We start from the raw sequence: 144,179 nt of genomic DNA, 5'->3' as shown, positions 1-144,179 counted from the left end.
CATATGGACTCTTACTAGGCCTGATAACCCCTGCTGTTTCCATTTCTGTCGGCAACTTCCTCACATCCTGCCACTGTGAAGGGGGAATCTTGCGGTACGAGAGTCGAAAGGGCTTTGAGTCGACCAGGGGGATTTCGTGCTGCACTGTTTTTGTGTGGCCGTAGTCCATTGAGTGCTGTGAGAACACCCCCATATTCCTCTCTACAAGCTCTTTTAGGAGGGCGCGCTGGTGCTCATTCTCCACTGCTGCTTCACTTATGTCCACCCCACCACTGCTCACAACTTGGTTCAGACACAGGTATGTCTCTTTGTTCTCCTCATTTTGATGACAACCCTGTTCCGTGGCTGAAAAATCCACAACACTGTCCACCAGGAAGGCGCTGGCCAGCTGTGTGTGTGGTTTGATTGTGACAGTTTGTTGGGACAGGTTCATCACTCTGACAGGAGCACAGCCTTTCTTCACATCTGCAAGAACTTTGGCGACCATAAGGTCCTGGGGAAGCCGAATGGAGGCATGGCCTTCAATTAGCGCTGTGTATGTCTTTCTTTGTGGGCCAGCTTTGATTTTGCACATTAAGTCCATCTCTTTCCCTCCCGGGATGCGTATTTTACGGCCAGTGTACACAGCAGGGCCCACCATGTCGTCTGCTCCTGTATATTCAGTGTCGCCAGTTTCCAGTAAAGCTGTGTACCACTCTGGATGGCTTTCCTTCACCCGCTGAAGATATTGCTCCCCATAGGTTGCTTGGAGGTGCCTCCTGGCGGCACGGACGACATTAGTTCCCACAAGCAGTGGGACGGAGGAGCGATACTCGGAGACAGGGACAACAAAAGCCGGCACTCTCTGGAACTCTTCCCCAGCACTTTCAACTTAATGCGCAGGACACCAGAGTAAGGCACATCCTGACCTGCTGCACCTGCTATGGGTATTTTAGAGGGCCATAGTTTCTGTCCATGGAGGTCAGGGTGGTTGCACCAGTATCTGTGAGTAATACTGGTTACCTGAGAGCTGGAATCGATAAGAGCCCTGCACTTTAATCCATTGACTTCCACCTCACCCTCATTCCTGGGACCCACAATAGGAATGTCCTCTACTCCATCATCAGTATCGCTCACCTGCAGTGGGGGGGTTTTGCTGCTTGCCCATGGTTGCCCCAGTTACCACAGGCTCTAGGCGTTTAAATGCTGCGTTGAGTGGGGCGTGGTGCTCTCCGCGGAGGTCGTAGGCTGGGGTCAGTGAGTCCAGGGCGGACTGGGATCTGGGAGCACCGCTCGACATACTCGGGCTATATGCCCTTGCTTCCCACACCGGTAGCAGACAACACTGGAGCCCTGAGTAACTGTTCTGGGAGATGGTTGGGGCCTTAGTGGGGGTGCAGGGGCTGGTGCAGGGGTAGGTGCAGCAATTCTCAACTCAAGGTGAGCCAACTTGGTCATCTGTTCTTCTTGGCTAAGAGCTAATTTCTTGACCATATCTTTAAGCTCTGTCCACTCTGAAGTGTGTTTTGACCTCTCTGACCTCATATTGGTATCACATTCTGATGTGACTTGCACCTGGGTGAGCGCTTTCTTTGTCTTGTGTTGTGACTGGAACTTCTGAGTCTCTTTTGCAAGGTTTCTAAGCTCTGCTTGCAGCTCCCGGAAACTCAAAAGCCTGGGCTTCATTGGTGCAATCCTTGCATACACCATCTCATCCATAAGCCCTCTTAGAAACTGTCGAGTGAGTTTACTATCACGATCAGGAAATTGCCTGCCCCCTCTCTGACTTTCCTCTACCGCTCTCAGTGTTGCCTCCAGAGCAATAGCATAAGAGCAGTCAGACTCTCCGGACCTCTGGCTGCGCTCATAGAAGTCGGCTAGTGGATCAAGTGAGCCTTGTGTGTCGCTGTATTCAGCCCTGAGCTCCTCATACGCCTTCTCTGGAGTCTGGTCGTGGGGGGGTAGGTTCAGGACTAGCTTCCTGGCCTCACCGCTCAGGTGTCACACAACAGTCGAAAAGCGGAGGTGTGTGGGGAGCTCGATTGCCTCCAGAAGATACTGCATATCACGAACCCAGTCTTCTACAAGTATTTTGCTGTCTGGATTGCCAGTGAAGATTTGGACATTTTTTACCTGATGAGTTTGCATGAACCCACCATATGCAGCTGGTGGAAGGGTTGTGTTGGCTGCGGCTCTGACGGCAGCATTCATTGGGGGCTCATACGGACGTGGGTGCATGTGCAGGGTGGTGGATGGGTGTGGTGGAGGGTGTTGTGGGAGTGTGTTGTGGTACATGACAGCTCGAGGGTCTGAGGCAGGGGCTGTGTGGTTAGGGGCTACATGTTGCACTGCTAGTGGGGTGGTCACCTCTTGGGGGTAGAGGGCAGCAGGCTGTGACATATGCACCTGGGGGATTGATCCATGCTGCAAACTTTGAAGGGTCTGGCCAGTAGAAGAGGGGTAGCTCATAATGTTCATCATTGGTGGCATTTGAAAGCTTGGCATGAGGGCCTGGGGCACAGGGGGATTATATGCAGGACCAGTGTAGACCTGGGGTTTAGGCTCGGCAGCAGGGCTTTGGTAAGGAGGGGTGTTGGTAGGCCGCTGTACAGTTTGCATTTCCGTGGAGGTGGGGCACGAGACACTGTGAATGGGCAAAGGGTGTGTGTGCTGGTTCACACTGGCTTGGGCCGGGGGATTAGGTTCCACTAATATCTGTACAGCTGGAAGGGATGCACTGGGCAGGCTGTAGTCTGGCCTGCTGTTTCGGTGGATTGGTTTGGCAGCTGGGCTGCTGTCAAAACATAGTGAGGGTGCTTGCATTGGAGCTCTAGAGGCTGGCAAGGTGGGTGCATGAGCTGGAGTGGAGTAGTGAATAGGGTAAGGTGACAGTATTGGGGGTGGTGGAGTGAGTGGTGCGCTTAGTCCTGGGTATGGGGGCTGCTGACTGCTGTGGTGGTCTTGAGGGAGGATCAGCTGTTGGGTGGTGGTGGGGCTAGTGAAGTAGTTGTTAAGCTTTGGCCTCACTGATTGCTGTTGATTTGCAGCACTGGTGGTTGTTACGCCCTTGCTTGAAAGGTGGGGTTTTGTCTGGGCTGGAGAGTCACAGTTGTGGCTGGATGTGGGCATCGGGGGCAGTTGGGAACCCGGTGTGGCAGCAGAGGCACCTTCTTGCTTTGACTGATAATCTGCATAGTCACTGAACATTTTGATATATATTTTTTTCTAAATCACTATGACTGGTGTAACTGTTGGTGTCAAAACAGATGACTATTAATGATTCACTGTGTTCACAGAATAAGTTTAGCTGTGTATGCAAAATCTCCCCTTTTTGTTCTTTTTTTTCCAGTAAATATATCAAATAACAATAATCAGATGGTCAATACACAACCCTTAACCAAAACCAAAAAATTATGAATGATATATATCAGCATAATGTTAAACACAGTGTTCCTATAGCAGGATCTCACATAGCACGCTTTTACACAACTCAAATAACAGTTAAGTTTATCGAAATATCATAAAAGTCCTCAAATGGATACAGCAAGCTTTCAACAGTCTTTAAAGGATATTTGAAGAGGTGAGTATCTTGCCAATGCTGCAGCGCCGATGACAGTAGTTCAGTCCACCACACTGTCCAGTCACTGAAGGTCACGCAGTTCAATGCAGCAGCAAAGGCGGATTTACATTACTACCTTACATATACATTGACTTATTTTATGTATTTACCTGTGATGTCCACGTGAGGGCGATCTTTTCCTTGTTGTTGATCCTGTAGAGCGGAAGCGGGTCATTGAGTCAGAGCTTGGCGGCATGTGAAGGCTAGGAGACGCTATATGTCAAGTAACGAACCTAAAAAGAAAAGACAAACGTTTCCTTTATGTTTTTAAAAAAAGAGACTTACCTAAGTTTGTTGCAAGCGTAAATGTTTTTACTTGACTTCTTTCACGAAGAAAGCAGCGGATTTCCTTTTCTTTTAACACCCTTGGTCTGCGGGATAAGGTAAATGGCTATTTGGCCTGGTTTCCTATTCAGGATCTGTCTAGCAATGCTAGCTAGCTACTTCACCTTGTCTGCTGCTGTAATATGGAAACGTGTTCAGGTACAATTTATTTCAGTGTAACTGTTTTGTACAGTGAAATGTATGTTCCCTCTATGTTTCTTGTGATGTGACGCTAGATAGGACGGTATATTGATGCCATTTTGTGTAAAAATAAACACCCTATCGAGCACCAGTCGAGACTCTCCGCGTCTGCTTTCGAGAACCAGGGGCAGTTACACCCGTACCGCATGCGTTCACCAACTGTCTGTGAACGTTCTCGTTCATCCAGGTCGTGGTTCTCCAAAGGGGTTGAATCAGGTGCAGCTGGGCTTGGTATGTATCCGTGAAGACGTTTCGCCTTTCATCCAAGAGGCTTCCTCAGTTCGTGCCTTTCTGACTAGACCGGTGTAACAGAGTTGAAAATGACCTCACTCAGATAAAGTGAATTCTCCCAAAATTTATATTTTAACATGTTATTGTAATCCAATGCTTTTTGATGGTTTGTGTGAACCCCAGATGTTGTACCGCATTCACTAAGGTTAAATATGAGGCTGCGCGACTGTTTGTCTATTTACTTTCGCTTTGACCCATTTTGGGCATTTGCGCGACCCGTACCTGAGAGCTAGACCATCTCCGCTGGAGGGAAGCAGGCTTTGGGAGCGCTCCGTGAATAATTTGATATTTTAATAAATGAACATGTTTTTCTTTGCAAACTATGGGTTGGATATAAATGTATATAAGTTGTACTAACTGATGCTCTCGAAAAGTAACGATAGAAAGTGATTTGTAAGTGTTTTAACCGAGTTAAAGTATAATTTTGGCGGCAACCCCGCTGCGCTGTGCGTTATGGAGAGCATTGTTCTTATTGTGGTTTTATGCTATTTTAGACTTGTATGCAGTCGCGTTGCAGCAGAAACCTCATGGATTGTTGTTTTATTTGTGAATGCAGGTACGTGTAAAGGGCTGTTCAAAGTCTGGGTAGCCCAACACTGGTGGCTGGATGAGGAATTCAATCAACTGACAGAGGACCTGTTGGTGTTCAGCTGTCCACTTAACTGGGTGAGAGGAGGGCAGATGGTCTCGGGAGCCCTTCCTCCCCTTGTCCTTTCTCTTTTGTTTGAGCTTCCCTGCTGCTGTCTTCTCTGGGGTGAGGAGGTCATAGAGAGGCCTTGCGATTCGGGAGAAGTTAGGTATGTAGGGCCGGTAATACGAGATGAATCCCAGCATCTTCCTGAGCTCTCCGATGGTCGTAGGTTCTCTCTCCTTCAGTGCCTGGACCGGGGCCACATCAGCGGGGTCCATTGTGTATCCATCCTTGGTCACAAGCCTTCCCAGGAACCTTACTTGGTTTTTGAAGAGTTCACATTTTCTTGCCGTCAGCTTGATTCCATGGCTTCTGTAGCGGTGCAGTACTCTTCTCAGGTGCTGGAGGTGTTCGTCGAATGTGGTTGAGTAAGTCCGCGGTGGCGTAGCGGTCTAAGCATCGGCTTGGTGTCGATGCAGTTGCCCACTGGGGACTGGGGTTCGCGCCCCGGTCTCGTCAGATCCGACTATGGCCGGACTCGAGGAAGCAGCAATCATTGGCAACGCTGTCTTCGGGAGGGGGCGGAGTCGGCTTGTGTTCGTCATATGAATGCGTCTCTGTGTGTGTCGGAAAAACAGTGGTTCGGCTTGGATTCGCCTTGTCACGAAAGTGGGGAGGCGCTTTCCTTCGAGACTGCCGGCCGGAGAGATGCAGTTGGCGAACGCATGCAATACGAGGGTGGGTGTTTGAATTAAAATAGGGATCAATTGGCCACTAAATTGGGAGAAAAAAGGGGAAAAATCAGAAATAAATTATAAAAAAAAAAAGAATGTGGTTGAGTGGACCAGGTTGTCATCTAAATACGGCTGACAAATGTCGTCCCTCAGCCCAATCAAACATTCCTCCATGGACCTCTGGAACTCTGCTGGTGCTGAGGACAGTCCGAAGGGAATTCTCACCCATTCATATAATCCCCACGGGGTGATGAATGCAGTCAGTGGGCGGCTGGACTCCTCAAGAAACCCCTGGTGATATGCCTTCCCCTGATCCAAGACAGAAATCCAGGCACTCCCCTTCAGGCTGTCGAGCATATCCTGGATGCGTGGTATTGGATGGCGGTCTGGAATGGACCTCTTGTTCAACTCACGGTAGTCACAGCAGAGGCGGAGGCTCCCATCCTTTTTCCGCACACACACGATTGGGCTTGAGTAGGGTGATTTTGACTTAGTTATCCAGCCTCTGTTCAGTAAATCCACGAGGTATTCCTTCACTTCTTTATGAAGAGGCTTTGGGACTGATGTGTATGTCCGCTTCACCGGTGTGGTGTCACTCAGGCGGATCTTGAGCTGGAGTGATGGAATAGTCCCCACATCATGGTCATCGCATGCGAACACACTACTCTCCTCCCGCAGTAGCTCTCTCACCTGCAGTTGTTGTTCAGGTGTCAGGTGGTTCAGAGGGACAGGCGGATCCCATAGATCTTCCTCCTGGTGTTCCGTCTTGACATCACCTGGCCCTTTCAGCTTTGTTATGTCTCTAATCACAGGTCTTCGTTCTGTACCTGTTGTGGAGGTCCCTGGGATGACTGGGTTCACTGTACTAGTCCCATCCACATCCAACGGCTTCACGGCAGCAGGGTAGATGGCTCTAGTTCTTTGGGTCTGCCCCAGGGGAGTCCGTGGCGGCAGTGTGATGTCATGAGCTGTGACGTTAGTCACTGGGACAGCGATGCGTGACCAGGTTCCCTTCTGTAAACATACAATGTTTTCATCCACCTTCAGGCCCTCTGGCCACTTTGGGTTCACATTAGGCTCAAAGAGGACGTTCTGGTCTGCTTGGAGGGGCCCTGCTCTAACACCACACTTAACAATCTTTGTCTGGCCCGCCGGAATAGTCATGCTTTCTCGGCCCACTTTAACCATCCCCTCACCTTCCATATCATCTCGGCTCTTTATCAGCTTCACGAGGACTTCAGCCTTCTTGTAGTCAACCGCGAACGCAATGCTTAGTGCCTTTGTGATTACACTTGATGGCTGTCCAGCTCCAGACTCTAACAGGTGTTCAATTACATTGTAACCGATGATCGGTTCTTCTGCGGTGCCCTGGTGTGTGGTTACTAGTATTGGCACAGTGAATTCCGTTGGTGGGGTCTGAGTGGTGCTATTCGGTGCTAACTGGACAGTCACTTCCACCCATCCAGAGAAAGGAATGGTTGTCTGGTTTGCTGCTTTACCAGTCAGGGTGCCAGGGCCAAGGATCTCTTCTGTGCTTCTCACCTTGGTGTGTGGGAGATGTTTTCTCCTCCATTCTTCACTGATTAGGCAGACCTGCGACCCGGTATCCCACAATGCCTGTGTGGCTATACCATCAATGTAACAGTTTATCATGTATTTCTTTCCAATTAGGTTCAGCAGCTGTGACTGGCGTTTTGAGGAGATATGACTCACTGTGGGTGCTTGCTGTTCCCGCCCTGCCTCGTCTCGCTGTCGGGCAGACACTCTGGCTTCTAGTAGCTGAATACTGTCGTCGATGAGCTTGCTGGTGACAGCACAGCTAGATGTGTCTACCTGCTCCGATTTTTCAGGCCTCTGAGCTCTACACCCTCTTGAAAGATGGCCACTCTGTCCGCATTTGAAACAGTGGTTGCACTGGTCGCCCCTTTCACTGTCTTGACAGGCTTTGCATCCGCGCTTCCTCACAGGCTGCTGCTGACGAGAAGGTCTTTGGCCAGAGGAGTGGTTCATGGCTTTTCTCATCTGTTCCATTTCTCCTTTCAGCTGTCGGATTATCTCGTAGAACGCAGACTCCTTTTGGTTCCCTGCCTGTGTCTTAAGGGCTTTCACACTCGCGGATGTTGATGGCGACGACTCCTGACCCCCGACCACTGCAGCTTCCGCTCCTAGATACTGATGTGCCTCAGCTCGCACTTCCCGCACTCTGGTTTCCTTACTGTGGGAGCTCTTCTTGAATTTCCGCTGTCTCTCTGACTCGAAACTTGCGGCCTCTATCATCTTAACAATGAGAACATCATCAGTAGTTGCTTGATCATCGAGATAGCTCTTGAGCTGATATTTTACCTGGTCATTCACTAGCCCAGTTCCCACAGCTCTTAGGAACTTCTTCTGTATCAGTTCAGGGCTGTATTGTTCATCAGAGCCAGGCTCTCTCGCTGCTGCTAAGAGTCTCTCTTTACATGCTATGGCTCGGAACAGGAAGTTCTGTGGTGACTCCTGACTGTCCTGTGTGATGTTGATTAGTCGGTGATATAGGTCCACAGAGCTATCCTCTTTGAAATGGCCTTTCAGAATGGTCCTCAGCTGAGGGAGGGTGAGTTCGGTTTTGATCTCTAACAAGTCACGGAGAGTCAGCCCAAGGCTGATGGCTCGGATTACAGCCTCTATTATCTCCAACTCGCTGTGGCCTTTTCTCACCCCCATATCAATCTGATGCGTAAGATTTATATAAGACAACTTGTCTATCTGCCCCCGTTCTCCTATTTGGCCATTTATCTTAAAGTCTCTGCGTATGGTCACTTCAGGGGGTTGGATTACTGACGGGGTTGGGTTTGAAGGTTGACTAGGTCTACTGGGTTCTTTAAGACTTAGTTTCTCACTGAGGCGTGATATCTCTTCCTCAAGCGCTTTTGTGGATGCAGTAAAGCTGGACTGTAAGGCCTGATATTGTTCATGTAAGCTTGCCAATTCAACAGCATCCTTGTTAGTACTGTCTGCACCTGCACCAGTATGTGACTCCGCCCCTCTCTGCTTCATTTCACTAGAGAGGTCCACTAGTCTGGACAGAAACTGACGTGCTACCTCTTCATCCTCCTTCTCAATTGCTTCATCCACAGTTTCACTAATAAGTCTGATCAGCGCATGCCTCTTTGTCTGGTTTTCAGTGGGGACTTTAGCAATAACACACACCTCTTTTAACTGGTCCAACCCTAACTGCAGGAGGGTCTCACTCAGCCTGTCTTGCAGTTGCTCAAGCTCCAGTTCCATTGTTGGTCACGTGTTCTCACTCCGCTCCCCACTTCTTCTCCTGACAATGGTGGCAATGGCGCTGATCCCGGGTTTCGGCACCAATATTTGTAGCACACTTGATAAGAATGACACTTACAAGGGCTGGTGTTTTTGTTGTTTTACTCCATCTGTCAAATAGACATTACAGAGGACACGTTTTCAGAGCATGGCTCACTATACGAACGGCAACACTCATCTCCAATTTATACACAATAAGAGCACCAAATATATTCTTCCATAAATTCACATTAGTCTAGCCTACCGCTAGCAAAGCTAAACAGTATATAACGTTACGGAACATGGGGGGATCAAAATAGCAACACACATAGGCCTACCTTCATATTTACACAGTGTGGAGACACTAAACATAGTAAAGGGAGACTAATCACACATACAGACAATGTCAAAGCCAAGCTACAGAACAATGGGTTCAGACCGCGGGAGCTATGGCTATGCTAACGTTAGCAACTCGCTAGCAATCTAGCTAACGTTAGCCAGTGATATGACGTTATCAAAATAAATATGAAAGTCCCTTCGTGGGTATTTCTAATAGGCATCCATATCCCACCTACACATCATATTTAATCACCATCCTAATTCCATATGTCTAACTAGTCTGCTTACCTGTCAAATAGACATTACAGAGGACACGTTTTCAGAGCATGGCTCACTATACGAACGGCAACACTCATCTGACGACTCTACCCGAATGTCCCAGAGTGCACCGCGAGAGCCAGCACTACGTCACACAGGCTAGAAGCAATTAACCTGCAGTTCCCTCCTGTGGCGAGATCCGGCTATCACAACAACACAGCAGACAATTCTCCTCTTTACTACTAGTGAGTGGTCAATGAAGGTAAGTATATGAAATAAAAAATAGATGGGGGGCTACTAAATCCCAAGTACCCCACACTGGAATACCTCGTGGATTTACTGAACAGAGGCTGGATAACTAAGTCAAAATCACCCTACTCAAGCCCAATCGTGTGTGTGCGGAAAAAGGATGGGAGCCTCCGCCTCTGCTGTGACTACCGTGAGTTGAACAAGAGGTCCATTCCAGACCGCCATCCAATACCACGCATCCAGGATATGCTCGACAGCCTGAAGGGGAGTGCCTGGATTTCTGTCTTGGATCAGGGGAAGGCATATCACCAGGGGTTTCTTGAGGAGTCCAGCCGCCCACTGACTGCATTCATCACCCCGTGGGGATTATATGAATGGGTGAGAATTCCCTTCGGACTGTCCTCAGCACCAGCAGAGTTCCAGAGGTCCATGGAGGAATGTTTGATTGGGCTGAGGGACGACATTTGTCAGCCGTATTTAGATGACAACCTGGTCCACTCAACCACATTCGACGAACACCTCCAGCACCTGAGAAGAGTACTGCACCGCTACAGAAGCCATGGAATCAAGCTGACGGCAAGAAAATGTGAACTCTTCAAAAACCAAGTAAGGTTCCTGGGAAGGCTTGTGACCAAGGATGGATACACAATGGACCCCGCTGATGTGGCCCCGGTCCAGGCACTGAAGGAGAGAGAACCTACGACCATCGGAGAGCTCAGGAAGATGCTGGGATTCATCTCGTATTACCGGCCCTACATACCTAACTTCTCCCGAATCGCAAGGCCTCTCTATGACCTCCTCACCCCAGAGAAGACAGCAGCGGGGAAGCTCAAACAAAAGAGAAAGGACAAGGGGAGGAAGGGCTCCCGAGACCATCTGCCCTCCTCTCACCCAGTTAAGTGGACAGCTGAACACCAACAGGTCCTCTGTCAGTTGATTGAATTCCTCATCCAGCCACCAGTGTTGGGCTACCCAGACTTTGAACAGCCCTTTATCCTTCACTGCGACGCGTCACGAGAGGGCCTCGGGGCAGTATTGTATCAAAGACAGTCACAGGGTGGGCTGGCAGTCATCGCGTACGGGTCTAGGACACTGACAACTCCTGAGAAGAACTACCATCTCCACTCAGGGAAGTTGGAGTTCCTCGCGATGAAATGGGCCATATGTGAGAGATTTAGAGATTACCTCTACCACGCTCCATCATTCACTGTCTACACAGACAATAATCCCCTCACCTATGTGCTCACGACAGCCAAACTGAATGCGACCACCCACAGGTGGGTAGCAGAGTTAGCCGATTTCCAGTTTTCTATCAAGTACCGGCCTGGACGAGCCAATGGGGACGCAGATGGCCTCTCACGCATGCCGATGGAGCAGTACATGCAGACCTGTTCACAAGAAGTACACCCCGAGGTCATGAACAGTGTGACCCAGGCGCTGTCAGTACAGCTGGAGAGAGCTGAGCCTTGGATGTGTCCGGTAACCATAGCCACAGCACTAGCCGAGTTTGAGAAGGAACATACATCACCTGTGGCAGAGATACCCAGTCAGACGGTGAGAGACGCCCAGAGGGAGGATGCTGTCATTGGTGAGGTGCTGAAGTACATAACCTCCAATCAGTGGCCTCGGGGAAAAACACAGTGTGCGAGCAGGGGTGTTGCGACACTCATGAGAGAGAAGCATTGGCTGTGCGTTGATGATGATGGCATCCTGCGCCGGAAAACAGCTACCCGAACTCAGCTAGTCCTGCCGAAAAAGTTGCATGAGCTGGTGTATAAAGAACTGCACAGAGACCTGGGCCATCTAGGCGTGGAGAGGGTGTTGCACCTGTTGAGGGACCGTTTCTATTGGCCTCACATGCAGAAAGATGTGGAACATTACATCACACAGGTGTGTAGCTGCCTGAAGACCAAGCGCCCCAACAAACCAACCAGAGCCCCTCTCACCAACATCGTGACCACACACCCATTTGAGATGGTCTCCATTGACTTCTTACACTTAGAGAAGTGTAAGGGAGGGTACGAGTATATACTGGTGGTTATGGACCACTTTACCCGTTTTGTTCAAGCCTATGCATGCAGAAACAAAGCTGCCAAGACCGCCGCAGAGAAGGTATTCGGGGACTTTGTGCTGAGATTTGGTTTCCCGGCGACGCTGCACCATGACCAAGGGAAGGAGTTTGAAAATAAGCTCTTCGCCAAGCTGCAGGAGTACAGTGGAGTCAGGGGTTCTCACACAACACCGTATCACCCGCAAGGAAATGGTCAGGTCGAGCGTTTCAACAGAACGGTTCTGGCGATGCTGAGAAACCTGCCAGCGGTTGCGAAAACGGATTGGAAAGCGTCACTCCCAAAGGTGATACATGCATACAACTGCACCCGAAATGAAGCGACCGGATTTGCACCTTACTCTCTGTTGTTCGGCAGAAATCCAAGACTTCCCATTGACCTGATGTTTGGCCTTAGAGCAAAGGACCAGGCACTATCCCATCAAGAATATGCAGAGAAGTGGAAGGCCCGCATGAATGACGCCTATCGCCTAGCATCAGAGACAGCACGGAAGGAGGGGGCCAGAAACAAAACACTATACGACAAAAAGGCCCACGGGACAGAGCTGTATCCCGGATGCAGGGTTCTCATCCGCAACCTGAACGAGAAAGGAGGACCGGGGAAATTAAGACCATTCTGGGAGGACCAGGTGCATGTAGTAACACAGAGGAAGCACGCCGACAGCCCTGTGTATGAGCTGAAGCCGGAGAATGGAAAAGGACGAACCAGAATCATGCATAGGAACCTTCTTCTGCCATGCGACTTCCTGGCGGTGGAACCAAGAGAAGAGGACTTACCTGTGAAACCTAGACGGGAGAGAAAGAAGACAGACAGACAAATGCAGTGGAACCAGGAACAGGACAGTGACTCAGATGATGAGGATAACTGGAGATGCATCGTGGGACGACCAACAGTCAGAGCCAGTGAGCGGATCCAGAGTCAGCTGAGCCCAGACGCCTTGGAGTTCTATCCGGAGGAAAGAGACGGTCAAGATGAAGAGGATTTTGCGGAGCAGCCTGCAACAATAGAGGACAATGGGACAGTGTCAGAGAATGGCGAGACATCTGGAGCTGAAGAAGAGGATGAGCCCGATGACGACAAGAGCCCGGAAGATGCCTTGCAGCCTCCACCAGAAGATGCCTTGCAGCCTCCTCCAGGGGAAGCTGTGCAGCCTGCCAGAGAAAAAGCATATCCTTTGAGAAATAGAAAACCTACACCAGTGTTTACTTATCACAGACTAGGGCAGCCTAGTGTGTCTGGTAGATAAGCAAATCAGACAAGTCAGTATAAATAAATAAATGAAAAAAAAAACTTTTGACATGTTACAATTGTTATAGCTATGTGATTTTAGTTGTCCTGTGATCACCAGACATAGAGTTACTGTAGCATTGGTGTTTTAGAACACACTTGTTACCAGCAGGGATATTACTATTACAAAGTTATTTGCTTTTAGTCAGATACTATAGCTCCCCGGCCTCAAGACGGACGAAGCAGTGGATTCAAGTGCACATTATTTACTGCAAACATATACCATTAATAGGAGATGTGTGTTATATGCTATGACTGATTACAGTACAGTATCCAGATTGACTCCTGCTTAGTAATAACCTATCTTTTCAATGAAAAGTTATGCAATGTGGACTGGTAGATTTGTTATGTCGGGACGCCATTATCTTTTTGAGGGGAGAGTGTGGGGTACTTGGGATTTAGTAGCCCCCCATCTATTTTTTATTTCATATACTTACCTTCATTGACCACTCACTACTAGTAAAGAGGAGAATTGTCTGCTGTGTTGTTGTGATAGCCGGATCTCGCCACAGGAGGGCACTGCAGGTTAATTGCTTCTAGCCTGTGTGACGTAGTGCTGGCTCTCGCGGTGCACTCTGGGACATTCGGGTAGAGTCGTCAGATGAGTGTTGCCGTTCGTATAGTGAGCCATGCTCTGAAAACGTGTCCTCTGTAATGTCTATTTGACAGGTAAGCAGACTAGTTAGACATATGGAATTAGGATGGTGATTAAATATGATGTGTAGGTGGGATATGGATGCCTATTAGAAATACCCACGAAGGGACTTTCATATTTATTTTGATAACGTCATATCACTGGCTAACGTTAGCTAGATTGCTAGCGAGTTGCTAACGTTAGCATAGCCATAGCTCCCGCGGTCTGAACCCATTGTTCTGTAGCTTGGCTTTGACATTGTCTGTAGGTGTGATTAGTCTGTCCCTTTACTATGTTTAGTGTCTCCACACTGTGTAAATATGAAGGTAGGCCTATGTGTGTTGCTATTTTGATCCCCCCATGTTCCGTAACGTTATATACTGTTTAGCTTTGCTAGCGGTAGGCTAGACTAATGTGAATTTATGGAAGAATATATTTGGTGCTCTTATTGTGTATAAATTGGAGATGAGTGTTGCCGTTCGTATAGTGAGCCATGCTCTGAAAACGTGTCCTCTGTAATGTCTATTTGACAGATGGAGTAAAACAACAAAAACACCAGCCCTTGTAAGTGTCATTCTTATCAAGTGTGCTACACGTGGTTTATGTATAATGTAAATGTGCAAGAACTTGGTTATGAATATTGCAAGAGTCAAGAATTTCTATGTTAAAACTATACGATCACGCAGTGCGCTATGCCAGTGCTGTCTGTCCTTTTGTTTGGTTTGTTTTGTACTTCCTGCTGCGCCGGGTTTCCCGCCGGGACTGCGTTTGCGCTTGTCTCGCGCGCCTGCGGAGTGCGAGACCCGAGAGAAATTGTTGTAGCCGGGGTGGTAAATCTGTTAAATATGTTAAATGATTTTCCACTTAAATTTAGTATAGTTTAACTGTTAATATATGTAATGGTTACACTGTCAAGCCATGTAAAATGTCATTTGATGTATTTAAATTGTGAAGCAGATTGTGAGTGTATTTTTATAGTTTTGGTTGTCATTGCATGTTTTGACCAGTAAGTGGCAGTGTTGCAGACTTTTATTGTAACTCCGTGCAAGTTATCCAAGTGCATCTTGGGTACTCTTTCTGCAAGTTATCCAAGTGCATCTTGGGTACTCTTTCTGCAAGTTATCCAAGTGCATCTTGGGTACTCTTTCTGTAAGTTATCCAAGTGCATCTTGGGTACTCTTTCTGCAAGTTATCCAAGTGCATCTTGGGTATTCTTTCTTTTTTCTTGTGTGAAGCACCTGGAGATTGCGGTGTGACGGTGCTCTGACTCCGTAGTAAGTAGTAGGGGTAAATATCTTGTGAAATATACCTGTAACATTATTCCGAACAATATTGTATGTCGGTAATTTGACAAGATGGTTTGATTTGGACGCTACTGGAGTTGATGTTCGGTGATTTTGGGCGCGAGCCGTCGACCACTGTTCGCCCTTGCAGGCATGACAAGGTAATGTTGGCGTGCATAAAGCCACACCAGGCCATTGTATTTGGGCAGTAAGGGAAATGTAAAGGTTTTATAGGCATTTTAATTCTGTTTAAAGGTAACTGACAGAGTGAGAAGTTGCGCGATCTTCAGGAAGTTCCACGTGTCTTTGTTAAACCCTGTTTAACGTACATAGTCCACTGCCGTATTTTGCACCGTATTTTGTATTTTGTATTTATTATTTTCCTTTTAAAATCTTTTCTGTTAAACTTGCCACATCTGTGAACATTTATGAGCCGTTTGCTCGAAAGACACGGGAATTTATGCACTCAGTGAAACGATCTGCATTCGAAGGTTCAAACAATAAAATTAAAGCTACAAGAACCCCGGAAGTAATTGTGTCCTGTGTGGTATCTAATTCCACGGGCTACATTGTGATTGGTTGTTCGGGCGGTTGGGGGCGGAGCGTAATAGATTGATGTGACTTGCGAATGAATGAGAATAAAACGTTGATGAATTCTGCTGACCGCTTTTTTTTTAAAGTTTTATTTTTTAAAGTAGGATTTAAAAGAGCCGCAACTAGATGTTGTGTTGCTGCGAACCCCTGAGGAGGATGTGTGTTTGTTATGTTGGGCTGTTTTATTTTGAAGGTCTGTTTTTACAATTACTTGTTTAGATTGTTTATAGACCACTCCATGGTCTTTTCTCTTTTCCTGAAACTGTTTTTGTTGTATGAGCTGGATTATAAAGATATGGTTGTGTTTGACTGTAACGTGTTCTGTATAAATGTTCCTTTTTAAAATAAAACATCTCTCTCTCTCTCTCTCTCTCTCTCTCTCTCTCTCTCTCTCTCTCTCTCTCTCTCTCTCTCTCTCTCTCTCTCCCCCCCTCCTCTCTCTCTCTCTCTCTCTCTCTCTCTCTCTCTCTCTCTCTCTCTCTCTCTCTCTCTCTCTCTCTCTCTCTCTCTCTCTCTGTCCCCTCCTCTTTCTCTCTCTCTCTTTCCGTCTTTGTGAGATTTACTTTCGCTTTCAGGCCTCGCGGTAGAAGTATTTAGCAGCAGGAGCAGTAAAAGTGGATGTATTTCACAGCAACACAACAGCGTCATAGTGGAACATTCTTGCGTGACGTGGTTTCAGTGGGTCTCTGTTGCTGCTGGCGACGCCTTCCTGCTTCATGTAGGGGACAATAAGAATAATGTAAGTGTGACTGGACTTTTCCACACTCACTCTGCTGTTTGACTCGACTCTTAATATCTGATGTTTCTGTTCAACACATTGTCAGAGTGAACAACTGTTAACACAGCCGTGTCTGGGACCACGTTAAAGATGTCTAAGCCGCTTGTTTAATGGGGGATTTGACTGAAACCCGTTCAAGACATTTGTCATCAAGAAAAGACGGACCAGAGACGAGGCCTGTTGGTGAAGAACACTCTAGACCTCTAAAACAGGAAGCAGCACTTTGAACGTTTCTGAGGCTCCATACATTTTAATTACACGGAGTGCCTTGGTCAGAGAGTTGTTCTCTTTTTCTCATCTGAAACTGCTAACCTTGGACCAAAGAGCACCCAACAAAAATATATTACTTAACTACAGAGAGGACTGAGCACGCCACTGACTCCAAACACATGTAATAATTGATGAAACCACAGGAAACCATTTACCAAACCGGATGTGTCAATACAGAAACATGAGCGTTTACCATTTCTCTGGTTTCCCCTCAGTAATATTTTATTATTTATGATGTTCTGGAGCTGTGATTTTGTGTCATGTCAGACAGATTTTTACAACATTGACTTTCTACCTCAGCTGCTGAGTTTTGAATTGATAAAAGTTTCTCCACCTCAGTGTCATTTCTGAGTTTTGAGGCTTTTCTTCAGTCCACTGCCCAAGATGCGATCCTTATCTTCTGTCTAGTGGCCGCAGATAAACTAAACCACCTGATATGTGGTTTGTCTGGCACAGACGAGACCCGACCACTGGTTAGACTGGTTAGACTGGTCTGATGTCATTCTGACGTTTCTAGACGTTGATACTGAGGTTAGGAAGATGTGGTCAAATGTCCACAGACATCCAGGACCGACCAAAGAGAACAAGAAGCATCTTTTCTCTGTGTTTCCTCTACGGATGAAGATAGAAGTCTTATGGATCTCAAATGAAGACCAGAGGCCAGCGCAGCGAAACCCAAAGGCAGACGGACACAGAGTCCTGAGAAACCCGAAGGCGATTTTAATGCAGGATAAAACAAACAAACTGCTCAAAATAATAACAGGGAGGTGGATCTGAGGTGGGGAGGGGCTGCATGGTGCGGATAGCGGGTCTGTTTGTGAGATGTGTGCTATACTACGTGTGTGTAATGAAAGCTGGTGTCTAACTTGCAACATCTGTCCTACGTGTAATAATGGAGAGATGTTTGGCGGGGTGTTGAGACGATGTGCGCGCGCCTGGCTACCAAAGCCCAAATCCGTTGAGCGAGGGGTTCTCCGAGGAAGTCCGAGTCCGTGATCCAGGAAGTCAAATCCGAAGGCAGGGGTCCAGGAAGAGAGACGCGGAGGGAGGGGTCCAGGAAGAGAGACGCGGAGGGAGGGGTCCAGGGAGAGAGACGCGGAGGGAGGAGTCCAGGGGGAGAGACGCGGAGGGAGGGGTCCAGGGAGAGAGACGCAGAGGGAGATCGCTGGAGGGGGTCCGGGGAGATGTGATGGTCGCTGGGGACGATGGGCGAGGGAGACGCGGGGAGCGTGGAAGTTGCGGAGGGAAACAAAGACAGCGAGAGGAAAAACAGGAACACGGGAGTTAAACACTGAGGAACAAAACAGCAGTGTGGGAACAGACACAGAAGAGGTTGCCCAGGAGTCACTGGAACAGGCTTGTCAGAGCTTCACCGCAGGGCTCTGTACGTCCAAGTCCAGAGAGGCGGTCCGGGAGGCTTCTGGTAGAGGCTGCCTGACTGCCGCAGGTGCGCCTCATGGATGATGGCCAACACCTGGTGCAGCGCAGTGCTCGTCCCCTCAGAGCGCGAACCGAGCTCCCGGATGTTCCCGGCGCATCTGAGCTGGAGGAGTGGTGGGAACGTGCCGGGGAGGCAGCTCGGGGCGGTGAAACCACAACAAGAAGGTCTGTTTGACTTGATGTGGACCTGTCACGTATCAGGAAAGAACCCAAAAGCAGACGGGACAACCAGGTAAGGGAAGAATCAAGTCTTTATTGAAGTGACCGATCTCAGGGGTAGAGCAGGAGTTGGCTCAGTGGCAGGTAGACAAACAGGCAGAAGTCCATGAAAGGCGACGTTCCAGCGCAGACTGGTCCACAGTGGAGGCCTTTTAAGGGTGAGGGCGATTGCTTGATGGCCAGCTGGCGTGCCGGGGTGAAGGAGGGGTCAGCAGGTGTCAGCTGGTGTAGCAGGTGTCAGCTGGTGTAGCAGGAGTAAGCTGGTGTAGCAGGTGTCAAGGGCGATCACTTTGATGTCAAGGGCGAGAGGCTGTGACAGTACCCCCCCTCCGAGGGGCGCCACCAGGCGACCTACCAGGCCCGTCAGGGTGCGTCCTGTGGATGTCCCGGATGAGGTTCGCGTCCAGGACAAGGTGACGAGGGACCCAACACCTCTCCTCCGGGCCATATCCCTTCCAGTCCACGAGATACTGCAGGCCGCGACCGCAGCGATGAGAGTCCAGGAGACGACGAACGGTGTAAGCCGGATGATCGTTGATCATACGAGGAGGTGGGGGCAGGGGGGCCGGAGGAACTAGAGGGCTGGTAGAGATAGGTTTGAGGCAGGACACATGGAAGGAAGGGTGAACCCGGAGAGTGCGGGGCAGCTTCAGACGGACCACAGAGGGGTTAATGACTTTGACAATGGGAAAGGGACCAATATACCTGGGGGACAGTTTTTTAGTGTCTGATTTCAAGGGTAAGTCCTTGGTAGAGAGCCATACCTGGTCACTGGGGGAGTAGTCCGGAGCAGGGGTGCGATGACGATCCGCCAAGCGCTGGTAACGGCCGGAGGCCCTGAGCAGTGCAGCACGGACTCGCCGCCAGGTCCGACGGCACTGACGGACATGGGCCTGGACAGACGGAACCGGAATGTCTACCTCTTGAGAAGGAAAAAGGAGAGGCTGATAGCCGTAAAGGCATTGAAAAGGGGACAACTCAGTAGCAGACGATGGCAGAGTGTTATGGGCATATTCTACCCAGGGAAGTTGTGAGGACCAAGAGGATGGGTTGGCAGACACCAGACAGCGGATAACAGTCTCCGATGCCTGGTTGGCCCTCTCGGCCTGGCCGGTGGTCTGAGGATGGAACCCCGATGACAGGCTGACGGTGGCACCGATGGCAGAGCAGAAAGCCTTCCAGACAGCAGAAGTGAACTGGGGGCCACGGTCAGACACTATATCACGGGGAAGACCGTGGACCCGGAAAACCTCCCTGACCAGCAGATCCGCAGTCTCTCGGGCCGAAGGCAGTTTAGACAAGGGCAAAAAGTGAACAAATTTACTGAAGCGATCAACAACAGTCAGTACAACGGTGTTACCGTCGGAGGCGGGCAGACCAGAGACGAAATCCAAGGACAGATGCGACCAGGGACGGTGTGGAACAGGCAGGGGGCGCAGCAGACCGGCACTGGCCCGAGTGGAGGGCTTATTCTGGGCACAAACAGGACAGGCAGAAACAAAAGACCCAGTATCCTCCGTCATGGAAGGCCACCAGAACCGCCTACGGAGGAAGGCTAGGGTACGGGTTAATCCAGGATGGCAGGTGAGTTTGGAAGAGTGAGCCCACTGCAACACACTAGATTTAACAGCATCTGGAACAAACAAGCGCCCAGGGAGACCGTTACCTGGGTCAGGCTGAGTCTGTTGTGCTGCCATGACCTCCCTTTCAATGTTCCAGGTGACAGCCGCAGCCGCAACCACGCAGGTAGAGGGAACGATGGTGTCAGGTTGGAGCTTGGGCTCAGACTCCTCCCCATGCACACGAGACAGAGCATCGGGCTTGGCATTCCTGGAGCCAGGTCTGTACGTCAAAGAAAAGTTAAAACGACCAAAAAAGAGCGCCCACCTGGCTTGGCGCGCGGTGAGTCGCTTTGCTGACTGGATGTATTCCAGGTTCTTATGGTCAGTCCACAGTATAAAAGGAAGCTCAGACCCCTCCAGAAAATGTCGCCATTCCCCCAGTGCCAATTTCACCGCCAGGAGCTCACGATTCCCCACATCATAGTTTCTTTCAGCTGGGGAAGACGGCGAGACAGGAAGGCACAGGGGTGTGTCTTGCCATCCTCACTAAAGCGCTGAGAAAGGACCGCCCCCACCCCAATCTCAGAGGCGTCCACTTCTACAACGAACTGCTTGGTTGGGTCTGGCTGGATGAGGATAGGAGCTGTGGTGAAGCGGTGCTTGACGGCTTGGAAAGCTGCCTCTGCTACAGGGGTCCACAGGAACGATCTGGAGGTGGAGGTAAGAGCGGTTAGTGGGGCCGCAACGCGGCTGTAATTGCTAATGAACCGTCTGTAGAAGTTGGCAAACCCGAGGAACCTCTGAAGCTGTTTACGGCTGGTCGGGCTTGGCCACTCAAGAACCGCTCTGACCTTGGCGGGGTCCATTCTCACCTGCCCATCGGCCACGATGTAGCCCAGGAAGCTGACTGAAGGGGCATGGAATTCGCACTTCTCTGCTTTTACGAAAAGGCGGTTCTCCAGAAGCCGTTGAAGGACTTGGCGGACGTGCATGACATGCTCTGACAGGTCTCTGGAAAAAATCAGGATATCATCCAGGTAAACAAAAACGAAACGATCGAACATGTCACGTAGGACGTAATTGACCAGACTCTGGAAGACAGCTGGGGCATTAGTGAGACCAAACGGCATCACCAGATATTCAAAATGCCCCAGGGGGGTGTTGAAGGCAGTCTTCCATTCATCTCCATCTTGAACCCAGACCAGGTGGTAAACATTGCGGAGGTCTAGTTTAGTGAACACTGTGGCTCCCTGGAGAGAATCAAAAGCAGAAGTCATGAGGGGCAGAGGGTACTTATTCTTGACTGTGATGTTATTGAGGCCTCTATAGTCAATACACGGCCGGAGGGTCTTGTCCTTCTTGGCCACAAAAAAGAACCCCGCACCAAGGGGTGACGAAGAAGGGCGAATAAGACCAGCAGCCAAGGAGTCCTTGATGTACCTCTCCATGGACTCCCGCTCAGGCTTGGAGAGGCTATATAGACGGCTGCTGGGGAGGGGAGTGCCCAGCAGCAGGTCAGTAGCGCAATCATAGGGGTGATGAGGAGGCAGGGAGAGAGCTTGCTGCTTGTTGAACACGGCTTGGAGGTCATGGTACTCTGGAAGCACCAGTGACAGGTCAGAGGTCTCAGAGCTTGACACCTGACAGGGGACAGACTGAGGCAGAGCAGACTGGAGGCATATGGCATGACAGACGGGAGGGACTCCAACTTGAAATTCTGGCCGATGACCAATCAATATGGGGGCTATGCTTAACCAGCCAGAGATGACCAAGTATAATGGGAACAAAGGGAGAATCGATAACAAAAAATCTTAACTCCTCTTGATGGTTCCCCGACAACAGGAGGCGCACAGGCTCGGTCTTAGAGGTTACGTCTCGGTCTTAGGAGACGTCCATCCAGGGCATTAGCTTCAAGAGGCTGGTCCAGACTCACAGTGGCAAGACCTAACTGCTTCACAACACTTGCATCCAAAAAGCTTTCATCAGCTCCAGAGTCAATTAAAGCCAAAAGTTTAGTGGACTGACCTTTAAAACTGATGGTAGCTTGCAACTGGGTACGTGGACGAGGAGACAGAGGGCAGACAGTTGGGCTCACGAGGATCCTCCCCCTCCCTCGTGAGCCTGCTAGTTTGACGGAACGGTGAGGGCAGGAGGCGAGAAAGTGACCAGGCTGACCACAGTACAAGCAGCTGTTCTCGGTGAGGCGGCGTTGACGCTCCTCCGGGTTGAGCCGGAAGCGCCCGAGTTGCATCGGCTCCGAAGCTGGGGAAGAGTCACGCCTCGGACTTTCTCGGAGGACGTCAGCCTCAGTCGAGCGAGCTCGGCCCCCAGAGTTTGGAGGTGTGGCCCATGGAAAGTGGTTGTGACCAGGAAAGCGGCGCGTCCTCTCTCTCCTCCGCTCCCGGAGACGGTTGTCCACACGAATGGCCAGGGTAACCAATTCCTCCAACCCTCCAGGCTTGGGGTAGGAAACCAATTCGTCCTTTATGGATTCGCTTAGACCGTTGGAAAAGCCGGCCTGGAGGGACTCGTTGTTCCATCCGCTCTCCGCTGATAGCGTACGGAACTCAACTGAGTAGTCAGCGACGCTGCGGGAACCCTGGCGGAGAGAGATCAGTCTTTTTGACGCATCCTTTCCCCGCACGGGATGATCAAAAACCTGGCGAAAGGCAGTGGTGAACTCAGCGTAGGATGAGGAAGTGGAGGCCCGCATCTCCCACACCGCTGTAGCCCAATCCAGAGCGCTTCCACGGAGAAGACCCATGATGTAAGCGACTTTGGCTCCATCCGTGGAATATGACTGGGGCTGCTGGTTAAACACAATCTCACACTGCATCAAAAAAGGGCGACAAAGTCCAAAATCTCCATCATACTTATCGGGCGGGGCAACCCATGGTTCCTTTGCCGAAGTTGATGGCACTGAGGGTGGCGGAGCTGGAGGGGCGGATCCTGGGCTAGCGGAGGCACTAAGTTAGGTCTGGATTCCGGAGATCTTTGAGCCGAGCTCACGGAGGGCGTCAGCCATCCCCTGTAGCACCTGGCTGTGCTGGCCGAGGACCGATTCCTGGTTGGCTACAGCCTGGCAGACCGTGGCCAGGTCTGTAGTGGAATGGTCTGCTGGGTCCATAGTGGCTGGAACGTACTGTCACGTATCAGGAAAGAACCCGAAAGCAGACGGGACAACCAGGTAAGGGAAGAATCAAGTCTTTATTGAAGTGACCGATCTCAGGGGTAGAGCAGGAGTTGGCTCAGTGGCAGGAAGACAGGCAGGCAGAAGTCCATGAAAGGCGACGTTCCAGCGCAGACTGGTCCACAGTGGAGGCCTTTTAAGGGTGAGGGCTATTGCTTGATGGCCAGCTGGCGTGCCGGGGTGAAGGAGGGGTCAGCAGGTGTCAGCTGGTTTAGCAGGTGTCAGCTGGTGTAGCAGGTGTCAGGGGCGATCGCTTTGATGTCAAGGGCGAGAGGCTGTGACAGGACCTGATTTCACCAGGTGTGTCGCAGGTGTCTGCCTGGGAGAGCTAGCTTTGGATCGGCTGATGGAGCCTGGTCTGCTTCGTACGATGGATCCAGGGACCACGGCCCCTGCCTGGAGCTGCGCCCGGGGAGGAAACACCGAGAGCGGTCGGACAGGACGCGGAAGCGGGGCATGCTAAGCTAACTGCTAGCCCATGTGTAACCCTGTTGAAATGTATTCATTATTATAAGATATCATTTTGAATAAATAATTTCATAGTTTAATAAATAGAATTTACGGTTAAATTGTTAAGATTCATTGACCAACAAGGAAGGTATGATTTTGCTCAATGAGAGAAATGCATGTTGGGTAATGTTCATGTTTTACTGAATACAGCATCTAAAAATGTTAAATATTTGTTGTGTAATAATATATGTGAAAATGCTTTAAAAATGCCCATAAGAATAGGAAGAAAGAGGTACACAAATGTTTTGTGAAGTTAGTTTTTTTTTCAAACTCTGGTGAATGAGCCAATCACATTGGAGGTCAAAGGGCGAGGGAGGGGGTCGAGAGTGAGCGACGAAGGAGTAAGAGGGAAGTAGCGTGTTGTCTGCTGAAAAGAAAAACACGAAATGTTGTGTTAAGGTGTGCACCATTTTTAGTGAAAGTGTTCAACCAGGACTCTTATACTAAACTTTAATGGTGATATTTCTGTCCGTTTTGAGTGAACTACTCAGCACAAGAAGACCGAAAGAAGTTAAGTTAGCCGCTGACTTAGTGGCTAGTGCTTTTGCATGGACTTTGCTAACAAGCTAGCGACCAGCGACCTCGACTAGCAAAGCCTGTGTGGAACTGCGACACGGACGACGAACAAAGACCCCGACGGAGCCGGATAGCGTTGCCGAGTGGTGGACTTTGCCGAGATCGTCACCATCGTGAATCTTCTTGTCATATCTGCTCCTGCTGCCGCCGCCTTGGACCTTGTGTATTGGAGGCTACATTCCATTGAGGAAAGGTACCGTTCTTTTGTTTTTGCCTGCGTGGTGAAGCAGCCATTTTGTTTTTGCCTGCGTGGAGAAGCAGCCATTTTGTTTTTGCCTGCGAGGTGAAGCAGCCATTTGGTTTAAGGCTACAACGTTCACAAGCTACACTCAGGCCTGCATCAGTCGAACTGGGTATTTGAAAGTAGGCTAGGTTATTGCCGGCTATTTTCTTTTTCTTGGGCCCTTATGTTTCAATGTGTATGTGTATGCATTTGACCGGGAGATTTCAAAAGATATTTGAAAACGAAGCATTTACATACTGAACAATATTTTCTAAGTAAATATTTTAAACTTCTCATAACACAGTGGTGTTGAATGATTACTTTTGATATTTTAAGGTAATTAAGAAAAAGAGTATTGCATATAGCCTACTAAGTAGTGATTACACACACACACAAGTTAAACACTGATATGTTTATTAGTGACACCCCACTTATTTGATGAGAGGTTTTAAAGAACACAGGATAGCCACCTCTCACTATAGCCAAACCCGCTAGAGAGGCGCTACACGTGCATACCACAGTCATCCTGGCTGCAATTCGTTCTGTGGACAGAGGAATCTTGTGGACTGCGTTGTTAACTGCTTGTTGTTTTTTTGCTTTGTTCTCTGTTTTGTGTGTTTTTGGTGGTGTTGTTTTTGGGAAATTCTGGATGTGTGTTTCTTGTGTTGCACTTCTGTGGGCTGGGAGAAAATGAATTGTCATTTCTTTGTGTATGCAAGTACATGTAAGAAATGACAATAAATTGTTTCTGATTCCTGAGAGGATGCAGATTTCATTGTGCGATGCTTAAATGCTTTGTTATGCTGGCTACCAGTAACAACTCACAGACAGTCATGCGTTTGTGTTCTTTGTGTTTATTTCAGAAACTATAGAGATATGCTCCGTTATGCTGTACCGTTTGTACTGCTGGAACTATTACCACTCTGCAAGTAAAGGACTTAACTCAAACTGATGATTCTGTGCTCTCTGACCGGAGCCCTCTAGTGGTCAATCATCCAACCAACCAGTTTCAGGGGTCCAATACCCAACATTATGTGCTGCTTTCAGATGTGAATATTCATTGGAATTCATTGTATGAGGATTTCCAGCATTTCTGTCTGACTTTGGTGTTGAGATGAACATTTCATGAGAATGTTTTGTGTTTTCCTTTCAGTGGTATCCAGACAGAACCAACAGCTGCCAACAGGTTATAGTGTGTTGTCTCTCCTCGTTCTGCTGGTGAGTTAAGCAGGAAGTCTCACAACTGCTCTGACAGCTTGGATAAGTTTGACTGAAGTACATTTTATCTACTGTTCATCTACTGAGTGTAGAAAACACTACCACCTTCCAACACTGAGATCCACCCCCTTTAACACAACCATCTGTTAAACAGTCCAGGTCTCGATGGACCACAAGGCTTCAAATCCTTCTTTCTGGATGTTTCTGGTCAGTCTGTTAGATGCAGACAGCAGGGGGTTCTAGTATTTTATACAATGTGTGTATGTGACATGTTACTAATGATGACAAGCCTACAAATAACTGATCCTCTGATGAAAAGCTTATGGAAATAATGTGTCCAGCTAACACAGCATGTTGTGTGTGTTTGTGTGAAGGTCTACACTCTGCTATGAATGTGTCTGAGGAGAGAGAGGAGGGAGGTTCTACCTCCAAAACCACTCTGTCTGGGGAACATGACAGCCAGACCAAAGCTAAGAGGTAAGATGAGGATCTCTAACTGGTCTATGACTGGTCTCCATCTCAGAGCTCAGCAGTGATGTCATCATGACATCATCAGTCAAAGGTCTGTTTGTGTTGTGTTGAAGTCCAGTCCATCTGGAGAGACCAGTCTCCCCTGTACCCAGCTGTGTGTCCATGAAGAGTGGCTGGTCTATGGATCCACCTGTTACATTCAGAGATGGACACCCCTCTACTGAACAGAGGTGAGGTCTGTGGTCACATCTGTAGTGACCATCAGTGAAAACCAAAGTTCTTGTTCCTTTCCTGCATTGGAGGGGTAGTACTGTTCTCTTCACGTATCCAATAACAATGCCCAACTGAGATGTTCTCTTTGGGTTTGTGTCCCATTCATCACAGTGTGATGATTATTGACAATATTTATTGTGCTGATGTGGTAAATTGGTGAAGGCAAGGTGATCCAAAATATTTCAAATGACTTTTGTCTTTGTTCCAATATTAAATTGTCTTCTTTATGGTAAGAACTGGGTTTTCCTGATACCTATGAGCATTTACAATACTACTTCCTTTAACCTGTTTCCTTAAAACAGCTGCCTATCACCTCAACCATCACACTGCCAAAATAAATATTTTCCTATTTACATTCTTTTATTTACACATGATGTGAAGGGCTCCTATAACAGACACAAAATAGAAATATGGTAGAGTCCGTTTTTTCCAAGTCGACTAGTCGGGAGGTTGTCTGAGTGAATAGTCGACTAGTTGGTCTCAAGGAAGCTCTATTAATTAGGCTCTACTTTTCCTGGACCCACTTACTTCAATGAAGACCTATGATTGTTATTCAGGCCTTCACACATTCACAATGAAGAGATGCTGCATGTATACACATTGTTCTATCAGTCATGTGTTTTATTTGCACCATAACTTCATGTGGACCATAATGTGTCCCTACAAGTAACACGCTGCTTACTAACAACCAGCGATTCCCTCTCAGAAAAGTCATTTGCCAAACTGACGTAGCACTAATCTACATCTATCTGGCTCATCTATTTAATCACTTTAAGAGATTAAGAAAATCTAATCAGCTCCATCGGGAACATCATTATAAAAGATCTACAATCTACTGATTTACTTTATCTTACTCACTTTTTTGATTTTATTTATGTTGTTATTTTATTAGTATTATCATGTTTTTATCAATTTTACTTGTCTTTGTTTAGTTTTGTCCTTTTGAACTATGTAATCTGGTTTATTTGTCTAGCTTTTATTCAAGTGTATATATGTTCCTTATTGTCAGGTTGTGTCAGATTGTTGTGTGTTGTTATGGGCTTGTCAGTCATGTGTGAAGCACTTTGAACTGCACTAACCTGTATGAAAGATGGGATTCAAATAAAGTTTGATGGACTGACACAAGATAAAAACCTCACATCTAAACATACAAAAGCTGACACAGTAGTCGACTGTTCTGACCCATACCTACTTAATACATCTTCAGAACAAGACTTATTAAATAGTCTTCCTCTGTTTCTAGCAGGACCCATCAGGAGAGACCAGGCTCTAGTCTGCAGCCCTCCCCGGCTCTGAAGAGGGGGCGGAGCAGCGACCGGGACGACTCGGGAGAGGGGGGGCCAAGTACAATTCGGAGAAAAAAGGGGGGAAATGAAAAAAGAGAAAAAGAGAGAGCAGACCCCCCTGTACCCAGCTGTGTGTCCATGAAGAGTGACAGGTCTATGGATCCACCTCTTACATTCAGAGATGGACGCCCCTCTACTGAACAGAGGTGAGGTCTATGGTCACATCTGTAGTGACCATCAGTGAAAACCAAAGTTCTTGTTCCTCTCTTGCATTGGAGGGGCAGTACTGTTCTCTTCACGTGTCCAATAACAATGTCCAACAGAGATGTTCTCTTTGGGTGTGTGTCCCATTCATCACAGCGTGATGATTATTGACAATATTTACTGTGCTGATGTGGTGAATTGGTGAAGGCAAGGTGATCCAAAATATTTCAAATGACTTTTGTCTTTGTTCCAATATTAAATTGTCTTCTTTCAAAATCCTTTATTGTTGCCTCTGTAAGTACAAGAGAGTAAAATTCTGATGTTTCGGCTCCTCAACACTGCAGCAACAACACCAATAACATAACAACAAAACAACACAGAAAGCAGTAATAATAATAATAAGTAGTGTGTGGGGTGTGTAAGGTGCTGTGTGTGTGTTGGCTCTACCTTGATAAATGTGCCTATATGTGTGTAGTTTGCATATTGTGTATTTTTGTATGCAAAATTGTGTGTGTGTGTGTGTGTGTGTGTGTGTGTGTGTGTGTGTGTGTGTGTGTGCCAGCGGCACAGGGCGTGTGTGATGCGTCAGTGCAGTAATACTGGGGTAGTAGTGCTTGTAGTTAGTGCAGGCTGCATGCTGCTTCTGCTTGCTACTCTCTGCTCTCAGCTACTGCCGCCGGCTAGCCCTCTTTGCGGGGGTGAAAAGAGGAGCCGAGTGCGTAAGTCTCCCCTGCCAGTACATAGCCTCTCTACTGCCAAGACTCCTGCAGTGCCTCCTCGTGGCCACACACGGTAACTGGGTACCTTGCGGTCCCTGGCTAAACTGTAGGGGATCTCGGAGCTACAGTGGTCCCTAGAGGTCTAATGCGCAGGCCCATGTGAAGTGGATACACCCTGGCATTGACCAACCACTGTCCCACTGCCTTGTGGGTAAGTGTAGGACGACAAAGGCTAGGGGAGCACACCCTGAGAGAAAAGCAATGTGCATGGCGGCGCACGATAGGCAGTCCTCTGACAGACTGGAGCTCCGGCAGCCTCCTGCAGCTGTGGAAGAGTGCTGGTCGTCTTGGGCCCCCCTTGCCACCAGATACCACCCTCTCACAGTGAAGAAGTGCCGCTGGGACATGCGCACCCCCAGCGGCACTGTAAATAATCTCTTTGCGCAGGTATCCACCTCTGCCTCGGTGAGACCAGCAACCGGAATATGGATCAAAGTCTGGCGGCGATGAGGTGTCTGGTGACGGGAGCAGGTATGAATGCACTGGAAGCTCCTAATCAGACCCCTGCACGCCAGCGGCACAGGGCTATTCATGGTCGCCAGCAGCTGGGCTTGAGTGGCAGCTGCTCTCGGCAGACCCCTGTGTGTCTGAGCAGCCCTATTTAGGAGCCACACTGCTCACCCCAACTGGGGAGGGGCCTAGAAAGGTGGCCTAAACATTGCCCACTCAAAACATTCTGGATAGGCTACCGCACCTATCGGGACATTCCACTCTGCGGTCGAAATAAAAAAAAGAAAATAATTCCCTTTAAACTGGCAACATGGAACATAAGAACTCTGCTGGACGTTAATGCCGAAAGACCTCAGCGAAGGACTGCACTAATTGCAGCGGAACTCAATCGCTACAATATTGACATTGCTGCACTCAGTGAAACCAGGTTCCTGGATGAAGGCTCCCTGAAGGAGGACACCTACACCTTCTTCTGGAAGGGATACCCTGCAGGAGGACAACATCAGCATGGTGTGGGATTTGCAATAAAAAACAGCCTCCTACCAAGACTCACTGAAACACCGATTGGCATAAGTGAAAGACTCATGTCGCTCAGGATCCCTCTGGCCAAGAAACGTTATGCCACCCTCCTAGGTGCCTATGCACCAACACTGCCATCAGAGGATGACGTAAAGGACCGCTTCTATCAGTCACTAGATGAGGCTCTCCATCATATACCCAAGGAGGACAAGATCTTTTTGCTGGGCGATTTCAATGCCAGAGTGGGGAAAGACAACAAGGTGTGGAGTGGTGTCATTGGTGGGCATGGCATTGGGAAAGTCAATGCAAATGGACTGCGCCTCCTAAGCCTCTGTGCTGAGCATGGCTTGACCATCACAAACACCCTCTTCCAATTAAAAAACAAGCACAAAACATCCTGGATGCACCCACGCTCCAAACATTGGCACCTATTGGACTACATCATTGTGAGACGTGCTGATACAAAAGACGTCTTACTCACTCGTGCAATGAGAGGTGCTGAGTGCTGGACAGATCACCGGCTCATCATGACCAGGCTCCAGGTGGAGGTACGCCCTGCTGTTCGTCTCCAAAGGTCAGGAAAGAAGAGGCTTGACTGTACCCGGCTAGAAAAGGCTGAGGTCCAGAACAATCTCCGCCTCTCTCTGGCTGAAAACCTGGAAGACATTGAGCTTCTCTTGAGCACGGATGATTCCATTGACAGGAAATGTCTTCCGTGAGCTCCAGACTCTACAAGGCAGCATCCCAATCCATCGGTTACAAGAGCAGAAAACACCAGGACTGGTTCAATGACAACACAGGCACAATAACTTCCATACTCAAAGGCATGCATAAAGCACACAGTGCTGTCCTCAACAATCCCACATCAGCTACACTCCGGCAACAATGGCAAGCATCCAGGAGAGAGGTGCAGTCAAAATTGCGTGCCCTGCAGAATGAGTGGTGGATATCGAAGGCAAATGAAATACAATCCCATGCCGATAGAAATGATATGCACAACTTTTATGATGCAGTGAAAACCATCTACGGCCCAAGAAACTGCTCTGTCTCCCCCCTGAAGTCTGATGATGGTACCACCCTCATAAAAGACCAGAAATTCATCACAAAAAGATGGGCAGAACATTTTGAGACTCTTTTGAACCAGCCCTCCCCAACAGATCCCTCGATCTTGGATGAACTACCTGTCCGCCCCACCATCCAAGACCTTGACCTTCCACCAACCTTTGAAGAGGTTCATTGTGCAGTTAGGTCGCTGAAAAATAACAAGACCCCTGGCCCTGACAGTATCCCTGCAGAGATTTTTAAACAGGGAGGCTACCTCTGCACCCGTGCACTTTTCCTGTTCATCTCACACGTATGGAAGAACGAAACTGTCCCTCAGCAGTGGAGGGATGCTAACATCATCTCCATATATAAAGGCAAAGGAGACAAGTCCCTCTGTGGCAACAGCCGTGGCATTTCACTACTGGCTGTTGCTGGAAAAGTCCTGGCCAAACTCATGTTACACAGGCTGGTAAAACACATCTCAGAGGAGCTGTTGCCTGAGTCACAGTGTGGGTTTAGGAGGAATAGGAGTACTGTGGACATGGTGTTCACAGCACGGCAACTCCAAGAGAAGTGCAGGGAGCAACATCAGAACCTCTTCATAGCCTTCATCGACCTGTCAAAGGCTTTCGACACAGTCAACAGGGACATCCTATGGAACATCCTCCTGAAGTTTGGCTGTCCACGAAAGTTTGTCAACATCCTTCAAAGATTTCACGTGGGGATGATGGCACGTGTGACCATTGGAGGCCAGGAATCTGAGCCCTTCAGGGTGTGCACCGGGGTACGTCAGGGGTGCGTCCTTGCTCCAGTTCTTTTTAACATCTTCCTCCTGTGTGTGACATTGCTGCTCCACAAGGAAATCAGGAAGGACAGTGGGGTTACTGTGGACTTCAGACTAGATGGAAACCTATTTAACATCCGTAGGCTCCAAGCGGTCACAAAAATGACATCGGAGCACATCATTGAGTTACAGTACGCAGATGACTGTGCAGTTGTGGCCCACACACCCGAGGCACTACAAGCTACCCTTGCAGCTGCTACAAGGGCGTATGGTAGGCTGGGGCTCTCTATAAATGTGACAAAGACTGAAGTAGTATGCCAGTGGGCATCTACTCCTCCATCTCATTCACCAACCTTCATCATCTCCGACAAACCACTTGCAACAGTGGAATCCTTCAAATACCTGGGCAGCTTTCTCTCTGACGACTGCAGCATCGACAGGGAGATGCAAAACCGGATTAAACAAGCGTCATCCTCTTTTGGCAGACTTAGGAGAAGGGTCTTTCAAAACAAAGACCTCAACCTCCACACCAAAATATCTGTCTTCTTGGCAGTTGTCATCACGACTCTCCTCTACAGCTGTGAGGCGTGGACCCTGTACAGCCACCACCTCAGGATGCTTGAGGCCTTCCACATCAGATGCCTACAATGCATCCTGAGGATAACCTGGCGTGACCGAGTGCCCCATACTGAAATACTCCGCAAGACCAACTGCATCAGCATGGAGGCTACCGTCACCCAGCACCAACTTTGCTGGCTCGGTCACGTCATCAGGATGCCAAAGGAGCGCTTACTGCGTAAAGTGCTGTATGGCCAGCTACATCTTGGCCGCCGCTTGGCAGGGGGCCAGAAAAAACGGTACAAAGACCAGCTGAAGACCATCATAAAGAAGTGCGGCCTGAACCCGAGCCAGCTGGAAGACACTGCCGCCCAACGCTCCATCTGGCGGCAGCTCTGTCAACAAGGGGTGCAAAACCTTGAGAAGGACCGCGGTGATCGACGGACCAGAAGACGTCTGAAGAGACATGAAGCCAGTACCACACCTACACCCCCAGTCAGTGATTTCACCTGTTCTGTCTGTGGCAGACATTGTGGATCGCGGATTGGGCTTTACAGCCATAAGAAGACTCACAAGTGACAGAGGCAGGATTGTCATCATCGGACACGACGGACAACCTAAAGCAAAGCAAGTGTGTGTGTGTGTGTGTGTGTGTGGGTAAACTGATGTAAACTGATGATCCGCTGCAGGCCATAGGTCAGCACCAGTCAGTCCGGCACCAGGCTTAGTGTCGTTAATGTTCATTGTTCAAAAGCCTGGTTGCTTGGTGAAAAAGCTGTTCCGGGTTCTACTGGTCCGGTCTTTGAGGCTGCGGTACCGCTTGCCTGTCGGTAGCAGCTGGAACAGTCGATAGTTGGGGTGGCTGGGATGTTTGATAATTGTGCAGGCTTTGCTGACACAGCGTCTGTTATATATGTCCTGGATGGAGGGAAACCCACATCCTCTGAAGTCCTGGGCCGTCCCACAACCCTCTGCAGGGTTTTGTGGTTGTGTGCAGGACAGTTCCCATGCCAGGCAGTGATGCATCCAGTCAGGACGCTCTCCTTATGGCAAGATTTGTGTTTTCCTGATACCTATGAGCATTTACAATACTTCCTTTAACCCAGCGTTTCTCAAAGTGTGTGGCGCCCCCCTGGGGGACACATGGGTATGACAGGGGTCACATGTGTGACCGGTGGGGAATGTAAACTGGAACTACTGTTTTGACGTCAGAATCTTTTTCACGGTGGAACAATCAACAAAACCTGCTTTCATGAGACAGAGTCTGTAGGTTCTCAGAATGGAGAGACATTTGACAGGGACGAAAAGAAAGACAGGAGATGTTTCCGAGACAAACAAGACAAAGTGCTTCACTGACGGTAATCAACCAAAAACCAAGTTAAGACAATGTGACGAAGCCTGTCTTGCTCCTGGGTTCACAGTGAATGTGGTGGGAGATGAGGAGAGACCAGTGTGTATTTTATGTGTGAAAACTCTGGCAGCTGGTACTGTGAGACCAAACACACGAAGAAGACACTTAGAGACATTACACCCCGGTCATGTCAACAAGCCACTGGAGTTCTGTCAGAGAAGACTTGGTGCATACCGTCAGCAGGAGCATGGCTTTGTAAGTCCTGCATCAGTGAACAACAAAGCACTAATGGCGTCACACAAAGTCACATACACAACTGCCCAGTGCAAGAAACCACACACAATAGCAGAGGAGCTCATACTTCCCGTGGCTTTAGATATGGTGTCAACTATGTTTGATGAGACAAGCGCCGCAAAACTGAAGGCTGTCCCTCTGTCCAATGGCACAGTTGCAAGACGTATATGCGACCTTTCAAATGACCTTGAAGAACAACTCACTGAAAAACTGAAAGACAAACGTTTCACCTTGCTAGTGGACGAGGCTACTGACAGCAGTAAAGACTGCTTGTTTATTGCTCGTGTTGGCTTTGTCACGTCAGAGCCACTGTGTGAGGACTTGCTGTTCTGCAGGTACGTCCCAAGTACAGGACGGCTGATGAGCTGTTCAGGCTTCTGGACTGGTACCTGACAGAACCTGGGCTGAAATGGGAGAACTGTGCGGGCGTTTGCACGGATGGTGCACAGACCACGGCAGGGAAAACGAAGGGACTGCAGCCACTAATCAAGAGGGTCTCGCCAAACGCACAATGGACGCACTGTGTCATACACAGAGCAGCGCTAGCATCAAGACTGATTAGCCCGGACCTAAACCAGGTTTTGACCCATGTTGTTACGTGGTCAGCGTCATCAAAACAAGACCCCTGAGAGCACGGCTGTTCTCTGCACTTTGTGGGGAGATGGGAGCTGAACATTCAGCTGTGGTGTTTCACAGCGACGCTAGGTGGCTCTCGCGAGGTGAAGTGTTGTCGGGAGTCTTTCAGCTCAGAGAGGAAATGCGGGTGTTTCTGGAGGAGGAGGGTATGCATGGAGTTGCAAGCAAGTTTAGTGAAGAACAATTTCTGATGAACTTGTCCTATCTCAGCGATATATTTGAAAGCTGAATGAATTAAATCTTCAGCTTCAAGGCCGAGACAAGCACCTTCCTCACCTGGCAGACAAGATCAGTGCGTTCACTCGAACAACCATAATGTGTCCCTACCAGTAACACGCTGCTTACTAACAACCAGCGATTCCCTCTCAGAAAAGTCATTTGCCAAACTGACGTAGCACTAATCTACATATAGCTGGCTCATCTATTTAATTACTTTAAGAGATTAAGAAAAGCTGGTCAGATCCATCGGGAACATCATTATAAAAGATCTACAATCTACTGATTTACTTTATCTTACTCACTTATTAGATTGTATTTATGTTGTTATTTTATTATTATTAATATTATCATGTTTTTATCAATTTTACTTGTCTTTGTTTAGTTTTGTCCTTTTAATCTATGTTATCTGGTTTATTTGTCGAGCTTTTATTCAAGTGTATATATGTTCCTTATTGTCAGGTTGTGTCAGATTGTTGTGTGTTGTTATGGGCTTGTCAGTCATGTGTGAAACACTTTGAACTGCACTAACCTGTATGAAAGATGGGATTCAAATAAAGTTTGATGGACTGACACAAGATAAGAACCTCACATCTAAACATACAAAAGCTGACACAGTAGTCGACTGTTCTGACCCATACCTACTTAATACATCTTCAGAACAAGACTTATTAAATAGTCTTCCTCTGTTTCTAGCAGGACCCGTCAGGAGAGACCAGACCCCCCTGCACCCAGCTGTGTGTCCATGAAGAGTGACCACTCTATGGATCCACCTAATAATTTCAAAGATGGACACCCCTCTACTGAACAGAGGTCAGAATTGAACAGCTGATATGAACAGATGGTTTGGTTGTTATCAGACTCTACTGAACAGACAGAGGTAGTAACAAGTCATGACACATGGAATTGGTCTGAACCTTCTGCTGGTTCAGTTTCTTCTCTCAGAACATCTCATCTAATAACCACATCAGTATTTACAGTGGTGTTCACCTTGTGTTTCTGCCTGTGTGTGTGTGTGTGTGTGTGTGTGTGTGTGTGTGTGTGTGTGTGTGTGTGTGTGTGTGTGTGTGTGTGTGTGTGTCTAGAGACCTAACTTGTCATGTGTTCTCCACAGAGACCACCAGGAGAGGTCAGAGGTTCTCAGTGGTCAGTCTGTCCAGGAGCATCAAACAGACCTGGACTCCATATTTATGGTGTGTAAATGTACATGAACAGCTTTTACTTCACCTACAGATGAAATGAAAAACATCATTGTGGTCATGATGGTCTTCATGCTCCACTGTTCACACCAGTGGTTTTTAATCAGTGACAGATGGGCTTGATGTTTTGTTCCATGACTTTAACATGAAACTTTAATTCACATACTGATTCATTTCCAGCTGCTTGAGGAGAACATTGTCACTTTTGTGAAGAAGGAGCTGAAGAGGTTCCAGAAGGTTCTGAGTTCAGATTACCCAGAGTGCTTAGGGAGACAGAGGAAAGAGGAGGAGCAGAGCAGGAGTACCAGAGAGGCACTTCTGAAGATCACCCAGCACTTCCTGAGGAGTATGAAGCAGGAGGAGCTGGCTGCCCGTCTGGAGAGCAGTAAGAGACTCTTTATTCCAAAGCCTCAACACCATGTAAAGCAGGGGTCCCAACCTGTTCTGGCTCGTCACCCCACTTTGAAGTCACTAACCTCCACTGACCCCAGACACTCTACAATTACACCAGAATTAATTTGCTGCAAGAAAATGTTCATTTTAGACCACATGTAGGCTCTACCCATGACAACTCTGTATATTTATTAGGTGTTTTATGTTTTATGATTGGTGTCTCTTTTTTTGTTATTAAGTTTTTTATGAGTCATCTACTTTTTCCCACACACAATACAAACACAATATACAAATAAGGGAAAAAAAACCATACGAAAATTACACACACACACACACACACACACACACACACATACTCAGACTGCTCAGAGCCCCCTCCCACAGGACCCATGGTTGGTGTCGCTCAGATATTTAATGGGGCAGTTGAGCTTGCACATCTCGCTGCAGCCTTTCAAAGTTGGGTGGTGTAGTAGACAGAGTGCATCTCATCTCTGCAGCTACATCCACTCACCAACACTGCTTTGACTTCATGCACACAAGAGCACTAAATCCACTTCACACAAGTATGTCTTTCCTTCTTCTTCTTCTTCTTCTTCTTCTTCTTCTTCTTCTTCTTCTTCTTCTTTTCTTTTGTAATACCCCCTTCCTTTCTGGTCTTCATCCCACCTTGTCTGCCATATCTCCATTCCTTTCCTCTTAATCTCTGCTTTTCCTTCTCCTTTTCCAAGTGGAACTCACACCGGTATTTGTTTTTGCAATATGTGTTCCCAAAAGGAGCCAACAGATTTAAAGCACACTGTGAGATCTCTGGGTACTCTTCTGTTGCTCCAAACCAGAATTCCTCCATCGCCACTCGTGAATGCGGTCCCTGTTGTGTTCTATCACAGCTCAGTTCAATCAGCTGTTCAGTAGCAGTGGCAGGTGGGTCCACCGAGCCTGCAGCACAGTGGAATGGGTCCCTCACCCAGTCAAACTTGGACATATCCAAGTCTGGAAAGTAAGTGGGAAAGTGCTCTTGTAGGCGTTTCAGGGGCTGGCACATCATCTTTGCGGAGCACTGGTCATCGATGCCGTGTCTGTTAGAAACTTGCTCAGCTGGGGGAAAGGGGTGACGTTTGCTTTTGGAAGGCTTTCTCTCCAGAATGTGAGTTTCCTCCTGAATCCATCAGCACGGTCACTCATCTGCACGATATTCTTGTTTTTCCCTGCATGCTTATCTTCAGTTCATTAAGTTTTCCAGAGATATCCGTTACATACGCAAGAGGAGCATTTTTTGCTGGTCACACAGAAAGTCGACAAAATCTGTTTGGTTTTTTTTCACATCAATGAAAAACACCAACAGTTCATTTCTCAACTTAAAAATGGCTCCAGCACCCTCCCTCTCCACAACCACCCTGCCTCTGTGTGAAAGAGCAAGTTGTCGTGTTCAGAGCCCACATCGCCGCATAGTTTAGCAAGTAGACCTGCACGCAGTGGATGTGGTTTGATGTGGTTCACCATGGCTTCAACCTGCTGCAGTATGTCTGTGATGAGCACACTCAGTTCCTTAGATGCCAGTCGCTCACGATGAATCATGCAGTGATTCCACACGACAGAGGGCGCCAGTTCCACGATTAACGTACGTAGGCCTGCTCGCCGCCCCGCCATAGACGGAGCCCCATCTGTACAAAGCCCTACCATACGCTCCCATGGAATGTTGTTGTCTCCATATAGTTGTGGAGACATGGTACATTGCCTTGGCAGTCTCTTGTTCAGGAAGAGGGAGACGGTACAAAATACCCTGGTGAATAGCATTCTCCTGCATATAATGAACAAATGTCAAAGCCTGGGCATTTCTCCCTTCTGTGCTGACATCCGTTTGTAGAACATAGGCTGGGGAATTTCGTAGTCGGTCTGTTAGTGTGCTCTCTTGGTCACTAGCGATGGCATCTATCCTTCTTTTCACTGTGTTATCAGACGATGGTATTGTCTTCAGTTTTTGCACTTCTCCCTCCCCACACATCGTTTTTACCATTTCAATGGCAGCTGGCAATATCAAAGTCTCAGCGATGGTATGTGGCTTCATAGCCTTTGCAACAAGACACTCGTCCACCTCAAAAGATGCTTTCAAGGCTCACTCACTGACAGTCGTTGTCTTTCTGAAGTACACTCGCTGCTTATTCAGCTCGGCATATTTCTTTTCAAAGAAAGGTTTTGGTTTGCCTACATATTCTTTACGCTGTGTCTCAAAATGTCTCTTGAGCTTGTTGGGTTTCATGCTGTCCATAGACAGGACGTTACCACACAGCAGACATGCGGCCTTTCCTCGTTGTGTTCAGTTATGTTAGTAAATCCAAACTGAAGGAAGGGTTCATCGTGTTTTCTCTTTCTTTTTGGTGTCAGTTTCTCCGTTTCACTCAAAGATGTGGAGGGCACAGGTGGGCGAAGAAATCTTTCCATTTTCCATCGCTCTGATTTGCTTACAAACTTCGCTCGCTATGTGTTTGAGATTGGGAATCTGCACATTGGTCATGTGTGATGGTGTGAATCAAGATATGCCGAGAACTCGATTTTTATGAGGGGAAGTGAGTTGTTTTAAATCGTGTGTGTTGTTTTTATTATCATAATAATTATTATTTGTATTGATGAATTACTAGAAATTTTAGGCAACCCCATTTCAATTCAATGCGACCCCGCTTGGCGTGGCGACCCCAAGGTTGGGAACCTGTGATGTAAAGGGTCAATAGAGACAAAGTGGGAGAGGAAACTATTTTCAAACTCTGTTGAAAATGTAGATTTATCAAAGGAGGTTCAGACAATCTCCATTTGGATGGTAAATAAAAGAAATCTAATGGATAATCTGGTTAAGCTATTGGTTGGATGATGTGGGTGTAAAATGCTGATGACATTGGTTCACATCAGAGCAATAATACCAGAGAGAACCTCTTTAAGACATCATCACTGTCCCCATAATCCCAGTAAAGAGCTCCTAACTAATACATGGTTACTACGAGAGCTGGAACAGCAACCATCAAAATATTATCACAGTAGAAATGAAGCAGGTTGTTTGTGGAAATGCACTTGGATAAATCTACCCTTTATATAAATTAATTACATGTCTTCATTGTTTGTCTTAAATCAGACTTGCTTGTCCATCCACCAGTGATGAGCTGAAGTAATACTATGGAGCTTGGTAAAGTTTCTGTTTCTCACATTACAGTAACATCCACTCACTGATTCCCTGCTTTATTTGTTTATCCAGAAAACCTTGTTCCCATGTGCCGGAGTAACCTCAAAGCTGCTCTGAAGGAGAAGTTTCAGTGTTTGTTTGAGGGCATCGCTAAACCAGGAGAGTCAACACTTCTGAATCAGATCTACACAGAGCTCTACATCACGGAGGGAGGCAGTGGAGAGGTCAATAATGAACATGAGGTCAGGCAGATTGAAACAGCATCCAGGAAACCAGCGAGACCAGAAACACTGATCACATGTGAGGACATCTTTAAACCCTTACCTGGACAAGATAAACCAATCAGAACATTGATGACAAGGGGAGTGGCTGGCATCGGTAAAACAGTCTTAACACAGAAGTTCACTCTGGACTGGGCTGAAAACAAAACCAACCCCAATATACACTTCACATTTCCATTCACGTTCAGAGAGCTGAATGTGCTGAAAGATAAAAAGTTCAGCTTGGTGGGACTTCTTCATCACTTCTTTATTGAAACAAAAGAAGAAGGAATCTGCAGCTTTGACGAGTTCCAAGTTGTGTTCATCTTTGACGGTCTGGATGAGTGTCGACTTCCTCTGGACTTCCAGAACAATGAGATCTGGACTGATGTCACAAAGTCCACCTCAGTGGATGTGCTGCTGACAAACCTCATCAAGGGGAATATGCTTCCATCTGCTCGCCTCTGGATAACCACACGGCCTGCAGCAGCCAACCAGATCCCTCCTGAGTGGGTTGACATGGTGACAGAGGTGAGAGGGTTCACTGATCCACAGAAGGAGGAGTACTTCAGAAAGAGATTCAGAGATAAGGAGCAAGCCAGAAGAATCATCTCACACATCAAGACATCACGAAGCCTCCACATCATGTGTCACATCCCAGTCTTCTGTTGGATCACTGCTACAGTTCTGGATCACGTGTTGGGAACAGATGAGAGAGGAGAGATGCCCAAGACCCTGACTGAGATGTACATCCACTTCCTGGTGGTTCAGTCCATCCAGGGGAATGTGAAGTATCATGGGAGATCCGAGACAGAGCCACACTGGAATACAGAGAGCAGGGAGATGATTGAGTCTCTGGGGAAACTGGCCTTTGAACAGCTGAAGAAAGGCAACCTGATCTTCTATGAAGCAGACCTGACAGAGTGTGGCATTGATATCAGAGCAGCCTCAGTGTACTCAGGAGTGTTCACACAGATCTTTAAAGAGGAGTGTGGACTCTACCAGGACAAGGTCTTCTGCTTTGTCCATCTGAGCATTCAGGAGTTTCTGGCTGCTCTTTATGTCTTTCTCTCATTCATCAAAACTAAAGCCAATCTGCTGTCAGAAACCCAGTCAACCTCCTGCAGGTCTAAACCACTTGGAGATGAACGTAAAAAAACAGACCTCTACCAGACAGCAGTGGACAAGGCCTTAGAGAGTCCAAACGGACATCTGGACTTGTTCCTGCGCTTCCTCCTGGGCCTCTCACTGGAGCGCAGTTGGAATCTCCTACGAGGCCTGCTGGGAAAGACAGGAAATAAGTTAAAGACCAATAAGAAAACAGTCCTGTACATCCAGGAGAAGATCAGGGAGGATCTCTCTCCAGAGAGAAGCATCAATCTGTTCCACTGTCTGAATGAACTGAATGACCATTCTCTAGTGAAGGAGATCCAACAGTACCTGACATCAGGAAGACTCTCCACAGACCAGCTCTCTCCTGCTCAGTGGTCAGCTCTGGTCTTCATCTTACTGTCTTCAGAAAAGGAGCTGGAGGTGTTTGACCTGAAGAAATACTCTGCTTCAGAGGAGGGTCTTCTGAGGCTGCTGCCAGTGGTCAAAGCCTCCAGTACAGCTCTGTAAGTGTATAGATTATATTTTTCCATTAGTGAGAAAATATTGTTTCATTCCACTGATGATTGATAGTGTTACTGGGGTTACAGGTTCTAAAATCAAAAGTATTAAAGACATTAAAATGATAGAATAATTACAGCTATCAAAACTGTCGTTGTAATAGTTTTAAGTAGCAGTAATCATAAAACAAGCAGGTAGTAGTGGAATCAGCAGCAGTAGTAAAAGCAGTAATAGTAGTAGTAGCAGTAGCATTAGTCTAGTAGTAGCAATAGTATTAGTAGTCACAATAGTAGCAGTAGTAGTACAAATTGTGTTATAACAAACAGCCATTGTAGTTATTGTAGGACTACTAGTAAAAGTAGCAGCAGTAATAGTACTCTCCAAACTGTTGTCATGATGAAAACAAGTAGTAAAATCAAAAGTATTAGATCCATTAGTATATGATAGAGTGATATACATATGTGTGTGTGTGTGTGTGTGTGTGTGTGTGTGTGTGTGTGTGTGTGTGTGTGTGTGTGTGTGTGTGTGTGTGTGTCCATTCAGGTTGAGTTCCTGTAATCTGTCAAACAGAAGCTGTGAAGTTGTGTCCTCAGTCCTCAGCTCCACCTCCTCTAGTGTGAGAGAGCTGGACCTGAGTAACAATGATCTGCAGGATTCAGGAGTCAAGCTGCTCTCTGCTGGACTGGGGAGTCCACAATGTAGACTGGAAACTCTCAGGTCAGTCTTCCTAAACCTCTTCAACACAGGACCACTTCAGTCCTCATTTACATCCACTTTAATGGCAGTCACTACATCCTAACCTGGGTGGTGTTTTCTCTGATTGGAGGAATAACAAAGCAGGTGTAGTAACCAGCTCTGCTTCTACTTCCTACTTCCTGTCAACCACTTCCCATGAGCACATCCACCAGCAAAGAGGTCCTGTCAGTGCATCACACATCAATATAGTTTTGTTTTCAGAGAAAAAAGTGAAATAGTCTAACAGGCATAGCAAGGCCTCCCTTCTGACCATATCCAGCTATATATTTATAATTCATATTTCTTGTTTCAGTCTGCAGTGTAACTCTGTTTTCACCTGACAAATACTGCACTGGTTCTGGTTATATTGTAGTGTATCAAACACAACTTAAATACACATGTGCTTGTATGAACACATGAATGCGAGGTGGTAACCCTGTGTAGAGGTTCATGGTCTAGTGGTCTTGTCTATCTTTTAAATGTAGAGGTGGAGGCCACAGGTTCGGGGGTGAAGAGCAACTTCATCTTCCTATTACAGACATACTGTAGGAGTGGAGGAGGCATCACTTCCTCTGGCAGTGTGTTCACACTCACATCTCTACTATGGCAACACAAAAAGATGTATTGACCTCTGCAGCTCTCTGAGCACACAACGTGTGTTCATCACTGTGCCCCCCTAAGAACAAAACATGACAGTGTGTTAATGACATCATCTATCTGATGTGTAGTCGTCACATGATCTGTAAAGGTGTGGGGTTCTTGTTCACTGCTGGGTTTGATGCCTCTCTGTGGGGCTTCATGACTGTGTGTTGGCTCCATTAACATCAGAATGTCCCTCAAAGCTGCAGATGGTCAGTACCCTCAGCCACATGCAGGGTCCGAAATTAACTTTTTGGTTCACCAGCCAAATGTCTGGTAGGTGAACATTTCTACCCGCCAAACTTTTTTTACCGGCCAAAAAATAAAATTAGATTTTTGTGTTGTGTGTCATACATACAGTTAATCTGCATGGTAACACATTATGGTGGTGAATAAAAGCAGTGGTCAGAGCAGATTGTAAGTGAAAATTAATTGCATTTAATTTTGTATTGATAATAAAACAGTGCAACAAAATAACATGCCTGTATGCATTTAAATTGAACTTCAAAGTACAGGTTCAAAGTATGGGTCCCACCCCGAGTCAGTCGTCCTCACTAGACTCCTCCCTTTCAGTCCCCCCCCCCCATCTTATTTTTGTCCATGAAGTCTGGTCTTCTGCTGCTTATGGACTCCTGGTGCCACAGCTCCACAGCACAGGTGGGGTTGTAGTCCTGTATGCTTGGAGAAGACAGCTGAACCAGGAGTAGGTCTGAGAGGGCGCCAGTCTGTCTTCACCTGCTTCCTTACATTGAAACCCCGCTCACACTCTGCTGTGGGGGCAGGCAGGGACAGCACCAGGTCTACCAAAGCCAGAATGTCTGGGCATGAGGACTGAAGACTGCTGTTGATGTCACACCAGCTGGTCTTCTTAAGGGTCTGGGGCTCTAGATAGAAGTTGGTCTTTAGGATGGTCATACCTTGTTTTGTACTTCAGTATCACAGCCTGAGTAGCGGGCCTCTGCAGTGGTGACAGCTGACCTTTGCAGACAGGCGGAGAGGTTGCTCAGATAGGTGAGCATGTCATGGAGGAAACCACAGAACTGGACCACAACAGTCTCCCTGGCGGTGCTGAAGAACCTCCTTGCTTTGGCCTGCTGGACAGCCCTGCCACCTTGAGCATCAGGAGATTGAATCTGAAATACATTAGAAAACACAGACAAATGCAATTAGCCAGTTACTTCTTTTCAAATAACTATATTACCTATTCTATAATGGCACATTTTCATAGTTCCATCAACAAGTCCATATTAAATTAAAATTTTTACTGTATTACATTAATATTTTCATTATTTTGACAAAACACACATTGACAAATTACTTTGGTGTAGTAAGGCAAACTAGAGACACTACCTGTTCCAGGTACTGAATGATTCCTTTGTAACCCTGTAAGAAGTGGTCCAGCGCACGAAGCAGGTGCCCTACGCCAGTAATGAGAGACAACATCAATGAATCACACAACGCAGATGGAAACGTGCCGCGGCAGCCATTTAGTTAAAACAGGAAGAACAACAGAGACTACAACACAGGCAGACCGGAAGGGAGGCTTGGAAACTATAGCAACCACAACCAATACTGGCGTCACCCCTTTTTTTCCAAAAAGACCCCCCCCCTACTCACAGTACAACAATAACAACACAGAGCGCCAGGCAACATCACAGCTCAGGCTATATAACTAGGCCTGTAAGGTAATACAAAACATTATCACCAGTACACACAAACAACTGGCCTAAAGTTCAAAGTCCTCTAAATGCCGTGGCAAGCGCCGGAGACGCGCCGAGCGTCGAGGTGCAGCATCAGGTGCAAGAGCAGGCACACACTCACCAGGGGAGCTCCCCCCAGGCTCGACCTCGACTGGAGGCCCAGTCACATCCCCCAGCCTCATATCGTTATCACAAGGCAGGCAAGGTGCGGGTGGGGGCTCGGCAATGGCTGGCGGTATGTCAGGGCAGTGCGGGGCAGGGTTGTCCAAGTCCTCATCAGACGTGAAATCGTCTGCGAGGGGTTCACAGGCCATAGAGGGACCTTCCACTTTGTAGCAGTCACCCAGCCTGACCCTGTAGGAGGTGCGATGGAGTTGAGACCCCGTGAACTTCTGGATATTGCACCATGAGCCATCCACGCTCGTGACGAGGTACCTGTCACGGGCCTTTGACTTATTCCAGTCACCATACAGGTACACCAGTTCACCAGGTCGAATGGCGGGACGCACGGCCACACGACCAGAGGGCACCTTTGACTTCATGCTGTACGGATGGTTGGTGACACGCTCCGAGTGTTGTTTCAAGATGAGGTCCTGGTCGACCACAGGCAACTGCCTACGGGAGAACTGGTCCCGCTGAAGCAGCATTTCACGGGCAGACAATCCACGCGACCTAACACGACTGTTCAGGTTGGCCGTAGCAACAGAGAGTAACAGGGGAGTAACAGCCCTACAGTTAGAATCGAGACGAAGAATCTCCCCCTGAATCTCTTGAACAGCCTTCTCCGCCACTGGGTTCTTATTGACATTCTTGGCGTTGCCCACCTCAACAACTAGTCTGTGCATAGCGAGGGCCCCATCCCCTGCCAATGCAGCAAAACCAGGGGCAGGGTCAGTCCTGATCAAAGCAAAGGGACCGTCGAGAGGGCACAGACCCACACATAAGTGGGTTAAAGCGTCCCTGATAGTGTCTCTGCGCTCGTCATCGATGAGACTCCATCTGAGGTCAGCGCACTCTGCTTGTATGGCAAGCCAGGCCGACCTGTTGATGAAGGGCAGAGGTAGGACAGGTCCCATGTTCACCCTGGCCTGGAACGGACCCACAACGCCGTTATATCCTTCAAAGTGGGGATCAAACACTACATCAAACTCTCTATGCAGGGCGCGGAACTCATCTCTGATGTCAGCAGGCATGATGTTATCTGGACCCAGAGTGACAAGGTCAGAGGACAAGGCTGACATGGTCGCCGGGGCCGGATTGGGGGGATCAGCTGGCACAGCGGCGTCACTGAGTGACAGGACATATGTGGCGCAGACACGGCATAGGTGGTGGCTTTTCTGGACCAGCCGCAGCTCGTGGATCTTCCCGGACACACCCTGTAGCAAAGTTGGGGCAGGACACTGCTGTGTGTCAGACTGGTCACATGAGACATCGACATGTGGTTCAACAGTCAGTTCACAGTCCACATTGCACATCTCAAGAGGCAGCTCGAGCTCGATGTACTCCCCTGGCCACACAGTAGATTTATCCTGAGTGCGGAGCACGTGCGCGTCGTACGGCATGCCTGACCATTGGTGTTTGTAGGGTGCCGTAGCAGTATATGTATCCTCGCCCAAGCTGATTTGGTGTTTGGCTGGTCTGATGGAGACGTCGTTCTTTTCCATAAAGGAAATTCCAGCCAGGATGTCAGAGTCGAGATTCTCAATGACGAGGCCCTCAAAATAGAGGTCATGGCCATCTCTCTGGAAGTGTGTCCGTGTCTCTCCCAATACTTTCACAAGGGACGAGCCATCTGCTTAGAATGCGGACTGCGTACTTCCTGTGACAGTGACGCCCAGCCTGGTCGCGCATGAGGCCCTCATCATGTTGCCTGTTGCCCCACTATCAACGGTGAGACGCACAGGTCAGTGTCCATGGAAGGCATCAAGGTAAGGGGACTGTTTACACGTTTCACACCACTAGATGACGCTGGCTCCCCACTAACACACTCCTCTACCTCATCATCAGTCTCGACCTGCACTCCCAAAACCTGGCGCGACTTTGCCATGTACATTTTATCTTGGGGGGGCAGAAAGGAACATTTGCTGAGGAAGTGATTATCAGGCCTGCCGGCACATTTACAAAGGGGACATGACCTCCTTGTCCGGACAGGGGTGGATTGCTTTGACTTGGGGAGTTCAGACACAGCCCCGGTGCACTGAAAGCTGTAATGTAGACGAATAGCTTTCCATATGCTGTCAATAGATGTGGAGTTTCTGACTATGCTGTGACGAGAGATTACAGGACAATAATTGGCTATCTGTCCCAACATTAGCTCTCAAAAGAGTTCACCGTCTCGGTCTTTGTTAAACACCACTGCTTCGGTGCTCTGTGTGTCGCCATGCTGCCAACTTAGCTAGCACAACTGTGTCTGAGCTAGCCCAGCTGCGTCTGGTGGTAGACGTAACTACCCTGTGATTCCCCTGGAAGGGCTACCGCGATTAATTCGGTAAATATCAGTCCTCGGGACGTAAGTCTGGTAAGCGCTGCCACCACGCCAGTAATGAGAGACGACATCAATGAATCACACAATGCAGATAGAAACGTGCGGCGGCAGCCATTTAGTTAAAACAGGAAAAACAACAGAGCCTGCACCACAGGCAGACCGGAAGGGAGGCTTGGTAACTATAGCAACCACAACCAATACTGGCCCTACCCTGCGGATGCCATCGATTCGGGTAGGCACCAGTGGTGTATGGCAGAGAATGTGGAAGCTGCTGATCAAGTTAGCTCTGTTCAGTGGGCTGACGTGATAGAACGTGTACAGCCCACTTAGGTCTTCAACCCTCTGGTATAGATTGTTGCTGCGGATGGCATCTCCGAAGGCCAATTCAAGTTGGTTTGCCATGCAGTGTATGCTAACAATGTACTGCCGGTGTGGGTTCCATTTCTGCTCTGGTACAATATCGACTCGGGGTCCTTCGACTACATATGATGTCACAGATTACGTTGCTAGCTAGCATTGTTTAATGCTAGCTATATAGTTATTTAGCTGTGTTTTTACAATCCACGTTGACATGGAGTTGGTTAGTAAAGTTGCGAGGCCGCAGGCCCGAGCTGCCTCTAAGGAGTGAGGCCGCAGGCTCAGGACCCCTGGACGAGCAAACGCGCACGAGGGCCGAAGGCCCGAGCAGCGTCTAACATCAATCTACTGTTTCCCTCTGTTCCTAAACTGAACTAGCCCGTACCCGATCATAATGCATGTAGTGATGTCATCTGTGGTCGCACATCCTGTAGGGTGAGTAGATCAAGTACCGACACCGTTCCTGCTAAAGGCGACTGACGACACCATTCTGGGCTCCTGTCATTACCGCTGCCCAATCCGTGGCCACAGCAACAAGCTTTCTGTCCCAATCTGAGGACACCTTCTCCATCATGCTGTTGATGGCTGTTGTGACATTTGCTGCATCTGCCTTCTCCACCGTCTGGATGCCCACAAATGTTGATTCGATTTTCCCTTCATTTCAGTAGCAAAGATAGACCAGCTCCTCCTCCTTCATGGCACTATCAGTTGAGCCATATGCCAGAAGAGACAGAAACTTTGCTCTCTCAATGCCACCTCCATTTTTCTGCCTCTCCATTGCTGCGATGTATCCCATGAAGGTCCTGGCCTGCTTTTCATTTCTGTAGGTCGACCCCACAGCCTTTGCTTTCATCCAAACTGCAAAAAACAAAGCATGAAATTAGCCTACTTCATAATGGATAGGAGTCTATACATAGCTTGTGTAAACTAGGTTATCTTCATAGCTAGCTCCATAGTTAGCGTCATACAAGTTAGCGTCATAGCTAGCTCCATAAGGTCAACGTTAGCATAACATTAACACAGTTTAAGTTGTCTCTATTCTGCAATGAGTCCTGAATGTTAATGAAGATAAATAATACTTACTCGCACAAGTCCGAAAGTGGTCTTGCCTTCTTCCCTATAGAGGATATGCATTGACGTCACGTTCCCACTGGGACACGCCCCCTCAGTCGCAGTGAATGGTAAAACATTCCACAACATGGCTGCTTCTGGTAGGGGAAACAGTGAAACCGGGATTATAATGCAAGATTATCTGCTTAGATTAAAGGAAGTTGGACTTGACAGTGACCCGTACAGTTTACCAAATAACCAGTGGTCCATGGACACTAACATCTGTGTTATGCTCATGAACCAGAACCCGACCCGTGTGGCGAAACCCAAGGCAGGCAGACACAGGATGACAGTTCAAAATCCAAAAGGCGGTTTTATTGGGGGAGGGGATTAACAAGGAAGGGAGATAACAAATACTGCCACTAAATAATAAATGGAATAGAGTGGGGGGAATGTATGGTACAAAAACGTTCTGTTAGTGGGATGTGTGAATAAACTATGTGTGGTGTCCAGTGGTTTGTATATATAACTATGTGTGAGTATTTTTAGCCTATGTGTGGTGCGGTATGTAAATGACAAGGAAGTGTTGAATAATGTGCGTGCACCTGGCAAGCAAGTCCTGTCCGTGATGCCAAAAGGGGTTGTCCGAGGAAGTCCGGGTCCAAGATCCAGAAGGTCAAGTCCGAAATGAGGGGTCCAGGTAGAGGGACACTGGGGAGATCGCTGGAGAGGTCCGGGGAAAAACGTGACGGTCGCTGGGGACGAGGGAGACGCGGGGAGCCGTGGAAGTCGCGGAGGGAGAGTCTTGGGAGGAAAAAGAGAGATACTAATATTAGACACTGGGGAATAAACGGAGGAAGTGCAAAATGGCTGCCGTGCACCACCCAGGTGGTGCTACACATTGGTGGTGGTTGAGGTGAGTTTTCCCCTTCAATGTGAAGCGCTTTGGCTGTCCAGATAAAGTGCTGTATAAATGTAATCCATCATTAATGTGTGTGTGTGTGTGTGTGTGTGTGTGTGTGTGTGTGTGTGTGTGTGTGTGTGTGTGTGTGTGTGTGTGTGCGTGTGTGTGCGTGTGTGTGTGTGTGTTCAGGTTGTCGGGCTGTCTGGTCTCAGAGGAAGGTGTTTCTTCTCTGATCTCAGCTCTGAGCTCCAACCCGTCCCATCTGAGAGAGCTGGACCTGAGCTACAACCAGCCAGGAGACTCAGGAGGGGAGCTGCTCTCTGCTGGACTGGAGGATCCACACTGCAGACTGGACTCTCTCAGGTATGGACCGGCTGGATGACCCTCACTCATCATGTCTTCTACAAGGATGTCTCCTCCTACTCTGATGCTGGATCAGACTGGTTCTTCTGTAACAGGACAGGACTGATACTGGGTGGAGGTGTATTAGATGGAGGAGGTGCTGGTGTAACTGTGTCTCTCCTCCACCCCCAGGCTGGACCATGCTGGAGGGTGCTGGTTGGAGCCAGGTCTGAGGAAGTGTAAGTTGTGTTTAGTTTCTTCATGAGAACAAAGCAGATCACATTCAGCTGTTTAGATGGAGAGTGGGTCCACACAACAGTGTGGGACATCCATTCATTCACACCCTGCTGGGGAGGAAGATGAAGGTTGACATGATGGGTCTTCATCACACTGCTGAGAGATTAACAGTCATTAGGTCTCATTATCAAGGAACTTCAACACTAATGTGTGTGTGGTTCTACATGAAAAGTGGATTTATCACCGTTTTCACACATCTGACAGAAATGTATGAAGACCTGAGACCACACCTAAGATGTGTGGAGCCTCCACAGCGCCACCTTTATGCAGGAACCTTCACTTTTATTCATGAAATAGTCTTATTTGAACAGACTCTGTCCTCTAATATGGACATATGAAGAAAGATGAACAAAAGACTTGAGAAAACATGTTAGCTAACAATACTGAAGTGAGATAAAATGTTTAGAATGATTAACAGACGACTGGAAACACTTCCTGTGATTGTTTCCTGTGTAATATTCATTTAATTAGTGAAAAAGAAGATTTAAAGGGACACAATACTGTAAAGTCCCCGTGTTAAATGGGCCCACCTTGTGTTGTAGAGGATTTGACAAGAGCGTCTTTTCAGGGACAGGACGCATTTTTGATTTTTTTCCTCCTGGGAATGACGAGAGACTTTTGAGTTGATTCTGATTCCCCAGAGCCCCGCTGTTAAAGTCTATTAAGACTCTATTGAGACTCTATTAAGACTAATATTACTATTCTGTTAGGGCTAATATTAATTCATTCATCCATCATCAGCCACTTCTCCGGGGTCGGGCCGCGGTGGTGGCAGCTAGCTAAGTAGGGCACTCCAGACGTCCCTTTACCCGGCAACGCCCTCCAGCTCCTTCTGGGAGATCCCAAGGTGTTCCCAGGCCAAATTGGACAAGTAGTCCCTGCGGCGAGTTCGGAGTCTACCCCAGGGTCTCCTCCCAGTTGGCCGTGCCCGGTAAACCTCCAAAAGAAGGCGCCCAGGAGGCATCCCAATCAGATGCCCGAACCACCTCAGCTGGCTCCTTTTGACGCGAAGGAGCAGTGGCTCTACTCCAAGCTACCTCCGGATATCCGAGCTCTTCAGGCTGAGCCCAGACACCCTACGGACGAAACTTATTTCAGCCGCTTGTATCCGCGATCTCACCCTTTCAGTCATTACCCAAAGCTCATGGCCATAGGTGAGGGTTGGAACGAAGACTGACTGGTAAATTGAGAACTTTGACTTCCGGCTCAGCTCCTTCTTCACCACAACGGTCCGGTACAACGTCTGCATTACTGCTGATGCTGCACCAATCCACCTGTCAATCTCCCGCTCCATCCTACCCTCATTCGTGGACAAGACCCCGAGACACTTGAACTCCTTCACTTGAGGCAACAACTCATCCCCAACCTGAAGGGAGCAATTCACCATTTTCCGGTAGTGATCCATGACCTCAGACTTGGAGGTGCTGACTCTCATCCCGGCCATTTCACTCTCAGCTGCAAACCGCCACAGTGCACGCTGGAGGTTGCATTCTGATGAAGCCAACAAAATCACATCATCTGCTAAGAGCAGAGATGCATTTCTGAGGTTCCCAAAACGGACACACTGCTCACATTGGCTGCACCTTGAGATCCTGTCCATGAATATCACAAACAGAATCGGGGCAAATCTCATACACACCTGGCACCTTGCCACTGAGGAGCTTTTTAACTACCTCAGAGGCCTCTGCTGGCCGCCTCGGTCTTGTCGGCGTCGTCGGCCTCTGGGTCATCCATCTGCCCATCTGCCAAAGCTGCTCTGCCCCTTGGTCCTGCGTCCTGGTCCCCCTCCGGAACAGTTGCATCCATCGGTCCAGCCCTCGGGCCATCACCTGAGATCCCGGGCCCCATTCATCCTCTCCCTGACCACTGGGTCCCGAGGCCCTCCCAGACCCTCTTATGTCCATCCTTCTTGGTGTTCTTGGTTGTTTTTTTGGGACGTCTGGAATCCGTCCCTTGGGGGTGTCCTGTCATGAATGTGTGGTCTGGGTCGTCGGGACTCGCCCGTCCCCATCCTCTGATTGGGGTTTCGGCACACCTGTGCCCAGTCTCCCTCCCCTTTCTCCAATTGGCCATACGGTACCTGCGTCCAGTCTCCCTGATTGGCCCCGCTAGGTATATATTACCCCTGGTTTCCTGGGTTCCCTATCAGATCGTTTCACGCACTCACGAAGACTCCTGGTCACCGGAAGTGCCACATCCTGTTGTGAGCTCTCCCCTTTGTCTGTACCTGCTATTTGTAAGTGTTTGTGTAATTAAAGAGCCAAAGAGGAACGTTTATTATATGCCGGGTTTAGGCAGGGACGAGGCTGTCGGACAGGCGGTGGGCTTAGCAGGGGCATGGCTCTCGTACCGGCGGTGGGCTTGGCACGGTCATGGTACTCGTACAGGCGTGGTGCAGGTAATGGCAGGGAGGTCAAAAGGCAGTGGGCTTGGCAGGTCCGTGGTACTCATACAGGCAATGGCAGGGAGGTCAAAAGGCGGTGGACTTGGCAGTCTCGTGGTTCTCGTACAGGCGGTGATCTTGTAAGGGTCATGGTACTCGTACAGGCGTGGTCCAGACAATGGCAGGGAGGTCAAAACACTTGAAGTGGTGCGACGATCTGGCATCGTCTGGAGAGCAGAGCGTCTTCTTATCCTGGCCGAGACGGGTTGATCGGCCTGATTGAAGATGCAGGTCAGGTGTGAGATTCAGGTGAGATCGATGAACCAGATGAGCTAGGTAAGGCAGTGGAAGAGGCCTAATGAGGGAGGGGCTGATGAGGCAGGGACGTGACAAGACCCCCCCCCCCACACTAGGAACAGGCAGGGTTCGTAGGAGATCAGAGGCGGGTAGGTGAGAAGACTTGCTTCGAGCGCACACCGTGCAGGCCTGGACGTAGTCGTGGGTGTCTGAAGAGAAGGTGGGCCACCAGAACCGGCGCTTAAACAGGGTACGGTTGTTTCCAGGGTGACAGGCGAACTGAGAGGTGTAAGCCCACTGGAGAACCTGGGTACGGACCTGGTCAGGCACAAAGAGACGGTTAGAAGGACCGTTACCTGGGTTGGGCTGAGTCCTCTGGGCGTCCCTCACCAATCCAACCTCTCAAGGTGAGCGTGCCCACCTTGCATGCAGAAGGGAGCATTGGCGCTGGTTCAGCTGTGTCCTGTTCCGGTGGGGCGGACTGAGCTTGCAGGCAGTGGGACGGCCGCAGGGCAACCATACTTCGGAGGTGGCGGCGGCTGGCCGCGGGGGAGACAGACCTCGGACGTGGCGTGGCAGCCGCGGGGGATACAGACCTCGGACGCGGCGCAGCAGCCGCACAGGATACAGACCTCAGCGGCAGCGGGATGGTCGCGGGGGAGACAGACCTCGGACGCGGCGTGGCAGCAGCGGCGGATACAGACCTCGGACGCGGTGTGACAGCCGCGGGGGATACAGACCTCGGACGCGGCGCAGCAGCCGCGCAGGATACAGACCTCAGCGGCAGCGGGATGGTCGCGGGGGATACAGACCTAGGGGGCGGCGCGGCAGCCGCGGGGGATACAGACCTCGAAGGCGGTGTGGCAGCCGCGGGGGATTCAGATCTCGGAGGTGGTGTGGCGGCTGCGGGAAAAACGAATGGGGCCAGGGATTCCAGGCAGGCGGCATGACGGCTGGGACCAATCGGGAGCTGACCAGGATGCAGGGCCTCTCCGGTGGATGGGCAGAAGGACAACGCCGACAGCACCGCTGTGGCGAGAGGGCCGCTGGGGTTGGGGATGCTAGGTTCCCACCTGGGCTGTACAGGGGCATGACTAGGTTCTGGGGCTTGGACTGGGGCCTGGGCCGGGTTTTGCTGTAGTAGCGGGTTTAGTTGAGCCATGAAACTGCATGAATTGCTGGGTTAGGCCCTGTAGGCCTTGGTTTGTTAGGGCCGCTCGAGTGGTGAGGGTTCCCACGCTGGCAGAGAGGGCTTGCATATAGAGGAGGCAGCATCCTGCAGGGTGGTGTCATGTCTCCTGATCAGGGTTCCTTGGCCGGCTATGGCAGCACATAATGCCTCAACGTCTGCTGGGTCCATGTTGGCCAGATCGTTCTGTCAGGGATAACAGGTGTAGGCCCCAAAATCAGAACGAGACACAGGATGGGGGGGGGGGGGGGCGAAGAGGCACGTTTATTGTCTGCCGGGTTTAGGCAGGGACAAGGCTCTCGTACAGGCGGTGGGCATGGCAGGGTCGTGGTTCCCGCACTGGCGGTGGTCTTGGCAGGGTCGTGGTAAGTGTACAGGTGTGGTCCAGGCAATGGCAGGGAGGTCAAAACACTTGTAGTGGTAGGACGATCTGGCATCATCATGGAGATGCAGGTCAGGTGTGAGCTCTGGAGAGCTCCAGGTGAGGTCGATGAACCAGATGAGCTAGGTAAGGCAGTGGGAGCGGCCTGACGAGGGAGGGGCTGACCAGGCAGGGATGTGACAAATAAATCCATCCATCCATCCATCCATTATCCGATCCACTTATCCTGCTCTCAGTGTCGCGGGACTCTGGAGCCTATCCCAGCAGCTATTGGGTTGCAGGCGGGGAAACATCCTGGACAGGCCGCCAGGTCATCACAAGGCTGTTGGTGCTGTTTTTTTAATTACTTTTGCAAATATTGAGGTTAGAGTAAGTCCGATATTGTCCTTTTAGGAACTCAAGTACACTTGAGACAATCTGGTCTCTGAAGACAACAAGAGAAGATGTTCTGCACCACTTCCAGTCACAACCAGTACATTGTACTGACTGTACACAATGTTTTTATGACCAGTCTGGGTATTTGTCAGAGAAGATATTTTAATCTACACTCTCGCTAAACACAACCCAGCCACTGAGGATGCACAAGCCAGTGCATCCTTAGTGCCGGTCCCAAGCCCGGACAAATGGGGAGGGTTGCGTCAGGAAGGGCATCCGGCGTAAAATCTTTGCCAAATCAAATATGCGGATCATAAATAAGACTTACATACCGGATCGGTCGAGGCCCGGGTTACCAACGACCGCCACCGGTACTATTAACCAGCAGGGTGTCGGTGGAAACTATGCTACTGTTGGGCGAAGGAGAAGGAGAGGAGGAAAGCATGTCCAGAGGCAGCTAGAGAGGAGGAAGGGTAGGCATGTGGAGGTGAGAGTTGGAACTTTGAATGTTGGCACTATGACTGGTAAAGGGAGAGAGCTGGCTGACATGATGGAAAGAAGAAAGGTAGGCATACTGTGTGTGCAAGAGACCAGGTGGAAGGGGAGTAAGGCCAGGAGTATCGGAGGTGGGTTCAAACTCTTCTACCATGGTGTGAATGGGAGGAGAAATGGGGTAGGGGTAATTCTGAAGGAAGAGTATGTCAAGGGCGTGCTGGAGGTGAAGAGAGTGTCAGACAGAGTGATGAGTATGAAGCTGGAAATTGAAGGTTTATTGCTGAATGTTATCAGCGCATATGCCCCGCAAGTTGGGTGTGAGATGGATGAAAAAGAAGAATTCTGGAATGAGTTGGACGACATGGTGGAGAGGGTACCCAAGGAGGAGAGAGTGGTGATTGGAGCGGACTTCAATGGACATGTTGGTGAAGGGAACAGAGGTGATGAGGAGGTGATGGGAAAGTATGGAGTCAAGAAGAGAAATGTGGAAGGACAGATGGTGGTCGATTTTGCGAAAAGGATGGAAATGGCTGTGGTGAATACATATTTCAAGAAGAGGGAGGAACACAGGGTGACGTACAAGAGTGGAGGAAAGTGCACACAGGTGGACTATATCTTATGTAGAAGGCACCATCTAAAAGGGATTGGAGACTGCAAGGTGGTGACAGGGGAGAGCGTAGCCAGGCAGCATCGGATGGTGGTCTGTAGGATGACTTTGGAGACCAAGAAGAGGAAGCGAGTGAAGACACAGCCGAAGATTAAATGGTGGAAGTTGAAGAAGGAAGACTGTTGTGTGGAGTTCAGGCAGGAGTTAAGACAGGCACTGGGTGGTAGTGAAGAGTTGCCAGATGGCTGGAAAACCACTGCAGAAATAGTGAGGGGGACAGCTAGGAAGGTACTTGGTATGTCATCAGGACAGAGGAAGGAAGACAAGGAGACTTGGTGGTGGAATGAGGAAGTACAGCAAATTATACAGAGGAAAAGGTTGGCAAAGAAGAAGTGGGATAGTCAGAGAGATGAAGAAAGTAGACAGGAGTACAAGGAGATGCAGCGTAAAGCAAAGAGAGAGGTGGCAAAGGCAAAGGAAAAGGCGTATGGTGAATTGTATGACAGGTTAGACACTAAGGAAGGAGAAAAGGACTTGTACCGATTGGCTAGACAGAGGGACCAAGCTGCAAAGGATGTGCAGCAAGTTAGGGCGATCAAGGATAGAGATGGAAATGTGCTGACAAGCGAGGAGAGTGTGCTAAGAAGGTGGAAGGAATACTTTGAGGGGCTGATGAATGAAGAAAATGAGAGAGAGAGAAGGTTGGATGATGTAGGGATAGTGAATCAGGAAGTTCAGTGGATTAGCAAGGAGGAAGTGAGGGCAGCTATGAAGAGGATGAAGAATGGAAAGGCAGTTGGTCCTGATGACATACCTGTGGAGGCATGGAGATGTTTAGGAGAGATGGCAGTGGAGTTTCTAACTAGATTGTTTAACACAATCCTGGAAAGTGAGAGGATGCCTGAGGAGTGGAGAAGAAGCATACTGGTACCGATTTTCAAGAACAAGGGCGATGTGCAGAACTGTAACAACTACAGAGGTATAAAGTTGATCAGCCACAGCATGAAGATTTGGGAAAGAGTAATAGAAGCTAGGTTAAGAGGAGAGGTGACGATCAGCGAGCAGCAGTATGGTTTCATGCCACGAAAGAGCACCACAGATGCGATGTTTGCTTTGAGAATGTTGATTGAGAAGTATAGAGAAGGCCAGAAAGAGTTGCATTGTGTCTTTGTAGATTTAGAGAAAGCTTATGACAGAGTGCCGAGAGAGGAGGTGTGGTATTGTATGAGGAAGTCAGGAGTTGCAGAGAAGTATGTAGGAGTGGTGCAGGATACGTATGAGGGAAGTGTGACAATGGTGAGGTGTGCGGTTGGAATGACAGATGGGTTCAAGGTGGAGGTGGGATTACATCAAGGATCGGCTCTTAGCCCTTTCTTGTTTGCAATGGTGATGGACAGGTTGACGGACAAGATCAGGCAGGAGTCTCCATGGACGATGATGTTCGCGGATGACATTGTGATCCGTAGCGAGAGTAGGGTGCAGGTCGAGGAGAGCCTGGAGAGGTGGAGGTATGCACTGGAGAGAAGAGGAATGAAAGTCAGTAGGAGCAAGACGGAATACCTATGCGTGAATGAGAGGGAGGACAGTGGAATGGTCAGGATGCAAGGAGTAGAGGTGACAAAGGCATTTGAGTTTAAATACTTGGGGTCAACTGTCCAAAGTAACGGGGAGTGCAGTAGAGAGGTAAAAAAGAGAGTGCAGGCAGGTTGGAGTGGGTGGAGAAGTGTGTCAGGAGTGATTTGCGACAGAAGGGTATCAGCAAGAGTTAAAGGGAAAGTTTACAAGATGGTTGTGAGACCAGCTATGTTATATGGTTTGGAGACAGTGGCACTGACAAAAAGACAGGAGGCGGAGCTGGAGGTGGCAGAGGTGAAGATGCTAAGATTTTCACTGGGAGTAACGAAGAAGGACAGGATTAGGAACGATTATATTAGAGGGACCGCTCAGGTTGGACGGTTTGGAGACAAAGCAAGAGAGGCAAGATTGAGATGGCTTGGACATGTGTGGAGGAGAGATGCTGAGTATATTGGGAGAAGGATGCTGAATATGGAGCTGCCAGGGAAGAGGAGAAGAGGAAGGCCAAAGAGGAGGTTTATGGATGTGGTGAGGGAAGACATGCAGGTGGCTGATGTGACAGAGGAAGACGCAGAAGACAGGAAGAAATGGAAACGGATGATCTGCTGTGGCGACCCCTAACGGGAGCAGCCGAAAGTAGTAGAGTAGTAGACTCTCGCTAAACACATTATTTATTATGATTCATATTATTTATTATGATTCACATTATTTATTATAGTTCATATAATTTATTATGATTCATATTATTTATTATAATTCATATTATTTATTATGATTCACATTATTTTAATTCACTATTTATTATGATTCACGTTATTTATTATAATTCACATTATTTACTATAATTCATATGTATTACGATTCACATTATAATTCATGTTATTTATTATAATTCACATTATTATGATTTACATTATTATAATTCACTATTTATTATAATTCACATAATTTATTATGATTCATATTATTTATTATAATTCACATTATTATGATTCATATTTATTATAATTCACATTATTAATTATGATTCATATTATTTATTATAATTCTCATTATTTATTATGATTCACATTATTTATTATAATTCACATTATAATTCATATTATTTATTATAATTCACATTATTATGATTCACATTATTTTTTATAATTCACATTATTATAATTCATGTTATTTATTATAATTCACATTACTTATTATAATTCACATTATTTATTATGATTCACATTATTTAGTATTATGGCGGCACGGTGGTGCAGTGGTTAGCACGGTTGCCTCACAGCAAGAAGGTCCTGGGTTCAAGCCCCGCGGTAGTCCAACCTTGGGGGTGGTCCCGGGTCGTCCTGTGTGGAGTTTGCATGTTGTCTGTGTGGGTTTCCTCCAGGGGCTCCGGTTTCCTCCCACAGTCCTAAGACATGTAGGTCAGGTGACTTGGCCGTACTAAGCTGTCCCTAGGAGTGTGTGTGTGTGTGTGTGTGTGTGTGTGTGTGTGTGTGTGTGTGTGTGTGTGTGTGTGTGTCTGTCTCTCAGCCCTGTGATGGCCTGGCGGCCTGTCCAGGGTGTCTCCCTGCCTGCTGCCCATTGGCTGCTGGGATAGTCTCCAGAGTCCCGCGAACCTGAGAGCAGGATAAGCGGTCAAGATAATGGATGGATGATTTATTATATTTCACATTATTTATTATATTTCACATTATTTGTTATGATTATTATTTATTCTGATTATTATGATTATTATTTATTCTGATTATTATTATGTTTATTATTTATTATGAGTGACATTATTTATTATGATGCGTGTACACACAGAAACACTCAGCAGGAATACAATAACAAAGAGTGCTTTGATTATTTGTGTAAACAGTTAAAATAATGTGTTAATGTCAAACTGTTCAGTTAAAATAGACATGTCCAGTTGTCTTATAGAGCTCTTATCACGTGACGTAGAAGCTGCGTTTTAAACAAGATGCACGTGCAGAACATGTGGCAAAACAAATACAGTACACGAGGACACCTACACATTCATGAACATATTGATAGATGAGCTCCAACCTGTGACTAAATCAACACAAACCAAACAGAAGAGGAATATTAGATCAACACCCGTTGCTGTATTGTGTCTTGTTGTCTCCATCAGATGCCTGTGAACTCACACTGGACCCAAACACAGCACACAGACGCCTCCTTCTGTGTGAGGACAACAGAAAGGTGACATGGGTGAAGGAGGAGCAGTCGTATCCTGATCATCCAGACAGATTTGACTTCTGGACACAGGTTCTAAGTAGAGAGAGTCTGACTGACCGCTGTTACATGGAGGTACAGTGGGAAGGACTTGTTCATATAGGAGTGACTTACAGAGGAATCACAAGGAGAGGAAGAGGTAAAGACTGTCATCTTGGATATAATGAAAAGTCCTGGAGTCTGTACTGTACTAGTGATAGATACACTGCCTGTCATAATAATAGAGACACAAAGATAAGTATCTCCCCCTCCTCCTCTGACAGAGTAGGAGTGTATCTGGACTGGTCTGCTGGAACTCTGTCCTTCTACAGAGTCTCTTCTGACACCCTGACACACCTCCACACCTTCACCTCCACATTCACTGACCCTCTCCATGTTGGGTTTAGGGTGTGGTCACGTCGCTCCTCAGTGTGTGTGTGTTAGATGGAGGAGGTAGAGACGCCTCCTGTGTCCTGGAGGAACACTCACACTCCTGCCCACACACACCTGCTGACATGATAGATCACTCTGTGTACACACACACACACACACACACAGGTGTAGTTGGGTCCGAGGTGTTTGTGTTATGTACCCAAACTAACACACACATCCAAACTAACACACATATCCAAACTAACACACATACCCAAACTAACACACATATCCAAACTAACACACATACCCAAACTAACACACATATCCAAACTAACACACACACATCCAAACTAACACACATATCCACACTTCTACACACATCCAAACTAACACACATATCCAAACTAACACACACACATCCAAACTAACACACACATCCAAACTACCACACATACCCAAACTAACACACATATCCAAACTAACACACATACCCAAACTAACACGCATACCCAAACTAACACACATATTCAAACTAACACACATATCCAAACTAACACACATATCCAAACTAACACACATATCCAAACTAACACGCATACCCAAACTAACACACATATCCAAACTAACACACATATCCACACTAACACACATATCCAAACTAACACACATATCCAAACTACCACACATACCCAAACTAACACACATATCCAAACTAACACACATATCCAAACTAACACACATATCCACACTAACACACATACCCAAACCAACACACACATCCAAACTAACACACATACCCAAACTAACACACTGTCCTTTGCAATACACACTAAAAATGCATAGATTCAACTTCCAGTAGCAAAGTAAGCAGGAATTGCCAAAGGGTTGAGCTTTGAATATTTTGAGGGATTAAATCATGCTTTACGTTATGATCTTTTAAGATTTTTGATACCTTCTCCACACAATTTCTTTATTAATTTTACGGTGAATCATGTTCTTTTTTTATCACTTTAGTTTTTATTGATGTTTTTAGGTCAATCATCCGTATTCAGAAGTAAACATTGAATTATCTACATTTACTTGCACACAAGCCCAACAGGGCAACTCAAAACAAACAAACAAAAAAACACACAAAAAAATGAACTACATGAGCTTCCTGTGTTTCATCTAACTTTCCAGTCTTAAGTGTTGTCATGAATTATGTTGTCGCGTGTTTGCTCCTTAAACCATGTCCATTTCTTCCACTGGTCTTCCATCCGAGGTACTGTAAGTCTCAATCGATGAGTCAGTTTCTCCATTGTATGAATGTCCTCCACTATTTCCATCCATTGTCCTTGTGTGGGGGCGTCCACCTGGCACCATTTTCTTGTGATTGCCTTCTTAGCCGCAATCAGCAGTATCTTAACCAAACATCTATCACTTGGCCCTATATCGTCGTTTTTAAAATTACAGAAACAGAGGGTCATATAGCTCTTCGGGAAGTCATATCCAAGTACCTTTTGTATTGCATCATGAACCATCTCCCAAAACATCGCTATCTTATTACATTTCCAAAATATATGCGAGTGGTCTACATCCTCTGTTCCACATTTCCTCCAGCATGACAGTTTGGTGCTGGAGTATCTATTTTTGATTTTTGGTGTAATAAAAAAACGTATCAGATTTTTCCAGGAGAATTCCCTCCATATCCCCGAACTAGTGGAGGATTGATGAACTTTCCACATATTCTGCCAGTCCTCCTCTGTAATTTCTGTGTCAAATTCTAATTCCCATTTTTCTTTTATATACTATGTAGTTGAGTGTTTATTAGTTGTGAGAGCTTGAGATAGTACAGATATAGTCCTAGATTTTCTCCCTTTATATGCGTTAATTATAATTTGAATCACACTGTTCACCTCCATGGAGGGTCCTCTCCTGATACGTTTGTTGTAATAATCCCTTAATTGTAAATATCTAAAGAAGTCATGATTCTCCAAATCAAACTTGACTTTCATACCCTGAAAACTCTCCATCTCCCCTTTTTCCTCTAGAGTGCACCATGCTGTGATTCCCCAGTTAACCCACAATTTGAAAACTGTATCATGCCTCGCTGGAGTAAAGTCTCTATCATATGCTACCCATCTCAATAACTGTATCTCATCTTGTAATTTGTTGATTTTAATCAATTTAAACCATAACCCCAGTGTAAATAATGTGACTGAATCCATGTGGGTTTTTGTTTTCTTGTATACTTCTTTATCTCCTAAAATATTCTGAATAGGGTACCCACCATATTCCCTTTCCATGACTTTCCACTTTGCCATGTAATCTTGCCTACGCCAGTCAACAGCATATCTCAGCTGGGCAGCTTTGAAATATTCTTTTAGATTTGGTAAACCCATACCTCCCTTTTCCTTTGAGAGTTGGAGAGTTTCATACCTTACTCTGGGCTTCTTCCCTCCCCAAATAAATTTAGATATTGTCCTATCCCACCTATCAAATTGAGCTTGAGTCACCTCTAAAGGCAACAATTGGAATAGGTAAAGAAGCCTTGGTAGAATATTAATTCTAACTGTCTCAATTCTTGAGCTGAAGTCAAGTGGCAGAGTGGACCATCTATCAGTATCCTTTTGCATCACATCGTTGATCTTGCCGTAATTTGCTTTATGTAATTTAGACAATTCCTTGGTAATGTAAATTCCCAAATATTTGATTTTGTTTAGATTCCAATTAAAGTCAAATTTTCCCTTGAATTCTGTGGTTGGAGTATAATTGAGAACTAGCACCTGTGTTTTTGAGATGTTAATTTTATATCCAGATAAATGACCATATAGTTCTAGTAGCTTCATTAGTTGAGGGAGTGATGTATGTGGTTGCTCAAGATAGGCTATGACATCATCAGCAAATAGCCCCACCTTGTGGACAGTGCCATTCACTGTCACTCCATTAATTCCTTCATTTTGGCGAATGGCCTCCGCTAAAGGCTCAATGAATAACGCAAACAGTGTGGGAGACAAACAGCATCCTTGTCTTGTCGACCTCTGCAAAATGAACTTGTTCGTTAAACTCCCGTTTATTTTAATCCGAGCATTAGGTTGTTGATATAATGTTTTAATGCACTGTATTGACTTATTGCTGAACCCTAGTCGTTCCAATACTGCATACAAAAAATTCCAAGACACCCGATCGAATGCTTTTTCTGCATCTAAACTTACTAATAGTGTAGCTTGTTTTCTCTTACTCGCTTGATCAACAATATGCAATGTCCTTCTGGTATTATCATGCGTTTGTCTTCCTCTCATGAATCCTGTTTGATCTTCATCTATCAAATCACCTATGAATGAGTTTAACCGTTTGGAGATAATTGTCGTATATATTTTATAATCTACATTTAATAATGAAATAGGTCTGTAGTTCCCACAATATTCTTTATCCTTTCCCGGTTTTGGAATGGCTGTGATTATTGCCTCTGACCATGATGGTGGTATCTTATTATTGTGAAGTGTCCAATTGAAGGATCTCAGAAGTAACGGTGCAAGCTCTTCCCTAAACACTTTGTACCATTCTGCAGGGTATCCATCGCTGCCCGAGCTTCTATTGTTTTTCAAAGAATTTATTGCATCTATCACCTCTTCCATCTTGATGTCAGCTGGTAATTTGTCATTTTGGAGCCGTCCAATTGAGGGTAAATCTAATGAATTCAAAAAGGTATTAATTTCCGCTTCGGGTGCAGGTGTGGGTTGTGAATATAGCTCTTTATAATATCCCAAAAATATGTCCTCTGTGCTTTCTGGTATATTCGTTAACTCATTTGAATGGGGGTCTCTGATCTTATGTATATGGCCAACTGCTTGCTGTTTGCGAATACGTTTTGCCAACAGTTTAGTTGCGCGCGGGCCTGTTTCATAATATCTTTGTTTGAGAAACAAGCTTTTTTTCTCAACTTCATCTAACAGCTCTTTAGTAATGTCTGACTTAGCCGATTTGATTTGCTCCAACACCACGGGGTTTCCCGCAGTCTGGTATTCCCTCTCCATTTCTCTTAACCTGTCCGTATTCTTTCTGGATATAATTGATCTTGCCTTTTTGATCAATGCTGAATGCGCTATTAACTTTCCCCTGATGACCGCCTTCATGGCATCCCAAAATATTGTTGAGTCTACTTCCCCGTTGCTGTTTTCTTCTAGACATGTCCGAATATCCGTCTTTAACATAATCTTACTCTGCTCACTATTCAGTAGACCCACATTAAACCTCCAAACCGTATTTCGCTTTCTACAATTCAAATTCATTTCTAAATATACTGGATTGTGATCTGAGATATCCGCCCCTCCAATCCCACACTCCTTTACTCTGTAAATATCGTCTTTGCTCATAAGGAAATAGTCCATCCTTGAATGAACTTTATGTACAGCTGAGTAATGTGTATAGTCTTTTTCCTGAGGGTGTAATTGTCTCCACACATCATCCATCCCCATCTCTTCCAGTGATATATTTACAAACCGAGTGACCTGTGATTGAGTCCTTTTGAGACTGGTCGTATCCATTTTGTGATTCAAAACGACATTCAAATCTCCCCCACAAATTAAGACCCCCTCTGACTCGTTTGCTATCTCATCAAACAAAGATTTAAAAAAACTTTTATCACTTTCAGGAGGGGCGTATATATTTACCAGTGTCACTGGTTTGTTCTCTAACCTCCCCTTCACTATAATATATCTCCCCTCCTTGTCTCCCATCTCCCTATCATAATCGAATTGGGTTTTGTTTGATATTAAAATTGCAACACCTCTCCTGCGCCCTTCCTTGTAGGAGCTATAATATGAATGTCTGTACCCATATTTCTTAAGTTTCCCATGCTCTATCTGTGTTAAATGGGTCTCTTGGAGGAATATGATTTGTACATCCTCCTTTTTTAGCTTAATCATAACCTTTTCCCTCTTCTTTACCATATTTAGACCATTAACATTCAGCGACATTATTTTAGTAGTGTGAACCATCTAGACATCTTGATACTCTTTTTCCATATATTCCCACAGAGCTCCAGACAAAAAAACTACAAATATAAAACACATTAATCAACAACAAAAATAACTTCCAACTAAAGGGGCCTAACCACCCCGAGTCCCCGTTGGTAGGTGAAGGGGAAATCCTTTTCAGAAAGGGCCCCACTCTAGACTTGACATTTTGCCCATCACATGGGATAGGCCTTACAGCCTTGTCTAGGCATGTCCAACGTTCGGCAACCATATAGCCTACCTCTCTCCGTGGCATGTGATGAAAAAGCCTTTTGTAATGGAGCTCAACTCAGTCAGAACGATACCAATCCTACTTTCTCCGATAGGCCCGGAGCTTCTCTTTCGCTCGCTGTGCAGCTTCACGTCCTCCTTTCGCGCCTTGGACTCGTTGCCACCCTGCTCGCGTCCCAGTCGCCTCCACCTGCTCTGTGGCCGTGGTTGCCGTGTCATCGTCTGGTATCTCGATGTCGCAGCCTCTCGTCTTCATGTCCATCGCAGCTTCCCTGGCATTGTCGTATGTCTTCGTTCCGTTGTTCCAGTGGATCCTTATTTTGGCGAGGGGTGTCTGGAAACGAATTCCTTTACCCTTGAGCACTTTCTTAATGCCCAAATATGATTTTCTTTTCCGGACCACTTCAGCTGCGTCATCTTGATCAAAGTAAATACGTTTGTCCCCTATCTCTATCTTATTCTTTTTCCATGCTTTCTTGAGAATCATTTCTTTTATATCAAACTGTTGAAAGTTCACCACTATTGACCTGGGGGGAGCTGTCGGAGGGGGTTTTTGAGCGAGGGCTCTGTGAGCTCTTTGTATCTGGAGATTGGTCCCTTCTTCTAAGTCAAGTTGAGTATTCAAGAGTTGTTCCACGTACCGGGTAATGGAGCCTCCCTCCGTCTCCTCTGGCACACCAAAGATTCGAATATTGTTCCTCCTTGACCTCCCTTCCAGGTCCATTATTTTTTCTTGCATCTGGCGCGTTTGGGTCGACATGTCCATCAGCAGTTCTGTCGAGTCCGCCTGCCATTCCTCTAGCTCGGCTATGCGCTTCTGGGCTTCACTCATGTGCGCTTTCTGCGCCTGTATTTCGCCGTTGCTCTCTGCAAACTTCTGTGTGTCATTTCTTCTCGGAAGCAAGCAATCTCTTCCTTCACTTCCCTTTTCACCTCATCTTTGAGTCTGGCAAAGTCACCTCGTAGCTCTTGTTTGAATTCTTGTATCTCTTTAGCGATAGCTGCTAATCCGGCACGCAATGCCTCAGCTGTGTCCGCCGCCATTGTAGCTTCTTCAACCTCGTTGTAGCCGGGTGGTAAATCTGTTAAATATGTTAAATGATTTTCCACTTAAATTTAGTATAGTTTAACTGTTAATATATGTAATTGTTACACTGTCAAGCCATGTAAAATGTCATTTGATGTATTTAAATTGTGAGGCAGATTGTGAGTGTATTTTTATAGTTTTGGTTGTCATTGCATGTTTTGACCAGTAAGTGGCAGTGGCGGACTTTTATTGTAACTCCGTGCAAGTTATCCAAGTGCATCTTGGGTATTCTTTCTTTTTTTTCTTGTGTGGAGCGCCTGAAGATTGCGGTGTGATGGTGCTCTGACTCCGTAGTAAGTAAGGGTAAATATCTTGTGAAATATACCTGTAACATTATTCCAAACAATATTGTATGTCGGTAATTTGACAAGATGGTTTGATTTAGACGCTACTGGAGTTGATGTTCGGTGATTTTGGGCGCGAGCCGTCGACCGCTGTTCGCCATTGCAGGCATGACAAGGTAATGTTGGCGTGAATAAAGCCACACCATGCCATTGTATTTGGGATGTAAAGGTTTTATATGCATTTTAATTCTGTTTAAAGGTAACTGACAGAGTGAGAAGTTGCGCGATCTTCAGGAAGTTCCACATGTCTTTGTTAAACCCTGTTTAACGTACATAGTCCACTGCCGTATTTTGCACCGTATTTTGTATTTATTATTTCCCTTTTTTAAAAATCTTTTCTGTTAAACTTGCCACATCTGTGAACATTTATGAGCTGTTTGCTCGAAAGACACAGGAATGTATGCACTCAGTAAAACGATCTGCATTCGAAAGTTCAAACAATAAAATTAAAGCTACAAGAACCCCGGAAGTAATTGTGTCCTGTGTGGTATCTAATTCCACGGGCTACATAATTTTGGTACCAGGAGTGGGGTGTAGCTAAAACATTTTTTTTAAATTGGCAACAGAGTGGCTTATTTTTACTTAAAAAAATAAATAAAAAAAATACGGCAGTGGTGAAGATTGCTGGTGACGTCCGTTGGTGTTGAGTCTGAAGCCATCCTGCTGTGGAGGTGGTGACCAGCGAGAGACGACGTGAGGGGCTCTACGAGGTTCTGGTGCTTCCTGTGTCACACGACTCAGCCGTACCAGCGCAGAGGACTCCAGCGCTAACTTCAGCTACAAAGACCAAGATTCAGCAAGGCTCCAAGTTAAAGACTGTCCTTGTAGTATCCTTGAACCAGGTTTTGAACTAAATATCCTCATTTATACTGGACTGAGTAAAGATTAATATATCATTATGTCTAGTGATTCTGGTGATGAAAGGAGTTCACGTCATGATAATGGCCACACCTCAGGTGGCATAATGGGTATAGGTGAAGGTGCTACAAAAGAAATGCAGACCACCATGCAAGAGCTTGCCAGACTGCGAGATGAGCTCACCAGGTTAAATGGTGAAGCAAGGGCTCAGAGAGCAAGTGATAACAGTGCACCCACACGTTCATACATCTACGTTCCAAGAGAACGCCAGATCCAAGCATTTAGTGGGGAGTGTGGTACAGACAGGAGATCTGTCGAAGAGTTTATTGAAGAGGTTGAAAGGGTTTTAAGATACAGAGAGCAAACAACAGGAGAACAATGTGACTATATACTATCTCTATTGCGTGGCCCTGCATTGGAAGAGGTGCGACTATGCATGAGGGGTCAGTCAGTGGGGCCCAGTGATTTATACTCTTACCTGAGCAATGCATTTGGGGAAAAGCGCAGTTCCACACAGCTTTTGCAGACCTTTTACAACCGTAACCAAACTGATGGAGAAGACCTCCGTGACTACTCCCATGCACTATCCCAGATTTTGAGCTCTGTAGTGAAACAGTCCACAGATGTAATACCCAATGAGAAAACTGCTCAGAGACCGGTTTATTGAGGGTTTAAGAGAAGCAGCACTCAGGTGTGAACTCAGGAAAATGGTTAGGGACAAACCAGAGAGCAGTCTTCTAGATGTGAGGAACGAGGCCCTCCTGTGGGAGATGGAGGACAGCAGGTCTCATTGTCCCAGGGTCATAAAGAGCAACCAAGTTACATCAGAGGTTCTGGAAACCCAGTGCTCTATTATTAAAACAAACAATGACCAAGGTATTGCATTAAATGATGTTTGGAGAGCAGTAGCCCATCAAGAAAAACAGCTAGCAGAGTTAGGCAAAACACTCGCTGATCTAGCCTTTGCTGTAGGTGAACTGAGTAAGCGCAGCACTCAACAGACATTCCTAGAGCCCAAGCCACGACCTAGACCCCAGCCAAAGTTCACACCAGATGGTCAGCCTATCTGTTTCAAGTGTAGAGGCATAGGTCACATTGCAAGAAAATGCTCACAGGCCAGAGGGGGTCAAGGGGACGCAACACCTAGTTCTTATGTAGTGCAGGAAAACTCGCACCCTCAGTTGTCATGAGCCACACAACTCGAGGGGAGGAAGCTGGCTCACCAAAAGAGAATCCAGACAGAAGCAGGATCTTAGAGCGTGCAGTCGGAGAATGTAAAACTGTTGAGGTGAAACTACGAGGTGTTACAGTGTCCTGCTTACTTGACACTGGTAGCCAGGTCAGTACAATTTCTGAGAGTTTTTTCAGGGAACACCTGTCAGTGAAAGGTGAAGACATTCATCCGGCATTTGAGTGGTTAAAGATCACTGCAGCTAATGGATTAGACATACCCTATATGGGCTATGTGGAGCTTGATGTAGAAGCCATGGGTCTGACTATCCCAGAGCGAGGTTTTCTGATAGTTAAAGATTCTGAACACTCTTCCTCTGTTCCAGGTCTAATAGGGATGAACATTGTCAAAAAATGCAGAGAGCTAGTACACACTGAGTTTGACACCACACTGCAGGAGAGGTTTGACTCAAACTGGAGAGAGGCTTTTAATCATCTTCATGCAGTACATGCAACGGACAGACTCTCTTTCGCCAGGGTAGCTGGTAAGGATGTAGTCATTATACCTGCTTCATCTGCTGCTACAGTTATGGCCAGGGGACTCAGGACCGTGAGTGAGGATGGTTCTTTTTTGTTGCTGGAGTCTGTGGGTGTCCCCGTTCCTGGAGGTTTGGTTGTTGTGCCTACTTTGGTTTCATCGGGCAATCACATTTTTCCAGTCCGAGTCATGAACATGTCTGATGAAGATATCTGGCTAGGGCCACGGACTAGGCTAGGGGTTTTGAATCAGGTAGACTGTGTGAAAAGTGATGAGCTTTGTGAGGTACAGTTCCAGAGAATCTCAGCAGACACTGAACAAGTGAGTATCAATGAACACCCCGAAACACCGACAGATGTGCAGGAAATTCTCGGCAAGCTCAATTTTTGTGGTAGCCCAGAACAGCAAGCACAGCTGACTTTGTTACTGGAGAAGTACTCTTTTGTGTTTGCAACAGAAGATGAAGATCTAGGCCACACTGACAAAGTACAACATGAGATCCATCTGACAGATGGCATACCTGTAACACAGCCATACAGACGAATCCCACCCACACAGTACAGTGAAGTCAGGGAACATATTGGCAAGCTGCTTAAAAAAGGGGTCATTCAAGAAAGCTCTAGTGCTTATGCTTCGCCCATAGTACTAGTGAGAAAGGCAGATGGTAGTCTGAGGCTATGTGTCGATTACAGGAAACTCAACTCAAAGACAAGACGTGATGCATTCCCGCTCCCGAGAATTGATGAGAGTTTTGATGCGCTGAGAGGGGCAAAGTTCTTTTCGACCATAGATCTGGCGAGCGGATACCACCAGGTAGCTATGCATGAGAGAGATCGGACTAAGACTGCATTTACTACACCGTTTGGTCTGTATGAGTACGTGAGAATGCCTTTTGGTGTTTGTAACGGTCCAGCTATATTTCAGAGACTTATGCAAGTTACTATGAATGATCTCATTTTTCAGATACTCCTGGTCTACCTAGATGACATCTTGGTTTTTTCAGAGACATTTGAGCAGCATTTGGAGAGACTTGAGACTGTGTTTAAGAGACTGGCAGAGACGGGCCTTAAGGTGAAGTTGCAGAAGTGTGCTTTTCTAAAGTTTTTGGGTCATCAGGTGTCAGCAGAAGGTATAGGAACTGACCCCTCCAAGGTCTCTGCTGTTAAGAACTGGAAGGTCCCAACCACTGCCAAAGAGCTGCAGTCGTTCTTGGGTTTCTGTAGTTACTACAGGAGATTCATTCGAGGCTTCTCAGAGATTGCCGGGCCACTGCATGACCTAGTCAACAAATGTTCAGGTGTGAAAAAAACAGGGAAAGTAGGTCACCAGTTTTGTAATATGTGGACACCAGAGTGTGACTCTTCCTTTGAGCAGTTAAAGGAAAAACTTACCTCTGCTCCCATTTTGGGTTTTGCCGATTTCACACAACCATTTGTAGTTGAGACAGATGCTAGTCAGCATGGATTAGGCGCTGTATTGTGTCAGCAGCAAGGTGACACCAGACGTGTCCTAGCATATGCTAGCCGCAGACTACGCCAGGCTGAGAAGAATGACCGAAATTATAGTAGCATGAAGTTGGAGTTGCTTGCCTTAAAATGGGCAGTTGCTGAAAAATTCAGGGGTTACTTGCTTGGTTCAAAGTTTGTTGTCCTGACTGATAACAATCCCCTCTGCCACCTCAAGACAGCCAAGTTAGGTGCTATAGAGCAGAGGTGGGTAGCGCAACTGTCTGTTTTTGATTTCGAGGTTAAGTACCGTCCTGGTTGCAGTAATGCCGCCGCAGATGCTCTCTCTAGGCAGGAGTTTGCAGGGGAGCCTGAAACAGACCCTGACTCGGATTTTGACGACTGTATCACTGTGTGTAACCTGATTGAGCGAGGAACAGTTCTGGATCCTGGTCTTGTCTCTAGAGGCCTGGAGTGTTACAAAGTGAGACAGATCCGTGCTGGGGAGTCGAGGTCTGGTGAGACAGGTACTAAACAGGGCAACACCCCCACACTGCCAGGTTATACCAGAGAGGAGCTGGTAGGTTTTCAGGCCGGTGACCCCACCCTAAAAGAGTTTAGGGCATTTTGGGATCGGGGGAGGAGGCCATGTCCCAGAGAGAGAGCAGCCCTGTCTAGTCAAGTGAAAAGATTCTTGAAACAATGGAGATGCATACAACAACGAGAAGGGTTGTTGTACAGGGTTATCACAGACCCACGTCATGGAGAAGTGTGGCAGTTACTCGTGCCTAGTTGTTTGAGGGACCAAGTTCTAGAAAATGTACATAACAACATGGGACATCAGGGCATAGAGCGCACTGTAAACTTGCTAAGAGGGAGGTGTTTTTGGGTAGGGCTATGCGAGGATGTTGAAAGCTGGGTTAAAAACTGCGAGCGGTGCATTTTGACCAAGATGCCTCAGCCAAAAATCCATGCTCCAGTTCAGGCATTCCTGGCCTCCCGACCTCTAGAAGTGGTGGCTGTTGATTTTACAGTGTTGGAGGCAGCTTCAGATGGCCGTGAAAATGTCCTTGTTGTGACCGATGTGTTTACAAAGTTCACACAAGCGTATGCTACCAAAGACCAGAAGGCTGACACTACAGCTAAAGTTTTGCTCAGGGAGTGGTTCATGAAATATGGGGTCCCAGAGAGACTGCACTCAGACCAAGGTCGATATTTCGAGAGTGAAATTATAGCAGAGCTGTGCAAACTCTATGGGGTTAAAAAGACACGGACAACTCCCTACAGGCCACAGGGAAACGGTCAGTGTGAAAGATACAATCGCACACTCCATGACTTGTTAAGGACACTCCCATCAGAGAAAAAAAAAGCGTTGGCCAGAGCATCTGTCTGAAGTAGTATATGTCTATAATGTCACTCCTCATTCCACCACAGGGTACTCGCCTTATTATTTGCTTTTCGGGGTACAGCCACATCTCCCAGTAGATGCTTTATTAGGGCGTGAGTGTGTGTCAGACAGGAAACAGGATTGGTTGTCTGTTCATCAGGAGAGACTCCGACAGGCACATGAGCGAGCCAGAGAGTACTCAGAGCAGAAGGCAGCTGAGAGGATCTCACTGCAAAATGAGAAGGTGTATTGTCCTCCTGTGGACATTGGTCAGTTGGTTTTCCTACGTCACAGACCCCCAGGTAGACATAAGATTCAGGACACATGGACCTCAACAGTCTACAAGGTAGTTGACATCCAGGGTACCACACACACTGTTGAACCTTTTGAGGGAGGTCCCATTAAAAGAGTTCATAGGTCAGAGTTGCGACCTTGTGCGAAACCAGTTCCCAAACCAGAACTAGAACTAGGTTACAGACCACTACACAGCCTGTAGCTGAGGATGAGCCTGAGTCACCTGAGGCTGATTTTGTTATTGTTGAGGAAGTCATCCCTCGCCGGCTTGTGCAAGTACCTAACCTGCCTCTTGCAGCAGAAAGTGTTAGTTTACCTGTGACAGCACCCACAGATGACAGTGACGGTGAAGGACCTGAGGAAGGTTATTCAGATATGAGAAATTGTGGCACAGAAACAGAATGTGTTAATGATGTGCATCCAAACGTTAGCGACAGTGACTTGCCCATTATTGAAAACAGGGACAGGCCCGCACTAACAGAGGATGCTGGTGGAGCAGGACGTAGAACCTATGCACCTAAACCTGCCATTAGGAAAAGCAAGCGGGAAATGGCTGGATCTCATTCAAACCCATTTCATCTGCCAAAGTCAGCCTGTAATGCAGTCTCAGTCAGCACAGACATGGTCTCTAAGGTTTTGACAAGCCTGGGTGCTGCTCTCTTTGAAAAGGCCTTGCATGGAGTATTTGAGTCAGTTCATGTTTCGTAGTCACCGAGGACGTTGACTATATTTGCAGGGGAGTATGTAGTCGGGTGGTAAATCTGTTAAATATGTTAAATGATTTTCCACTTAAATTTAGTATAGTTTAACTGTTAATATATGTAATTGTTACACTGTCAAGCCATGTAAAATGTCATTTGATGTATTTAAATTGTGAAGCAGATTGTGAGTGTATTTTTATAGTTTTGGTTGTCATTGCATGTTTTGACCAGTAAGTGGCAGTGGCGGACTTTTATTGTAACTCCGTGCAAGTTATCCAAGTGCATCTTGGGTATTCTTTCTTTTTTTTCTTGTGTGGAGCGCCTGAAGGTTGCAGTGTGATGGTGCTCTGACTCCGTAGTAAGTAAGGGTAAATATCTTGTGAAATATACCTGTAACATTATTCCAAACAATATTGTATGTCGGTAATTTGACACGATGCTTTGATTTAGACGCTACTGGAGTTGATGTTCAGTGATTTTGGGCGCGAGCCGTCGACTGCTGTTCGCCATTGCAGGCATGACAAGGTAATGTTGGCGTGCATAAAGCCACACCAGGCCATTGTATTTGGGCAGTAAGGGAAATGTAAAGGTTTTATAGGCATTTTAATTCTGTTTAAAGGTAACTGACAGAGTGAGAAGTTGCGCGATCTTCAGGAAGTTCCACATGTCTTTGTTAAACCCTGTTTAACATACATAGTCCACTGCCGTATTTTGCACCGTATTTTGTATTTATTATTTCCCTTTTTTAAAAATCTTTTCTGTTAAATTTGCCACATCTGTGAACATTTATGATCTGTTTGCTCGAAAGACACAGGAATTTATGCACTCAGTAAAACGATCTGCATTCGAAGGTTCAAACAATAAAATTAAAGCTACAAGAACCCCGGAAGTAATTGTGTCCTGTGTGGTATCTAATTCCACGGGCTACATCGTGTTTGCTACTACCTTGCTCCCACTGTTTCTTTGCTCCCTGTGTATCTGGTGCGTTACCCTTTTGGATTGTACGGCTACCTTTACTCGAATTACCTCCTCTTCTCATTTCTCCTTTTTTTGTGTCGAGTTTAGTGTTTTAGAGGATTTATTTTAGCCAACTTGCGAGGGGCAGAAAGTTGTGCTGCTATTCAAGTCGCCATCTTACCGGAAGTCGAATCATGTTCTTTTAGTGATTTGACCCCTTTGTTGATATCATATGCTCATTACTAAATTTGCAAAATGACCCTACCTACAATTTAGCAATGTCATTGCATTGAGCACGAGAATAAACACACAAAAAAGACAATTTGCAAATATCTGATATCCAAAAAAGCTTATTTTTTATGTTAAACATCAAGAGCTAAAATGAAAACTAATTCAGATTTGAACATTACTAAATTACAGCAGAGTACACTAACAGAATGACTGAAACATGATGTATGTAGGTTGCCAATATTTAGACTATTTATTTAATTAACATCAAACAATAAAAAGAGAGCCACATTAAAGGTGCAATGAGTAATCTTTACCTGAATATGACCTCTATAATTCAGCAATTTGGACGACCCCCCCCCCAAAAAAAACACCCCAAAACAAACCAGACCCTGGTCTGAGTCCCTCCCCAATCAAGCAAGACAAGTAAATTCAAACAGAAAGGTAGCAGATACCCAGCATGTTTGCCAACACCAAAGCCATTTATAGATACTTGTTTCTGCTATTGCTGCAGTTCTTTGAGGCCCGTGGATGTAAACAAAGTTCTTACTGGGTGTCAGAGGCCTTCAAAAAGCTACAAAACACTTAGCCCAGTTCATCTGGACACAACGTTTGTTGACAGATGTTTCATCACTCAACTAAGTGACCTCTTCAGTCTAAACTGACTGCAGGTACCGCCACCCTTATAAACAATACAGTTGCTTAACGACCGAAACCAACGACCAGTTTCATATGCAAATATGGGCGTGGACAGTATGGTAAAATGGCGACAGAGTACATCTGTTGTCATCTTACAATGCTGTGATTGCAGCTATTCCCCAATCCTCTGTGAATAGTACACATGGCCGTCGAAACTCTAGTTAAAGGTCACAACCATATTTACGCATGAAACTGGTCGTTGGTTTCGGTCGTTAGGCACTGTATTGTACCATGTTGTTTATAAGGGTGGGGATCCCTGCAGTCCGTTTAGACTGAAGATGTCACTTAGTTGAGTGATGAAACGTATCTGTCAATAAACGTTGTGTCCAGCTGAACTGATTCAACCTTCTTTGATTTTCTTATCTGGATTATTTAAGCATTTATCAAGACCCAGTTGTGGTTGGCAGCAAAAATCTGTAGGTGCATGTGTTGTTTACTTTGTTTCAGTCTCACCAATTCAGCAACCCCTTCTTATACTTGTCATATTCCGCTTCAGGAAAGCATAAATATTACACAATGCACCTTTAATTCTGTTGCATTGTTCATATTTATGTCACGGATGTCTAGCTACATACTTGTTTGGTATGTTAATATACTTTTGTAGAGTTAGACTGCAGGAGCAAACATTAGACGTCCAGTCGTACTTGGTGGGGCAGGAAGGGAACTTTATTGCACATGCGCAGAAGTCATACACACACACACACACATATGGATACCCGCAAGGACCAAAATAGCTGCTTATGGCGCAGTAAATATTACAGTGGCTGACTGGCTGTATATGTGAGACTGCACATTATGTTCAACACGTTGGCTAAGGGGTCGGATCCTTTAGTCGAGCGGTTAACGTTGTCGCCCGCGGTGCGGAAGCCCCAGGTTCACGTCTTGGCTGTGGCCCGAAGGAAGGGGGCAATGTAGCGAATTCGGGGGGCAACCACAGGAACTGCTGCAGCCGGGACTGCTGCAGTCCGTGATCGTTACATTGCCCCCTTCCTTCTGGAAGGGCGCCCCGGCCGGACCGTCACAGCCGAGGCGCGAACTCGCATCCCCCTTCTAATACCAAATGCAGCGAAATCAGAGGGGGGGCAGCCCGGGAACCGCCACAGTCGGGACGCGAACTTGGCGCTCCATTACCGCAAGCGACATCGTTAACCAGTCGACTAAAGGGTCCGACCCGTTAGCCAAGGGCTACCGAGCCTATTCATCCGTGATCGTTACATTGCCCTCTTCCTTCGGGAAGGGCGTCCCCGGCCGGACCGTCACAGCCGGGGCGCGAACGCGAACCCGTATCTCCTGCACCGCGGGTGACAACGTTAACCAGTCGACAAAAGGGTCCGACCCAGGGTCCGAAATTAACTTTTTGTCTTACCGGCCAAGGGGAGTGGTAGATGGAAAAATCTACCGGCCAAGCATATTTTTTACCGGCCAAAATAATTAGTAGCCCTTTTTGTGCCATACATACACTACCGTTCAAAAGTTTGGGGTCACATTGAAATGTCCATATTTTTGAAGGAAAAGCACTGTACTTTTCAATGAAGATAACTTTAAACTAGTCTTAACTTTAAAGAAATACACTCTATACATTGCTAATGTGGTAAATGACTATTCTAGCTGCAAATGTCTGGTTTTTGGTGCAATATCTACATAGGTGTATAGAGGCCCATTTCAAGCAACTATCACTCCAGTGTTCTAATGGTACAATGTGTTTGCTCATTGGCTCAGAAGGCTAATTGATGATTAGAAAACCCTTGTGCAATCATGTTCACACATCTGAAAACAGTTTAGCTCGTTACAGAAGCTACAAAACTGACCTTCCTTTGAGCAGATTGAGTTTCTGGAGCATCACATTTGTGGGGTCAATTAAACGCTCAAAATGGCCAGGAAAAGAGAACTTTCATCTGAAACTCGACAGTCTATTCTTGTTCTTAGAAATGAAGGCTATTCCATGCGAGACATTGCTAAGAAATTGAAGATTTCCTACACCGGTGTGTACTACTCCCTTCAGAGGACAGCACAAACAGGCTCTAACCAGAGTAGAAAAAGAAGTGGGAGGCCGCGTTGCACAACTGAGCAAGAAGATAAGTACATTAGAGTCTCTAGTTTGAGAAACAGATGCCTCACAGGTCCCCAACTGGCATCTTCATTATATAGTTTATATAGTACCCGCAAAACACCAGTGTCAACATCTACAGTGAAGAGGCGGCTGCGGGATTCTGGGCTTCAGGGCAGAGTGGCAAAGAAAAAGCCATATCTGAGACTGACCAATAAAAGAAAAAGATTAAGATGGGCAAAAGAACACAGACATTGGACAGAGGAAGACTGGAAAAAAGTGTTGTGGACGGATGAATCCAAGTTTGAGGTGTTTGGATCACAAAGAAGAACGTTTGTGAGACGCAGAACAAATGAAAAGATGCTGGAAGAATGCCTGACGCCATCTGTTAAGCATGGTGGAGGTAATGTGATGGTCTGGGGTTGCTTTGGTGCAGGTAAGGTGGGAGATTTGTACAGGGTAAAAGGGATTCTGAATAAGGAAGGCTATCACTCCATTTTGCAACGCCATGCCATACCCAGTGGACAGCGCTTGATTGGAGCCAATTTCATCCTACAACAGGACAATGACCCTAAACACACCTCCAAATTGTGCAAGAACTATTTAGAGCAGAAGCAGGCAGCTGGTATTCTATCGGTAATGGAGTGGCCAGCGCAGTCACCAGATCTGAACCCCATTGAGCTGTTGTGGGAGCAGCTTGACCGTATGGTACGCAAGAAGTGCCCATCCAACCAATCCAACTTGTGGGAGCTGCTTCTGGAAGCGTGGGGTGCAATTTCTCCAGATTACCTCAACAAATTAACAGCTAGAATGCCAAAGGTCTGCAATGCTGTAATTGCTGCAAATGGAGGATTCTTTGACGAAAGCAAAGTTTGATGTAAAAAAAAATCTTATTTCAAATACAAATCATTATTTCTAACCTTGTCAATGTCTTGACTCTATTTTCTATTCATTTCACAACATATGGTGGTGAATAAGTGTGACTTTTCATGGAAAACACAAAATTGTTTGGGTGACCCCAAACTTTTGAACGGTAGTGTACGTTTTCAGTACATATCAATGAGAGAATAAGGTATTGTGTTGAAGAAACGTTTTTAAAAATGTGACAAGAGCAGATCTGAAGCAAAACTATTTTTATGTAAAATTGGTCAATGGTTAAAAGATAAAATGTTAAGTATGATTTCATGTTTTATTTGCAGTATTATTATAACTATTTGATTGCTCCACATGCCCATCCCTAGTCCCAGACTACTTCTCACTCTACTGCAGCCACTCTCTTTGCACCGTCCATGAAGTCTGGCCTCCTGCTGCTGACAGAGTCTTGGTGCCACAGATCAACAGCACTGGTTGGGACATATTCCCTGATCTCGCGAGATGACAGCTGCACCATGAGTCCATCCGAGAATGTGTCTGAGTTGAGGTCGGACCGCCAATCAGTTTTTTCTTAAATGTATTTCTGATTTTTCCCTTTTTCTCCCAAATTAGTGGCCAATCAATCCCTAATTTAGTTCAAACACCCACCCCCGTTGTAAATGGCAACTATTGATCTGCCATTTTTTGGTGCCATATTTATGTTTAATATACAGATTTGCATTTACGGTGGTTTGACATTTTCACTTACCTGTTACTGATTTACCTGTTCGCAAGCTGTTGGCACAATATAAATGTAACCCGCACTTTGCGTTGGGCCGTCGTCTCCCTACACGCCCTGGGACTCTGCGTTGTGTTTGTTGTGGTATGATGTTTGCGTGGAAAAGGAAGGAGGCGGAGGCTTGGGATCGTGGCTGAGACCTGGACACTTTATTGGCACTCGCTTACACTTCACCTCTCATCTATCAGCTGGCCGCTGGCCTCCTCATACTCACAGCTTCCGGCAGAAGAAACAACAAAACATTTTTCTTTCTCAATAAAATTAAAATAAAAAGTGCAAATGTGCAAATAAACACATCTCATATCAAAATGCTACCTTACGGCAAAACCACAGCAAATGTCATCCATTATAAATTAAATGAGGCACTTATTACCCATAAAATTAAACAAAAAAACCATGGATAATCTGCTCAAATAATACTGCATCCTGCGTTATATGCCATGCTAATGCTCAACAGGCTAGCCAACACTTTCTGTCACATTTCTCTTGCCAAATACAATGTTCGACATCAAACTTTAACTAGGCTATAAGCAAACTTGTCTATTAACACCACAGAATAAACAGACAATATGTGGGATATAAATCAATATTTTTATGATAATGCAGACCGCCAGTAACACTGCTCACCTTCCGGCAGAAGAAACAAAAACATGTGATCAACGTAGCCTTTTGCCCGGGACAAGAGCTAGGGGTACGGTGCTGCAAGAGGGACAAACATCGCCATTTGCGGCATTCCCAGGGGAACATACAGCGTAACAGTGCCACCCTGTGGCGAATTTACATTACTACCTTACATATACTTTGACTTATTTACCTGTGATGTCCACGTGAGGGCGATATTTTCCTTGTTGTTGATCCTGTAGAGCGGAAGCGGGTCATTGAGTCAGAGCTTGGCGGCATGTGAAGGCTAGGAGACGCTATATGTCAAGTAACGAACCTAAAAAGAAAAGACAAACTTTTCCTTTATGTTTTTAAAAAAAGAGACTTACCTAAGTTTGTTGCAAGCGTAAATGTTTTTACTTGACTTCTTTCACGAAGAAAGCAGCGGATTTCCTTTTCTTTTAACACCCTTGGTCTGCGGGATAAGGTAAATGGCTATTTGGCCTGGTTTCATATTCAGGATCTGTCTAGCAATGCTAGCTAGCTACTTCACCTTGTCTGCTGCTGTAATATGGAAACGTGTTCAGGTACAATTTATTTCAGTGTAACTGTTTTGTACAGTGAAATGTATGTTCCCTCTATGTTTCTTGTGATGTGACGCTAGATAGGACGGTATATTGATGCCATTTTGTGTAAAAATAAACACCCTATCGAGCACCAGTCGAGACTCTCCGCGTCTGCTTTCGAGAACCAGGGGCAGTTACACCCGTACCGCATGCGTTCACCAACTGTCTGTGAACGTTCTCGTTCATCCAGGTCGTGGTTCTCCAAAGGGGTTGAATCAGGTGCAGCTGGGCTTGGTATGTATCCGTGAAGACGTTTCGCCTCTCATCCAAGAGGCTTCCTCAGTTCGTGCCTTTCTGACTAGACCGGTGTAACAGAGTTGAAAATGACCTCACTCAGATAAAGTGAATTCTCCCAACATTTATATTTAACATGTTATTGTAATCCAATGCTTTTTGATGGTTTGTGTAAACCCCAGATGTTGTACCGCATTCACTAAGGTTAAATATGAGGCTGCGCGACTGTTTGTCTATTTACTTTCGCTTTGACCCATTTTGGGCATTTGCGCGACCCGTACCTGAGAGCTAGACCATCTCCGCTGGAGGTAAGCAGGCTTTGGGCGCGCTCCGTGAATAATTTGATATTTTAATAAATGAACATGTTTTTCTTTGCAAACTATGGGTTGGATATAAATGTATATAAGTTGTACTAACTAATGCTCTCGAAAAGTAACGATAGAAAGTGATTTGTAAGTGTTTTAACCGAGTTAAAGTATAATTTTGGCGGCAACCCCGCTGCGCTGTGCGTCATGGAGAGCATTGTTCTTATTGTGGTTTTATGCTATTTTAGACTTGTATGCAGTCGCGTTGCAGCAGAAATCTCATGGATTGTTGTTTTATTTGTGACTGCAGGCAATAAAAGCCACTGTTGGGAACCCCTGGTCTGAATCTCTATCACGAACACCTGCACAAGTGAGGGTCGTTACACCAAGCTAGTCTGACTGGCTGGTGATGAAACTCAGATATTTATCCTCTAGGAGTCGTTGTCAGAGCCATAGATATGCGTGGCTCTTTGTGATCCGATGTTTACCAACGCCCGTCGCTAACAGAGCCATAGATATGCTTGGCTCTTTTGTGTACCGATGTTTGGCCGCGCCCGTCGTTATCGGAGCTATCGATATGCGTGGCTCTCCTGTGCTCCGATGTCCAGCCGGGCCCGTCGCCATCGGAGCTATGGATTTGCATTTGTTTAGCAGCGACGGTCGTTGGGGGTGTTAGTTTCGACTTCATTATTCAGTGGCCATGAGAGTCGTTGGAACCGTTAGTGACCAACTGTTGTCTTGAGTCTCCTGGGTAGAGATGAAAGGACGGCATTGTAAGTGGGAGATAGGTGGTGTCGCAGACCTCCTCCTCCGTTGAGGGCTGGTTTTTCCAGTTTCGCATAGATGGCTTCCTTCACTCCTCTTTCAAACCATCTATCTTCCCTGTCCAAAATGTGTACGTTGCTGTCCTCGAAGGAGTGTGTCTTCTCCTTTAGGTGTAGATAGACTGCTGAGTCTTGTCCTGAGGAGTTTGGCCTTCTGTGTTGGGCCATCTGTTTGTGTAGTGGTTGTTTGGTTTCTCCTATGTATAGGTCAGTGCAATCCTCATTGTATTGTACAGCATACACCAGATTGCTTCTCCGGGTGTGTGGTACACGGTCTTTGGGATGAACCAGTCTTTGTTGGAGTGTGTTGCTGGGTTTGAAGTATACCGGGATGTGGTGTTTGTTGAAAATTCTCCTGAGTTTCTCGGAGACCCCAGAAACATACGGGATGACTGTGCTATTCCTTCTGTTCCTTTTCTCCTCGTCGCTCACCTGGCTGGTCTTTTTGGAACGTGTTGCGGTTTTCACAAAGGTCCAACTGGGGCAGCCACAGGTTTTTAAAGCTCCCCTCAGGTGTTTGTGTTCTTCTCGTTGGGCCTGAGTGCTGCTGGGCACATTGTCAGCTCTGTGTTGCAAAGTTCTGATGACGCTCAGTTTGTGTTCCAGCGGGTGGTGTGAGTCGAAAATAGATATTGGTCTGTGTCTGTAGGTTTCCCGTAAACCCCAATGTGGAGGCTCCTGTCTTCCCCAATGTGGACGCCGTTTCACTGATACTGCATGCCATTGAACCACTGTCCAACATGCCACCCATTGTCACTGTCCCACCCATCACCACAGGTGTGAAGAAAGACTGTCGCTGCTGCTAACTCTGTGAATATTCTGATAAACAACTTTAGAGTCCGTACATGACTCTTTCACAGATGTGTAAACTGATTCAGCATCAGACATGTCACCATTTTGGGAGTTTGTGGTGCGACCTGTACTGCCTCCCTCCGAATACAGGTCAGCTAGTTTCCCTCAGGCTGGGGCTGGGTGGAGTTGTTGGCATGGCAACTTCGTCTGGTGTGGCCAGGGGCGAGGCACGTAAAACACAGTCTCTCCGACATGCAGTGTGAAGTGGTGGTGTTTGGCTTGAATCATCACACACTTTACAAGCTGCCTCTCTGGGACATCTTTCACAGGGGGCACACTGAAACCTCCCACCTCGACTTGGATAGGTAGTATTACACTGCTGCATTTTCTCCATCATCTCTTGAAACATGTCAACCATACAGGTGAGAAGTCTTTCTTCTGACTGTTGGAGATTTTGTGCTACAACTGGTAGAGAGGCATGACTTGCAGCACGGTGGGACTCACCTTGAACTGGGACAAATGCTAGGAAGGGGCAAGGAGGATGAGACACATGACGCTGAGCTTGGAGAAAGACGTGAGGGACTGGGAGTGTGGCAGGGCTCCGACTCTGCCAGGCTTGTTGATTGATGGTGGACTGGGCTGCTCAGGAGTGATGGTGGCGATGTGGCTCTGCCATTAGCCCTCAACTCTCTCTGATAATCACCTTCCTCAGCTGAACATCACGCAAGGTCCACTCATGAATTGGCTTACACTTCAGGGTGCATGAGAGCTCTGGGTCAGGGCAGTGTTTGACACACTTCATTGTTCATGTCCTCTGTCCACCTACCTTGTCTGTGCTGGCCCTCAAGAGCCAAGTCTGCTGCTTTATTCAATCTTATCCAGTAATCAAGTGGGCTCTCCCTAGGTTTGGGCCGAGTGGCATAAAAGTCTCCAAGGGGGAGACATGACGGAGCTTCACTGAAATAGTGGAGGAGCACATTGTATATCAGTTCAGGTTTCTGTTTAACATCAAGTGCAGGATCACTGCGTAAGGCAATTTTCACCACATCTCTGGCCTTGCCCATTAAATGGCTCATAATCTCTCCTGCTTGGTCTTACGCAGGGGTCTTTGCTTTCTGGGGCAAGTTTTAGTCATTTCAATCCAGTCTTGGCCTGAGTGTTTGTCTGTGTTGTCACCTCTGAATGTCTGGAGTACTTTATCAGACTTAACGTGGACAGTCACATGTGGAACATCATGTCTGTTAACATCACAGTGTGTGTTTTGGGTTGTGGTAGTAGTCTGGTTGTCACTATTCATATTTATAACACCAGATGACATTAACTTTGCTACAATGGATTCAGCAGTTTGAGCGCCTAACTTCCCTACCATGTCTGTAAGATGGCGAATGGCATCGCCATTGTAACAATAGGAACTATTGTTAGGAACCATTGTTTAGTTCCTTGTTTACACAGGGGTCATTTATGTTGTTGCACCTGGAATAGCAGACTGAGCATGATGTATAACCTTACGTCCCGAAGTTATTATTAAAGTTTATAGCCCAGTGGGGTTGAAACGAGTTGTAAAGTCTCATTAGTAGAAGGAAACAACACACTTTAACATGGTGGCAGCGGCGGATGACTCGGTTTGAAGTTTGGTGCGGAAAAGTTTCTAGGAGCGGGAGAGCAGTTAGTGTTGCTAAGCAACGTTCAGTATATGTTAGCATTAGCTGCTAGTGTGAGACTGCCGTGTGACATGGATGGGCTAAAACCACCGCAAACGTTACGTCTGGACTCAAGCAACCTTTTGAAGACATGGAAGGCCTGGAGGGACGAGTTTGCTCTGCATGTGGATTTAGCCATGGCTGACGCCGATGACAAACAGAGGGTGAAACTGTTCAGCTATCTTGTCGGGGAGAGCGGCAGGGAACTTATGGACACGTTACTGGGCGACACACCGAAGGATGCATGGACGTTAGATGACGTTATCAAGAAGTTTGATGATCACTGCGACCCCAGCGTTAACGAGACTGTGGAACGTTATCGTTTTTTTACAAGAAACCAGGGCACTTGTGAAAATATAGACCATTATGTCATGGAACTGAGAGTGTTGGCAAAAACATGCAACTTTGGGACAGTGAGAGACTCGCTCATTCGGGATCGGATTGTGTGTGGCGGTAACAACACAATCGTAAGAGAAAGACTGCTCCGAGAGGAAAAACTTGACACTGGACACATGTTTGCAACTGTGCAGAGCCGCTGAGCTCTCAAAGGACAATGTGAAAACCATCTCGGCATCGATGGTGGAAGAGGTACATGCTGTGCAAGGAGCACAGTATCGGAAACAGACGAGCAACACTGTGGAGTGCAGATATTGTGGAAAAACGCACGAGAAAAGTAAAACAAAAGTACCCAGCGTTTGGGAAGAAGTGCACAAAGTGTGGAAGAGAGAACCACTTTGCAGCAAATTGCAGAGCAAAACCGGAACTAAGGAAAAAGAAATATGTGAGTAAAATAACAACTGAATCTGAGAGTGATGAATATGAAGATATTATCACCTGTGTCACTGAAACTGAGACAAAAACTGTGGATGCAGTAGAGACTGACACAGGGAAAGATGTGCATACAGAGACTGTAGAGGATGTAAAGAAACTGAGAAAATGAAGAAAACTCAGCTTGTCTATGCTGGCATGCTCCTAGGCAAGGACGTGATCAAATTCCAAATAGACTGTGGTGCCAGTTGCAATATCATCCCAATTAACCTGCTGAATCCAGATGCCAAATTAGAACACACGAAGAGTGTACTAGTAATGTACAATACAACCAAATTAAAACCACTGGGAAAATATAAAGTGAAAATAAGAAACCCGAGAAACAACAAGCTATATCGCTTAGAGTTCCAGGTGGTGAATGCAGCCGGTACAGTGCCTCTGCTGGGTAGGAGAGCCAGTGAGGCCATGAAATTGATAAAAGTGCAATATGAAAACATCATGACAATAGACAGTATTGTCACAACAGAAACAACAACAGGACAGTGGACAATGGGACAAATTAAAGATGAGTATGCTGATGTGTTCATTGGCGATGGCTGCCTCGAGGGAAAATACAAAATAGAGGTGGACAGCACAGTGAAACCAGTACAGCTGCCAAAGAGGCGGGTCCCGGTCGCCATGATGAAACCACTGAAGGACGAGCTACAGGACCTACAGCAAAGAGGGATCATAACACCTGTGGAATGCAGTACAGATTGGATCAGTGCAATGGTGGTGGTACAGAAACCAAGTGGGAAACCAAGAGTGTGTATCGATCCCAAGCCTTTGAACAAAGCTCTAAAGCGCAGTCACTTCCCACTGCCAACCATTGAAGACATTTTACCGGACTTGTCAAAAGCAAAAGTGGTCACAGTGTGTGATGTCAAGAGTGGATTCTGGCATGTGCAGCTGCAGGAGGAGTCCAGCTATTTAACAACATTTGCCACTCCATTTGGACGTTACAGGTGGCTGAGGATGCCAATGGGGATAAGTCCGGCCCCAGAAATCTTTCAGAGAAAGCTCACACAAGCGCTGGACGGTGTACCAGGCTTGTACATTATAGCTGACGATGTACTGATCACAGGCCAAGGGGAAACACAGGAGGAAGCTGAGTGTGACCATGATGGAAAACTGAGACTGTTTCTTGAAAGATGCAGACAAAAGAACATCAAGCTGAACAAAGACAAATTCAAGCTGAGACAAAAGGAGACCACATACATTGGACACCGCATGACGGCTGATGGACTCAGGGCGGATCCAGAGAAAGTGCTTGCCGTTGAGAAGATGCCGGCACCGACTGATGTGAAAGGAGTGCAAAGGCTGCTAGGTATGGTAAATTATCTAGCCAAGTTTTGTCCCCACCTCTCAGACCAGTGCATAGTGTTGAGAGATTTGACACACAAAAACAGGGAGTGGAACTGGACAGCACAGCACGAGGAGGCTTTCCTCAAATTGAAAGAGACTATCGCAAAGGTCCCAGTACTGAAATATTACAACCCAGATGAGGAACTCACAGTGCAGTGTAACGCTTCAGACACAGGTTTAGGCGCAACGCTCATGCAGATGGGTAAGCCAATAGCATTTGCAAGCAGAGCACTCACTCAAACAGAGCGTGGGTATGCACAAATAGAAAAGGAGTTCTTAGCAATGGTTTTTAGCATGGAAAGATTTCACCAGTACACATACGGCCGAAAAGTGACGGTGCAAAGTGATCACAAGCCGTTGGAAACAATAGTGAGAAAACCTCTACTGAATGCACCCAAAGGGCTGCAGGGAATGATGCTGCGCATACAAAAGTATGATCTAGATGTGTATGTGCCAGGTAGAGACATGCTGCTAGCAGACACTCTGAGCAGAGCTTATCTTCCTGAGAGTGCACCGGATGCAGAACTAGAGACTGTCAACATGGCACAACACTTTCCTATCGCAGCAGACAGGCTACATGATATACGATCTGCCACAAAAGAGGATGAAACACTGCAGCTTCTCATCAAAATGATGCAGCAAGGACGGCCTGACGATAAGTCAAAAACACCAAGGGAAATCAAGCCCTACTTCTCATTCCAAGAGGAGTTAAGCCACCAAGATGGAATAGTGTTCAGGAGTGAGCGCGCTGTCGTCCCTGATGCATTGAGGAAAGACATCACTTGCCGCCTACATGCATCACATCTGGGTGTGGAAGGATGCCTACGGAGGGCTAGGGAGTGTGTCTATTGGCAGGGCATGAACGACCAAATAAAATCATATATAGCAAAGTGTGACATCTGCAGATCAATGGACATTAAGCAACAAAAAGAAACACTAATGTCACATGATGTGCCAAGCAGGCCGTGGGCAAAGGTGGGCACGGCTCTGTTCATGTTTGAAAACAAAGACTACCTCATAATTGTTGATTTTTTTCTCAGATTTTTGGGAAATAGATTACCTGGCAGATACCAAGTCAACCACAGTGATACGGAAGCTGAAAGCTCATTTTGCCCGCCAAGGTATCCCAGATATTGTAATCTCGGACAATGGCCCACAGTATTCGTCACAAGAATTCCAGAAGTTCAGTCGACTGTGGGGATTTCAACATAAAACCTCATCACCAGGTTACCCGCAAAGCAACGGCAAAGCTGAGTCAGCCGTTAAGACAGCAAAAAGACTCTTGCTCAAAGCCAAGGCTGCCCGACGGGATCCTTATCTCGCCCTTCTGGACCACCACAACACACCATCACAGGGTACTGATACCACACCAGCACAGCGGCTGCTCAGTCGCCGTACCAAAACACTACTGCCAACCAAGGCAAGCCTGTTACAGCTGAAAGTTGTGCAGGTGAAACAGGATTTACAAAATAACCAACAACGTCAGAGGGCATACTACGACAGGTCGGCTAAAGACTTGGACACGCTTGCCCCAGGTGAATGTGTGAGAGTTCAGCCTCTCGCACCCCACACTGGCTGGAGAGTGGGCAAGGTGCTGAGGCCGGTCGATAGGAGATCCTATGAGGTCCAGCTGCACACAGGTGGTGTCATCAGGAGAAATCGCAGACACCTCAGGCATGCACCAGGAGCAATCTTCACTGACACTATGGACATGGAGATCAGCAGCCCCAGTCAGCCAGAGAGTGTTGAACCCGGACATTCAGAGAGTGTTCCTTCTCGCAGTGTCTTAGCAGGAAACAAAACCAAGGACACTGGTGACAGGGCCAACCCTGTTACCACCAGATCAGGCCGCTCTGTTGTGCAGCCGCAGCGATACAAAGACTTTGTGACCTCACACAGATGAATGGATCTGTAGCACTATTGGACTTTTGGGGGGGGGCATGAATGGAAAAAAAAGTGAATCACAAATGTTGTGTACATGTGTTCTTGTTCACCTGGTTATCTGCAAGTTCAGGTATTCATTTAAACATTGGTTATGTTAAACTGTGAAGAGAAGCCATAGCACTTTGATACACAGTCGTTGATAATGTTAATTTTCATTAGGAGCTATAAGTAACTGATAAATATATGTCATTGTTAATATGAAAAACATTTTGAATGTTGACATTCGTACACTGTTAGTAGCAAAGAGTTTTGTTTACATTTTATTGTTTACAGCGAAAGACAATTAAAAAAATGTATTAAAGGTTCTAAAAAAGAAGAAACTCTGAAAAGAGAAAGGATGTAACAATAGGAACTATTTTTAGGAACCATTGTTTAGTTCCTTGTTTACACAGGGGTCGTTTATGTTGTTGCACCTGGAATAGCGGACCGAGCATGATGTATAACCTTACTTGCCAAAGTTATTATTAAAGTTTATAGCCCAGTGGGGTTGAAACGAGTTGTAAAGTCTCATTAGTAGAAGGAAACAACACACTTTAACAGCCATCACTACCAGGAGCAGAAGAGTGGGGACCCCCCCTCATGAACCCACTAACAGGAGTACGACCTGAGCTCTCACTTAGCCCTATATCTGCACAGTTATCACTCATGAACCTTGAATGTCCCACATCCCTACTGTTGGCAATATGACCGAGCCAAGCACCCCTACCTTTTGGAAAACTGGGAGGCGTAAACTCATTCGTTTCCATTTTAGCATTCGCTTTAAATCATTAAATGTACTTGCGTTGTGTATTAATATTTGTTTCTTCCACAGAATCAGCGTGAAGTAAAATAAAAATCAAGTCAGCACATGTATGAAAAAAAGAGCATATACACGAGCTGTTAATGGTGATCATTTCACTGAAGAAAAGCTATGTAAAACACTATACCCTAATCCACAGTGTTTTCCTTCATTTTTCCAGGACGGCAGCACAGCATCCATGGCGACGAGCATCAAGCTGGTCTGAAGATCCCAAGGGTCACAGCACCAATGTAACGGTTTCAAACGGGTCTCAGCACCGGTGTAGTGGATGTGGACAGGGCACAGAAGGAGGCAACTCTCAAGGACTGTTTCTCAGCATCCATTGGCTCTGCAGAAGACAATGATAACACATTTTTTTGGTCTCTCTTCTGCACCTCTGCTCCTCATCAATGCAATATGGCACTATCTTATTACATGTTTCTTAAAATACATGCATTTCTTTAATTAACTTGACATTTCAATATGCATTTAAATCAACAAAGTGTATACAACCATATTTAGAGCCATGCAAAATAAGTAGAAGGACATCTTATAACTCATTTCTAGGCATAACAATGGAAAAGTGTTTATGTGTAGCAAACGGTGACCCGTACTGGGCAAACTAAAATGGTGCATGGGGGCTGAGTGAGTAACCAGAGAAAACACATACCTGCAGACGATAATGTTAACACATTTTTGGTCTCTCTTCTACACCTCTGCTCCTACACATCCAAAATAACAGTTCACGCAACGCTTAGTCGCATTATACAGGGCGGCAACACATTATATCTACACTTCTACAACTTCGACAAAAAATATTATTTAGCCATCAAAACGACACAAAACCGCTGGTCAATGTTGTCACATTAGCAGCAAAACAATGTGCATTAAAAGTTACAACATTAGCGTTCATTTTTCAAAGAAAACCAATGAAATAGCACGACAGCATTTTCCACACGACTCACCTCATCAGTGCAATACTGCTCTGTGAGGGTTGAACTATAACCATGTCTCTGTTGTGTTATACAACCTACTGTGATTCATAATTGGTTATACAGCTTGTCATAATGTTTTATAGATATGTAATTATGACTTGTAGAGCTTTTCTATATTGTACTTCTCAGCCTGTGGACGCTGTCTATAAAACACATTGGCCCCGCAGGACATGATGAGTTGATGGTTGCAGAGCTTTATGAGCCACTTTCCTTGTGTGGTCATGAAGCGCGGCTCATAAAGTTCTGTAACACAATATGCATTATAACAAAACTGTTTTCACTCAAAGTGGACAAAACGTGGTTCATGAAGCTTTATAATACAGTATGAACAAGCACCTCACTTAAACACATAAGAAGTGGTTATGTCGGGGCGTCCGGGTGGCGTGGTGGTCTATTCCGCTGCCTACCAACACGGGGATCGCCCGATCCAATCCACGTGTTGCCTCCGGCTTGGTCGGGCGTCCCTACAGACACAATTGGCTGTGTCTGTAGGTGGGAAGCCAGATGTGGGTATGTGTCCTGGTCACTGCACTAGCGCCTCCTCTGGTCGATCAGGGCACCTGTTCGGTGGGAGGGGGAACTGGGGAGAATAGTGTGATCCTCCCACGTGCTTATGTCCCCTGGTGAAACTCCTCACTGTCAGGTGAAAAGAAACGGCTGGCCACTCCACATGTATCAGAGGAGGCATGTGGTAGTCTGCAGCCCTCCCCGGATTGGCAGAGGGGGTGGTCGGAAGAGTGGGGTAATTAGTTGGATACAGTTGGAGAGAAAAAAAAGGGGGGGGGGTAAAAAAAACCAACAACAGCAAACCAGTAAAAGCAAATTTGTACAAGCCAGAGGAATCCAAAGTCCATTCATTGTGAGTCCTTTTAGAGGTCAAATAAAATGTACTTCCTATATAATATTGAAGGTCTTTGTAGCTTTTTTTGTTCTTCACATACTCTATTTTTCCCCCCAAGGTTCAATATTAGCTTTATTGTCCCACAAAGTCGAAAATTTGGCTTGGGTTTTCACCCACAATGTGTATGCTGGAGCTGCACCTGGAGAGAAAGCTGGCCTGGCTGGGGTGCAACCTGCTCACTGGTGAACTTCCCCTCTCATTGTCGACCTTGATGGCCCTACTCTGCCAGACAACAAATTATCCAGGCCCATAGGAAAGCTCCTTGATTCTGCTACAGACTTGGATACCAATCCAAACTTCACCTGATCTGTGTTTGGCCTTCACTGATCAAGCTTCCTGAAAAGGTCATTCAAGATCTCTCAAATGATCAACACTATGGCTATAAAATCATCTGTGCAGCCAGGGATGGAGTGGTTCCTGCAAGGCTCTGTTGAAGATTAGACCAGTAAACCACAGCTGCTGGCTCACCATAGTGAACAGACTTCTGAGGCTCTGGGTGTCAAAGCACGGACTTAAAGGAAAGAACCTGAAGAATGTGCAATTCATTGTGTAATTCATCATTGGAGTGTATTATCCATGTTGGTTCAACGTGAAGGTCAAGCACTCCTGGATCGAAGGGCCTAGGCACATCCTGTTTCAGCTGGACTGCCTCAAGTCCCAAAGGAAGGGGGTGCTGGATCTTGTGATGCGGACTGTGAGAAGATCTGCTTGGTATGCCCACAGTGAAGCCATCTTCCAAACACTGCTGTGCTCTGAGGATCAGAAGGAGAGGACTGAGGGGGTGGAGAGAATCCTGGCCATCAGGGGAGAGGGGGACCCAGACACTTAGCTGGGGGACTCCTCTGTCAGGGCCAGAAGGACACCTGACATCAATTGTGATGCTTCCAGCATTGGTGACTTGATCAGCTGGTCAGAAGATGTGTGAGAGCCACCTCTCACGTGCTCCCTTAGCACCTCGGAGGTGAAGAACTTCATCAACACCCCCGTGGAGGTGCTCAACTGGCCTTGCCACACACACACAAACCAGAGCATTGTTAAAATGGTGACTGAGGCTTCTGCTAAGTACTTCTCACAGGAAAAGAGGGACGGAAGGATCAGGGCTCAGGAGACCAGGAGGAGACTGATGTCCCAGAATGACTCAAAGTAGGACTTGTGCAACCTGGCAGAGTTCAAGAAGTCAGGAGCTTGATCTTTGTAATTGTGTGCAGTGATATACATGCAGTTCACCTGTTAATAAATATGTAAATTTGATTTGGCTTTGTCTTAATAACTCTTAATGGAATTCCCCATTAAAAAAACACTATTTAGACACCCCCCATGTTAGGATTTCCTTCAAATTCACGTTGAAACCTGAGTATGACCCGCCCTAATGCTGCAGCCATAGACGTCCCACGTACACATACATACAAATGCGTTAGTGAGTAAACACATAACAGCAAGATTCCTAAAAAGCACCTATAGTCAAACAGAAAAACAAACATCAATAAAAGCTAAAATCTGCACCCCCCAGCTTAAAAAAACTTCCATCCTGGCCTCGTCCTTATCCTATCAGCCACTATTTAAACGTTTTATTGACACAGGGATAAATGAATTTTCAAATCTATTGAATCTGCAACAAAGGACTTTGAAGATCCCACCAGAAGACAGTAGCTGATACTCAGTGTGTGGGACATGGGATGATGGGTCAGTAACTATCCTATTGGTTTACCCCCCCCCCCACGACCCCAAAAAAACCTCAAAGAGGTTGTGTAAAAGGAAAAGGAATATAGTCCATCACTAACAAGAAATATTTTAGAGACACATGCACGCATGCATGCACACATCCACACCCACAAACTCAAGTTTCTCTCCAAATTCGCATTCATAGAGGCACACATGAAGGCTGTGGTAGTGTCCTGCTGCTGGTCTTCACAGAGAACTTTAGCCATGGCAAGGTCGGTCTTAGCCACCTTCTTGTCCTTGCCATCAGGGTCCATACTGGTGCGGGCCAGACCCATCCAGTACTTCTCTGTGTGGGCCCGGTAGCCCGTGAGCATCTTCCCATCCTGCACTGGCGGGGTACTCATCATCATCTTCCTCATCATCATCCTCGCTTTCCTCTTCAGACCTCTTCATCGCCTCCTTTCCCCTCATGCTCTTCCTCCTCATTGTCCACTAACTCTGACTCTTCCAGACACTCCTGTGTTTCTTCTGCCTCCATGGGCACGTCCTCCGCTGCCATCTCATCCTGCTCTCCGTCTCACTCCACCACCTCCTCCATCTGCTCTCTGTCATCATCTTCTCTTGCACCGTTCTCCTCTGCTCCCACCTCTTGAGTGACTCTAAAATATTCAGCACCTCTGAGAGTCTCAACTTTTGTGGAGTAGGAGAGTGAGCGGCCGTGGTCGTTGAAACATATATTTTTAAGAATCTCGTTCCGTCAGCTATTTCTGTACCAGGCCACGCGTGTCTTAATTGGCGATAACGCCTTCACTCCCCATTCTCCCAGTCTTGCCAGTATCTCCCAGTCTTCCAGATAGACAGGCAGGTTGGAGTCTGCAGGTGTCCTCTGGCCATGTGCGAGGCTTGTTCACTGACGGTACGCTCTGCTCTCTGCAAAGTAGAGTTAGTTCAGCTCAACCCAAACACTCTGGAGCCTCTTCAGAAGTTCTCGTAGTTCACCACACTGATCCAGCCTACATGCAATGCTCAAACAGGGATCAAACACACACAAGAACACACACACAGAAGAGAAAACTGGCTTAAACACTATGCAGCACAGATAGTGCAGACACTATAATAAACCAGCAGGCCTGAGAAACGAATCAAAGAAAGGAATCATGAAAACCTTCAATGCCCCTCTCCATTCTACCTCCTTCCTCTCACAAGTCCACATACACAAACAAACACACTGTGCTCTCCCTTTACCTCTCTGTAAGTGCTTTTTTGCATCTCTTCCAGGGGTGAAAATTTGGGTCTGACAGGTGGGGGGGTTGGATAAACGTTGCCGATGGCCAGTCATTCCCAGAAAAAAGGGTGTGTGTGTATATATATATATATATATATATATATATATATATATATATATATATATATATATATATATACACACACACATGCGCACACAGGCACACAGACACACACCATCAATTCAATACACTACAAAGACAAGATATTTAATGTTCAAACTGATAAACTTTATTGTTTTTTGCAAATATTCACTCATTTTGAATTTGATGCCTGCAACACGTTCCAAAGAAGCTGGGACAGGGGCAACAAAAGACTGGGAAAGTTGAGGAATGCTCAAAAAACACCTGTTTGGGACATTCCACAGGTGAACAGGTTAGTTGGAAACAGGTGAGTGTCATGATTGGGTATAAAAGGAGCATCCCTGAAAGGCTCAGTTGTTCACAAGCAAGGATGGGGCGAGGTTCACCAGTTTGTGAACAACTGCGTGAGCAAATAGTCCAACAGTTGAAGAACAACGTGTCTCAACGTACAACTGCGAGGAATTTAGGGATTTCATCATCTCCAGTCCATAATATCATCACAAGATTCAGAGAATCCGGAGAAATCTCTGCACGTAAGCCACAAGGCCGAAAACCCACATTGAATGCCCGTGACCTTTGACCCCTCAGGTGGCACTGCATTAAAAACCGACATCATTGTGTAAAGGATATGACCACGTGGGCTCAGGAACACTTGGGAAAACCATCGTCAGTTAACACAGTTGGTCTCTACATCTACAAGTGAAAGTTAAAACTCTCCCATGCAAAGCCAAAGCCAGATATCAACACCACCCAGAAACACCACCGGCTTCTCTGGGCCCGAGCTCATCTGAGATGGACTGACGCAAAGTGGAAAAGTGCGCTGTGGTCTGACGAGTCCACATTTCACATTGTTTTTGGAAATCATGGACGTCGTGTCCTCCGGGCTAAAGAGGAAAAGGACCATCCAGATTGTTATCAGCCCAAAGTCCAAAAGCCAGCATCTGTGACGGTATGGGGGGATGTTAGTGCCCATGGCATCATGGGTAACTTGCACATCTGTGAAGGCACCATTAATGCTGGAAGGTCCATACAGGTTTTGGAGCAACATGTGCTGCCATCCAAGAGAGGTCTTTTTCAGGGACGTCCCTGCTTATTTCAGCAAGACAATGCCAAGCCACATTCTGCAGGTGTTCCTACAGCGGGGCTTCGTAGTAAAAGAGTGTGGGTACTGGACTGGCCTGCCTGCAGTCCAGACCTGTCTCCCATTGAACATGTGTGGCGCATTATGAAGCACGAAATACGACAACGGAGACCCCGGACTGTTGAGCAACTGAAGTCGCACATCAAGCAAGGATGGGGAAGAATTCCACCTACGAAGCTTCAACAATTAGTGTCCTCAGTTCCCAAACGCTTATTGAGTGTTGTTAAAAGGAAAGGTGGTGTAACACAGTGGTGAACATGCCCCGTCCCACCTTCTTTGGAACGTGTTGCAGGCATCACATTCACAATGAGGGAATATTTGCAAAAAACAATAAAATGTATCAGTTTGAACATTAAATATCTTGTCTTTGTAGTGTATTCAACTGAATATAGGTGGAAAAGGATTTGCAAATCATGGTATTCTGTTTTTATTCACGTTTTACACAGCGTCCCAACTTCATTGGAATTGGGGTTTGTAAGTACACAGATCCTATAATGAAATATGAAGCATTTATAGACAAGCGTACACAGTTTGAAGCACAGATAATCATGAAAAACCTGGTTTTGCAGGTGTACTCAAACTTTTGACTGGTAGAGCGATATAAATAAAGTTGGATTGAATTGAATTGAATTGAATATACAGTTTCCTTAAGTTGATTGTGAAACTATGAACAGAATAATACATAGGAATTCTATAATGCTCCATAAATTATTATTAATACTCCATACTAATGATCTAGCGATGGCAGGTATATCAGTAGCCTAGAGTCAGCTGTAGTGAACTAGTTGATTTTGGTGATTTCTGAAAGGAGAATATTGTAGACTACATCGCACACCTACTTTTTTCCTCAACGATATTCTCAAGGCTGTTTTTAGGGGGAGGTCCAAGACAAGGCCATTTGCATTTTTGTAATAGGCCTACCTCTAAGGACCCCTTACCACTTGATGGGTCTCAGGCCTTTCTCCCCCCTTTTCCCCACCCCTACACAAATTTATCACACATTTATCACCCCTACACACATTTATTACACGGACAAGCCATAGGTGGTGCCTCAGCCAGATGCTGTTAAAAAGTTGTGTGTTGTGCCTCCGGCCAGTCACGTCAGATGAAAATGACGCGAGGGCTGCGGCCAGTACCAAATACATGGAGGGGGAGGGTTTTTTTGTTGTTGTAAATAACTAATACTTTTACATATTGTGGGATGGGAATGACATGAATGATGGCATATACAGGGAGTGTATGTCTAATATTACACATATGTATATATATCTAGCAGTGGTGGAAAATCAAACTTTCAGAAAGTGGGGGAGTCTTGTCCCCCCTGACACCCATATTTTGCGCCGATGGTCTCTTCCCAGAGATCCTCTATTTTTCTGATGTGGCTGTCTTATGAGATGCTGGGTTGTGAATATGCATTACACAATAATAATAATAATAGTACTTACATTTATATAGCAAGGTGCTTCACATTGAAGGGGTTAACTCACCTCAACCACCACCAATGGGTAGCACCACCTGGGTGATGCATGGCATCCATTTTGCACCAGAATGCTCACCACACATCAGCTTGAGGTGGAGAGGGAGGAATCGCTGAGCCAGTTACATGGGGGGATGATTAGGTGGTCCGATGGAAGAGCCAGGTTGGGAATTTTGCCAGGACACCGGGGAACCCCTACTCTTTGCGATAAGTGCCATGGGATCGTTAATGACCACAGCGAGTCCGGACCTCGGATTAACGTCTCATCCGAAGGACGGCATCTCCTACACCACAGTGTCCCCGTCACTACACTGGGGCATTGGGATTTGATATTTGTTGGTTTTATTAGGACCAGAGAGAAGACTTCCCCTACTCGCCCACCAACACCACTTCCGGCAACAATTCGGTTTTCCCAGGAGGTCTCCCATCCAAGTACTAGCCAAGCCCATACCTGCTTAGTGTCCGTCATTTGGCAGAGCCAGGGTACATGCTGGTATGGCTGCCAGCCGAAACTCAGCATGCTGGGAAATTAGACAGCTCTCCAGCTCTCTTTAGGCATGCGTCCTGTGGACAAACACACAATGACAGGACTGTGACAAAGGCTAAGGGGCACTTTGTTTTTCTTTGTCTTGGCAGACATAGGTCAAACTGTGTTGGTGCACAAGTCTTGGCATTTGTGTGACTGTGAGGGGAACAGGGTTTGCCATAAAGGACTGTGAAAGGAAATATTGAGAGTTAAAGCACAGTATTTGGTCAGTTGGATATCTAGTCATTTCACTGATCAAATATAGTAGACCTGTTTTATATTCTAAGCAGGATGAGACAAATGCTAAGATTTACTTGCATATAGCATCTGGAAAAGGTCTATGTAATACCGCTGGTACACAGCAGGGAGGTTGGGGTCCTTTAGCCCAAGCTGTTCAGCTTTTCCTGTTATCTCCCTCAGTATCTCCAGGGGGGGAAATCTTTGAACTGGGCTCCTCTTCTCCTCCACCTCTTCCTTCTGTCTTGCTCTTCCCTGGCCTTTGGGCATGGAGCCCTCAGTCTGAGCCCTCTGGCTTCGATCCTCCGCCTGATTCTGCTTGTCCTCGCTCTCATTCTGTTTGTTCCTGGTACTCCTTTTAACCCCTGAACCTAACTCCAGCTTTGTACCACTTTGAATGTGCTGCTCCTGTGACTGGCTCTGCTCACTGCAAAGTAAATCGGCCCCAGTCTTTATCTGCCCCTTCTCCCGGGGTGAGACTCCTTCTGGTGAGATGCATGTTCCCTCCCTGGAAGGTCAAATTCTTCTTTATCCTCTTCCCTCCTGCTTCTACCAAGCCCCTTGTCTATGTCCTGATATCTCTGGACCGATGTCGCCACTACACCCTGGCATGTCACTAGAGTGTTAGTCGTGGTCAAAGTGATCCCCACTTCTATCAGAAGGCAGTCGACCCTCCCAGCCTCTTCCTGTACTTTCTGCAGCCCCTGCTACGCTGCTGCCTGCCAGGAAGCTCTCTCCCGAGCCCAGGCAGCCTCATCTCCCTCGTTTCCATCTCATCTGTGCCTCTGGAGGGCTTGCAGGGGTGGGAACCCGGCCTCTGCCTTCTCGAGCTCAGCTAGGGAGCACTCCAAGGCCTGGGCAGCAGACTGACTCTTCTCCAGACACTGTTTGAGTTGGCTGAGATTCTGGCCAATGCTGTCTCAGAGAACATGGAAAAGGGATGCAGATACATCACAAAACAGCCCTTTATTCTCCTCCTCCGCGTCTTGTCTGGATAGCTTTCTCATTTCAGATTGTGGTCTTCCCTCCATTTCCTGAATATTCAACCAGGGATTAGTACATATCCACTTTTTACTCTTCAGTCTTTCAAAAGGTATTAATGTGTAAACCAGGGGTGTAGCATTACTTTAAGGTAGATGGAGTGCTGGGATCAGCCATGCTCAAGTAGGAGATGTCTATCGGGTGTCTGGTGGTCTGGTCTAGTGGATCTGTGATCAGTGCAGTCTGTTGATTTACTGACTCCATCAGGTCAACAGTAGCATTTAGAGATGCCATTCTAACACATACCAGGGAAAGAAAAGTCACACCTTTTATATTTTCCAGTACTGTGAGATGGTATGCCTGCGAGATTTAAGTCGTCGTATTTAAAGGTAACGTGTTAAACAAAGTAATTCGTTTATTTATTTTGTTGCTTTTAGAAGAGCAACATCATTCAGATCCACGTGTTCACACCCAACATGTTTGGTGTGGTATATGCAGATACATGCAGAGAATATGGTATATGTGGTATATGTGGCATATGCAAATATGCAGAGAAATACATCTGTCAATTTAACACGTAGAGAAATGACCATTTTAACATCTTGTATTTATACATAAGACATCAATATCAAATATAACCCAGCCACTGAGGATGCACAAGCCAGTGCATCCTTAGTGCAGGTCCCAAGCCCGGACAAATGGGGAGGGTTGCGTCAGGAAGGGCATCCGGCGTAAAATCTTTGCCAAATCAAATATGGCACACAGGTGGACTATATCTTATGTAGAAGGCGCCATCTAAAAGGGATTGGAGACTGCAAGGTGGTGACAGGGGAGAGCGTAGCTAGGCAGCATCGGATGGTGGTCTGTAGGATGACTTTGGAGACCAAGAAGAGGAAGCGAGTGAAGACACAGCCGAAGATCAAATGGTGGAAGTTGAAGAAGGAAGACTGTTGTGTGGAGTTCAGGCAGGAGTTAAGACAGGCACTGGGTGGTAGTGAAGAGTTGCCAGATGGCTGGAAAACCACTGCAGAAATAGTGAGGGAGACAGCTAGGAAGGTACTTGGTGTGTCATCAGGACAGAGGAAGGAAGACAAGGAGACTTGGTGGTGGAATGAGGAAGTACAGCAAATTATACAGAGGAAAAGGTTGGCAAAGAAGAAGTGGGATAGTCAGAGAGATGAAGAAAGTAGACAGGAGTACAAGGAGATGCTGCGTAAAGCAAAGAGAGAGGTGGCAAAGGCAAAGGAAAAGGCGTATGGTGAGTTGTATGACAGATTAGACACTAAGGAAGGAGAAAAGGACTTGTACCGATTGGCTAGACAGAGGGACTGAGCTGCAAAGGATGTGCAGCAAGTTAGGGTGATCGATAGAGATGGAAATGTGCTGACAAGCGAGGAGAGTGTGCTGAGAAGGTGGAGTGAGTACTTTGAGGGGCTGATGAATGAAGAAAATGAGAGAGAGAGAAGGTTGGATGATGTAGGGATAGTGAATCAGGAAGTTCAGCGGATTAGCAAGGAGGAAGTGAGGGCAGCTATGAAGAGGATGAAGAGTGGAAAGGCAGTTAGTCCTGATGACCTACCTGTGGAGGCATGGAGGTGTTTAGGAGAGATGGCAGTGGGTTTTTTAACTAGATTGTTTAACACAATCCTGGAAAGTGAGAGGATGCCTGAGGAGTGGAGAAGAAGCATACTGCTACCGATTTTCAAGAACAAGAGTGATGTGCAGAACTGTAGCAACTACAGAGGTATAAAGTTGATCAGCCACAGCATGAAGATTTGGGAAAGAGTAATAGAAGCTAGGTTAAGAGGAGGAGAGGTGATGATCAGCGAGCAGCAGTATGGTTTCATGCCAGGAAAGAGCACCACAGATGCGATGTTTGCTTTGAGAATGTTGATTGAGAAGTATAGAGAAGGTCAGAAGGAGTTACATTGTGTCTTTGTAGATTTAGAGAAAGCTTATGACAGAGTGCCGAGAGAGGAGGTGTGGTATTGTATGAGGAAGTCAGGAGTTGCAGAGAAGTATGTAGGAGTGGTGCAGGATACGTATGAGGGATGTGTGACAATGGTGAGGTGTGTGGTTGGAATGACAGATGGGTTCAAGGTGGAGGTGGGATTACATCAAGGATCGGCTCTTAGCCCTTTCTTGTTTGCAATGGTGATGGACAGGTTGACGGACAAGATCAGGCAGGAGTCTCCATGGACGATGATGTTTGCGGATGACATCGTGATCTGTAGTGAGAGTAGGGTGCAGGTTGAGGAGAGCCTGGAGAGGTGGAGGTATGCACTGGAGAGAAGAGGAATGAAAGTCAGTAGGAGCAAGACGGAATACCTATGCGTGAATGAGAGGGAGGACAGTGGAATGGTCAGGATGCAAGGAGCGGAGGTGACAAAGGCATCTGAGTTTAAATACTTGGGGTCAACTGTCCAAAGTAACGGGGAGTGCAGTAGAGAGGTGAAGAAGAGGGTGCAGGCAGGTTGGAGTGGGTGGAGAAGTGTGTCAGGAGTGATTTGCGACAGAAGGGTACCAGCAAGAGTTAAAGGGAAAGTTTACAAGATGGTAGTGAGACCAGCTATGTTATATGGTTTGGAGACATTGGCACTGACGAAAAGACAGGAGGAGGAGCTGGAGGTGGCAGAGTTGAAGATGCTAAGATTTTCACTGGGAGTAACGAAGAAGGACAGGATTAGGAACGATTATATTAGAGGGACAGCTCAGGTTGGACGGTTTGGAGACAAAGCGAGAGAGGCAAGATTGAGATGGTTTGGACATGTGTGGAGGAGAGATGCTGAGTATATTGGGAGAAGGATGCTGAATATGGAGCAGCCAGGGAAGAGGAGAAGAGGAAGGCCAAAGAGGAGGTTTATGGGTGTGGTGAGGGAGGACATGCAGGTGGCTGGTGTGACAGAGGAAGACGCAGAAGACAGGAAGAAATGGAAACGGATGATCCGCTGTGGCGCCCCCTAACGGGAGCAGCCGAAAGTAGTAGTAGTAGTACTAGTAGAGACATCAATATCAAATATATTGAAACAAAAAATATAAAACAAAAACCAATACTGACAACGTCAGTCTGTACGAGGGAGATGGAAGCTTAAATGTATATTATGCAATCTATATATTTTTATTAGAAATTATTTTTATTTTCCCTATTATTTGAGAGGTCTTAATAGCTTTTTTTGTCCATTGTTATCTCAGAAACAGAGTCACAGAGATGTAGTTCAACACAAAACAACCGGATATTGGGTGTGATCTGAAGCACTTCAGGTTTATGTATGTGATATTTGCCGACAAGACAGATAAGCTTGAGAGCATTGTGAGTGGACTGTGAGTCTGGTGTAGTATATGAGTATTAAAGTATTAGTATAATAGTATAAGTACATCAGCCTGATTTGACAGTATTATAATTACAATTTAATAATAGATTATAATTCATTAATACAATATATTTGAGCATATATATATATAATATAAATATATATTATATATATAAGTATTAGTATATTTCAGTATAATATATTTTATACCTGATGATCCGCTGTGGCGACCTCTAATGGGAGCAGCCGAAAGTAGTGGTAGTAGTGGTAGTGGTAGTGGTAGTAGTAGTAGTAGTAGTATTAGTAGTAGTAGAAGTATAATATATTTCAGAATATATAGTGATTATTTATTACCATATTTTGTTTATCTGCTTAAAACTGGCTGCTACACGTGACCTTTACCCTAGAAAGAAAATGGAACTCCGTGACATCATAATGGCTGACGGAATGCACTTACCAAGTTCCAGCCACCTGTCAATCCAGATGAATGCCAACAACCCATGAGAACAGACCTTTCAACACATCTTTCTAGTTATTTTATATCAGTTTCTTCGTTTTAGTCCGGATTTTCACCTCCTTATATTCTAACACACTTTGCTATTATCATGAGCTGTAAGTATGTCCACAAATTTGTGCAATATGTCGAGTCCCTGTTTAATTTAAAAGCCATATGCATTTGTCACACACTATGAAATGATGTGAAGGACTCAAAAGCATTTGTTAAGACAGAGTTAGGATATCTAACACTATCTGTCGGTTCCACACTAGCGTTGTGTGTTTGTACATGTCATTTGTATCGTCTTGACCTCAAAAATAATCATTGACGATCTACAAAAAGAGGAAAATTCAAGTGCAAAACGAAAACTCTTTTCTTCAGAGGGACAATCTATTCAACCCTCCATTACCGGCGTCCGGGTAGCGGAGCGGTCTAGTCCGTTGCCTACCAACATGGGGATTGCCAGTTCGAATGCCCGTGTTACCTCAGGCTTGGTCGGGCATCCATTCATCCATCCACCATCCAAACCGCTTATCCTCTCTCAGGGCCGCGGGCGTCCCTACAGACACAACTGGCCGTGTCTGCAGGAGGGAAGCCGGATGTGGGCATGTGTCCTGGTCGCTGCACTAGCGCCTCCTCTGGTCAGTTGAAGCGCCTGTTTGAGGGGAAACTGGGGGGAATAGTGTGGTCCTCCCACGCGCTACGTCCCCCTGGCGAAACTCCTCACTGTCGGGTGAAAAGAAGCGGCTGGCGACTCCACATGTATCGGAGGAGACATGTGGTAGTCTGCAGCCCTCCCCGGATCGGCAGAGGGGATGGACGGCTCAGAAGAGTGGGATAATTGGCCAAGTACAATTGGGGAGAAAAAAAAAAGGGGGGGGGGACCCTCCACTACCAATGCTGAGAGTTTTTTAACATGGCTAACTGTGAAGAATGTGTCATTTTTCCCAGAGGAAAGTCCTGCACTTTAGGCAGAATATTGCTGTTTGTTTCACACTGCATTCCTGAGGGTTGCATGATCCATGTTATCATGGTAAACCCGAACTCTAGTCTGCTCCACAAGGCTGGACCACATTTTAGGCCCTCCACCTTGCCCCACTACCTTCTATCTGCAGGGCTCATGAACATAATCCTACTTTCTTGCAACCTTGTCTCAGCTATTAAACCTTTGCTGGAGAAGAAATGTCCTAACGTTGCCATGATTAGTCAGCCTCAAGTCTTTCCTTTCTTAGTAACTGACTGCATCAATATTTATATATTGTCATACGACAGTTTTCATTCTGGTTTTCATGCCACCAGCAGCACAGACAACAGTTTTTTCACAATATCCTGACACATAGGGGCTTGAGAAGTGGGTTGCCCTTTCAAGCACATTGTTAGTTTGTACCTGCTAGGTTGCAAGTCCTCTTCTTCCTCTGGTCATTATAACTGCTATGCAAATGAGACGTCTCCCTATCATTGTGCCCTTGTGGTTTAAACTTTATATGTTTCCACTTGGTAAAGTTATTTGAAAACACGGGCCTCACTCATCAATCGTTCGTACGTGCAAACTTGTTGTGAAACAGCCGTGTAATATTTTAGCTCTCCAGATTGTCTGACAGTCGGCAGCAAAGCCTGATGGTTATGTGTAATCCCTCCCCCTCACATCTGTGCTCTACCTCTTCCAATGAGGAGTCACCCAGGGCTGCAAAGACATCAGTGTTAGCCAGTTGGTGTCTACATTCAGGGGTTAGCCAGGTCCTACACTGGTCTCTGAGACAAAGTTCAGGTCTCAAATATTACACGGTGTGTAATGCAACCCATGGTTATGCTGATGATACACACCTTTTCATCATGGTTCCTGCTGATCTGAGACCTGTGAACTCCCTGTTGGGGTGTACTGAGAATACACATGTATGGATGTCTCAACATTTCTGCAACACAGCAGAAATAAGCCCGTCTGTCTTCCGTCCTAGCAAAGAGGAAAAGAGAGACGATCAGCTCAGAGGGGAGTAAGGAGGGAGCTAAGAGAAGGAGGACAGCATCAAACAGCTCTCAAGCAGAGCTGCGCAAGGGGGTGAGGAGGATGCCGACACGTACATGGAGGAAGAATGAGAGTCAGACATGTCCATGTTTTCATCTTTTCATGTACCCCTGTGTTCCAGGAGGGCACCCCGGTCCAAAGGCAGAGCCCCAGAGCCAGCGGCACCTGCTGGAAGAGTCGCCAGCACCATCAAAATGAGGGTGGCTCACATAACACCGTTCCTGGCAAGTCCAGAAGAACTGCCAAGTCATACAGCAGAGGTCAGCTGATACACAACAACACAGACAGACAGACAGACAGACAGACAGACAGACAGACAGACAGACAGACAGACAGACAGACAGACAGACACATATAAATACAGATAGACAGGTAAACAGGAGTGTGTGTGTGTGTGTTTAGCTGACTTTGAGGACAAATACGAGGAAATGGAGCAGTTGGGTGAAGGAGGCTTTGGCGCCGTCTATGCTGGCCGCCGCAAAGAGGACAATTTACAGGTAAGACTTACAAACAGTGGCGTGGGGACACAAGACCTCTAATCTATGTCCTTTTTTGAGGGGGGGGGGTCTTAATTGACAGGAGTACTTCGTTACTTTAACAGCCAACATAATGTCAGCTGATGAGCTATTACAGCGCCCAGTATCATTTTACACAAAATGGCCTCATGCAGATGCAAGACTTGCACATGCTAGTTATCGACCTTCTTGCCCTACAAAATATAGGCTAGCTACACAATATTGTCCAGCTGCTCGGATGCAAAGTACAGATTTGATAATGAACATAAGAAGCCTTCACTGATGTTTAAAGGTTCACGTTCACACCATACAGGATCAGTAGGCCACATGTATCAAACACATGACCTACATCCCCCGTTGGATGTGCTGGACATATCCTCAGTAGATTGTGTGTGTGTGTGTGTGTGTGTGCTGTAGGTGGCAATAAAACACATCCCCCTGGAAAAGGCAACCAGGATGATCCCCATGGTAAATTCCCACGTCCTCATCATATCTTGAAACATCAACGTCATTTCAAACCTGTGTTCTGTCATTAGCGGCCCGTGTGCTCAGTGTATGTGATGCATATTTAAAACAAAACACCTCTGTTACTCCTCCCTCATCTTTTAGTGGGAGCCTAGTTAGTTACCCAAAGCTATCTCAAATCCACAAGCTCTCCTCACATTTCACTGCCTCGTTTCACCGTTAATTTCTGTCTTATTTTCCTCGGCATCATGGGGGGTCCTCAGACACTCATTACAACTCTTTGTGTTTCTCAGATTATTGATGGGAACCTGCAGCGCTGCCCCCTGGAGGTGATGCTGATGGTGCTCGCAGGAGGTCACCGCAGCCGTCGGTAAGCACTCGGCCGTGACTCTGGTGGACTGGTTTGAGGTGGAGCGAGACCTGGTCTTGGTGATGGAGAGACCCGTCCCCTCTATTTGACCTCTTCTACTACCTGGAGACTGTGGGGGGCTCCCTGCAGGAGGAGGAGGCTAGGTGAGGGGGTGAAAAGATGGATGGTTGATGGAGGATGGATGGACAGACAGACAGATGGATGGGCCAGCATGTGCTTATGTGTGCGGGGGTTGGGGTGTGTGTTTGTGGGTGTACCCCCAATAGATTAATCCAGACAGTGATGTCATTTCCTTTCTCCTTCTTTTCTTGTTTCTACCTCTCTTTCCCTCTCTCTCTCTCTGTGTTTCTCAGCCCTTCATGAAGCAACTGGTGAGCATGATGGCAGATGTCCATGCCAGAGGAGTCCTCCACCGGGACCTCAAACTGGAGAACATCCTGGTGGAGACTGGCACCCGACACCCCACGTCTCAGGCTCATCGACTTCGGTTGCGGCTGCCTCCTGAAAAATGGACTCTACACGAGGTTCTTCGGTAACTTCCTGAGTTCACTTTGCTGTGTTTCACATGTTTGCCTGTGTCTTTAGCCTTCTCTGCTGGGCTATGTCCAAGTATGAAGTACTACTACTACACATACTACTAGTATGAAGTACTACTACTACACATACTACTAGTATGAAGTACTACTACTACACATACTACTAATTTGAAGTACTACTACTACACATACTACTAGTACGAAGTACTACTACTACTACACATACTACTAGTACGAAGTACTTATTGTTAAAGTTACACAATGCCTGACCTGCCCACTTTGGCCCTCTTTCTCCTTTCTCATGACCATTCTCTGGCTCTCTCTCTCTTCTCTCTCTCTGTCTGTATTGGAGGCACCACCCTATACACTCCACCCGAGTGGTTCACGCATGGTTGCTACAGAGCAGGTGGCTGCACTGTGTGGGCAGTTGGGCGTGTTGCTGTACGAGATTCTTTGTGGAGCGGCTCCATTTAACAGCAGAAGGGAGATTATCTCTGAGGAACCTGAGATCAGTGTCAAGCTGTCCCCAGGTAAGATGGACATGTGGACACTTGATGCCTGCAGACATGATGTCTCTCTCTCTCTCTCTCTCTGTCTCTCTGTCTCTCTCTCTCTCTCTCTGTCTCTCTCTCTGTCTCTCTCTCTGTCTCTCTCTCTGTCTCTCTCTGTCTCTCTCTCTGTCTCTCTCTCTGTCTCTCTCTCTGTCTCTCTCTCTCCGATCTCTCTCTCTCTCTGTTTCTCTCTCTGTCTCTCTCTCTCTCTCTCTCTCTCTCTGGTCTCTCTCTCTCTCTCTCTCTCTCACTCTCTCTGTCCTCTCTCTCTCTCTCTCTCTGTCTCTCTCTCTGTCTCTCTCTCTCTCTCTCTGTCTCTCTCTCTGTCTCTCTGTCTCTCTCTCTGTCTCTCTCTCTGTCTCTCTCTCTCTCCGTCTCTCTCTCTCTCTCTCTGTTTCTCTCTCTGTCTCTCTCTCTCTCTCTCTCTCTCTCTGTCTCTCTCTCTCTCTCTCTCTCTCTCTCACTCTCTCTGTCTCTCTCTCTCTCTCTCTCTCTCTCTCTCTCTCTCCCTCTCTCTCTCTCTCTCTCTGTCTCTCTCTCTGTCCTCTCTCTCTCTCTCTCTCTCTCTCTCTCTCTCTCTCTCTCTCTGTCTCTCTGTCTCTCTCTCTGTCTCTCTCTCTCTCTCTCTCTGTCTCTCTCTCTCTCTCTCTCTCTCTCTGTCTCTCTCTCTCTCTCTCTCTCTCTCTCTCTCTCTGTCTCTCTCTCTCTCTCTCTCTCACTCTCTCTGTCTCTCTCTCTCTCTCTCTCTCTCTCTCTGTCTCTCTCTCTCTCTCTCTCTCTCTCTCACTCTCTCTGTCTCTCTCTCTGTCTCTCTCTCTCTCTCTCTCTCTCTCTCTCTCCCTCTCTCTCTCTCTCTCTCTCTGTCTCTCTCTCTCTCTCTCTCTCTCTCTCTCTCTGTCTCTCTCTCTGTCTCTCTCTCTCTCTGTCTCTCTCTCTCTCTCTCTCTCTCTCTCTCTCTCTCTCTCTCTCTTCTCTCTCTCTCTCTCTCTGTCTCTCTCTCTCTCTCTCTCTCTCTCTCCTCTCTCTCTCTGTCTCTCTCTCTCTCTCTCTCTCTCTCTCTCTCACACACACACACACACACACACACACACACACACACACTGTATGTGGTTGTGATCCTTGTCTTTGTCTCCAGCTTGTGAGGATTTGCTGCAGAAGTGTCTGTCCAAGTGTCCCGTAGAACGACCCTCCTTGGAGGAGCTGCAGCGCCACCCTGGGCTGAACTGATGCAACCACGCTCAGCTGTCATGACCTGGTTACAATCTGGTCATGTGTGATAATGTACATAGTATAAAAAATATTTGGAAATTAAAAAAATAATGTTTTGTTGATGGATGCTTGATGGAGTAACGTCTTAATATAACTATTTCTCAGTTAAGATGCCTTGTTTAAATGTACACAACACAACGGCTTATTTCCTCTTGAAACCAGATAAGGAAACAATTACTGATTGTGGAGAATACAACAGCTGCAGGTATCGCATTCATGTATTTTCAGAACTAATCAGATGGCGCCACCTAGGGGTTGATGCTCTTTCATGCATTATGTTTCAGAATATGGTGGTCAACATGTGTGGCCAGCAAATGAGACTAATACTAATAACTTTACACATGACTGGCTTCATTTCTGTGTTTTGTTTTTTTTACCTTTTAAACTTGGGTCAGGTGGATCTGTTAGTCCAGTTTTCATGGCTTCATTTCTGTTAGGATTAGTTCACCCTTCTTTTTTGGCAGTGAGGCCATGTGTGGTCCACGGCCCCAGAGCTGCACCTCATATCGATTTCTGACACCTTCAACTCTGAGTACACACTTCAGTCTTCTGTAAACGATTGTCAACAGTATTCAGCCAATCTTCTAGATGTGAATGCAGAGAAAATAGAGGAAGTGGTCACTGACGTTGGTGAAGCACCATCCCATCTACAACATCTTACTGTTGTAGCAACAACACAGAGAGTGGAGCTGGGTACCATCACAGGAACTCTTTATTATTTACCATTTCACTTCATGCACTTGTGTATGTGAAATTAAACAAATGCCGTTTCCCCAGCCTACAGCAGTGCAACACAAGACAGAAACACATCCAACACTACAAGAACACACATATCCAAACTAAAACAGATATCAAAACTAAACAAAAAAATCCTGTCCAAGGGAACGAACGCCAGCCAGGATGAGTGTCCTGCTGGTCTGCATGGGTTAGCAGTTAGCTTAGCCCACCCCGCTTCCGCATCCTGTTAGAATGCGCTTGGCTTTTCCTCCTGGGGTGCAGCTCCAGGCAGGGGCCGTGGTCCCCGAGCCCACTGGACAAAGCAGACCAAACTCTCCCAGCCGATCCAGCGCCAGCCCTCCCAGCCAGACACCCTCGACACACCTCCCCACACTCCTCACGATCACATCAAAAACACCAGAGTCAACGCCAGGTGAGGATGCCGCCAGACCGCCCTCGGTGTTATCAGAACTGGCGGTCTGCATGGGCTAGCAGTTAGCTAAGCCTGCCCCGCTCTCCCAGCCGATCCGGCGCCAGCTCTCCCAGCCATCAAACAAAGACAAAACTTGGATGCAGAAGTGGACAAAGACTGCATGGCTGGTACTGGGTTAGGCCGCCGTAAATGTGAATTAGCATCGCCATCTTCTGACACCAGCACTGGGAGAGGCCGCCACAAACCTGAATTTGTGCAGCCATCTTCCCACACCAGAACCGACACACAGCAAACTGATCTTTGAAACCAAGTGCATGCCAAATGTCAACCAAGGCTGTTTTTCCTTAACAAGCCCACAAGACTTAATGTCAGTTAGTCAACCCTCAATACATTTTACACCTGCTTTGTTGAGTCAGCAGTGACCTACATTTTAACAGCTTGGTATGGCTCTCTCCTGTGATTGCCTGGCGGCCAGTCCAGGGTGTCTCTCTGCCTGCCGCCCGATGACTGCTGGGATAGGCTCCAGCATCCCCGCGACCCTGAGAGTAGGATAAGCGGTTTGGATGATGGATGGATGAATGAATGGTATGGCTCTCTTAGTAAGATTAAGCTAAAGAGGGTGATATTGCAGTTCAGAAACAAGACCATGTCTTCAAAAATTGCTGCCGATCTGTTAAAACTTAGAAAAAACAACAGAACAACTTCAACCCAGAACTCTTGAGACTAAGAACATTCATAGAATAAGTGAGAAATAGATTCAATTTCTGTTTTGCACAAAGAGCATACTGAATATCTTCTTTAAATCCATGCAAAAATGTATTGCAAGGGTAGTATCTTTGTAATACCTTTATGTGAACGTCTTTTATTTTATTTGGAATGAGGAAGTTATTAGGGTTTCAAAGCCACATCCAAGGATGTAGGGTAGCACTCGCCAATTTGAAAAAGGACAGGGACAGTGCCTCATTTTCACCAATATATTTTAGCCAGCAAAACATGCTAACGTTTTGGCCTACTGCTACAGGTCCTCATCAGAGCATGAGTGTAACTAATGGCATGTGATCTATATAGGGCTTCATAGTGGTCACATGATACAGGACATGAAATGGTCACATGACAGGCCAGTGAGGCCACATGCAAAGGTTACATGACACAGATCAGCAAAGGTCACAAGACAGACCAATAAAAAGGTAAAACAGTTCAAACTTAGTTCATACTAACACATTGCTGAGGTAAGATCAACACCCAATTCAGCAATCATTAACCCCAGAATAAAGATTAGGTACCTGGAAAACAGACAGTGTAGACAAATTGGAAGAAATACAAAAAAAACACAGTAGGCTACTGCTATTAATTTACAGAGCATGCAGGAGCCATCAGCAACCCTAGGGGGCCAAGTAACCAATCCAAAACCACATAGGAAATAGTGGCCAGCAACAAAGCAACAATTCAAGGGCCAAATCACAACCATTACTCCCATTGCTGCCGAGTCTATATGCAATATAAATCTGAGTGTTACGGACTAGTCGGGTCTAGGGGTCAAGGGTTAAACCCGTAATACTAGTCCTAACCTGGAGTGTGTAGAAAAGATGGAAACGAGGGAAGAAACAAGAAGGACTGATTTCCAAGGCAAGAGAAATAGCGGAGGTGGGCTAGCTTACCGAGGTAGCAGGCTGGCAGTTAGCAGATCCCTCCGACAAGGCCTCGGCTGCGTGGGTCTCGGCTCCCGTAAGTGGCGGACACCGTCTTGGTATTTTAGTTCCGTTTACGTTGATGGTGGATGGATCCTCAAAAATAAAAGGAAGTCGGTTTTCTTCAAAGTCTTTCAAAGCTGGAATGGTGTGAACCTGTGCAGCGTTTTCAAAGTGGCGCATCCTGAGGCGTTTATGCAAACTCCCGCCATTAACCAACTCCAGGGGGATGCCCCGGCGTCTCACAGTGACGTCATCTTATAAACGCTGCTTAACCACGCCTCCAACCATTTCTCCATGAAAACCAGTCCCAGTATGAAAAAGAAGAGGGAGAAAGGCAGCTATAACCCCTATCACTTCTAACACTACTTCCCCCCTTACAAAAACCCCCAAAAAACCAAAACAAACACCCGGTTTCAATCTATTTTTTTCTTTTTGTTTTATCCTTTTTATATTGATTATTTTCTTGTTTCTTAAAACAACAACAAGACTATGTACAATTATAACCTAATCCGTTTTTTTTATTTTTAATGCCACTGATTCAAGCGCATTACTATCAACAATGCACGCCCAAACTTTTCAAAAATGCCCAAACCATATGTTCATCCCCTTGACAGGGGGTCTGCAATAACATTTTCTCTGCCTGGCAAATGCACTACCGTCAGGTATGATGGTTGTCAAATTAAACTCCAACGGACACTCTCTGACTGGATGTTTTGAACTTTGACCTAAGTGGGTTGTGATTAGTGAGGACTACCAGATCAACTCCAGCACTAGAGACGTACACCTCAAAGTGTTGGACTCCTAGGACAAGAGCCAGGGCCTCCTTCTCGATGGTGGAATACTGCCTCTGATGGCGATTCAGTTTCTTAAGAGAAATATGCAGCAGGCTTGTCTATTCCTGACCCATCAGTCTGTAGAAGCACCGCCCCCACCCCCACATCACAAGCATCCACTGCAAGCTTGAACGGGACAGAGAAGTCTGGAGCAACCAGCACTGGTTCACTAGCTAGAATAGCTTTAACCATTTCCAGGGCTGTCTGACAAGCCGCTGAGCAGCTAAACTCAACTCTCTTCTTCAACAGGTTTGTGGGTAGTGTTGTCACAGCTGCGAAGTTGGGAACAAACCGCCTATAAAAACCACACATGCCCAAAACGCGCATTAGCTGGCATTTGGTTTTTGGAACAGGCAGGTCTAAAATGGCTTGCACCTTGGCAGTCCTTGGTCTCACTGAACCTTGACCCACCTGGTGCCCCAAACATGTGACCTGCCCCTTTCCAATCTCACATTTGGGCAAGTTGATCACCAACCCCTCGTGTTTAAGATGCTCAAACAGCTGTCTCATATGTTCCATGTGATCAGATGACATCATCCAGATATGTGACAGTGTTCTGTAGTTTGGAGGTTACCAAATTCATTAATCTCTGAAAGGTTGCTGGCGCATTTATGCCAAATGTCAAATGGGAGAACCTGACAGTGATACAAACTCCCCTGCATCACAAATGCAGAAATCTTGGTAACACTTCAGTATGGGGAACATAGTCGCCATTAATTAGGTGCTTATTAGCATGCAAATTAGCAACATATTGGCCCTTAATTGGTCATTATTATGTACTCATTAATGCCTTATTCTGCATGGCCTTATTATACAACCAGTAAGCCATTAACTATGAGTTTTCCCTCTATAACCTCAGAATTATTGCTTATTAGTAGTACCATCTCAATATGCTTTGCTTAGTGTGGCCTTTATAAGGTGGTAGTACCACAAGAAGACTTATTCTCCCTTACTAACACTTAATGAATATGGTCTGTTCTTACATAACAACACACAAAACTACAAGTGTTCATAGTGTTAAATTACTCTAAATTAAGTTTTTGTTACTTAGAATATGTTCCCCATACTAAAGTAACATCTTGATCATTACTAATTCACTAGTAATTAAGTTTTTTTACTTAGAATATGTTCCCCATACTAAAGTGCGACCGAAATCTTTTGTCTTTTCCGTCAACGGGACTTGCCAGCAGCCCTTTAACAAGTCAAATTTCGACACATACTGTGCATTGCCAAACTTATCAATACAGTCCTCCAGCCTGGGTATAGGATATGCATCTGTTTAAGTTACATTATTTACCTTTCGGTAATCAATACAAGGATGCACAGTTAAATCGGGCTTGAGAACAGGGACTAAGGGAGAACTCCATTCACTTGAGCCTTGCTCGATCACACCAATTTCTTCCATGTAAAGCAACTCTGGTTTCACCTGAGCACATTTTTGTGGGTTAATCCGGTATGGATTTTGTTTAATGGGGGTTGCATCACCAATGTCTACATCATGAGCTATTAAATTTGTTAAGCCAAGGGTATCTAAACAGAGATTGGCTAGGGCATTGGAATTCTTAAGCTTAGCTGTAACTGGTTCAACTGACCCAACCCCATCATCCTCACTCTCCTCCTCTTCCACAGTAACCTGAGATGTGATACACACAGCGGATGGAGTGTCACCAATATAATAAGGTTTCAGGAGATTGATGTGGCATAGTCAAGATTTCTGTCTCCGGTCGGGTGTCTCAACAACATGATTGCAATCACCCACCTTCTTGATAACCTTATATGGACCACAGAATTTCACCCCCAGCTTACCTCCACCCATGGGCAACAAAACTAGAACCTGGTCTCCTGCTTTGAAGGTATGCTTCACTGCCTTTTTGTCAGAGTGAGCCTTCATCTTTCCCTTAGCTGCTTCCAAGTTACTCCTGGCCAAGTCACAAGCTGCATGCAGCCGGTCCTTGAAGGACGACACATACTGCAAAACCCCACCAGGAGCACCTTTGTAGCACTTTCTTACCTGAGATACAGCGCCCTGGGTCCTTTAACATAAACCTTGTTTTGTTTTATGTAGGTTACCCCTTAAAGGTAAGTAAAGTATTAATTGTCTGCCAACTTAAGATATTATGATGCAAATGTATTTTAAACTTTAACCTTATCCCTATAAAATCCTATACTTTTAACTCTTTTAACCCCCTCTATTTATTACATACAATGAGAAAAGTGAAATGACCTTTCATGAAGATGTATTATTTATTCACAATAGAAAATAATAAATGAAATGAAAATAGACCCCTTTTTAGTGTTCTTTTAAGGCACTAAGGAGTTTCACTCAACAGCAAAAATATAGGCACTAACCCTTTAAACCTGTATTCACAATTAGGAAACATTAATAATCAATTTGCATGAATTTAAATTCACAATGAACACTTGACAGAAACTAATAAGTATTCACTGGTGTGGGCCCACGTAATAAAAATAAAAACAAAAGCCGGCAATAAGCAAATAAGCAACCCCGTTGCAGGCCTGATGGGAGCTGGGTTTGAGCACGGTAACCGTGGGTGACTCACCCCTGATGAAAAGTCAAAGGTCTCTGCCCTTTAATGTCTGGTGACGGCCTCCTCAGGTCATCTGCTCCGGCGATGACTATGGTGAAGGAAAATCCACCTTGGTCCTAGAGGCGGTGAAGAGGGGAAACAGTGGAGCTCCCTCCTTGCCAGAGGTGCAGCCGTGCTTTCCCGGCCACACGGGGCGCTGTCTGGTGACGCTGTGTGCAGCCTCAATGTCCGCGCATGCAGGGTTAGCGTACATTAGCAGGGGCGCTAACTAGCTGCTAAGTAGCATGTGGCAGTATACACTTGACGAGACTAGCTCCAAAAACAAATGCTACAGGTTAACAAAACTTCAGTGACATGTTAGCTGGCAGCTAAACATGATATCAGCAGTCAAAACTGTAGGCAAAAAACAACTTTAGGGCATAATACACTCAAACCCTCATGGCCGAGTGCCAGCAGGCTCTCGTCTCCCGCTCCGCTCTCTCCGCACGGCCCGTTAGCCCCACCCCCTAACTGTTGTGAGGCAACATACTTAAAGTGACATAGACTTTTGGTGTAGAAATTATGGGATGTCTACTGCTATGTACATATTAACTGAAACTTAACTCTGGTGTATTTACACCGGGGTTACACCTTTGTGCAAAGCTGACTGCAACAGCTGTTCTTTCACCATCTTCAGTGGCCCTCTCACTTGATGTCCATAAACCAGCTCAAAAGGGCTTAAACCTGTAGCCCCATTTACCGAGTCTCTGACAGCAAACAATAAAAATGGCATGGCTACATCCCAGTCCTTTGAGCAACCAACACAATATGTCTTAATCATAGACTTTAAAGTCTGCTGGTACCTCTTGATTGCACCTTGGGACTGAGGATGATAGGCAGATGACATAATCTGTTTAACTCCCAGCTCATGCATCCCTTCCTGGGATACACCAGGAGTGAAGTTGGACCCACGATCATGTTGGACTTCTAGTGGTAAACTTACCTGAGAAAAGAAATGGAGCAGAGCCTCCACTATGACCTTGGTCTTAATTGATTTCAATGGCACCGCCTCTGGAAATCTGGTGGCCACATCCATAATAGTCAGGAGATACTCATTCCCTTTCTCAGTTTTTGGCAAAGGGCCAACACAATCAATAAGTACTCTTGAGAAAGATTCCTCCATAACAGGTAGAGAGCAGAGAGGAGCAACTGGAATTGTCTGGTTGGGCTTGCCCACAACCTGACAAGCATGACAGCTACAACAGTACAAAACCATGTGTTTATGCATTTTGGACCAGTAGAAATGTCTACTGTTTTTCTCTTGCGTTTTACAGAAGCCTAAATGACCTGCTAAGGATACTTCATGGGCTAAATGCAGGACTTCCTTCCTGAACCTCTCAGGCAACACAATTTGAGTCATACCAGTCCAAATGACAAATAAAGTGTATTCTGTATTCTGTATTCTGGTTCATCCGCAGGATGATCACGAGGCCGCCATTTCCTCAACAAGACCCCATCTTGGAGAAAGATACCTTCAGCCACAGCCTTCATGTCCTCAGCATTATCAGCCATCTGTCTTAATGGAGCTACAGAGGATCTTTTCCTTGCTCTGATATAAGGGCTGCCTGAGAAAACAGGGAGCACGGGGGCACCTCAGCTAGTCTAGCAAAAAAGGCATCAGCCAAACCACCAGATAGTTCATCCTGCTCACTGAAATTTCCATTTTCAGCAGCCAGAGCCTGAGCACGTGTCACCACACATGCTGTAAACACCTCCGGATGTTCTCTCTCTAAAGCCATGGTCTCAGGGACCTCACAAGGTGTGTCACTCACAACAGGTGTCACACAAACCTGAGTACCAGCCAAATCATTGCCCAACACAAAGGCAACTCCTTCATTCGGCAAGGAAGGAACAATATCCACCACTACCAGTCCATTTACAATGTTTGATGCCAGAAACACTTTGTAGAGAGGGGCACTAACAAAACCATCTCCTACCCCCTTCACTGGGGTAGAGCCTTTTAAATAGGTGGCAGGTGGTAGGTCTATGACACCCTGAACCATTAAGGACTGGGTGGCACCTGTGGCCCTCAAAATTTATATAGGGACCATTTCGCCATCAGTTGCACCAGAAATTGCTCCTTTTGACACAAAACCTTCAAACCCCTTCACTATTGGGCAGGAAGGCAGGTTCAACCTGTCCACTTCACAGGAACCGATCTGAGTCTGGGCTCTAATCAATCCCACAAGTTTCCCATCTCCATTTTTCCTCTTGAGACTGGGACAACTGGACGTTATAAGGCCAGGTTTTCTGCAATAATGACAGATGACATCTTTGTGGAAAAAATAAGGCGTCTCATCTTTTCCCTGGCCCTGGAGACTGAACAGAGGTAGGAGTACATTCTGTCATGACAGCTTCACCAGGCTTGTCAGTTGCAGCCTGCCTCCTATCCTGTCTGCCAAACTTTCCTTTCCATGGCATTTCTCTGTGAGTTAACTCCTAAGAATCTGCTGCCACAGCAGCTTTTCTTAACTCAGTAATGCCCATCTCATTTAGATGTATGTCCATATGCCGGAGTAAACTGGTTTTGAACTGCTCCACCAGCATAAGTTGCCGCAACTCTTGAAAGGTGTGTGTTAGTGCTTGCTAACAACCTGTCAAACACAACCTCCTGTTGCCTAGCCAAATCAAGGAAAGTTTCACTTGATTTTTGCTGCAGAGACATAACTTCTGTTGGTAGGCTTCTGGCACCACCTTAGAGGCTGCCAGAACCACCTTCCTCACAGTATCACAGTCTCGGCTGTCAGAAGCATCTAACACAGCATAAGCTTCCTGGGCTCTACCCTCAAGCACACTCAGGATAAGCAACATCCACCTATTCCTAGGCCATTCTAGCTTTTTGGCAATTTTCTCAAAAGCATCAATGAAAGAGTCCACATCATCTCAATTAAATTTTGGCATGAGTCTCAAACAGCCAGAGACATCAAAACAAGCTTCGTGCTTAGTTGTAAGTCAATGTTGTTCCCTTTAAGCTTCTCTTGCTCTAATGTCAGCTTTGCTAACTCCAGCTGAAACAGCCACTCCCCCTGTCTCTCCCGCTCTGCTCTTTCATGCACGTGGTCTTTTAGGTGTAACACTGAAATCAGGGTCTCCACAGTCTCTGGCTTTTTAGTCTCTGGAGTGACGTCTACCTCACAATATTGATCTACTGCAAGCAAATCTTCCTTTTAAAGCCTACGCAACTCCTTGAGCCCCAAATCACTCCCACAAAACTCCTCTACACTGAACGTTGCCAAGGTTGTTATCAAATTCTAGGCTACCCTAAAGAGACAAGACTCTCACAAAATTACCTCTAAATGTAACTATTACCAAACAGCATTGCTGACAAAACATATAACCTGCAACATGAGGTCGCTCATATGTCGATATATTCCAGAAACTGATAGGAACAGACCGCACACAGAGCGCTCACGACGTTACTCGAAGACCGAAAACCGTTACACTGCTGCAGTTACACACCGGCAAAACCCCTGCCACTATTAGCCAAGTAGCTATCAGCTAACAAGCCAAACCTACCTGTTACCAACCTGTAGACCTATATCCCCGTTTTTAACCTCAACACACACGATAAACGCATTCACTAATTTCCCTTCTAACTAGCTTAGTTTTACATACATACGTAACCATCTGTTTTAGTAAGAAGTTAGCACCGTGCAACTATTCTGCACGTAGCTGTATGTCCGTGGCCTACTTCTACAGCTAGCAGCATGTGGCTTTTACCGAGCTGAATCCAACTCAGTTGTGTCTCTTCCCACAAACACACCGCTTGGATGTAACTCGTTACTGACGTCTAATTGCTAACCGGTTTTATCAAACATTAATACGCAGTTAATCTTCAAATAAATCGCGGACAAGCGCCCCAAATTATGTTACGGACTAGTCGGGTCTAGGGGTTAAGGGTTAAACACGCAATACTAGTCCTAACCTGGAGTGTGTAGAAAAGATGGAAACGAGGGAAGAAACAAGAAGAAGGACTGATTTCCAAGACGAGAGAAATAGCGGAGGTGGGCTAGCTTACCGAGGTAGCAGGCTAGCAGTTAGCAGGTTCCTCCGACAAGGCGTCCGCCGCGTGGGTCTCAGCTCCCAGTAAGCGGCGGACACCATCTTGGTATTGTAGCGAATTCAGGGAGCAACCACAGGAACTGCCGCAGCCGGGACGCGAACCCGTATCGCCCACACGGCGGGAGACATCGCTAACCGCTCGACTAATGGGTACGACCCTTTAAGCCAAGGGCCAACATACTTATCCATGCACGTTACACTACCACCCTCCTTCGGGAAAGCGCGTCCGCGCGTATCCCACTTCTGACACCAATGTAGCGAACTCGGGGGACAGCCCGGCCGGACATATTCTGTTTTGTTACATATATCGGAAAGTTACTGCATAAGAATTCTGTTTTGTTAACTATATCTAAGTTACAACTGAAAGCTCTTATGTTTGCCCCAAAGAGTGAATAAATGCTATAATGCAATTTAAAATGCAGTTTCTACTGTTTCTATCAAATTGCATCCCCCCTCCCCCAAGATCAGGTGGAGGGGTCCTCAGGGTAGATCCAAAATACGCAGGGGGTCCAGGACCCCAAAAAGGTGGAGAACCACTGGACTAAAGGGTCCGATCCGTTAGCCAAGGGCCAGCGAGCCTATTCATCCGTCCGCGTGAATCCCACTTCTGCCACGGGATGGTGAGACCGTAAGGCCATCGGAAGCGTATGCGCCCAGAGGCGTGACGGAGCTGATATGCTTAAGCGCGGGGACGCGCTTCCCCAAGGAGGGGGGGGGGCGTAGTGTAACGTGCATGGATAAGTAGACACGTTGGCCGTTGGCTAAGGGGTCAGATCCTTTAGTCGAGCGGTTAACGTTGTCGCCCGCGGTGCGGAAGCCCCAGGTTCACGTCTTGGCTGTGGCCCGAAGGAAGGGGGCAATGTAGCGAATTCGGGGGGGCAACCACAGGAACTGCTGCAGCCGGGACGCGAAGCCGTATCTCCCAGGTTCGCGTAATGGCTCTAGCGATTCACGGGGACGCGCTTCCCGAAGGAAGGGGTTAGTGTAATATGCATAGATAAATTGACACGTTGGCCCTTGGCTAACGGGTCGGACCCTTTAGTCGACTGGTTAACGTTGTCGCTTGCGGTGCGGGCGGGCTAACGGGTCGGACCCTTTAGTCGAGCGGTTAGCGATGTCTCCCGCGATGCGGGAGATACGGGTTCGACTCCCGGCTGCGGCAGTTCCTGTGGTTGCCCCCGACTTCGCTACATTGGTTTAAGAAGTGGGATATGCGCGGACGCGCTTTCCCGAAGGAGGGGAGTAGTGTAACGTGCATGGATAAGTAGACACGTTGGCCGTTGGCTAAGAGGTCGGACCCTTTAGTCGAGCGGTTAGCGATGTCTCCCGCGGTGTGGGAGAGCCGGGTACGTGTTCCGGCTGCGGCGGTTCCCACGGCTGCCCCCCGAATTCGCTAGCCAACGGCTAACTGTCTCCGTGCACGCTACACTACCCGCCTCTTTCGGAATGCGCATCACCGCGCTTCAGTATATCAGCTCCCTCACACCTCTGGGCGCACGTGCCTCCGGTGGCCTCACGGTCTCAACCATTCCACTTCTGACACCAATGTAGCGAATTCAGGGGGGCAGCCTGGGTACCGCCTCAGTCGGGACGCGAACCCATATCTCCTGCACCACGGGCGACAACGTTAACCAGTCGACTAAAGGGTCTGACCCGTTAGCCAAGGGCTACCGAGCCTATTCGTCCGCGAACTCGCATCCCCCTTCTAATACCAAATGCAGCGAAATCAGAGGGGGGGCTGTGTAAATGCAATCAAAGTAAATAAACCATTAATAAAAACTTTTTTTTTCTTCCGTGGATTATACGTGCCCTGCTACTCTCTCTGCTATGGCCCTCTGCCACAATGTCCAGCCCCTCTCTATCTTCTGCTGTTCCCCTTTTGATCTCACCACCTGTGACTCGTAAGACAGTTTCTTTGGGGGATGTCGGGTTCTCTGTGGGTTCCTCCTCAGGCTGGGGCCATCAAGTGCGTTGGTGTCACTGACATTTAAGTCCTCTTCCCCCCCTTGACTCACTTTTTCGGCTTCCTCCCCCATTACCTCCATGCCATCCACCTCCCAGTCCCCCATGTCAGACTCAACTCCTGCACTTGTTGCTGCACCAGCCCGCTCCACCAGAAGAAACATACACTGTGTAAGAAGGTTGCGGTGAACCACTCTCTCTTTTTCACCATCCTCTGTTCGGACCACATACACAGGTATACTGGGTTGTTTCTTCACCACAATGTATGGGCGTGACTCCCATCTGTCTCCCAGTTTCTGCCGTCCCTCCACATGACATATTTTGACCAAGACTCTGTCCCCTGGGCTGAAACCTTGACTCTTTGCCTTTTGATCATAGTACCTTTTCTGCTGCTCTTTTGCATGTCGTGAGGCCTGGTTAGCCTGAGTATAAGCTTCCGACAGACAGTCGTGCAGGGTCTGGACATATTCACTATACTCACATGGCTCTTTGGTGGTAGAAAGCCCAAAAATCAGGTCGACTGGGAGTCGTGGATGTCTACCAAACATTAGGTAATACGGTGTGTACCCAGTAGAGTCATGTTTGGTGCAGTTATACGCATGTGTCATTGCATCCACATACTCATGCCAGCGGGGTTTCAGGTGAGGCTCTAGTGTCCCCAGCATGTCCATGAGAGTCCGGTTGAACCTTTCGGTGGTGCCGTTACCCTGGGGGTGATAGGGGGTTGTGTGTGTCTTAGTCACACCAGTACACTTACACAGCTCTTTCACAGCACTTTCAAAATTTCGCCCCTGGTCTGCATGTAGTTTTGCTGGGAATCCAAACCGACAGAAAAAGTTCTTCCACAGTACCTTCGCCACTGTACAGGCTTTTTGGTCTTTAGTGGGATAGGCCTGGGTGTACCGGGAGAAGTGGTCAGTGACAATCAGCACATTTTCTATGCCTCCCTTTGATTTCTCCAGAGTCAGAAAGTCTACACACACAAGTTCCATAGGAGCGCTGCTGTGAATACTGACCAGGGGAGCCCTGAGGCCTGCAGTTGGAGTCTTTCTGAGGCAGCACCTTTCACACTGCTCACACCAAGCCTTGATTTCCTGGAACATCTTAGGCCAGTAAAATCTCTCCCTTATCATCTGCAGCGTTCTCTCAAACCCTAAATGCCCTGAGTCATCATGAAGTGCAGTCTTGACGGATGTGTGAAATCTCTCTGGTAGTACCAGCTGCTCTACTACTCCCCTTTGACAGTCTTGGACCTGACGATACATTATTCCATCCCTTACTAATAACCTCCGCCACTCTTTTAAGAGAAGGCAAACCTGCCTGCCACCACCAATCCTCTCGCTGCGGCTCGGTTTTTGGTTCACACTTTTAAAGTGCAAAACGGGACCGATTACAGCATCCTCTTTTTGCCCTGCACGAATCTCCTGTTTTGTCAATGCAGGTAGAGAGTCCATCCCCACATCTTGATAGGATTCACCGAGCGTGTGTGACAGAGGTTTTGATGCTCAGGTCCCTCTGAAGCGGAGCTTTCCAGTTGTTGGGGAGATTGTTCTTCTACACACCTTTGTACTTTGGCTGATACAAGCTGAGGGCAGGTTTGCAGGACTTGGGTGACCTCCTGGTTAGACAGCCGGGAGAGGGCATCAACGTTCGAATTATTCTGTCCCCTTCGATACTGCACATCAAAATCAAATGCTGACAGCCGAGACACCCACCGCTGACCTGTAGCATCCAATTTTGCAGACGACATGACATACTTGAGGGGGTTATTGTCTGTCTGGACTGAGAACTTGCGCCCATATAGATGGTCATAGAACTTGTCGGTCACTGCCCATTTCAGAGCAAGGAACTCTAGTTTGTGTGCAGGATACCTCGTCTCTGCTGGGCTCAAGCCTCTGCTGCCATAAGCTATGACTCTCTCGACTCCGTCCTGAACTTGGGCTAATACAGCACCAAGCCCCTCCCCCGAGGCGTCAGCCTGGAGCAGAAAGGGTAGGCTGTAGTCTGGATAGCCTAACACTGGAGCAGTTGTCAATCTTTCTCTCAGTGACTGAAAAGCCTCCTCACACTCATCAGTCCAGACAAAGGGCGGATCAGGCACTAACCTCTTCTTCCCCCCTCTCCGTTTCTTTCTAGGGTCACCAGCGGTAAGGCGGTACAGGGGCGCGGCTAAGGTGGAGTAACTGCACACAAACCGCCTGTAATATCCGGTGAATCCCAGGAACTGAAGCGCCTCTTTACGATTCGTGGGCCTCGCCCAGTCCTTGACTCTGCTGATCTTCTCTGGGTCTTTCCTGATGCCCTCCGCAGACACCAGGTGACCCAAGTAGTGCACCTCCTTTCTCACAAGCTGACATTTGGAAGGCTTCAACTTCAAGCCATGCTCCTTCAGTCGATCGAACACCAGCTGCAGCCTCTGCAGATGCTCATCAAAGGTTTTAGAGAATATGATCAGATCATAAAGGTAGATCAGGAGATGGGTGAAGTTCAGATCGCCAAAGCAGCAGGTGATGAGTCTCTGGAAGGTGGACGGAGCGTTTTGAAGGCCGAAAGGCATTCTGTTGGCTTCAAACAGCCCCATGGGAGTACTGAATGCTGTTTTGTGTTTGTCCTGCTCCGCCACCTCTACCTGCCAGTATCCAGATGTGAGATCAAGTGTTGAGAAATAATTGCTTGACCCAGAGCCTCCAGGGCCTCTATTCTGGGCAGTGGAAATGCATCTCTTCTGCTGCAGGCGTTAAGCCTTCGGTAATCGATGCATATTCTTAGTGATCCGTCTTTCTTGGTAACAATCACTACTGGCGAAGCATATGGACTCTTACTAGGCCTGATAACCCCTGCTGTTTCCATTTCTGTCGGCAACTTCCTCACATCCTGCCACTGTGAAGGGGGAATCTTGCGGTACGAGAGTCGAAAGGGCTTTGAGTCGACCAGGGGGATTTCGTGCTGCACTGTTTTTGTGTGGCCGTAGTCCATTGAGTGCTGTGAGAACACCCCCATATTCCTCTCTACAAGCTCTTTTAGGAGGGCGCGCTGGTGCTCATTCTCCACTGCTGCTTCACTTATGTCCACCCCACCACTGCTCACAACTTGGTTCAGACACAGGTATGTCTCTTTGTTCTCCTCATTTTGATGACAACCCTGTTCCGTGGCTGAAAAATCCACAACACTGTCCACCAGGAAGGCGCTGGCCAGCTGTGTGTGTGGTTTGATTGTGACAGTTTGTTGGGACAGGTTCATCACTCTGACAGGAGCACAGCCTTTCTTCACATCTGCAAGAACTTTGGCGACCATAAGGTCCTGGGGAAGCCGAATGGAGGCATGGCCTTCAATTAGCGCTGTGTATGTCTTTCTTTGTGGGCCAGCTTTGATTTTGCACATTAAGTCCATCTCTTTCCCTCCCGGGATGCGTATTTTACGGCCAGTGTACACAGCAGGGCCCACCATGTCGTCTGCTCCTGTATATTCAGTGTCGCCAGTTTCCAGTAAAGCTGTGTACCACTCTGGATGGCTTTCCTTCACCCGCTGAAGATATTGCTCCCCATAGGTTGCTTGGAGGTGCCTCCTGGCGGCACGGACGACATTAGTTCCCACAAGCAGTGGGACGGAGGAGCGATACTCGGAGACAGGGACAACAAAAGCCGGCACTCTCTGGAACTCTTCCCCAGCACTTTCAACTTAATGCGCAGGACACCAGAGTAAGGCACATCCTGACCTGCTGCACCTGCTATGGGTATTTTAGAGGGCCATAGTTTCTGTCCATGGAGGTCAGGGTGGTTGCACCAGTATCTGTGAGTAATACTGGTTACCTGAGAGCTGGAATCGATAAGAGCCCTGCACTTTAATCCATTGACTTCCACCTCACCCTCATTCCTGGGACCCACAATAGGAATGTCCTCTACTCCATCATCAGTATCGCTCACCTGCAGTGGGGGGGTTTTGCTGCTTGCCCATGGTTGCCCCAGTTACCACAGGCTCTAGGCGTTTAAATGCTGCGTTGAGTGGGGCGTGGTGCTCTCCGCGGAGGTCGTAGGCTGGGGTCAGTGAGTCCAGGGCGGACTGGGATCTGGGAGCACCGCTCGACATACTCGGGCTATATGCCCTTGCTTCCCACACCGGTAGCAGACAACACTGGAGCCCTGAGTAACTGTTCTGGGAGATGGTTGGGGCCTTAGTGGGGGTGCAGGGGCTGGTGCAGGGGTAGGTGCAGCAATTCTCAACTCAAGGTGAGCCAACTTGGTCATCTGTTCTTCTTGGCTAAGAGCTAATTTCTTGACCATATCTTTAAGCTCTGTCCACTCTGAAGTGTGTTTTGACCTCTCTGACCTCATATTGGTATCACATTCTGATGTGACTTGCACCTGGGTGAGCGCTTTCTTTGTCTTGTGTTGTGACTGGAACTTCTGAGTCTCTTTTGCAAGGTTTCTAAGCTCTGCTTGCAGCTCCCGGAAACTCAAAAGCCTGGGCTTCATTGGTGCAATCCTTGCATACACCATCTCATCCATAAGCCCTCTTAGAAACTGTCGAGTGAGTTTACTATCACGATCAGGAAATTGCCTGCCCCCTCTCTGACTTTCCTCTACCGCTCTCAGTGTTGCCTCCAGAGCAATAGCATAAGAGCAGTCAGACTCTCCGGACCTCTGGCTGCGCTCATAGAAGTCGGCTAGTGGATCAAGTGAGCCTTGTGTGTCGCTGTATTCAGCCCTGAGCTCCTCATACGCCTTCTCTGGAGTCTGGTCGTGGGGGGGTAGGTTCAGGACTAGCTTCCTGGCCTCACCGCTCAGGTGTCACACAACAGTCGAAAAGCGGAGGTGTGTGGGGAGCTCGATTGCCTCCAGAAGATACTGCATATCACGAACCCAGTCTTCTACAAGTATTTTGCTGTCTGGATTGCCAGTGAAGATTTGGACATTTTTTACCTGATGAGTTTGCATGAACCCACCATATGCAGCTGGTGGAAGGGTTGTGTTGGCTGCGGCTCTGACGGCAGCATTCATTGGGGGCTCATACGGACGTGGGTGCATGTGCAGGGTGGTGGATGGGTGTGGTGGAGGGTGTTGTGGGAGTGTGTTGTGGTACATGACAGCTCGAGGGTCTGAGGCAGGGGCTGTGTGGTTAGGGGCTACATGTTGCACTGCTAGTGGGGTGGTCACCTCTTGGGGGTAGAGGGCAGCAGGCTGTGACATATGCACCTGGGGGATTGATCCATGCTGCAAACTTTGAAGGGTCTGGCCAGTAGAAGAGGGGTAGCTCATAATGTTCATCATTGGTGGCATTTGAAAGCTTGGCATGAGGGCCTGGGGCACAGGGGGATTATATGCAGGACCAGTGTAGACCTGGGGTTTAGGCTCGGCAGCAGGGCTTTGGTAAGGAGGGGTGTTGGTAGGCCGCTGTACAGTTTGCATTTCCGTGGAGGTGGGGCACGAGACACTGTGAATGGGCAAAGGGTGTGTGTGCTGGTTCACACTGGCTTGGGCCGGGGGATTAGGTTCCACTAATATCTGTACAGCTGGAAGGGATGCACTGGGCAGGCTGTAGTCTGGCCTGCTGTTTCGGTGGATTGGTTTGGCAGCTGGGCTGCTGTCAAAACATAGTGAGGGTGCTTGCATTGGAGCTCTAGAGGCTGGCAAGGTGGGTGCATGAGCTGGAGTGGAGTAGTGAATAGGGTAAGGTGACAGTATTGGGGGTGGTGGAGTGAGTGGTGCGCTTAGTCCTGGGTATGGGGGCTGCTGACTGCTGTGGTGGTCTTGAGGGAGGATCAGCTGTTGGGTGGTGGTGGGGCTAGTGAAGTAGTTGTTAAGCTTTGGCCTCACTGATTGCTGTTGATTTGCAGCACTGGTGGTTGTTACGCCCTTGCTTGAAAGGTGGGGTTTTGTCTGGGCTGGAGAGTCACAGTTGTGGCTGGATGTGGGCATCGGGGGCAGTTGGGAACCCGGTGTGGCAGCAGAGGCACCTTCTTGCTTTGACTGATAATCTGCATAGTCACTGAACATTTTGATATATATTTTTTTCTAAATCACTATGACTGGTGTAACTGTTGGTGTCAAAACAGATGACTATTAATGATTCACTGTGTTCACAGAATAAGTTTAGCTGTGTATGCAAAATCTCCCCTTTTTGTTCTTTTTTTTCCAGTAAATATATCAAATAACAATAATCAGATGGTCAATACACAACCCTTAACCAAAACCAAAAAATTATGAATGATATATATCAGCATAATGTTAAACACAGTGTTCCTATAGCAGGATCTCACATAGCACGCTTTTACACAACTCAAATAACAGTTAAGTTTATCGAAATATCATAAAAGTCCTCAAATGGATACAGCAAGCTTTCAACAGTCTTTAAAGGATATTTGAAGAGGTGAGTATCTTGCCAATGCTGCAGCGCCGATGACAGTAGTTCAGTCCACCACACTGTCCAGTCACTGAAGGTCACGCAGTTCAATGCAGCAGCAAAGGCGGATTTACATTACTACCTTACATATACATTGACTTATTTTATGTATTTACCTGTGATGTCCACGTGAGGGCGATCTTTTCCTTGTTGTTGATCCTGTAGAGCGGAAGCGGGTCATTGAGTCAGAGCTTGGCGGCATGTGAAGGCTAGGAGACGCTATATGTCAAGTAACGAACCTAAAAAGAAAAGACAAACGTTTCCTTTATGTTTTTAAAAAAAGAGACTTACCTAAGTTTGTTGCAAGCGTAAATGTTTTTACTTGACTTCTTTCACGAAGAAAGCAGCGGATTTCCTTTTCTTTTAACACCCTTGGTCTGCGGGATAAGGTAAATGGCTATTTGGCCTGGTTTCCTATTCAGGATCTGTCTAGCAATGCTAGCTAGCTACTTCACCTTGTCTGCTGCTGTAATATGGAAACGTGTTCAGGTACAATTTATTTCAGTGTAACTGTTTTGTACAGTGAGATTTATGTTCCCTCTATGTTTCTTGTGATGTGACGCTAGATAGGACGGTATATTGATGCCATTTTGTGTAAAAATAAACACCCTATCGAGCACCAGTCGAGACTCTCCGCGTCTGCTTTCGAGAACCAGGGGCAGTTACACCCGTACCGCATGCGTTCACCAACTGTCTGTGAACGTTCTCGTTCATCCAGGTCGTGGTTCTCCAAAGGGGTTGAATCAGGTGCAGCTGGGCTTGGTATGTATCCGTGAAGACGTTTCGCCTTTCATCCAAGAGGCTTCCTCAGTTCGTGCCTTTCTGACTAGACCGGTGTAACAGAGTTGAAAATGACCTCACTCAGATAAAGTGAATTCTCCCAAAATTTATATTTTAACATGTTATTGTAATCCAATGCTTTTTGATGGTTTGTGTGAACCCCAGATGTTGTACCGCATTCACTAAGGTTAAATATGAGGCTGCGCGACTGTTTGTCTATTTACTTTCGCTTTGACACATTTTGGGCATTTGCGCGACCCGTACCTGAGAGCTAGACCATCTCCGCTGGAGGGAAGCAGGCTTTGGGAGCGCTCCGTGAATAATTTGATATTTTAATAAATGAACATGTTTTTCTTTGCAAACTATGGGTTGGATATAAATGTATATAAGTTGTACTAACTGATGCTCTCGAAAAGTAACGATAGAAAGTGATTTGTAAGTGTTTTAACCGAGTTAAAGTATAATTTTGGCGGCAACCCCGCTGCGCTGTGCGTTATGGAGAGCATTGTTCTTATTGTGGTTTTATGCTATTTTAGACTTGTATGCAGTCGCGTTGCAGCAGAAACCTCATGGATTGTTGTTTTATTTGTGAATGCAGGTACGTGTAAAGGGCTGTTCAAAGTCTGGGTAGCCCAACACTGGTGGCTGGATGAGGAATTCAATCAACTGACAGAGGACCTGTTGGTGTTCAGCTGTCCACTTAACTGGGTGAGAGGAGGGCAGATGGTCTCGGGAGCCCTTCCTCCCCTTGTCCTTTCTCTTTTGTTTGAGCTTCCCTGCTGCTGTCTTCTCTGGGGTGAGGAGGTCATAGAGAGGCCTTGCGATTCGGGAGAAGTTAGGTATGTAGGGCCGGTAATACGAGATGAATCCCAGCATCTTCCTGAGCTCTCCGATGGTCGTAGGTTCTCTCTCCTTCAGTGCCTGGACCGGGGCCACATCAGCGGGGTCCATTGTGTATCCATCCTTGGTCACAAGCCTTCCCAGGAACCTTACTTGGTTTTTGAAGAGTTCACATTTTCTTGCCGTCAGCTTGATTCCATGGCTTCTGTAGCGGTGCAGTACTCTTCTCAGGTGCTGGAGGTGTTCGTCGAATGTGGTTGAGTAAGTCCGCGGTGGCGTAGCGGTCTAAGCATCGGCTTGGTGTCGATGCAGTTGCCCACTGGGGACTGGGGTTCGCGCCCCGGTCTCGTCAGATCCGACTATGGCCGGACTCGAGGAAGCAGCAATCATTGGCAACGCTGTCTTCGGGAGGGGGCGGAGTCGGCTTGTGTTCGTCATATGAATGCGTCTCTGTGTGTGTCGGAAAAACAGTGGTTCGGCTTGGATTCGCCTTGTCACGAAAGTGGGGAGGCACTTTCCTTCGAGACTGCCGGCCGGAGAGATGCAGTTGGCGAACGCATGCAATACGAGGGTGGGTGTTTGAATTAAAATAGGGATCAATTGGCCACTAAATTGGGAGAAAAAAGGGGAAAAATCAGAAATAAATTATAAAAAAAAAAAGAATGTGGTTGAGTGGACCAGGTTGTCATCTAAATACGGCTGACAAATGTCGTCCCTCAGCCCAATCAAACATTCCTCCATGGACCTCTGGAACTCTGCTGGTGCTGAGGACAGTCCGAAGGGAATTCTCACCCATTCATATAATCCCCACGGGGTGATGAATGCAGTCAGTGGGCGGCTGGACTCCTCAAGAAACCCCTGGTGATATGCCTTCCCCTGATCCAAGACAGAAATCCAGGCACTCCCCTTCAGGCTGTCGAGCATATCCTGGATGCGTGGTATTGGATGGCGGTCTGGAATGGACCTCTTGTTCAACTCACGGTAGTCACAGCAGAGGCGGAGGCTCCCATCCTTTTTCCGCACACACACGATTGGGCTTGAGTAGGGTGATTTTGACTTAGTTATCCAGCCTCTGTTCAGTAAATCCACGAGGTATTCCTTCACTTCTTTATGAAGAGGCTTTGGGACTGATGTGTATGTCCGCTTCACCGGTGTGGTGTCACTCAGGCGGATCTTGAGCTGGAGTGATGGAATAGTCCCCACATCATGGTCATCGCATGCGAACACACTACTCTCCTCCCGCAGTAGCTCTCTCACCTGCAGTTGTTGTTCAGGTGTCAGGTGGTTCAGAGGGACAGGCGGATCCCATAGATCTTCCTCCTGGTGTTCCGTCTTGACATCACCTGGCCCTTTCAGCTTTGTTATGTCTCTAATCACAGGTCTTCGTTCTGTACCTGTTGTGGAGGTCCCTGGGATGACTGGGTTCACTGTACTAGTCCCATCCACATCCAACGGCTTCACGGCAGCAGGGTAGATGGCTCTAGTTCTTTGGGTCTGCCCCAGGGGAGTCCGTGGCGGCAGTGTGATGTCATGAGCTGTGACGTTAGTCACTGGGACAGCGATGCGTGACCAGGTTCCCTTCTGTAAACATACAATGTTTTCATCCACCTTCAGGCCCTCTGGCCACTTTGGGTTCACATTAGGCTCAAAGAGGACGTTCTGGTCTGCTTGGAGGGGCCCTGCTCTAACACCACACTTAACAATCTTTGTCTGGCCCGCCGGAATAGTCATGCTTTCTCGGCCCACTTTAACCATCCCCTCACCTTCCATATCATCTCGGCTCTTTATCAGCTTCACGAGGACTTCAGCCTTCTTGTAGTCAACCGCGAACGCAATGCTTAGTGCCTTTGTGATTACACTTGATGGCTGTCCAGCTCCAGACTCTAACAGGTGTTCAATTACATTGTAACCGATGATCGGTTCTTCTGCGGTGCCCTGGTGTGTGGTTACTAGTATTGGCACAGTGAATTCCGTTGGTGGGGTCTGAGTGGTGCTATTCGGTGCTAACTGGACAGTCACTTCCACCCATCCAGAGAAAGGAATGGTTGTCTGGTTTGCTGCTTTACCAGTCAGGGTGCCAGGGCCAAGGATCTCTTCTGTGCTTCTCACCTTGGTGTGTGGGAGATGTTTTCTCCTCCATTCTTCACTGATTAGGCAGACCTGCGACCCGGTATCCCACAATGCCTGTGTGGCTATACCATCAATGTAACAGTTTATCATGTATTTCTTTCCAATTAGGTTCAGCAGCTGTGACTGGCGTTTTGAGGAGATATGACTCACTGTGGGTGCTTGCTGTTCCCGCCCTGCCTCGTCTCGCTGTCGGGCAGACACTCTGGCTTCTAGTAGCTGAATACTGTCGTCGATGAGCTTGCTGGTGACAGCACAGCTAGATGTGTCTACCTGCTCCGATTTTTCAGGCCTCTGAGCTCTACACCCTCTTGAAAGATGGCCACTCTGTCCGCATTTGAAACAGTGGTTGCACTGGTCGCCCCTTTCACTGTCTTGACAGGCTTTGCATCCGCGCTTCCTCACAGGCTGCTGCTGACGAGAAGGTCTTTGGCCAGAGGAGTGGTTCATGGCTTTTCTCATCTGTTCCATTTCTCCTTTCAGCTGTCGGATTATCTCGTAGAACGCAGACTCCTTTTGGTTCCCTGCCTGTGTCTTAAGGGCTTTCACACTCGCGGATGTTGATGGCGACGACTCCTGACCCCCGACCACTGCAGCTTCCGCTCCTAGATACTGATGTGCCTCAGCTCGCACTTCCCGCACTCTGGTTTCCTTACTGTGGGAGCTCTTCTTGAATTTCCGCTGTCTCTCTGACTCGAAACTTGCGGCCTCTATCATCTTAACAATGAGAACATCATCAGTAGTTGCTTGATCATCGAGATAGCTCTTGAGCTGATATTTTACCTGGTCATTCACTAGCCCAGTTCCCACAGCTCTTAGGAACTTCTTCTGTATCAGTTCAGGGCTGTATTGTTCATCAGAGCCAGGCTCTCTCGCTGCTGCTAAGAGTCTCTCTTTACATGCTATGGCTCGGAACAGGAAGTTCTGTGGTGACTCCTGACTGTCCTGTGTGATGTTGATTAGTCGGTGATATAGGTCCACAGAGCTATCCTCTTTGAAATGGCCTTTCAGAATGGTCCTCAGCTGAGGGAGGGTGAGTTCGGTTTTGATCTCTAACAAGTCACGGAGAGTCAGCCCAAGGCTGATGGCTCGGATTACAGCCTCTATTATCTCCAACTCGCTGTGGCCTTTTCTCACCCCCATATCAATCTGATGCGTAAGATTTATATAAGACAACTTGTCTATCTGCCCCCGTTCTCCTATTTGGCCATTTATCTTAAAGTCTCTGTGTATGGTCACTTCAGGGGGTTGGATTACTGACGGGGTTGGGTTTGAAGGTTGACTAGGTCTACTGGGTTCTTTAAGACTTAGTTTCTCACTGAGGCGTGATATCTCTTCCTCAAGCGCTTTTGTGGATGCAGTAAAGCTGGACTGTAAGGCCTGATATTGTTCATGTAAGCTTGCCAATTCAACAGCATCCTTGTTAGTACTGTCTGCACCTGCACCAGTATGTGACTCCGCCCCTCTCTGCTTCATTTCACTAGAGAGGTCCACTAGTCTGGACAGAAACTGACGTGCTACCTCTTCATCCTCCTTCTCAATTGCTTCATCCACAGTTTCACTAATAAGTCTGATCAGCGCATGCCTCTTTGTCTGGTTTTCAGTGGGGACTTTAGCAATAACACACACCTCTTTTAACTGGTCCAACCCTAACTGCAGGAGGGTCTCACTCAGCCTGTCTTGCAGTTGCTCAAGCTCCAGTTCCATTGTTGGTCACGTGTTCTCACTCCGCTCCCCACTTCTTCTCCTGACAATGGTGGCAATGGCGCTGATCCCGGGTTTCGGCACCAATATTTGTAGCACACTTGATAAGAATGACACTTACAAGGGCTGGTGTTTTTGTTGTTTTACTCCATCTGTCAAATAGACATTACAGAGGACACGTTTTCAGAGCATGGCTCACTATACGAACGGCAACACTCATCTCCAATTTATACACAATAAGAGCACCAAATATATTCTTCCATAAATTCACATTAGTCTAGCCTACCGCTAGCAAAGCTAAACAGTATATAACGTTACGGAACATGGGGGGATCAAAATAGCAACACACATAGGCCTACCTTCATATTTACACAGTGTGGAGACACTAAACATAGTAAAGGGAGACTAATCACACATACAGACAATGTCAAAGCCAAGCTACAGAACAATGGGTTCAGACCGCGGGAGCTATGGCTATGCTAACGTTAGCAACTCGCTAGCAATCTAGCTAACGTTAGCCAGTGATATGACGTTATCAAAATAAATATGAAAGTCCCTTCGTGGGTATTTCTAATAGGCATCCATATCCCACCTACACATCATATTTAATCACCATCCTAATTCCATATGTCTAACTAGTCTGCTTACCTGTCAAATAGACATTACAGAGGACACGTTTTCAGAGCATGGCTCACTATACGAACGGCAACACTCATCTGACGACTCTACCCGAATGTCCCAGAGTGCACCGCGAGAGCCAGCACTACGTCACACAGGCTAGAAGCAATTAACCTGCAGTTCCCTCCTGTGGCGAGATCCGGCTATCACAACAACACAGCAGACAATTCTCCTCTTTACTACTAGTGAGTGGTCAATGAAGGTAAGTATATGAAATAAAAAATAGATGGGGGGCTACTAAATCCCAAGTACCCCACACTGGAATACCTCGTGGATTTACTGAACAGAGGCTGGATAACTAAGTCAAAATCACCCTACTCAAGCCCAATCGTGTGTGTGCGGAAAAAGGATGGGAGCCTCCGCCTCTGCTGTGACTACCGTGAGTTGAACAAGAGGTCCATTCCAGACCGCCATCCAATACCACGCATCCAGGATATGCTCGACAGCCTGAAGGGGAGTGCCTGGATTTCTGTCTTGGATCAGGGGAAGGCATATCACCAGGGGTTTCTTGAGGAGTCCAGCCGCCCACTGACTGCATTCATCACCCCGTGGGGATTATATGAATGGGTGAGAATTCCCTTCGGACTGTCCTCAGCACCAGCAGAGTTCCAGAGGTCCATGGAGGAATGTTTGATTGGGCTGAGGGACGACATTTGTCAGCCGTATTTAGATGACAACCTGGTCCACTCAACCACATTCGACGAACACCTCCAGCACCTGAGAAGAGTACTGCACCGCTACAGAAGCCATGGAATCAAGCTGACGGCAAGAAAATGTGAACTCTTCAAAAACCAAGTAAGGTTCCTGGGAAGGCTTGTGACCAAGGATGGATACACAATGGACCCCGCTGATGTGGCCCCGGTCCAGGCACTGAAGGAGAGAGAACCTACGACCATCGGAGAGCTCAGGAAGATGCTGGGATTCATCTCGTATTACCGGCCCTACATACCTAACTTCTCCCGAATCGCAAGGCCTCTCTATGACCTCCTCACCCCAGAGAAGACAGCAGCGGGGAAGCTCAAACAAAAGAGAAAGGACAAGGGGAGGAAGGGCTCCCGAGACCATCTGCCCTCCTCTCACCCAGTTAAGTGGACAGCTGAACACCAACAGGTCCTCTGTCAGTTGATTGAATTCCTCATCCAGCCACCAGTGTTGGGCTACCCAGACTTTGAACAGCCCTTTATCCTTCACTGCGACGCGTCACGAGAGGGCCTCGGGGCAGTATTGTATCAAAGACAGTCACAGGGTGGGCTGGCAGTCATCGCGTACGGGTCTAGGACACTGACAACTCCTGAGAAGAACTACCATCTCCACTCAGGGAAGTTGGAGTTCCTCGCGATGAAATGGGCCATATGTGAGAGATTTAGAGATTACCTCTACCACGCTCCATCATTCACTGTCTACACAGACAATAATCCCCTCACCTATGTGCTCACGACAGCCAAACTGAATGCGACCACCCACAGGTGGGTAGCAGAGTTAGCCGATTTCCAGTTTTCTATCAAGTACCGGCCTGGACGAGCCAATGGGGACGCAGATGGCCTCTCACGCATGCCGATGGAGCAGTACATGCAGACCTGTTCACAAGAAGTACACCCCGAGGTCATGAACAGTGTGACCCAGGCGCTGTCAGTACAGCTGGAGAGAGCTGAGCCTTGGATGTGTCCGGTAACCATAGCCACAGCACTAGCCGAGTTTGAGAAGGAACATACATCACCTGTGGCAGAGATACCCAGTCAGACGGTGAGAGACGCCCAGAGGGAGGATGCTGTCATTGGTGAGGTGCTGAAGTACATAACCTCCAATCAGTGGCCTCGGGGAAAAACACAGTGTGCGAGCAGGGGTGTTGCGACACTCATGAGAGAGAAGCATTGGCTGTGCGTTGATGATGATGGCATCCTGCGCCGGAAAACAGCTACCCGAACTCAGCTAGTCCTGCCGAAAAAGTTGCATGAGCTGGTGTATAAAGAACTGCACAGAGACCTGGGCCATCTAGGCGTGGAGAGGGTGTTGCACCTGTTGAGGGACCGTTTCTATTGGCCTCACATGCAGAAAGATGTGGAACATTACATCACACAGGTGTGTAGCTGCCTGAAGACCAAGCGCCCCAACAAACCAACCAGAGCCCCTCTCACCAACATCGTGACCACACACCCATTTGAGATGGTCTCCATTGACTTCTTACACTTAGAGAAGTGTAAGGGAGGGTACGAGTATATACTGGTGGTTATGGACCACTTTACCCGTTTTGTTCAAGCCTATGCATGCAGAAACAAAGCTGCCAAGACCGCCGCAGAGAAGGTATTCGGGGACTTTGTGCTGAGATTTGGTTTCCCGGCGACGCTGCACCATGACCAAGGGAAGGAGTTTGAAAATAAGCTCTTCGCCAAGCTGCAGGAGTACAGTGGAGTCAGGGGTTCTCACACAACACCGTATCACCCGCAAGGAAATGGTCAGGTCGAGCGTTTCAACAGAACGGTTCTGGCGATGCTGAGAAACCTGCCAGCGGTTGCGAAAACGGATTGGAAAGCGTCACTCCCAAAGGTGATACATGCATACAACTGCACCCGAAATGAAGCGACCGGATTTGCACCTTACTATCTGTTGTTCGGCAGAAATCCAAGACTTCCCATTGACCTGATGTTTGGCCTTAGAGCAAAGGACCAGGCACTATCCCATCAAGAATATGCAGAGAAGTGGAAGGCCCGCATGAATGACGCCTATCGCCTAGCATCAGAGACAGCACGGAAGGAGGGGGCCAGAAACAAAACACTATACGACAAAAAGGCCCACGGGACAGAGCTGTATCCCGGATGCAGGGTTCTCATCCGCAACCTGAACGAGAAAGGAGGACCGGGGAAATTAAGACCATTCTGGGAGGACCAGGTGCATGTAGTAACACAGAGGAAGCACGCCGACAGCCCTGTGTATGAGCTGAAGCCGGAGAATGGAAAAGGACGAACCAGAATCATGCATAGGAACCTTCTTCTGCCATGCGACTTCCTGGCGGTGGAACCAAGAGAAGAGGACTTACCTGTGAAACCTAGACGGGAGAGAAAGAAGACAGACAGACAAATGCAGTGGAACCAGGAACAGGACAGTGACTCAGATGATGAGGATAACTGGAGATGCATCGTGGGACGACCAACAGTCAGAGCCAGTGAGCGGATCCAGAGTCAGCTGAGCCCAGACGCCTTGGAGTTCTATCCGGAGGAAAGAGACGGTCAAGATGAAGAGGATTTTGCGGAGCAGCCTGCAACAATAGAGGACAATGGGACAGTGTCAGAGAATGGCGAGACATCTGGAGCTGAAGAAGAGGATGAGCCCGATGACGACAAGAGCCCGGAAGATGCCTTGCAGCCTCCACCAGAAGATGCCTTGCAGCCTCCTCCAGGGGAAGCTGTGCAGCCTGCCAGAGAAAAAGCATATCCTTTGAGAAATAGAAAACCTACACCAGTGTTTACTTATCACAGACTAGGGCAGCCTAGTGTGTCTGGTAGATAAGCAAATCAGACAAGTCAGTATAAATAAATAAATGAAAAAAAAAACTTTTGACATGTTACAATTGTTATAGCTATGTGATTTTAGTTGTCCTGTGATCACCAGACATAGAGTTACTGTAGCATTGGTGTTTTAGAACACACTTGTTACCAGCAGGGATATTACTATTACAAAGTTATTTGCTTTTAGTCAGATACTATAGCTCCCCGGCCTCAAGACGGACGAAGCAGTGGATTCAAGTGCACATTATTTACTGCAAACATATACCATTAATAGGAGATGTGTGTTATATGCTATGACTGATTACAGTACAGTATCCAGATTGACTCCTGCTTAGTAATAACCTATCTTTTCAATGAAAAGTTATGCAATGTGGACTGGTAGATTTGTTATGTCGGGACGCCATTATCTTTTTGAGGGGAGAGTGTGGGGTACTTGGGATTTAGTAGCCCCCCATCTATTTTTTATTTCATATACTTACCTTCATTGACCACTCACTACTAGTAAAGAGGAGAATTGTCTGCTGTGTTGTTGTGATAGCCGGATCTCGCCACAGGAGGGCACTGCAGGTTAATTGCTTCTAGCCTGTGTGACGTAGTGCTGGCTCTCGCGGTGCACTCTGGGACATTCGGGTAGAGTCGTCAGATGAGTGTTGCCGTTCGTATAGTGAGCCATGCTCTGAAAACGTGTCCTCTGTAATGTCTATTTGACAGGTAAGCAGACTAGTTAGACATATGGAATTAGGATGGTGATTAAATATGATGTGTAGGTGGGATATGGATGCCTATTAGAAATACCCACGAAGGGACTTTCATATTTATTTTGATAACGTCATATCACTGGCTAACGTTAGCTAGATTGCTAGCGAGTTGCTAACGTTAGCATAGCCATAGCTCCCGCGGTCTGAACCCATTGTTCTGTAGCTTGGCTTTGACATTGTCTGTATGTGTGATTAGTCTCCCTTTACTATGTTTAGTGTCTCCACACTGTGTAAATATGAAGGTAGGCCTATGTGTGTTGCTATTTTGATCCCCCCATGTTCCGTAACGTTATATACTGTTTAGCTTTGCTAGCGGTAGGCTAGACTAATGTGAATTTATGGAAGAATATATTTGGTGCTCTTATTGTGTATAAATTGGAGATGAGTGTTGCCGTTCGTATAGTGAGCCATGCTCTGAAAACGTGTCCTCTGTAATGTCTATTTGACAGATGGAGTAAAACAACAAAAACACCAGCCCTTGTAAGTGTCATTCTTATCAAGTGTGCTACACGTGGTTTATGTATAATGTAAATGTGCAAGAACTTGGTTATGAATATTGCAAGAGTCAAGAATTTCTATGTTAAAACTATACGATCACGCAGTGCGCTATGCCAGTGCTGTCTGTCCTTTTGTTTGGTTTGTTTTGTACTTCCTGCTGCGCCGGGTTTCCCGCCGGGACTGCGTTTGCGCTTGTCTCGCGCGCCTGCGGAGTGCGAGACCCGAGAGAAATTGTTGTAGCCGGGGTGGTAAATCTGTTAAATATGTTAAATGATTTTCCACTTAAATTTAGTATAGTTTAACTGTTAATATATGTAATGGTTACACTGTCAAGCCATGTAAAATGTCATTTGATGTATTTAAATTGTGAAGCAGATTGTGAGTGTATTTTTATAGTTTTGGTTGTCATTGCATGTTTTGACCAGTAAGTGGCAGTGTTGCAGACTTTTATTGTAACTCCGTGCAAGTTATCCAAGTGCATCTTGGGTACTCTTTCTGCAAGTTATCCAAGTGCATCTTGGGTACTCTTTCTGCAAGTTATCCAAGTGCATCTTGGGTACTCTTTCTGTAAGTTATCCAAGTGCATCTTGGGTACTCTTTCTGCAAGTTATCCAAGTGCATCTTGGGTATTCTTTCTTTTTTCTTGTGTGAAGCACCTGGAGATTGCGGTGTGACGGTGCTCTGACTCCGTAGTAAGTAGTAGGGGTAAATATCTTGTGAAATATACCTGTAACATTATTCCAAACAATATTGTATGTCGGTAATTTGACAAGATGGTTTGATTTGGACGCTACTGGAGTTGATGTTCGGTGATTTTGGGCGCGAGCCGTCGACCACTGTTCGCCCTTGCAGGCATGACAAGGTAATGTTGGCGTGCATAAAGCCACACCAGGCCATTGTATTTGGGCAGTAAGGGAAATGTAAAGGTTTTATAGGCATTTTAATTCTGTTTAAAGGTAACTGACAGAGTGAGAAGTTGCGCGATCTTCAGGAAGTTCCACGTGTCTTTGTTAAACCCTGTTTAACGTACATAGTCCACTGCCGTATTTTGCACCGTATTTTGTATTTTGTATTTATTATTTTCCTTTTAAAATCTTTTCTGTTAAACTTGCCACATCTGTGAACATTTATGAGCCGTTTGCTCGAAAGACACGGGAATTTATGCACTCAGTGAAACGATCTGCATTCGAAGGTTCAAACAATAAAATTAAAGCTACAAGAACCCCGGAAGTAATTGTGTCCTGTGTGGTATCTAATTCCACGGGCTACATTGTGATTGGTTGTTCGGGCGGTTGGGGGCGGAGCGTAATAGATTGATGTGACTTGCGAATGAATGAGAATAAAACGTTGATGAATTCTGCTGACCGCTTTTTTTTTAAAGTTTTATTTTTTAAAGTAGGATTTAAAAGAGCCGCAACTAGATGTTGTGTTGCTGCGAACCCCTGAGGAGGATGTGTGTTTGTTATGTTGGGCTGTTTTATTTTGAAGGTCTGTTTTTACAATTACTTGTTTAGATTGTTTATAGACCACTCCATGGTCTTTTCTCTTTTCCTGAAACTGTTTTTGTTGTATGAGCTGGATTATAAAGAGATGATTGTGTTTGACTGTAACGTGTTCTGTATAAATGTTCCTTTTTAAAATAAAACATCTCTCTCTCTCTCTCTCTCTCTCCCCCCTCTCTCTCTCTCTCTCTCTCTCTCTCTCTCTCTCTCTCTCTCTCTCTCTCTCTCTCTCTCTCTCTCTCTCTCTCCCCTCTCTCTCCCCCCCTCTCTCTCTCTCTCTTTCCGTCTTTGTGAGATTTACTTTCGCTTTCACCCCTCGCGGTAGAAGTGTTTTAGCAGCAGGAGCAGTAAAAGTGGATGTATTTCACAGCAACACAACAGCGTCATAGTGGAACATTCTTGCGTGACGTGGTTTCAGTGGGTCTCTGTTGCTGCTGGCGACGCCTTCCTGCTTCATGTAGGGGACAATAAGAATAATGTAAGTGTGACTGGACTTTTCCACACTCACTCTGCTGTTTGACTCGACTCTTAATATCTGATGTTTCTGTTCAACACATTGTCAGAGTGAACAACTGTTAACACAGCCGTGTCTGGGACCACGTTAAAGATGTCTAAGCCGCTTGTTTAATGGGGGATTTGACTGAAACCCGTTCAAGACATTTGTCATCAAGAAAAGACGGACCAGAGACGAGGCCTGTTGGTGAAGAACACTCTAGACCTCTAAAACAGGAAGCAGCACTTTGAACGTTTCTGAGGCTCCATACATTTTAATTACACGGAGTGCCTTGGTCAGAGAGTTGTTCTCTTTTTCTCATCTGAAACTGCTAACCTTGGACCAAAGAGCACCCAACAAAAATATATTACTTAACTACAGAGAGGACTGAGCACGCCACTGACTCCAAACACATGTAATAATTGATGAAACCACAGGAAACCATTTACCAAACCGGATGTGTCAATACAGAAACATGAGCGTTTACCATTTCTCTGGTTTCCCCTCAGTAATATTTTATTATTTATGATGTTCTGGAGCTGTGATTTTGTGTCATGTCAGACAGATTTTTACAACATTGACTTTCTACCTCAGCTGCTGAGTTTTGAATTGATAAAAGTTTCTCCACCTCAGTGTCATTTCTGAGTTTTGAGGCTTTTCTTCAGTCCACTGCCCAAGATGCGATCCTTATCTTCTGTCTAGTGGCCGCAGATAAACTAAACCACCTGATATGTGGTTTGTCTGGCACAGACGAGACCCGACCACTGGTTAGACTGGTTAGACTGGTCTGATGTCATTCTGACGTTTCTAGACGTTGATACTGAGGTTAGGAAGATGTGGTCAAATGTCCACAGACATCCAGGACCGACCAAAGAGAACAAGAAGCATCTTTTCTCTGTGTTTCCTCTACGGATGAAGATAGAAGTCTTATGGATCTCAAATGAAGACCAGAGGCCAGCGCAGCGAAACCCAAAGGCAGACGGACACAGAGTCCTGAGAAACCCGAAGGCGATTTTAATGCAGGATAAAACAAACAAACTGCTCAAAATAATAACAGGGAGGTGGATCTGAGGTGGGGAGGGGCTGCATGGTGCGGATAGCGGGTCTGTTTGTGAGATGTGTGCTATACTACGTGTGTGTAATGAAAGCTGGTGTCTAACTTGCAACATCTGTCCTACGTGTAATAATGGAGAGATGTTTGGCGGGGTGTTGAGACGATGTGCGCGCGCCTGGCTACCAAAGCCCAAATCCGTTGAGCGAGGGGTTCTCCGAGGAAGTCCGAGTCCGTGATCCAGGAAGTCAAATCCGAAGGCAGGGGTCCAGGAAGAGAGACGCGGAGGGAGGGGTCCAGGAAGAGAGACGCGGAGGGAGGGGTCCAGGGAGAGAGACGCGGAGGGAGGAGTCCAGGGGGAGAGACGCGGAGGGAGGGGTCCAGGGAGAGAGACGCAGAGGGAGATCGCTGGAGGGGGTCCGGGGAGATGTGATGGTCGCTGGGGACGATGGGCGAGGGAGACGCGGGGAGCGTGGAAGTTGCGGAGGGAAACAAAGACAGCGAGAGGAAAAACAGGAACACGGGAGTTAAACACTGAGGAACAAAACAGCAGTGTGGGAACAGACACAGAAGAGGTTGCCCAGGAGTCACTGGAACAGGCTTGTCAGAGCTTCACCGCAGGGCTCTGTACGTCCAAGTCCAGAGAGGCGGTCCGGGAGGCTTCTGGTAGAGGCTGCCTGACTGCCGCAGGTGCGCCTCATGGATGATGGCCAACACCTGGTGCAGCGCAGTGCTCGTCCCCTCAGAGCGCGAACCGAGCTCCCGGATGTTCCCGGCGCATCTGAGCTGGAGGAGTGGTGGGAACGTGCCGGGGAGGCAGCTCGGGGCGGTGAAACCACAACAAGAAGGTCTGTTTGACTTGATGTGGACCTGTCACGTATCAGGAAAGAACCCAAAAGCAGACGGGACAACCAGGTAAGGGAAGAATCAAGTCTTTATTGAAGTGACCGATCTCAGGGGTAGAGCAGGAGTTGGCTCAGTGGCAGGTAGACAAACAGGCAGAAGTCCATGAAAGGCGACGTTCCAGCGCAGACTGGTCCACAGTGGAGGCCTTTTAAGGGTGAGGGCGATTGCTTGATGGCCAGCTGGCGTGCCGGGGTGAAGGAGGGGTCAGCAGGTGTCAGCTGGTGTAGCAGGTGTCAGCTGGTGTAGCAGGAGTAAGCTGGTGTAGCAGGTGTCAAGGGCGATCACTTTGATGTCAAGGGCGAGAGGCTGTGACAGTACCCCCCCTCCGAGGGGCGCCACCAGGCGACCTACCAGGCCCGTCAGGGTGCGTCCTGTGGATGTCCCGGATGAGGTTCGCGTCCAGGACAAGGTGACGAGGGACCCAACACCTCTCCTCCGGGCCATATCCCTTCCAGTCCACGAGATACTGCAGGCCGCGACCGCAGCGATGAGAGTCCAGGAGACGACGAACGGTGTAAGCCGGATGATCGTTGATCATACGAGGAGGTGGGGGCAGGGGGGCCGGAGGAACTAGAGGGCTGGTAGAGATAGGTTTGAGGCAGGACACATGGAAGGAAGGGTGAACCCGGAGAGTGCGGGGCAGCTTCAGACGGACCACAGAGGGGTTAATGACTTTGACAATGGGAAAGGGACCAATATACCTGGGGGACAGTTTTTTAGTGTCTGATTTCAAGGGTAAGTCCTTGGTAGAGAGCCATACCTGGTCACTGGGGGAGTAGTCCGGAGCAGGGGTGCGATGACGATCCGCCAAGCGCTGGTAACGGCCGGAGGCCCTGAGCAGTGCAGCACGGACTCGCCGCCAGGTCCGACGGCACTGACGGACATGGGCCTGGACAGACGGAACCGGAATGTCTACCTCTTGAGAAGGAAAAAGGAGAGGCTGATAGCCGTAAAGGCATTGAAAAGGGGACAACTCAGTAGCAGACGATGGCAGAGTGTTATGGGCATATTCTACCCAGGGAAGTTGTGAGGACCAAGAGGATGGGTTGGCAGACACCAGACAGCGGATAACAGTCTCCGATGCCTGGTTGGCCCTCTCGGCCTGGCCGGTGGTCTGAGGATGGAACCCCGATGACAGGCTGACGGTGGCACCGATGGCAGAGCAGAAAGCCTTCCAGACAGCAGAAGTGAACTGGGGGCCACGGTCAGACACTATATCACGGGGAAGACCGTGGACCCGGAAAACCTCCCTGACCAGCAGATCCGCAGTCTCTCGGGCCGAAGGCAGTTTAGACAAGGGCAAAAAGTGAACAAATTTACTGAAGCGATCAACAACAGTCAGTACAACGGTGTTACCGTCGGAGGCGGGCAGACCAGAGACGAAATCCAAGGACAGATGCGACCAGGGACGGTGTGGAACAGGCAGGGGGCGCAGCAGACCGGCACTGGCCCGAGTGGAGGGCTTATTCTGGGCACAAACAGGACAGGCAGAAACAAAAGACCCAGTATCCTCCGTCATGGAAGGCCACCAGAACCGCCTACGGAGGAAGGCTAGGGTACGGGTTAATCCAGGATGGCAGGTGAGTTTGGAAGAGTGAGCCCACTGCAACACACTAGATTTAACAGCATCTGGAACAAACAAGCGCCCAGGGAGACCGTTACCTGGGTCAGGCTGAGTCTGTTGTGCTGCCATGACCTCCCTTTCAATGTTCCAGGTGACAGCCGCAGCCGCAACCACGCAGGTAGAGGGAACGATGGTGTCAGGTTGGAGCTTGGGCTCAGACTCCTCCCCATGCACACGAGACAGAGCATCGGGCTTGGCATTCCTGGAGCCAGGTCTGTACGTCAAAGAAAAGTTAAAACGACCAAAAAAGAGCGCCCACCTGGCTTGGCGCGCGGTGAGTCGCTTTGCTGACTGGATGTATTCCAGGTTCTTATGGTCAGTCCACAGTATAAAAGGAAGCTCAGACCCCTCCAGAAAATGTCGCCATTCCCCCAGTGCCAATTTCACCGCCAGGAGCTCACGATTCCCCACATCATAGTTTCTTTCAGCTGGGGAAGACGGCGAGACAGGAAGGCACAGGGGTGTGTCTTGCCATCCTCACTAAAGCGCTGAGAAAGGACCGCCCCCACCCCAATCTCAGAGGCGTCCACTTCTACAACGAACTGCTTGGTTGGGTCTGGCTGGATGAGGATAGGAGCTGTGGTGAAGCGGTGCTTGACGGCTTGGAAAGCTGCCTCTGCTACAGGGGTCCACAGGAACGATCTGGAGGTGGAGGTAAGAGCGGTTAGTGGGGCCGCAACGCGGCTGTAATTGCTAATGAACCGTCTGTAGAAGTTGGCAAACCCGAGGAACCTCTGAAGCTGTTTACGGCTGGTCGGGCTTGGCCACTCAAGAACCGCTCTGACCTTGGCGGGGTCCATTCTCACCTGCCCATCGGCCACGATGTAGCCCAGGAAGCTGACTGAAGGGGCATGGAATTCGCACTTCTCTGCTTTTACGAAAAGGCGGTTCTCCAGAAGCCGTTGAAGGACTTGGCGGACGTGCATGACATGCTCTGACAGGTCTCTGGAAAAAATCAGGATATCATCCAGGTAAACAAAAACGAAACGATCGAACATGTCACGTAGGACGTAATTGACCAGACTCTGGAAGACAGCTGGGGCATTAGTGAGACCAAACGGCATCACCAGATATTCAAAATGCCCCAGGGGGGTGTTGAAGGCAGTCTTCCATTCATCTCCATCTTGAACCCAGACCAGGTGGTAAACATTGCGGAGGTCTAGTTTAGTGAACACTGTGGCTCCCTGGAGAGAATCAAAAGCAGAAGTCATGAGGGGCAGAGGGTACTTATTCTTGACTGTGATGTTATTGAGGCCTCTATAGTCAATACACGGCCGGAGGGTCTTGTCCTTCTTGGCCACAAAAAAGAACCCCGCACCAAGGGGTGACGAAGAAGGGCGAATAAGACCAGCAGCCAAGGAGTCCTTGATGTACCTCTCCATGGACTCCCGCTCAGGCTTGGAGAGGCTATATAGACGGCTGCTGGGGAGGGGAGTGCCCAGCAGCAGGTCAGTAGCGCAATCATAGGGGTGATGAGGAGGCAGGGAGAGAGCTTGCTGCTTGTTGAACACGGCTTGGAGGTCATGGTACTCTGGAAGCACCAGTGACAGGTCAGAGGTCTCAGAGCTTGACACCTGACAGGGGACAGACTGAGGCAGAGCAGACTGGAGGCATATGGCATGACAGACGGGAGGGACTCCAACTTGAAATTCTGGCCGATGACCAATCAATATGGGGGCTATGCTTAACCAGCCAGAGATGACCAAGTATAATGGGAACAAAGGGAGAATCGATAACAAAAAATCTTAACTCCTCTTGATGGTTCCCCGACAACAGGAGGCGCACAGGCTCGGTCTTAGAGGTTACGTCTCGGTCTTAGGAGACGTCCATCCAGGGCATTAGCTTCAAGAGGCTGGTCCAGACTCACAGTGGCAAGACCTAACTGCTTCACAACACTTGCATCCAAAAAGCTTTCATCAGCTCCAGAGTCAATT

General features: G+C 47.1%; 1 protein-coding gene across 4 annotated transcripts; it reads left to right on the top strand.

Annotated features, from left to right (window-relative positions):
* The first annotated feature begins 35,757 nt into the window (after window positions 1–35,757).
* Window positions 35,758–88,699, top strand: LOC130125944 (NACHT, LRR and PYD domains-containing protein 12-like). Of its 4 annotated transcripts, XM_056295308.1 has the most exons (8): window positions 35,758–35,821; window positions 36,008–36,212; window positions 39,462–41,265; window positions 41,804–41,977; window positions 49,320–49,493; window positions 49,665–49,711; window positions 59,207–59,449; window positions 88,455–88,699. In XM_056295308.1, the coding sequence occupies exons 1-8, from the start codon at window positions 35,819–35,821 to the stop codon at window positions 88,526–88,528; spliced, it is 2,724 nt and encodes a 907-aa protein (XP_056151283.1). In that variant the 5' UTR covers window positions 35,758–35,818; the 3' UTR covers window positions 88,529–88,699. The 4 variants fall into 4 exon arrangements, with proteins under 4 accessions (XP_056151283.1, XP_056151284.1, XP_056151288.1 ...); XM_056295309.1 differs by lacking the exons at window positions 49,665–49,711; window positions 59,207–59,449; window positions 88,455–88,699 and adding an exon at window positions 48,865–49,142 and having other exon boundaries at window positions 49,320–49,456; XM_056295313.1 differs by lacking the exons at window positions 49,320–49,493; window positions 49,665–49,711; window positions 59,207–59,449; window positions 88,455–88,699 and adding an exon at window positions 48,840–49,003.
* The last annotated feature ends 55,480 nt before the right edge of the window (window positions 88,700–144,179 follow it).

This window comes from Lampris incognitus, chromosome 16 (assembly GCF_029633865.1).
Source record: "Lampris incognitus isolate fLamInc1 chromosome 16, fLamInc1.hap2, whole genome shotgun sequence".
Classification (NCBI taxonomy): Eukaryota; Metazoa; Chordata; class Actinopteri; order Lampriformes; family Lampridae; genus Lampris; species Lampris incognitus.
The sequence above is the reverse complement of the archived record's forward strand: the minus strand, read 5'-3'. Positions and strand labels throughout refer to the sequence as shown.

Coding starts and splice junctions, on each gene's coding strand:
- LOC130125944 (XM_056295308.1), top strand. Junction 36,213..39,461: donor GGCTGCCCGTCTGGAGAGCA/GTAAGAGACTCT, acceptor TTGTTTATCCAG/AAAACCTTGTTCCCATGTGC. Junction 49,494..49,664: donor TGCAGACTGGACTCTCTCAG/GTATGGACCGGC, acceptor CTCCACCCCCAG/GCTGGACCATGCTGGAGGGT.